The sequence below is a fragment of the Biomphalaria glabrata genome, chromosome 4 (assembly GCF_947242115.1).
Source record: "Biomphalaria glabrata chromosome 4, xgBioGlab47.1, whole genome shotgun sequence".
Lineage (NCBI taxonomy): Eukaryota > Metazoa > Mollusca > Gastropoda > Planorbidae > Biomphalaria > Biomphalaria glabrata.
Genome location: NC_074714.1, coordinates 32,863,641 through 33,001,433, shown reverse-complemented (window position 1 = coordinate 33,001,433; position 137,793 = coordinate 32,863,641). Strand labels below are relative to the sequence as shown.

At 35.3% G+C, this 137,793-nt stretch overlaps 4 protein-coding genes across 9 annotated transcripts in view; 3 read left to right on the top strand and 1 right to left on the bottom strand.

Annotated features, from left to right (window-relative positions):
* The first annotated feature begins 17,093 nt into the window (after positions 1 to 17,093).
* Positions 17,094 to 27,698, top strand: LOC106054071 (U6 snRNA-associated Sm-like protein LSm3). Of its 3 annotated transcripts, none has more exons than XM_056026376.1 (4): positions 17,094 to 17,188; positions 25,079 to 25,189; positions 26,119 to 26,214; positions 27,559 to 27,698. In XM_056026376.1, the coding sequence occupies exons 1-4, from the start codon at positions 17,168 to 17,170 to the stop codon at positions 27,640 to 27,642; spliced, it is 312 nt and encodes a 103-aa protein (XP_055882351.1). In that variant the 5' UTR covers positions 17,094 to 17,167; the 3' UTR covers positions 27,643 to 27,698. The 3 variants fall into 3 exon arrangements, with proteins under 3 accessions (XP_055882351.1, XP_055882352.1, XP_013065240.1); XM_056026377.1 differs by lacking the exon at positions 17,094 to 17,188 and adding an exon at positions 18,851 to 18,883; XM_013209786.2 differs by lacking the exon at positions 17,094 to 17,188 and adding an exon at positions 23,404 to 23,427.
* A 274-nt stretch (positions 27,699 to 27,972) lies between these two features.
* Positions 27,973 to 55,684, bottom strand: LOC106054070 (muskelin-like). 2 transcript variants are annotated; one of them, XM_013209782.2, is made up of 20 exons: positions 55,616 to 55,684; positions 51,474 to 51,632; positions 49,152 to 49,221; positions 44,454 to 44,596; positions 43,792 to 43,880; positions 43,510 to 43,619; positions 43,182 to 43,319; positions 43,028 to 43,082; positions 42,697 to 42,774; positions 42,415 to 42,599; positions 41,599 to 41,712; positions 40,956 to 41,110; positions 40,136 to 40,286; positions 39,820 to 39,952; positions 33,639 to 33,694; positions 33,411 to 33,511; positions 33,157 to 33,268; positions 32,264 to 32,341; positions 31,571 to 31,735; positions 27,973 to 30,271 (listed from the first exon to the last, which is right to left on the bottom strand). In XM_013209782.2, coding segments are annotated over exons 1-20 (2,289 nt in total). In that variant the 5' UTR covers positions 55,618 to 55,684; the 3' UTR covers positions 27,973 to 30,076. The 2 variants fall into 2 exon arrangements, with proteins under 2 accessions (XP_013065236.2, XP_013065237.2); XM_013209783.2 differs by having other exon boundaries at positions 33,411 to 33,487.
* Positions 55,685 to 56,142: 458 nt separating this feature from the next.
* Positions 56,143 to 85,796, top strand: LOC106054072 (regulator of nonsense transcripts 2-like). Of its 3 annotated transcripts, none has more exons than XM_013209788.2 (41): positions 56,143 to 56,416; positions 59,719 to 59,910; positions 60,060 to 60,215; positions 60,321 to 60,507; positions 60,616 to 60,660; positions 61,284 to 61,368; positions 61,570 to 61,646; positions 61,947 to 62,027; positions 62,451 to 62,600; positions 62,872 to 63,089; positions 63,602 to 63,644; positions 65,076 to 65,207; positions 65,459 to 65,551; positions 66,170 to 66,209; positions 66,313 to 66,371; positions 66,475 to 66,567; positions 67,673 to 67,745; positions 67,925 to 68,062; positions 69,391 to 69,485; positions 69,733 to 69,818; positions 69,942 to 70,050; positions 70,633 to 70,690; positions 71,200 to 71,255; positions 72,095 to 72,211; positions 72,520 to 72,705; positions 73,821 to 73,862; positions 74,290 to 74,391; positions 74,504 to 74,563; positions 75,134 to 75,272; positions 75,575 to 75,714; positions 76,941 to 77,124; positions 77,656 to 77,849; positions 78,542 to 78,625; positions 78,941 to 79,030; positions 79,133 to 79,229; positions 79,321 to 79,412; positions 79,520 to 79,582; positions 80,791 to 80,869; positions 81,023 to 81,134; positions 81,911 to 81,931; positions 85,029 to 85,796. In XM_013209788.2, coding segments are annotated over exons 2-41 (3,963 nt in total). In that variant the 5' UTR covers positions 56,143 to 56,416; positions 59,719 to 59,824; the 3' UTR covers positions 85,030 to 85,796. The 3 variants fall into 3 exon arrangements, with proteins under 3 accessions (XP_013065242.2, XP_013065241.2, XP_013065243.2); XM_013209787.2 differs by having other exon boundaries at positions 56,143 to 56,427; XM_013209789.2 differs by lacking the exon at positions 81,911 to 81,931 and having other exon boundaries at positions 56,143 to 56,427.
* Positions 85,797 to 89,730: 3,934 nt separating this feature from the next.
* LOC106054075 (proton myo-inositol cotransporter-like) overlaps positions 89,731 to 137,793 on the top strand; it is a 144,582-nt gene continuing 96,519 nt past the window's right edge. The window contains exon 1 of the mRNA XM_056025222.1: positions 89,731 to 90,090. The gene's annotated coding sequence lies outside the window, so the exon portion shown is untranslated. The remainder of the gene's footprint in view (positions 90,091 to 137,793) is intronic.

The following is a 137,793-nucleotide window of genomic DNA, read 5'->3' as shown; positions in this document are numbered from 1 at the left end:
AGTAGGTGATTCTTGATATCAAACAAATAGGCAGACACCTGAGGGAGGCTGCGGATAAATAAAGACAAGTTAGGACATGTCTCTCATACATCTTATCGATGCCCTCGACTGAGGTGCATTCGTCAGATTGGTAAAATTGCTTTAGAGCATAAAGGGGAGATGATGACAAATGGGATTTGGAAACTAGATGGCAGATAGTAGCAATATAAAAATGTACATGAAAAAGAACGTAATAATATAAAAATGTACATAGAAGGGGAAATAATAATCTCAAATAAACAACACAGGTGGGTAAAGAAAGAAAAAGGGGGGGGTGAGTTGGGCGGTGGTCAGAGACCGAGACGCTTTGTTTGCATATGACCGTGGGTCGAGAACAATGGAGCGTGCTTGAATGTCCCTTCAAGCGGCGCAACTCTCATTAGAGTAAAATGAGTAAAGGGGAGATAATCCATTACAGGGAAGATAATTCATATATCTTCTCTAAACGCAGTATCAGTGCGCTAGTAAAATTATCAAGGCGGTCAACCGAGATAAAGGAAGTAGACTAAGATGTACAAATATATACATGGTTGCATCAACGATCAATTGAGCAACGTAGCATTAATAGATTAATGCAATACATAAATAAATACATAGGACATGTTTATGTTTTCTACTTACGCCAGTGAGAAATACACAGTGCACTAATTAAATATAAATGAACTAAGCAAAATACACATGATAATATCCAATGGAAATAGCACAAAAGAAATCAAAATGGAACTTGTGATTAAGTTCGGCTTACCACCAGGTATTCCTCTAAGAGAAAGAATAAGTGATATAGTCCAGACTCGATAGCTCAGCTCGAATGCGAAAGAGAGGGTGATTTGAGTTGGTTTACTATATATATATGCCTGAAAAGTGTGGGCGGACACCGGAAATGTCCTAGGCTAAGAATTATCTTACACGTGGGTGAAGTAGACTTGAGCCGCACCTTGGAGTATCACGCGGTGCGTTGACCAGGGTAATCTCTTAGATCAAAGAGAGACGTGAGAGATGGGGGGGGGGGGAGAAGGATTAGCTTGCATTCAAACCAAGGTGGGGTCAACCGCGACCGTCCTTCAGACATCCGGCGGGTAAGACAAAAGAGATAGTGTGATTATCTTTCCCCGATCAAGGGCAGATAAATGAAAGGACTGGCCTAGTTTTCTCCAAGGTGGTGGACTGAGTCTAGCCTGGTATAGAGGAAAAGGTGGGGCGGGTGGAGAATTTAGGGGTAAGATGGAGAAATAATTAAAATAAAATAAATAAATAAGGAAAAATAATAATTAATGCTGTGATAATTTAGAGTGATTCTGACAGCGAGTTTTTGACTTGTCACATACGCCGCCGCCAAGATGGATCTATCGCAGAAAGATCCATAAAGTGCGAGCAGACTGATGTCACTCTAACTTTAAGATCAGTTGTTATCACAGCATTAAAAAAAAAAATCTGGAAAAATAAAGGGATAGCCATGCCAGGAGGAGAGTCTGTCCAAGTTCGTCCGTGGTCTACTTTCCGTCCCTGATTATGTAGTCACCTGGGTGAAACATGTGGGGCTGCTCGGGAGAGTAGATTGGGCGATTGGAGGAGTTATATTTCCTTCCTGGGGCGGATTGGGGAGTGTGATTAGGGCTTAGGCGGGGTGCCCAAGGCACGTGTGCTCGCTGGGGCTCACCTCCGAAGCCGCTGTGAGGCGCTTCTTCACGAGAGTAAGTAGTCAGCTTACCTCGGTATCGTCTGACACGATCAATGTCAGGGAAGAGTGGCCTGACAAAGAATGTGGAGTTCTGCCGGAGAACGTCCCCACGATTGCGATAACTTGGCTTACATCGTGGCTTCCTGACACGGTCAATGCCAGGGGAAGGTTGATATTGAATGGTGGCTGAGGAGCCATGTTGAGAAGAGTTTTCACGAGCGCGAGGGTTCGGCTTATCTCGTGACTTCCTGACACTATCAATGCCAGGGGGAGGTTGATTTAGAATGGTGGCTGAGGAGCCATAGGGAGAAGTGTTTTCACGGGCGCGAGGGTTCGGCTTACCTCGTCACTTCCTGACACTATCACTGCCAGGGAGAGGTTGATTCGGAGTAGTGGCTGATGAGCCATGGAGAGGAGTGAGTCCACGAGAGCAAGGGTTCATCTTACCTCGGGGCATTCTGACACTGTCAATGCCAGAGGAATGTTGCTTAATTTTGGCTGAGTAGCCTGGGTCAAGTAGACCCTCACGAGTGCGCGGGCACACTTTAACTCGTGACTTTCTAGCCGGGTCAATGCCAGGGCAGTGTGGTTTGAGCTTCGCTGATGAGTCGGGACTAGGCGTATTAGTGTGGCGACCAGGGCTTCCAGCCTGCTGGTTGCTGCCACGTTTCTGCTTCGTCGATCTACCAACGGGCAGAGAAAAGTACGGTTTGTTGACTACCCCAAGAGGGACATATTTGGAGCCTAGAATGAAGTCATATACTGGCGTGTCCATGACGGCGGCGTCGATGGTGCCATGTACGTATCTGCACTCCACGTGCACCCTCGCGACAGGTAGAACCTGCGGAGGAATCTCACGGTCAATAGACTGGATTGTCACTGTTCCACCAGTGAGATCCGATGGGTCAATCAGCTTCTTATTGATAACCGCGCCGAACGAACAGCCTGAGTCGTATAGGCCCAAAACTTCGACACCGTTAGCCAGAATGTTCTCTACTCCCGGAGGAGAAGAGATGGGGTGAGGTAGCACTGGTGGGAGTTCTGGTTGGCCGAGATCAATGGCACTGGGTTGAGGAACCACGGCCATCGTGGAGACGAAGTATGTGTCCTCCTCCGGTTGGTCAGAAGGATCGATCACGGAGGGTTGAGAGACTGGCGTCACCGTAGATAGGGTCCGTGGGGCCTGCTGCTGCCGTTGTGGAGTGGGTCTACTGTCACGCGCGCTATGACGTAAGTCACGCTGAGAGTAGTTGGGCTGGTTATAGCGAGACTGATGGTTGGGGCGGTTATTGTAGTTATGAGGGGCTGATTGCCGACCTGGTGCCTGGTTGTGCTGGGGAGTTTTAGGAGCAAGGTTTGACGGAGCAGGAGAAGTTGGTTGGTCTGTTTGCTGGTCTGTCGCGGTTGCTTTACCTTTTAAGTCCTTTCGGGCGTTCAAGTACCGGTCAGCGGCGGAAGCTATGTCAGCGGGTGCAGTTGCTTGTTGCTCCTTGACATAGACTCTGACCTCTGGGGACATGCATTCTAACAGCTGCTCAGAGAGTACGAGGCATGCTAGGCCATCAAAAGTTTCTGGCAATTGGCTGAGAGTGTGCCACCTGATAAGGTACTTGTCCAGCCTCTCGCAGAGGTTGCCGTAGGTCTCTCTGCGTTCGAGGCGGGAACTTCTGAACTTTTTGTGGTAGGCCTCGGCGGTCAACTCAAACTGGATGAGTAGCGCCTGTTTGAGGGCTGTGTAGTCCTCTCGCTGGCCGGAGGGAAGTTTGGAGTAAACTTCGTAGGCTTTGCCTCGGAGGCATTGGGATAGCCGGAAGCACCATTTCTCCTCTGGCAGACCGTAAAAGCGTGCTACTTCCTCAAAACGGACAAGATAAACTTCGATGTTCTCTGTCTTGTCGTCGAAGTGCTCCATTGGCATGTGGGGTAGACCGTTCAAAGAACTTTGAAAGGATGCTGGGCTAGCTGGGCGTGACTCGGAAGAAGCCTGGCGGGCGGCCTCGTTCTCTTTGTCCGCGGCTATCTTTTCTCTCGCTGTAATTTCTTTTTCTTTGGCTATGGCTATTTCAGCTTCCTTTCTTTCCTTCTCTTTAGCAATGGCTATTTCAGCTTCCTTTCTTTCTCTTTCTTTGGCGATAGCTATTTCAGCTTCCTTTCTTTCTCTTTCTTTAGCTATTTCATTATCCTTTTCCTTCATCGCTAGTTCATGCTCCCTTGCTAATCTTCTTTCTTCCTTTTCGTCTTCCTTTCTTTCATGCTCCCTTGCTAATCTCCTTTCTTCCTTTTCGTCTTCCTGTCTTCTCAAAGCCTCAAATTGTGCTTTCACATATTCTTTCCGTTCTGCCTCATCGTCAAATATGGTGGCTGCGAAGTCCTTCAATTCAACTAGTTTCTGCTTCATGTCAGAGTCCGCTTTCGAGCGTGTGCCGCTGGCCATAATGATGAGAGGTGGGTAATGAGGGGGATAAAGCAGAAGTAGAGTAAGAGGTGGAGACGAGGAAGGAGCTGCTGAAAGCAATTACTTGGAAGTTATAGGGAAGAGTGCAAAAGGAATGTGGTGTCTGCCTATGTTAATCACAAAGTTCCTGCAAGAAAATATTACACATGAAATGCAATAATAATAATAAATAAAATATGACAGAAGTGACACTCTTGATAATGCGAAGTGATGATACTTATAAATATTTTAAGAAAAAAAATATTGAAATGGAATTTAGTTATTGCTGCCTGTTCGTGCCTGCTGTACTAATGGGTTAAATCCACGGACGGGCTCGCCAAAATGTGACAGGTGGGGAAATGTGACGTGTGTTTGGCACGTTTTATGTCTAGGGGATGATTATTTTTAATGCTATCACACCCCACTTATCAGCATATGAATCGGGAGCAGACACGCAACGAGACAAAGCAATGAAAGATAGATACAAAAGTTAAAATAAAGGATATTTATTTACATAAATATACATATAATAATAAAAAGGGGGAGGGTTTGCATTTATCTCTAGTATATTCTATGTTAAATCATCACGCTTGCACATAATAAGAGAGTATGTCACTTTGTCCTCTGACTTAGCTGGTATTCCTGTTGATGTCGCAGCTGGCTGTGTCCTGGCTTGAGGTTCTGCAGCTGGACGTGGCGCTCTAGCGGATAGAGGGACGCCGGCGATATAGTTCTTGTGGAGTCTCAATCCCCAAATCTAATATCTGTAGTGGGCACAGTAGGGCGGGTGGCCGGCTACCGTGGGCACAAGGTTACTGCGGGCAGAGCGGATCTGCCGTGGGCAGCGTAGTTGACAGGATATGTCCAGTGAGTTGCAGAGGGTTGGCGTAGCTATGACGTCTCACACAGACCTGAGCCCATAAGGACGTCGCACCTAATAGCTTGACAGGTGGGCTGTCGAATAGGCGGGCAATGCCGATAGCGCCAAGTAGTAGAGTTGAGTAGCGTCGTGTAGACACTGAACAGCAACAGCAAATAAATAGGCAAGTGCAGCGCTGAATAGCACTAAGCACAACTGCAGGTAAATAGATCGTTGATCCAATAACTAGGCAATAGGTGATTCTTGATAGCAACTAGGCAAGTGCAGCGCTGATAAGCACTAAGCACATGAATAGGCCAGTAGGCAAATGGGCAGGTCTCAGTAGGACAGTGCAGTGCTGGATAGCACTCAGCACATAAATAGTAGGTGATTCTTGATATCAAACAAATAGGCAGACACCTGAGGGAGGCTGCGGATAAATAAAGACAAGTTAGGACATGTCTCTCATACATCTTATCGATGCCCTCGACTGAGGTGCATTCGTCAGATTGGTAAAATTGCTTTAGAGCATAAAGGGGAGATGATGACAAATGGGATTTGGAAACTAGATGGCAGATAGTAGCAATATAAAAATGTACATGAAAAAGAACGTAATAATATAAAAATGTACATAGAAGGGGAAATAATAATCTCAAATAAACAACACAGGTGGGTAAAGAAAGAAAAAGGGGGGGGGTGAGTTGGGCGGTGGTCAGAGACCGAGACGCTTTGTTTGCACATGACCGTGGGTCGAGAACAATGGAGCGTGCTTGAATGTCCCTTCAAGCGGCGCAACTCTCATTAGAGTAAAATGAGTAAAGGGGAGATAATCCATTACAGGGAAGATAATTCATATATCTTCTCTAAACGCAGTATCAGTGCGCTAGTAAAATTATCAAGGCGGTCAACCGAGATAAAGGAAGTAGACTAAGATGTACAAATATATACATGGTTGCATCAACGATCAATTGAGCAACGTAGCATTAATAGATTAATGCAATACATAAATAAATACATAGGACATGTTTATGTTTTCTACTTACGCCAGTGAGAAATACACAGTGCACTAATTAAATATAAATGAACTAAGCAAAATACACATGATAATATCCAATGGAAATAGCACAAAAGAAATCAAAATGGAACTTGTGATTAAGTTCGGCTTACCACCAGGTATTCCTCTAAGAGAAAGAATAAGTGATATAGTCCAGACTCGATAGCTCAGCTCGAATGCGAAAGAGAGGGTGATTTGAGTTGGTTTACTATATATATATGCCTGAAAAGTGTGGGCGGACACCGGAAATGTCCTAGGCTAAGAATTATCTTACACGTGGGTGAAGTAGACTTGAGCCGCACCTTGGAGTATCACGCGGTGCGTTGACCAGGGTAATCTCTTAGATCAAAGAGAGACGTGAGAGATGGGGGGGGGGGGGGGAGAAGGATTAGCTTGCATTCAAACCAAGGTGGGGTCAACCGCGACCGTCCTTCAGACATCCGGCGGGTAAGACAAAAGAGATAGTGTGATTATCTTTCCCCGATCAAGGGCAGATAAATGAAAGGACTGGCCTAGTTTTCTCCAAGGTGGTGGACTGAGTCTAGCCTGGTATAGAGGAAAAGGTGGGGCGGGTGGAGAATTTAGGGGTAAGATGGAGAAATAATTAAAATAAAATAAATAAATAAGGAAAAATAATAATTAATGCTGTGATAATTTAGAGTGATTCTGACAGCGAGTTTTTGACTTGTCACAGTCAGAAGGATCGATCGCGGAGGGTTGAGAGACTGGCGTCACCGTAGATAGGGTCCGTGGGGCCTGCTGCTGCCGTTGTGGAGTGGGTCTACTGTCACGCGCGCTATGACGTAAGTCACGCTGAGAGTAGTTGGACTGGTTATGGCGAGACTGGTGGTTGGGGCGGTTATTGTGGTTACGAGGAGCTGATTGTCGATCTGGTGCCTGGTTGTGCTGGGGAGTTTTAGGAGGAAGGTTGGACTGAGCGGGAGAAGTTGGTTGGTCTGTTTGCTGGTCTGTCGCGGTCGCTTTGCCTTTTAAGTCCTTTCGGGCGTTCAAGTACCGGTCAGCGGCGGAAGCTATGTCTGCGGGTGCAGTTGCTTGTTGCTCCTTGACATAAACTCTGACCTCTGGGGACATGCATTCTAACAACTGCTCAGAGAGTATAAGGCATGCTAGGCCATCAAAAGTCTCTGGCAATTGGCTGAGAGCGTGCCACCTGATAAGGTACTTGTCCAGCCTTTCGCAGAGGTTGCCGTAGGTCTCTCTGCGTTCGAGGCGGGATCTTCTGAACTTTTTGTGGTAGGCCTCGGCGGTCAGCTCGAACTGGATAAGTAGCGCCTGCTTGAGGGCTGCGTAGTCTTCTCGCTGGCCGGAGGAAAGTTTGGAGTAAACTTCGTAGGCTTTGCCTCGGAGGCATTGGGATAACCGGAAGCACCATTTCTCCTTTGGCAGACCGTAGAAGCGTGCTACTTCCTCAAAGCGGACAAGATAAACTTCGATGTTCTCTGTCTTGTCGTCGAAGTGCTCCATTGGCATGTGGGGCAAACCGTTCAGGGAACTTTGAAAGGATGCTGGGCTAGCCGGGCGGCCTCGTTCTCTTTGTCCGCGGCTATAATTTCTCTCGCTGTAATTTGTTGCTCTCTTTCTCGCTCTGTGACTTCTTTAGCAATAGCTATTTCAGCTTCCTTTCTTTCCCTTTCTTTAGCAATAGCTATTTCAGCTTCCTTTCTTTCTCTTTCTCTGGCTGTTTCTGTTTCCCTTCTCTCCCTTTCCATAGCTATTTCATGCTCCCTTGCGCTTGCTAATCTTCTTTCTTCCTTTTCGTCTTCCTTTCTTTTTTCTTCCTTTTCGTCTTCCTGTCTTCTCAACGCCTCAAATTGTGCTCTCACATATTCTTTCCGTTCTGCCTCATCGTCAAATATGGTGGCTGCGAAATCCTTCAATTCAGCTAATTTCTGCTTCATGTCAGAGTCCGCTTTCCAGCGTGTGCCGCTGGCCATAATGATGAGGGGTGGGTAATGAGAAGTACTAGGATGGTGGATGGGGCAGATAGAATGGATAATAGGATTGAGCTAGAATTAAAGAAAGTGGGTTAGTGAAAGTGAGTCGCTGGTTATAGGAAAGAGTGCAAAAGGAGTGTGGTGTCTGCCTACGTTAATCACAAAGTTCCTGCAAGAAAATATTACACATGAAATGCAATAATAATAAATAAATGAAAAATATGACAGAAGTGACACTCTTGATAATGCGAAGTGATGATACTTATAAATATTTTTAGAAAAATATTGATAGGAAATTTGGTTATTGCTGCCTGTTCGTGCCTGCTGTACTAATGGGTTAAATCCAGGACGGGCTCGCCAAAATGTGACAGGTGGGGAAATGTGACGTGTGTTTGGCGCGTTTTTATGTCTAGGGGATGATTATTTTTAAAGCTATCACACACCAACCTATCAGCATATGAATCGGGAGCAGACACGCAACGAGACAAAGCAATGAAAGATAGATACAAAAGTTAAAATAAAGAATATTTATTTACATAAACATACATATAAGGATAAAAAGGGGGAGGGTTTGCATCTATCTCTAGTATATTCTATGTTTAATCATCACTCTTGCACCTAATAAGAGAGTATGTCACTTTGTCCTCTGACTTAGCTGGTATTCCTGTTGATGTCGCAGCTGGCTGTGTCCTGGCTTGAGGTTCTGCAGCTGGAGGTGGCGCTCTAGCGGATAGAGGGACGCCGGTGATATAGTTCTTGTGGAGTCTCAATCCCCAAAATCTAATATCTGTAGTGGGCACAGTAGTGCGGGTGGCCGGCTACCGTGGGCACGAGGTTACTGCGGGCAGAGCGGATCTGCCATGGGCAGCGTTGTTGACAGGATATGTCCAGTGAGTTGCGGAGGGTTGGCGTAGCTATGACGTCTCACACAGATCTGAATCTATAGGGACGTCGCACCTAATAGCTTGACAGGTGGGCTGTCGAATAGGCGGGCAATGCCGATAGCGCCAAGTAATAGAGTTGAGTAGATCTCAGTAGGCAAAGGCAGTGCTGAATAGCACTAAGCACAGATGCGGGTAAATAGATCGTTGATCCAATGAATAAATAGGCAAGTGCAGCGCTGAATAGCACTAAGCACAACTGCAGGTAAATAGATCGTTGATCCAATAACTAGGCAATAGGCAGGTCAGTGAGCTAGTGCAGTGCCGAATAGCACTAAGCACAAAGATAGTAGGTGATCCTTGATATCAAACAAATAGGCAGGTAACTCTTGATAGCAAATAGGTGATTAATCCAATAGATAAAAGGCAGACACCTGAGGGAGGCAGCGGATAAATAAAGACAAGTTAGGACATGTCTCTTATGCATCTTATCGATGCCCTCGACTGAGGTGCATTCGTCAGATTGGTAAAACTGCTCTAGAGCATAATGGGGAGATGATGACAAATGGGGTTTGGAAAAATAGATGGCTGATAGTAGCAATATAAAATGTACATAAAAGGGAAATACTAATATAAAAATGTACATAGAAGGGGAAATAATAATCTGAAATAAACAACACAGGTGGATAGAGAAAGAGAAGGGGGGGGGATGGGCGGTGGTCAGCGACCCAGACGATTTGTTTACATATGACCGTGGGTCGAGAACAATGGAGCGCGCTTGAATGGAGAGGGTGTCCCGGCGCAACTCTCATTAGAGTAAAATGAGTAAAGGGGAGATAATTCATTACAGGGGAGATAACTCATATCTCCTTTCTAAGCGCAGTATTAGTGCGATAGTAAAATTATCAAGGCTGTCAACCGAGATAAAGGAAATAAAATAAGATGTACAAATATATACATGGTTGCATCAATGATCAATTGAGCAACGTAGCATTAATAGATTAATGCAATACATAAAATATACATTAGCCATGTTCATGTTTTCTACTTACGACAGTGAGAAACACACAAATATATACATGGTTGCATCAATGATCAATTGAGCAACGTAGCATTAATAGATTAATGCAATACCTAAAATATACATTAGCCATGTTCATGTTTTCTACTTACGACAGTGAGAAACACACAATGCACTAATTAAATATAAATGAACTAAGCAAAATACACATGATAAAATCCAACGGAAATATACACAGAGTAATTAAGATGGAACTTGTGATTAAGTTCGGCTTACCACCAGGTATTCCTCTAGGAGTGGGAATGTGTGAAGTAGTCCAGACTCGATTGCTCAGATAGAATGAGAAATAAGAGGGTCTGATTTGATTTGGATCTACTTTATATATGCCTGGAAAATGTGGGCGGGAACAGGAAATGTCCTAGGCTAAGAATTATCTTACACGTGGGTGAATTAGACTTGAGATGGGAGTGGCACATGGGTACGTCGAGAGGCGCTTTGACTCGAGTAATCTCCTAGATCAAAGAGAGACGTAGAAGAAAAGGGGGGGGGTAGGATTGACTTGCAGTCCACACAAGGTGTTGTCCACTGCGGCTGTCAGACATCCTGCCGATAAGATCAAAGTCTGTGCGTATCTTTGCCCCGGTCAAGGGAAGATAGCTCGAAAGACGTGGCCTTGCTATCTCCAATGTGGTCATCTAAGTCTAGCCTGGAGCGGAAAAGGTGGTGCGAGTGAAGAAATTGGAGGTAGGATGGGGAAATAAATAAAATAAATAAATAATGAAAAATAATAATTAATGCTGTGATAAATTTGAGTGACTCTGACAGCGAGTTTTTGACCTTTCACACGCTCCCAGACTCCAAGGGCTTTTTGGGACTTGACCAGCACTCAAACCACTTTTCCATTTCTGTTTTTTCTATTATAGCCAGGGCTTGATGAAAGCTTACAGCCTGATCAGTGGGTGGAATTTGCCCTCCCTGGTGGGCCAAAGAGTCTGCAATTGTGTTGCCAGTCACACCTATGTGACTCGGTACCCACTGCATTATTACAGGGGGTGCCATAGCGTTGTTTAATGTTATGTGAAGCCATGATGACAGTGTTGATATTGGGGGCCATGGTCCGGGGCTTTGCAAAGCCTGTAGTACAGATTTTGAGTCAGTGACCACACAATCTGTGTTGCCCTCAAATGTTTCTCGCCGAGTTGAGAGTCAATGACTTTTAAGGTTTCACAGACTGCCATGGTCTCCGCATCAAAACTGCAAACACTACCATATGGTCCAAAGATTTTGACTGTATAAGAGCCAAGAAAGTCGATGTAGGCTCCATAGCCTGCTCTTCCATAATCTATTGATGCCGACCCATCAGTGTATGCAAAAATAGCACTGGGCTTGAAGGTATTAATGGTCTCCAGGGCTAGGATTTGAAGGTCGTTAGATGAACGGCTTTGCTTAGTGGCATTAGGGTCTACTAATTTCAAGCGTATGTCTGGGGACGTTGGGCGACACCAAGGGGGAAGGGGATGAAAGCGTTGAATGTTTTGTCGGTTGGTGGAGAGGCCAGTTTCATCAGATAGTCTAGTGGTATGATGCATAAAAGACTGCATCTGGATACGTCTTCTTCATCTCCAACCATCCACTAGTTTTCTAGCTGGGAGGTATTCATCCAGCCTTTTATACCGCTCATAGCAGGTCAGTACTGACCTTTCCCTCCTAAGGTTTAGTGGAGCTATATTAGCCATTATTTCAGCCGCATTTACTGGACTAGTTCTAAAGGTTCCACAGACAAATCTTAGTGCTTGGGACTGTATTTTATCAAGTTGTTCAATAGCAGTCCTAGAGCCACAAATTTGCACAGGTAGGCTGTAGTCTATCTGTGATCGGACTGCTCCTAAATACAGGGATCGGAGCATGTCTGCTCGGGCTCCCAAATTCGTGGATGCCAGCTTCTGCACAATGCAAAGTTTCCCTGAGGCCTTTCTAACAACATCCTGGATGTGCTCACACATTTTTTTAGTTTGCGATCTAAAGTTACAACAAGGTGGTTGGGTAGCTTTTCCATGCTGAGAGCCACTCCGTTGAGGGAGAGCCGGAAAGGTTGCCCGAGAATGCCAGTCCCGAGCGTGAACAGAGATTAGGCCGTCTTGGAGGTGTTTATTTCTAGCTTCCATTTTTGTGTGTATGAGCAGAGCGTATAGAGATCTTCTTGTAGCACTTTTTGTATGGAGGTTGCGCTCCTTCCGGATTTCCAAAGGACAATATCATCAGCATATAGCAGCTTTTGGCATTTTAGCTGAGCCGGTAGGTCATTTATGAAGGCCGTGAAAAGGGCGCATGACAGGACGTAGCCCTGGGGGAGGCCGTGCTCGAGGGTCATTTCCCCTGAGACTTCTCCGTACATCCTTGTTCGTATTGTACGCTCTTGTAGAAAGTCTCTAATCCAGTAATATATCCGTCCCCGCACCCCCGCGGCTCTTATCTTATGAAGCAAACCAGGCCGCCATACTTTATCATATGCCTTTTCCCCCCAAACAAGCACTACAATTAAAAAACCAAAAGTCTCAGAAAAAATTAACCCAACACCAACACCTCATACTGGGAAAGTAAGTACCCCCCACACTAATTTAGGGGGAAAGATAAAGCAACATGTTCCCCACATTTCCAAATCTGATGCTAAAACTTTCAAAGTCCTTCAATGTAACGTCCGAGGACTTATTCCAAAGACACTTGAAATAACTAACCTGCTCCACAAAGAGTGTGTGGATGTTGCCTTACTACAAGAATGTCTGATAGGTGAAAAAAGAAGTGTCTCAATACCCGGGTACTCTGTTTTCCGCTGCTCCTGTGGGGATTGCCGAGGCCTGGTTACATTGGTGGCTAATGCTCTGGTCGCCAAGAAAGTGTCCACAGACTTGAGTCAGGGGAGGACAGACACTTTGATATTAGAAATTTGGAAAAATAATAGACGCTTCAAGTGCATCAATGTTTATAATCCACCAAAACAAGAACTGGCTTTAGATGTCAGAGAAACAATAACTGTAGACACTATCATAGCTGGAGATCTAAATGCCCATTCACCTTCCTGGGGCTATGATGACACTGATCAGTCTGGTAAAAAAGTTCATGACCTGTGCAATTCTACTAACCTTTTTCTTTTGCAAAATAAACACTCTCCTCCTACTCTTCTGCATGCTAGCAATGGTTCACTATCACGACCTGATCTTTTTTTAGTCTCTGCTAACTTGGAATCTGTCATAACTTATCAAGTACTAGGCGATATTGGCAGTGACCACCTTCCAATTTTACTGACTGCCACTCTTTCTAAAATGAACACCAAGACCACTAAAGAACCACGAAAGTGGTGCTATAGTAAGGCTAATTGGAAAGGATACGAGACAGCTGTCGACAATGCCCTTGAAAAAATCCATGTAGAGTCTAGCTCTGTCGACCTTGTGTACCGTCAAATAACAACAGCTATCCTGGGCATGGCTAAAAAGTTTATTCCTCGAACTTACCCTTGTAAAAAATTCAAAAACTTTTGGACGGCTGAAATCAACAAACTTGTTATGGCTCGGAGAAGGGCATACAAAAAGGTCCAAAAGAACCCAAACAATTCAACACTCAGGCAGAAATACAACAGACTCAGCCTACTAGTCAAAATGTCTGTTAACAGGGAAAAACGAGAACGTTGGACCAACACCTGTGCAAGGTTAAACCTAAGGGATAGCTCTAAGGCTTGGAGTCTTCTGAGAAATCTCGAAAATGCTGGGCGTACGAAAACAGCAACCCCATTATCTTCACCCAGTGGGGTAACCATTTCATCGAAGAAGAAAATTGCCACCTTGTTGAACAAATATTTTGCTAAGATCAACAAGGCTGCCAAGAAGTCCTCAATGTCCAAAGCCATTGATAAAGCTCGCAAAGCTGATGGAAAAAAAAAGACCGAAAGGAACCACAGACCGAAAGTGCTGAGGGAACGATGAATTCCCCCTTCTCGATAGGCGAGCTTAATGCTGTCATAAGGAAATGCCAGCTTAAAAAGGCTCCCGGGCTTAAGCATGTAGGAGGGGGGGGGGGGGAAGGAAGGGCCGTGCTCTTGGCATTCGTAAATAGAACCTGGGCAGACAGTCATCTGCCCAGGGCCTGGAAACGTGCCACCATTATTCCTATACCAAAAAAGGGAAAAGAAGCTTCCACTGCTGAGGGCTACAGGCCCATCTCACTCACATCTTGTATGGGAAAGATGGCTGAAAAAATGGTAAATGAGCGTCTGGTTTGATACCTTGAGAGTGCCCGTCTTATAGCTCCAGAACAGGCTGGTTTCAGGGCTGGAATATCCGCTATAGACCAAGTCAACATCTTTGTGCAGAGCGTAGCAGATGGATTCCAAAGGACCGAAAGCACATACGCAGTCTTCATTGACTTAAAACAGGCATATGATAAAGTATGGGGTTTGAAGGTAAAACCCTCTTCAATATAAAATTAAAGCAAACTACACACACGCTATTCTATGGGTATCCTCTTTTGGGATTGGAAAACATGTATCTAGAGTCTACATCTATGCGTGCTTTTGTCTCTATTGTGATTTCCTTTACAAAACGAGACATTTGTTCACCATTGTATTTCTATATAGAGTCTTAATCTATGATGAACGTGTAAAAAAAAAGTATAGATCTTTACATATAGACTTCATAATCACCCAAAAATATTAAAACTTTGAAATAAAAGTGAAAATGTTTTTAAAATTAACTTTTTAATTACTAGATGTACTTACAGGGCAGGCTATTAGACTCAAAACAAATAGGCCTATTACAAACATCCCGCGATAATTCAAGGCCAGAAATGAGTGGGTTCCTATGGATAAACCCCTTGTAAATCCTTCGTGCGAAGCTTAATTAATTTTTTAAAATAATGTTTCCAAAATTAACTCTAATGTCCGAATACAGTTTTTTTGTTTAAGTTTTCAAAGGATAATGGATTAATTATAGAATTTATATTAAGTAGGCCTAATTTTTGTTTTTACTAAGCTAATTTTTTAAAAAAAAAAGGTAACCATGGAATAATAATTTGTCCACCCCCTGAATTCGTCCGCCTACATGCAATTTAATGCACACATTGCACAATAAGTAGCGGTGGCCCTGGCTCTTTAGGGGTCGTTCGTAAATGACGTCACGCTCTAGGGGGGAGTGGAGTGGAGAAAATGTGACACTTTGTGACAAGGGGGAAGGGGGGGGGTGTAGCGATTTTGTGACGTCACAAATTTAAAATTCAGAAAAAAATACAGAATATTTTTTTAATCTTCAAAAATCTTCGAAAAATAATAACGTTATTTAGGTAGGCCTACTCATTTCAACATGAACTTCTCAGGTAGTTTTATTCTCAAATAAAAAGCATTGAAAATATAGAGATATTTCAGTCTTGTTTGAAGAGTTCAACTGAAAACATGTTGGCACTGCCGACTGAGAATTTCACGTTGTTCTTCTCAAAAATACTAATCTTAAATTTCCGGAAAAATAACGATGTCAACGAGTTTTTTGAAAATTCAAATCTCTAGCCTGAAAACAACATCAAATGGAGAAAAAGGTTAAATTCAATTTATTTATCGAAAGATCAGCTGTGACATCGCATAGAGGACTTTAATTCATCAACGAACATTCATCAACACACAGATGTTAACGAGTGAAACATCCGCATGAACTTTAAATTATTTTATATTTTAAATTATATCATCACAATATATGCTGCAATGAGCTGCAAATATCAAAATGTTTTGACAAGAATTGCTGTAGTTCACCACGGGAAAACTCTTGGAATTTTGTCCCTGATCGCTTCCTGCCTCCTCCTACAATTTGGATCTACAACCCTGAAATCAACATCGAGAATTCCAGCGAATCCAAATTTAAGTACACAAGTTTGTTCCAATCTCTTCATTTATCTCAAAAGGCAATCCCCTATTACAAAGTACACAAGTTTGTTCCAATCTCTTCATTTATCTCAAAAGGCAATCCCCTACGATCAATTCTGCCCATCACTTTCCGGTCAACTTCAGAACAAAATTTGTGAGTGTGGACTCTATAACTTTGCATCATTAACTCTTTTGAAAAAAATCACAAAAAAAAAGTCAATCCCACCATCCAAAAAAAAAAAACACGAGCACAGAAAGCCAAAAGAATTATATAAGAAAATAAAAAGACAACAAAGTCCTTGTAGTTTTGGGGAACGCAGGTGAGGAGAGTGTGGAATGGATAAATGAAGATCTCACCGAAGACAATTTAATTTTCGAGTCAGCTCCTCAAGCAGAAGAAGAAAATATTCCCGTGTATAGCCTACTATCGATGAGCACATGAAACCTCTTTGGGAAAAAATTGATGGGAAATAAATAATTTGAAATAAGTATTTTTTTAAATTTTGTGACATGACGCAGATGGGGGGAAGGGAGGGGGGGGGTCTGAAAATTTGTGATACTTTGTGACAAGGGGGGGGGGGTCAAAAATGGTTATTTTTTGCGTGACGTAGTGTACGAACGACCCCTTAGATTTTAGATATTAGACTATTTTGATGCGCGCAAAATGTCTTAATTTTTCAGAACCTTTTGAATAGTATTTTTACTTTTAAAAATTATAATGTAAATGTATAGGCCCGCTCAGTGCATTGCAAATACAACAGATATATGCTCCTTGAAAAGAAAAGATACTCCACAGATTTAGAAGGTCGCGCCAAAAAAAAAAAAAAAAGACTGAAAATTAACATTCAGAGGCATATGAATTTCTGATAGGGAGAGGTGGGGCCTTCCTTTCACCTTTCCCACATTAACATACAACATGAATATGGTGATGAAGAAATAAAAGTAAATAAATGCAAGTCAAAGATCAAATCTAATTCATTTCTAATTTAATCATTAGGAGAAATATTTATTTCAAGAATGTAATGAAACAATGTTGCGTGCTTAAAGATAAAACTTTGACAATGCATATAAGATATTTACAATGCAGGTATTAGTCCATAACAAAAACTAAATTACTTATACTTATGAACAAAACTAATTTTACGGCATAGTGGGGAATTGTAAAAAGGGTTCGCAAGCTAAGAAGGCTGAGAACCGCTGATCTAGATCTATATCGTTGTATTTTACAACTGCCATTTAGCTCGAAATACCCCGCACCCCCCCCTCTCCCCACTTTTTTTTTTTGTTTCTTCACATTTTCAAAAAGTTGATCCACATTCTAAACAGTTCTATCACTTGTAAACAAAAATGGCGGACGATCAAGACCAGGTTTGAATTAGATCTTTATTAATGTAATTAGATCTAAATCTAAGTAGTGTAATAAGTTAATCTTTCGATCAAGACATTCAATTTTTTTGTCAAGTATTATTAATAATGTCTAGATCTAGATATATCCAGATTTAAGTTAATATAATAGTACTTAGTCATAGTAAGTAGTTAAGTAGTCTAGTTACTAAGTCAGACTCTAAGTAGTAGTAGTAGTAGTAGATACTAGATGACTAGCCTGCCCTACTAGATTTTAGATGATAATGATAGTATAAGTATACTATAAGTAAAGTATTTAGTATTAGTCTAATTAGTTACTATTAACTATCACTATTAGTACTAGATCTAGTACTTAGTTACTAGTACTACTACTACTAGACTCTACTACTACTAACTAGAGATCTAAAAAAGATGATTATTTAATCTCATGATGATGATGATGATGATAAATAATAAATAATAGATCTAATCTATTCTTTTTTTTTATGAATGATTGAATTCTAACATTTAGTAACATTGAATAATTACATTCACATTCTGAGTAACTCTAACTAAATCGGTAATAGGCGATATTATGCCGCCCACGCCTGATCCGGTTCTTTCTGTGGTCCTACCGTAGACCATAGGCTCATAAACCTACCCTCCAAAGCTGTACCATCGCTAATTAATATTAAGCCGAAAAAAAAATATTTAGTTTTTACGGTTCCTTATTATTGCTTTAATAGAGGCAACGCCATATTGTTATGATGTTCTAGAGAGGAAGTAAAGAAAAAAATGTCACTGAACTATATATCGTTTGGAGCACTATATTATAGTTTAGGATTAGGTTTAGTAGGATCAAAATAAAAGGTTTACTGCTAGGTTTAGGGTTAGGTTTAGAATAAGAATTAGGTATAGAATTTGGGTTAGGTTTAGAATTAGGTTTAGGGTTAGTATTTAGGTTTAGGTTTAGTACTAGGTTTAGGGAATTAAGTTTAGGGTTAGGTTTAGTATTTAGGTTTAGGGATAGGGTTAGTGCTAGGTTTAGGGTTAGGTTTAGTATTTAGGTTTAGGGTTAGTGCTAGGTTAAGGGTTAGGTTTAGTGCTAGGTTTAGGGTTAGATTTAGGGTTAGGTTTCACTAAACCTATTCTAAACCTATCCCTAATCCTAAAACTAACCCTAATTCTAAACCTAAACCTAACCCCAAACCCCTAACCCTAAACCTAGCAGTAAACCTAACCCTAATTCTAAACCTAATCTTAAACCTAGCACTAAACCTAACCCTAAACCTAATTCTAAACCTAACCCTAATTCTAACCCTAACCATAATTCTAAACCTAATAATCCTAATCCTAAACCTAACCCTAAACCTAATTCTAACCCTAACCCTAATTCTAAACCTAATCCTAACCCTAAACCAAATTCTAACCCTAATTCTAAACCTAATCCTAAACCTAACCCTAAACCTAATTCCAACCCTAACCCTAAAGCTAGCACTAAATCTAAATTTTGATTATACTAAATTCCATCAAAATAATATATAGTTCAGTGATACTTGCTCTTAGTTTATTGTTTTTTAAACTATGGAGAGTTACATCCTCTTAAGAACGTAGTAAACAAAATGGCGTATTTTTCATTACAACAATGATAAAAGAACTTGAAAACTAAATATTTTTTTTTCGGCTTAATATTAATTTGCGATGGTACAGCTTTGGAGGGTAGGTTTAGGAGCTTATTGTCTACAGTAAGACCACAGAAAGAACCGGATCAGGCATGGGCGGCATAATATCGCCTATTACCACTAAATCTAGAGTAGATCTAGATTAATCTAGATCTATTAATTTTTTATTATAAAATTAGATTTTTATAATTGCTATAAATTTTATAATTAGACTCGTAACTCTAGACTTTAGCATTATCTGCTTTTAGTTCATTTATTTACGTCTCGAGGCAGCCATATTGGTGCAGGCCAGATTTTTTTTGCGTTGTCTAGCTGCTGGATCAAGTCTAAAAGAAATATTTCTAAGGGGGGATAACAGACTTGATTTTTAATACAGTGAGCTAAAACATGATAGAAAGAGAAAGAAAATAAAACAAATAGAATTAATAGGAATATATGCTATATTAGTTGAAGTATTAAAAAAGGGGGGGGGGGTATACATTATAATTATTATTCTTAAATTAGAATGACAGTAATAACATGAAAAAGCGTAAATCTAGGTACCCATTTTTTATATACTATAAAAATTGAATTTAAATAGATATGATGGGATAATTGTATAGATAAACCACTCTACATTTTAAATGTTTTGATGAAGATTTAAGGTGCTGACAACTTGTAATATTTTTTAACAAAGTTGAAATACTTGTTGTGTGTTATGAGGCTTGTTGCATATATCTAGAACACGCTATAACAGCTTAAATGTCCTTATAGAAAAGAATGTCATAAATATTTATTCCTTTGATAGATATATACCAGGTACAATGACTGTCTCTAATCTAGCCTCTAGACTAGAGTAAAGGAATGTGGTCACTGAAGCTGAAATGGGTGAAACTGTGGGGGCAGGGGGGGGGGGGGGAGGATGAGAGTGAAACTGCGGGCGGGGGGGGGGGGGGAGAGGATGGGTGTGAAACTGCGGGAGCGGGCTGGGAGGGGCTAAGAGGTGGGTGAGGGTGTAGACATACACGGACAAACTTGAGATATTCTTTGATAGGGAATCAATAGATTGACCAGAGAATGATGACGTCCAGGTGCGAATCATTCAGTAGCAGGGCAAGATGCATTGTGCAAACAGACAGGAACTCGTGTAGCTGTAGGTCGATGAAGGTCATGCTTTGAAGTGACCATCAATGCTTACTTACATGGAACTTTTTACTGTCAATACAGAGAACTTTTGATGTTAATAGAGAAGTCTTTAGATCTCTATCAGCATCTTCTTTGCTTGTTCACTAAGTACCATAGTTGTGTCATTAGTCTTTAAAATTTTAAAGATATTTCTAACGTGACTTCAAGTTTTTTAGATTTATTTGTATATCAAATTTATCATTCTGTTGAAAATTTTTGTAATGTGCTTATAATTATAAGACATTTGCATTTCAACAAACTTAAAGGACAAATTTAATCTTAAGTCTTTAAAAAAATCAGCAACTTCTAAATCCTTAGCAAAGTCAAGTTTGAGTGTAGGGTAGTAAATGTTACCACTTCAGCCCCCCTCTCCCCCCCACCACCAACTTCAACTATAAAGCAAAGGATTATGATGATAGACACATACTCGGATGGGAGAGTTGGCGATAAATAGGCTATTCGCCTTCTCCCTATCTACCTTAACCCTTCAGATGTGCTTTTGGAAGGGGAGGCGCACTTTTGAAAGGATAGGGGTGGTGCGGTAAAAAGTTATGTTGATGATCGACATGTAGACCCAATATGTTTTGAAGTAGCCGCCTGTGAAAGGGAGCCTGATTCATTGTTTTATGAAGAACTCTGAAAATATTCCTCATTGTAAGAACTTGACAGATTTTCCTTTGCTATTATTATTCCCAAATAAATTGATTTATAAATTTTATATTTGATACATATAATTTTATAAATTTTAGTATTACATCACAAGTTGAATAATTTACTCTTTTAAATGCATAGTAAATTATTTATAATTTGAAACTTTAACTACACTCACATTTTTACTAATAAACAGTGTGAGTTTTTTTTTTAGTTTAGTAAATCTTTTTCCCCATTGGTTGTGTCCCCCTACTCAGGTACAGCGTAGAAAAGACAGACATTAATGACGCTCAGCTGGCCGAAGGATTTTCCTATACCTTCTCACATCTAGATGTCATCCTGGAATTTGTTAGATAACTTTTATTCCCCCCCCTCCCCTTTTTGACTTCTTCTTGCGCGAGGAATGTGGGCGGTGAAATGAAAATCATGGCTTGCAAATCGGTGGTGTGGATGAAAATTTTGAGCCCATTGTGGTTGAGATAGATGAGTCTAAATATTTTCATAGAAAATATAACCGTGGCCAATGGCCAGAGGGACACTGGGTTTTCGGCGGAGTGAAAAGAGAAAGTGGGCACTGTTTTCTTGTTGAGGTTCCAGACCGCCGAGCAAGCCACGTTGGAACAATGCATCGTGGAGCATATATTGCCTGGCAGCCATATAATATCAGATGGCTGGGCAGCATATGCAAACATTCCACAAATTGGCCAAGGGATTTATTCTCATTCAGTTGTTGTTCACCAACAAAATTTTGTGGACCCTTTGGACCCTGAAATTCATACTCAAAACATCGAGAATTTGTGGATGCGCGCAAAACGCAAGTTAAAAAGGCAATTAGGAACAAGTCGTGCATTGTTTCAAAGCTATTTGCAAGAGTTTCAATATCGCAATAGTATGCGCGATGAGGATATGTTCTCTAGTATGCTTGTAACGATTGCTGATAATTACCCATGATTTTTTTTCTGTCAAATTTAACACATTATCTTCCAGTGGTCATTTTAATTATTGTTTCCTTCTGTGTCTGCCTTCCGTGATAGCTTCGAATTAGATACCGATATCAATTGAAAGCAGCTCGCCGTTGTTTTTTTAAAATAATTTTTTAATAGTTTAATCTAGTCACGAACCTTCAAAAAAAAATTATCAGATTTACATTCAAATATTGTGTACAGTAGGCAGTGAGTAGGCCAACACAGTTTTGCGTAAAAGTTAAGAAGACTTCGCTAAGAATAGAATCGTAATCTTGTAAAATTTCACGTAAAACCCTACACTTTTTTTTTCAAACACTTTTATTATGCCGTATTATTTACCCATAAAGCCGAAAAAAAAGTGAATGGCACAGACTCGTTTATACGTTTGTAGAAAATGGGGAGACATAGGTTATTTAATACAGAAGCTACTATTTTTAATGTGTTAAATATCACCTATCTCCTCTACCGGCTTCGGTTAAAGATATTAAGGAGACAGGTTATTTTATACAGAGGCTACTTTATTGATGTATCAGGCGGCCTTAGCAGTACACGGGACCCGTGGCTAATGTAGTAATGTCATACGCCGTCCCCCGGGCGAGTGTCATACGCGGGCCCGTGAGCGATAAGCATAGACTATTTAGACTATTTAATAACACAGACTCGTTTATACGTTGGTAGAAAATGGGGAGACATGGGTTATTTGATACAGAAGCTACTATTTTTAATGTGTTAAATATCGCCTATCTCCTCTACCGGCTTCGGTTAAAGATAATAAGGAGACAGGTTATTTTATACAGAGGCTACTTTATTGATGTATCAGGTGGCCTTAGCAGTACACGGGACCCGTGGCTAATGTAGTAATGTCATATGCCGTCCCCCGGACGAGTGTCATACACGGGCCCGTGAGCCATAAGCATAGACTATTTAGACAATATCACATGAACCAAATGAGCTTGTTCAACTCTAATGCTATACGCCTTATTTTTTGTTACAAAATCCTAAAGCGCTACTTTACGTAGGTATCGTACTATTGGCCGTTTGACTATTAATTACGTACTGTGTATTGTAATTGTTCTGCATATAAGTATTAGCTAGTAAGGTTTTGTCTGCAGTCCTCTAATATTGATTTATATGCCTTCAATCGACGCAAATAATGATTCAACAAACTCTATACAAATATTTCTGGTATTGTGGGGCCGCCCGAGACGCGGCACTGGAAATTTATTAAAGAGTGCCTAATTTTTCACCTTGTCAAAAAGTGCTTAATTTACCGGTGCCTAAATTTCCAAAATTCCCCCACTCGCCACCCCCTAAGGCTGCTTCTGGATATATCAACTAGCATCTCTGTCTCCTCTACTGTCGTACCGTACCGTAGTCGTGTAATTAAAAGCCGGTAACTCCACCATTAGTCTTCCCAAGTCCAGAATGAGAAAGGAGGAGGGCCGGCATTAAAAAAAGAATTAAAAAAAAGAAACATGATGATTTTTTAAAACTTTATTAAATAATTGCCAGAGAAAAACAGAACATAAACATTTTATTATTAACAATCTTGAGCTATTAAACACATACAAATGTATAGAAATGCTATAGATTCTCGATATATTAAAATGTAGATATATGTTTTGATTAAATAAAATAGGTCTACACTTACTAACCCATATATATTTATTTATCAGAATTATATTTTTAGTTGGCTGCAAACAAAAACTTCTTCGTCAATTTTATTTTTTGTTTTATTATTGCATCAGTAACGAAGTCCATCTGGCAAAAAGTGGCTGCCTGTTGCCGTGATTAAGCAATGGTAAATAAATGAACTGAAACAGGATCTTGCCTAGACTTCTTTATATTTATAGACTCTAGTCTAGATCTAGAAAAAAGGTGCGTGCGCAATAGCAATATAGTAGTAATTTGATAAACATTCAAATAAAAAAGTTTTAGCAATAAAAAGTGAACCGATCGAACCTCTATACAAATCGGGGCTGTTTGAACTTCGCACTTTACTCTTGGAGAAAAGTTATGCTGTTTTATGTGTAGAAAAATGGACTATAGAAAATGACCAAAAAACTGTGATAGAAAAAATGAATTTTCGTCTTTATCTCATCATAACTTTATAACCATAATAGATAGAAGCTTGAAATTTGGAACACAGCTACCCCATTGTATGATTTTTAATTTGATTGTTTCATCTCACATGCAGCTAACATTCATTCACAGCTAATCCTATTATATGTAAATTGAATTTGATCCTTTTTGTAGAATGCCGTTTGATAGAAACGTCCTCAGCTTTATAATATTTATAAATATAATGTAAAATAACACCTTGATAGCATTCTCTCCAGCACTAGGTTGATCAAAGGTAAGCCATTAAACAATGCATTTAAATCATTTATACTTCATATTATCAATGAGAATTGCTAATGTCTGGCCCCACACGTGGCTACATCATGGAGTGACTTCATTTAACATCATCAGGATGAGCCCAAACTTGCCTTAATAAGCTGATTTCCTTTTATGTTTTGTGTATAGAAAAAAAAATTTCTAACACTATTCTATCAATAGAAATATTGATTTTAATACTATAATCATAGATTGTTATGGTAGTTACAATTTTTCCACTTTCCCATTTCGAAAAATTGCCTAATTTGGCATCATTTATAACTGATAACAGCATGTTAGGGTAAGTTTTTTTAATTTTGGAGGACAAAATTTCATTAAAAAATAATGAAATAACAAACTTTAAGCATAAATCTAGGTCTAAATACAATAAAAAAAAATACCAAACTTTCTTAAAAATGATATACCAAGCTTGCTTAAAAATGATAGTAAATGCAAAATCATTCTTACCTCTGACTTTACTGTAAATTTTCGAAATAAACACGACTTTCATTTGTTGACAATGTGGTATCATTCGAAAGCTTAGGAATCCTCCTTTAAGATTATCAACAAGGGTTTTTAAAAAATGAAGCAATTGTAAAAACAACAATCAATCAACTAACACCATGGGTTTGGAAGTCTAGCTATGCTGTTTCAAAACTTATAGCTGCATTATAGCAGCTAGTCTAGCAGTTTATAGGTCAGTGGAGTAAGGATGTCAAAGTACCTACTGAGACTTTATTTAAATTTATTATTATTTTATATTTATAATTGAGTTAACTAGTTTATTATTTTTATACTTCAGATTTATAGACTCATTCTTATTCTTAGATTATTCTAGATCTAGAGATTCTTAGTCACTTTAGTGAACTTTAGTCAGTAGTCACAGACTAGAGTAGAAAGAGTAGTCGTCTGTAGAACTCTTGTCTATTAGTGTCTATATTTTAATATTTCTAGGCACAATACTTTGACTTTATTAAATAAGTACTAAGTGCCAGTAATAGTAATATGAAGTCCTTTAAAACTGTTAAGTTTAAAAAAAAAGTCAAAGTTTCTTAAAATCATTGTTCTTGTATTAGGCCATACCAGTACAAACTGTGGAGGAGCCACTGGATCTTGTTCGGCTTAGCTTAGATGAAAGGATTTATGTCAAGATGAGGACAGATAGAGAACTTCGTGGACGCTTACATGTAAGATATAAGCTTGAGAAATTTCTACTAGTAACATAATATGTAAAGTATTTAAATGTTGTCTACATCTTACACAATTTTAATAATGTATTAAAGTAGACTTCTTCTTCTTCGTTCTCATTGTTATGTTGGGGTGTTCAGATGACTAGACCAATACATGAGATGAACTGCGCAGTGGTTTCCAAATCAGGGAGCTCTCCATATAGTTTTCTTTCTATTGGGGTGATTTGGGGCCAATGTCTTATACGGGCCTCTTGGTAAAGAGAGTTTTGGAGGACGTGGTCAGCATTCTCTGGTGATACTCCACATGGGCAGATTTCACTGGTTCCAATTTTGAGCTTCCGGTACATGTGTTGTCGCATTCTGTTGTGTCCGGTCCTGAGTCGAAAGATTAGACGTTGGTCTTGTCAGGATAGCTTATAGTAAGCATCATCTTTCCTGTGATTTGGATGAGAGCTCGTCCATTTCTCATTTATTTTATTTAAAATTAATTTCTTCAATTCTTCTGGATAGAGTGCAGAGTTTATTAGTGAGTTAGTTCTCCCACTCTTGGCGAGAGTGTGTCAGCCTTCTCATTTCCTTCTACTAAAGTAGACAAGATCACTGTTCTAAATTGAAGTTTTGCACAATTATTTCTTGTATCAGGTAACAGACAAAACCCTACCCTACCCAAACATTTAACGTTTTCATCGCCTTCCCCCTTGGTGCTGCCCAACGACCCCAGACATACGCTTGAAACTAGTAGGCCCTAATGCCACTAAGCTAAGTCATTCATCTAAAGACCCTCAAATTCTAGCACTGGAGACCATCAATGCCTTCAAGCTGTGATACAAATAATTGATACAATTGCCCTTAATATAAGCTTTGCTTTTTTTTTAAAAAGTATATTTTATGTTTTTATTGTTTGTTTTCTGCACACAATGATCTAGGCTTATGACCAACATCTGAACATGATACTAGGTGATGTAGAAGAAACAGTAACTACTTCTGAAATTGATGAGGAGACATATGAAGAAATCTTCAAGGTAACAAGAACAACAAAAAACCTACACTATTATTTAAGTAAAAAAAAACCCAGTAAAATAAAAATATTTTTAGTGAGAGTGTGGAACACTTACTTTTGTTATTCCATTGCAACATTTGTGTGCAGTCATTCATTAAAGAAAAAGGTGGTTTCAAAATGACTGTCTGTCACACCAAGTCAGCATGCAGTCTGTTAGATTTACCAGCAGCATTGGTCTAGCAGCTTTAGTCAGTAGTAGTTTAGGTTGGAATTCAACAGACATAGTTTATCTACCCATTGTTTTATGAATAAGTTAAAGACTAAAAGACTAACTAAATTATATTAATTTATTCTAATAGATCCTTTTTTGGAAATTAAAACCAATCTAACAATAACAATAAATAATCTGAACAATTAGTTACAAATACACAATGTAATAAAATGCTCAGAAAGACACATTCCTTCATGTATATACTAGAACAATATTAATATTACAAGTGCTCTTTCTTCCTTAGTGTCATTAGACCATGGAATAGGTAGCATGAATCAGCCAGGAATGCCAATGACCTAGCAGAGTTATTTATGTCTTTAATTAACATTCATGGATATCTAGAATTTAATTATTTAATCTTTTAAAGGAATGTTTTTAAGTGATAAGAAACAATACCAGGATGACTTTAGATTTAAACATGTATAATTGTTTTATATATAGAATTCCTTGATATTTTTTTTATCAATGGGAGTTTTGTACTGAGTGCTAAATTTGATAGATGTAACACTTAACTAAGTTTTTATCTTTTTAAATTTATAAAAGGCTTGTAACCTTTTCTAAAAAAAAAAATTAAAAAATAAATGCTGAAACTAGAAACGTACATACTAAGAAAGTGTTTTTGATTTGTGATGGTACTCTATTATTCGGATGTACAAATAGGATATTTAGAATGTCAGACTTTACTCTTAATATTATCTTAATTTTTAACGGATAACTTACAGTTACATTTCACCTATGCTTGATAATTCATTGATATATATGAAGGCTAAAAAAATAATTCTCTTGTTACTGTCACATTTACTTCTTTAAAAGTATTAACATTTACTTATATTTAGTACAAGTACCGATACTTGACTTTTCATTTATTTCCAAAGGATGGCATTTTTTGTGTTGGCAGTTTAAAACTGAAAATTTTGTAGTAAAATAATAAAATTATTCCAATTAGAAGTTGCTGTTTTTTTTATGATATTCTGTGATATAAATCTGAATAATTATACAAAATCAATATGCTGTTTTAATCTTCCAACATTTTATGAGAGTTATGTCCCTCCACTCAAGTTTGACAGCTACATTGAAATGTTTTCTTTTCCCCAGACCACTAAAAGATCTATAGCCATGTTGTTTGTCAGAGGTGATGGTGTTATTCTAGTCTCTCCACCCATGAGGACTGCTACATGAACACCTTTCTATATCTTCTGATGTTTACTTGTATTAAATGACTTTTTGTAAAATGATTTTTGTTGTATTTACTTTAAGATTGATCTCTTTTTAATAACCTCACTAATAGTCTGCACATTTTCTTACATTTTTCGTGTATTGCATATGAATTTAAACAAATCCATTTACATAATAAATATATCAAATATATACTTGTGGTAATAATACTGTGAATAAACACATGTTGTTAAGTATTTATAATTTCTTCTGCCTATGAACCAATCAATCCCTTTTTTATTTTTTTGGGAAGATAGAAACATGACAACACAAAAATATTCACTCAATAAGGAATTTCCTAAATTACCTCAAGTTTTATTGACAAAGATATGCATGATGATGAGTTAATTAACATCTCTTGCATATAAATATATACAATATAATAGGAATAGAGCACACATTCAATATATAGAAATAAATAAAATATTCTACTCAACACAAGTATTTTTAGAAATATACCTATATCAGTAATTAGTAATGAATTGAAGTATTAAACAAAATAGTATTGTTTTAATAATTTTTTTGTTCATACTAAAATGCTACATAAATATTTTTTGAGTCATAAACTTCATTATTTAAATAAAACGTTCACACAGAAACTTAAAAACTCAGAATCACTGAAATGAAAAACATTAGTATTCTACACCTATATTCATCACTAGAACAAAGTTTTCTTTGCATGAGTACATAGCCTAATGGTCTATGCACTTTGCTATTATTCATGACTGACTAATTTGGTCCTTAGCTTGACATTTCCTACTTAAAAAAACAAACAACTAAATTAGGCTTGCGGTTTATCACAGAAGATGTGTTAGCCAAATTATGTAATATAATAATTTGGCTTATAAAGTAATAAGTCAGATGAACAAGTATATTTCCTTTTACTTTAAGCCTTGGTTCACTTAAAGTTGTTTCATAAAAATACACCCATCAATTTAATTAAACACATATATCTTCAGCATGAATGAATTGTGTGAAGAATGCTTGATAAACATTTTTTTGTCTTTGTATCAATTAAAACAAAATCTCTATACAAAATATAAATGACTAAAAATTGTTAGGAAGGAAAAGTCTATGCTTGAAAAACTCATAATAAAATTGCCATTGTTTCTGAGCATTAGCTAGACTTATTCACATATACATGACTGCAGTAGAGCTCTCAAGTTTAACTGTCTATAAATGACTGAATAAAACATGATGTTTCAATCCACCTTAGTTGAGGAAATCAAATAAGGCTTGTCAATGTGTTGTTTAATATACTCTTGAACAGTATATGGTTAGAGAAACAGGCGCTGTGGCCTGACAAAAATACTTGTTTCATCTTTCATCAATGTGTTGATCAGTGTTTCAATATTCAATTTATAGTTCCCAGTATTTAATGATAAAGTTAAATTTTGTTATACACTGCAAGTATAATATAGTTTCATAATATGGTTTTATGGTTATTAGTTTATATGCTTATAGAATTAATTCAATGCCAAACTCAATTGGCAACATGGAATAAATGGTAGTTTACAATTTTAAGACTTCAACATTTGTTGTTGGTACAATTACATCTGAGAATGGATGCTACAAAAATACAGTGGTAACAACTGACTTGTAACTCAGATTTATTACAAACATTTAAATGACATTGTATATCTTGTAACAAATATTGAGAGATGCTGAATCTTTGCTGAATGATAAGACTGCACTTTTTTCTATTTCTAGTATAGTTGTAGCATTCTTAACTATACAGCATTAGTAGTTTGACTATATCAATCTAGAACATGACCTTAATAATAAAAGTATTTTGAATCTATAGATATTTTTGTGGCAGAAATTGAACCAAGGGACAAAATGGAATAGAGAATAGTCATAGCTATTCCTATAACATGTATAAGAATTTAGATGTGATCATAGCCAATAAAAAGTCCCTCCATCCTTCATGATGAGGAACAATTTGATCACTATTAAAGTGCTGGGGGCTAGCATTGGATACTTAGTAACTGGCATTCAGAGCTTGTTTCAAGTAAAATAAATAGTTACTGACTTAGTTATGTAGGCAAGGCAACTTTCAACACAAATATACTGCAGTCACTGAATTAAACAATAATTCATGTAAATTTTACAAACTTTAACAACGGTTCCATGGAATGGTTAGAATATATATTTATAGCCTATGTTAAGGTGTACATATATTTTGGAATATACCATTTTATTGTAATAATCTTTCCTATTGTTTTAAAACTTCAGAAAAATGTTTAAAAAAAAAAAAGTTCCATTTTCTAAAACATAATAAAAAAAAACTATAACATTCATATTGCACTACCTAATGAAGGGGAGACTACTAAAATAAAAGGTCAACCAACCAGTTCGAACCCTTCAAGTTGGGACAGATTCAAACTTGTGCTTGGTATTAGCAAAGAGGTACCAGATCTACCAAATTTTTCTTAGGCTGAGTCATAGATTCTGGAAAAAATTCTATCAACTGATCAAAGAGCTGAGTTCTCTGAGTAAAGTGTGGAGTGCTGTTCTCATCCTCAGCATCATTCACATCTGAATGGTCTCTAGCACTTGTGCAGGGAAACAGAGATGAGGTGAGTAGCTGAAACTATACATGATACATAACATTGATTGGTTAAATTAATAATGATGTCCTTTTGAAGTGGCTGGTTTTCTATGAAGTTTAATGCTTGGGAACTGAGTTAGGGGTTTAGGTTTCATATTAAAATTAGATAAGTTTAGGAATGAACAAAAATTGGGGGGGGGGGGGGATTAAATTAGGGATTATTTTAAGTTATTGGGGGGGGGGGAGCACCTCTGATACACCTTCCTCTTTAAGCTCATCATTTTGCTCTCGATGGCTTAGAGGAAAACAGCTGGCAGCAGTTGGCTTCTGAAACAGACGGAGAGCTCTCACTATAGTTGTGGGAAACACATTTGGGAGTTACAGATTGGCCCTTCCTGAAGACAGATGGCAGAAAGACAACTGTATTATTGTGGTGAAATATGTTTAGTTGGTTCTACAGTAACCTGCCCAGTGTGCAGCTGAACATTCTGGGCTCACATAGATCTCCCCAGCCACAGAAGGAGGCAAAAAAAAAAAAACCTTTGCAAAGCCCTCAGCCGCCTGGATGACCACTTTTGATAAATTGGGACAGCATGTATAGTGTATAAGGTAGCTGTTTATACTTTTGCTTCATTGTCCTTAAATTATAATACCAAGCTAAATTGCTTTTAGCTAAACATTTGTTAAACTAAGCTGTCTGTAAGGGCATTTTTTGTCTTTATGTTAGAATTGTCTGATTTTTTAAAAAGTTACTAGCTCATCAGGTAACTGGCTGTGTCAACAATACAATACAAATATCAAAGCCTAGAGGTATTGCATTTTCAGTATTGCCTTGCTAGGCTAATAACTATATGTTTTTGAAGAAATGCTCTTCCCTAAGATCAAATTTAATTTATTTTTCATTTTCAGAAGGCCTGTTTTATTTTTAACCAAAATTAAAACATTTTATAATCTTGGATAGTTCATAAAATTTCTTTTCAGCACACTGCGTTAGGTGAGGCTGCTAATACTGAGTACCGGGTCATTCTAAAGCATATTGTCAGTTGCAACTAAATATCTGAAAAAAAAAGTCCACTTTACTTTATCAGTTTTGTAGTTTCTTCTAAATGTTGGTGGATCTACTAATGGGATTGTTAGTAGATTCTCCAAATATTCAATCATTTTTCCTGATTCTCTTTCTTCTCAAACATTGTGATTTTATACAAAAGCTGCTTCTGTGGTCTTAAGTTCATATATTCGTAAATATCATTCTTAATTTATGTTTAACTTCTTGGATGGTGGAGCGGAGGATTTATAAATCTTACTTTTTATGCATACATTTTTTTTATAAACAACACAAACCTCTTTTGTCTCCTCTGGATCATTGTGATCAACAACATTTGCTAATTCAGTTTGCAAGTAAGTCATTGCCTGCCTAGGTGCCTGCGTACTCATTTCTAGGAAACGGTACTTGCGTATTAAAAACCTACACCGCCTGAGAAGAAATTCTGTTGATGGCCTTGACAGCTGAAATAGAAGAGTGATTCATAAATAAAGAAAATACTTGTGTCTTGCCACTCTCACTTATCTAAACACTATGAAAAAGCATTATTTCACTATCTCATGAAAATATACGTTGTATATAGTTTTTAAATTACATTCTTTAGCTATATTATTATAATGTATAAGTATTGTTATAACTCTGCTTTCGCTTATGCAAGATATAAGAGACAGCTGTCTGGAACTAAGAGCGGTCCTTCATGCTACCAGAATACTGGATTAAGGACCAGGAGCGACACTGGGAAGTGTGTCTGTGGTCAGTATTAAGGTTTGGGTAGGAAAGGATGGGTAGAGCTAAAGACAAGACTCCTTGGGTATTGATGGCTGAAGTCAGTCTGTGTGTTATGTAACTGTTAATAAATACAACATCTATTATTCGATTCATTAATTGCTAGCCTTAGATTTATACAGTATTATTCAACATTAATATACTTTTCTTTTTTTTACTAAATAAAATGTGTGTGTAGTTTTAGTCAGTCAATAGTACAACAGTACCTTTAGTGACCAAAAGTCATCCAAGCGTAACCTGGGCAGTGAATCTTTACCAGGGTTTCCTCCAAATAAATAGTGAATCTGTCAAATGCAGAAAAACTGAGATTACTTCTGGTAAAAACATAGTTATTTGTACCTATAAACTAAGCATTCATACTTTTCACTAAGAGTGCTGTGGGTGCAAGTAAGCAGGGTAATGAACAAATAACACTATTGTTGGCAAATGAAAACAATAAAAAGTTCTTTGATCAAGTGATACCATATTTAAAAAACTATTATTAGAACTTTTACTTCATCTTTTGCATTCTATGGCCTATGGAACCACATGAATCATATTCAACCATGACACTGGCTGTTTGGCTTTATGGACCATAAACTTTTTGGATACACTTTTAATAAGGAAAATTAATTTTGTTTGGTATCAAACAAGGAAAAGAAATTGTACTTGACCTATGTGGCCATATAAGTTGTATAAGTTGAATTAGTCCCTTTTATATTTTGAATAAGGAATAAGTTTGTTGAATACAAGTTTGTAACAAACAAAAGATAACTATGAAACCTTCTATTTTCATAAAAACATCACAGTGGTTAGAATATAGGTTTGAGCCCTTGAGCTTGAATTCAAATCGTACAACTTTTTTTTTTTTTTTTTTTTTAAAGTATTTTTTTGTTTTCTTGCTACATTTTACATTATCAAAGGCTAAATCTTATATTTAAAAGGTATAGCATACAATTTTTTTTCATTATATCTAGGTTACCTTACCTTCTTTTAATGTAGAAAAAAAAATGTAAACATTCTTTTGGCCTCATCTTAAATACGCTACATATGTTACAGATAAAATAAATAGCTCAACACATATTGTAGACAAATGACTAACATATTTAAATGAGCCTACCTTTCGAATGTGATCATAGACTAACTGATGTGCAAATCTTGGCACTGGCTCTACATGCTGCATCTTCATCCAATACTGCTGTCCACTGTTTTCATTTTTATAAATACAGGACCTACAAAATGTAAAACATATCATGCTTTTTATTGAATACAGTTTTAAAGTGTTGTTTTTTTTAAATCCTCAATATGTAGAACAAGTTTAAAATTTTCTGTTACAAGATAACAACACCTGAAAAAAAAAATATTGCTGCTTACCATTTATCTTTGTGAATATCATAAACCCAAAAGGAATTCTTCACATTATCTCTCTTGTCTTTGTCTCTGCTTAAACCCTGGAACAGAGTGCAGGAAGCAAACTTTGGATTATTACACAATTATTGTTCTTGTCCATAAAGCTTGGAAACATTAAATCAGACAATGAATGTGCATTTAGTGCACACAACTTAGAAGACTTGATTTGTGGCATAAAGAAGAAATACTTACAGAAAAGACATGAATCTCATTCAAATCTGGGTCAAGAGTAGCTCTCTGAGTGAAACCTGAGCACCAAAATAGGGCAAACATTTTTTATATGCCTTACAAATACATTTTTATTTCATTTAATAAACCATGTGATCTCATGGCAAAGTCTTAGTGACCAAGATAAAACTGACCTTAGGGTCATAATGACAGAATAAGAAGAACAAAAAGAGAAAGACTGGATGAATAGAATGACTTATCCTGGCCATACGCAAGGACAAATTTCTTTATCCAATGAGGCTAGATAATTTTAAGGACTTGGTACAGAATATCAACTGAATAGAAAACAGAGCAAAACTTGTTCAATATGACTGGTTGATGCACATGCAAAACAGTGTGGGTTCACATGTTTATAAAGTTATACCAATCAAAAGATCACATCTTATCTTATCTTATAAGATGCAGGCATTACTTCAAAAAAAGAAGATTACATCCTACGTGTGTTCCTAGGTTAAACTAGTCATGTATGTTTACCAATGACTTAAATTCTACCAAGTCATTGGTTTTCCTAGCTGGCTCAGTGTCACATCATTGTTTGATAGTGCCATGTATTGGTTGGAGCACGGGATATCTTTGTTTATGGAAAGGGAGGATGTTGCACAGGGAAATCAAGGGGCCACAGTTGCATAGTGGGAAAAAGAAAATCTCGTTTTGAGAAGCTGACCACATGGTCAAGATGCAGTAGACGCCATGGTTATCAAAGAAGATAGACGTGTATTATATTAAGTTGAGAGTATTGCTAGATATGTACTTATTGAATTTCATTTTGGATTACATGGAAGATATATGATTCATTGTTGGCTGAAATTGCCAGTATATTGTTCTAATAAATGTGCATCTGCTGAGTCAGACTTGAATCAGTGAAATTGAATACATGTTGTGTTGTGCTAATTACAGTAGACATACAAGACAACAAGTAGTACAACAAATAGGCTGTGAAGGAGGATATTTATTAAGTATTTAACAAGTAGTACAACAAATAGGCTGTGAAGAAGGATATTTATTAAGTATTTAACAAGTAGTACAACAAATAGGCTGTGAAGGAGGATATTTATTAAGTATTTAACAAGTAGTACAACAAATAGGCTGTGAAGAAGGATATTTATTAAGTATTTAACAAGTAGTACAACAAATAGGCTGTGAAGGATATTTATTAAGTATTTAACAAGTAGTACAACAAATAGGCTGTGAAGGATATTTATTAAGTATTTAACAAGTAGTACAACAAATAGGCTGTGAAGGAGGATATTTATTAAGTATTTAACAAGTAGTACAACAAATAGGCTGTGAAGGATATTTATTAAGTATTTAACAAGTAGTACAACAAATAGGCTGTGAAGGAGGATATTTATTAAGTATTTAACAAGTAGTACAACAAATAGGCTGTGAAGGAGGATATTTATTAAGTATTTAACAAGTAGTACAACAAATAGGCTGTGAAGGATATTTATTAAGTATTTAACAAGTAGTACAACAAATAGGCTGTGAAGGAGGATATTTATTAAGTATTTAACAAGTAGTACAACAAATAGGCTGTGAAGAAGGATATTTATTAAGTATTTAACAAGTAGTACAACAAATAGGCTGTGAAGAAGGATATTTATTAAGTATTTAACAAGTAGTACAACAAATAGGCTGTGAAGGAGGATATTTATTAAGTATTTAACAAGTAGTACAACAAATAGGCTGTGAAGGAGGATATTTATTAAGTATTTAACAAGTAGTACAACAAATAGGCTGTGAAGAAGGATATTTATTAAGTATTTAACAAGTAGTACAACAAATAGGCTGTGAAGAAGGATATTTATTAAGTATTTAACAAGTAGTACAACAAATAGGCTGTGAAGAAGGATATTTATTAAGTATTTAACAAGTAGTACAACAAATAGGCTGTGAAGGAGGATATTTATTAAGTATTTAACAAGTAGTACAACAAATAGGCTGTGAAGGATATTTATTAAGTATTTAACAAGTAGTACAACAAATAGGCTGTGAAGGATATTTATTAAGTATTTAACAAGTAGTACAACAAATAGGCTGTGAAGGATATTTATTAAGTATTTAACAAGTAGTACAACAAATAGGCTGTGAAGAAGGATATTTATTAAGTATTTAACAAGTAGTACAACAAATAGGCTGTGAAGAAGGATATTTATTAAGTATTTAACAAGTAGTACAACAAATAGGCTGTGAAGGAGGATATTTATTAAGTATTTAACAAGTAGTACAACAAATAGGCTGTGAAGGATATTTATTAAGTATTTAACAAGTAGTACAACAAATAGGCTGTGAAGGATATTTATTAAGTATTTAACAAGTAGTACAACAAATAGGCTGTGAAGAAGGATATTTATTAAGTATTTAACAAGTAGTACAACAAATAGGCTGTGAAGAAGGATATTTATTAAGTATTTAACAAGTAGTACAACAAATAGGCTGTGAAGGATATTTATTAAGTATTTAACAAGTAGTACAACAAATAGGCTGTGAAGGAGGATAAATGTTTAGAAAAATTGGTTAAAATGTTTCTTCTGAATGATCTTTGTAATAAGTTAGACCCTTTACAATTTGCTTACCAAAAGGGTAAAGGTGTAGACGATGCCATCCTAAATATTTTAAACTGTGTCTACAAACATCTGGACTTACCGAACACTTATGTAAGATTGCTCTTTATGGATTTCTCATCAGCTTTTAACACTATACAACTTCATTTACTCATTGAAAAGATGAAAGCGTTGCAGATTAGTCCATACATAATACTATGGGCTAATGAATTTTTGACCCAGAGAGCTCAGAGGGTTAGGGTAAACAATGCTATATCTAATGAACACATAGTTAACACAGGGGCGCCCCAGGGGGCTGTAACATCGCCATTGTGGTTCATTTTGTACACCAATGATTTTCAATCCGATAGTTATTGTTGCTCCTTCACAAAATTCGCTGATGATGCGGCTCTTCTTGCCCTGCTCTCAGAGAGCTCAGACGTAAATGAGTATTTCAAAGAACTAGAACACATTGAGGAATACTGTAAAGATAATTTTTTATTATTAAATGTAAAAAAAACCAAAGAAATGATAATCGATTTTCGTAGGGACAAGAAGGGAAATGATATTGTTTCTGTAGCTGGAGAGACTATTGAAATTGTGCAAACCTTTAAATACCTTGGTACTATCCTAGACAATAAACTAAATTTTACTGCAAATACTGATTATATCAGCAAAAAAGGGCAGCAAAGATTACGACTACTAAGAAAACTGTCCTCGTTTAATGTGAAGGATATTTATTAAGTATTTAACAAGTAGTACAACAAATAGGCTGTGAAGGAGGATATTTATTAAGTATTTAACAAGTAGTACAACAAATAGGCTGTGAAGGATATTTATTAAGTATTTAACAAGTAGTACAACAAATAGGCTGTGAAGGATATTTATTAAGTATTTAACAAGTAGTACAACAAATAGGCTGTGAAGGATATTTATTAAGTATTTAACAAGTAGTACAACAAATAGGCTGTGAAGAAGGATATTTATTAAGTATTTAACAAGTAGTACAACAAATAGGCTGTGAAGGAGGATATTTATTAAGTATTTAACAAGTAGTACAACAAATAGGCTGTGAAGGAGGATATTTATTAAGTATTTAACAAGTAGTACAACAAATAGGCTGTGAAGGAGGATATTTATTAAGTATTTAACAAGTAGTACAACAAATAGGCTGTGAAGAAGGATATTTATTAAGTATTTAACAAGTAGTACAACAAATAGGCTGTGAAGGATATTTATTAAGTATTTAACAAGTAGTACAACAAATAGGCTGTGAAGGATATTTATTAAGTATTTAACAAGTAGTACAACAAATAGGCTGTGAAGGATATTTATTAAGTATTTAACAAGTAGTACAACAAATAGGCTGTGAAGAAGGATATTTATTAAGTATTTAACAAGTAGTACAACAAATAGGCTGTGAAGGATATTTATTAAGTATTTAACAAGTAGTACAACAAATAGGCTGTGAAGGAGGATATTTATTAAGTATTTAACAAGTAGTACAACAAATAGGCTGTGAAGGATATTTATTAAGTATTTAACAAGTAGTACAACAAATAGGCTGTGAAGGAGGATATTTATTAAGTATTTAACAAGTAGTACAACAAATAGGCTGTGAAGAAGGATATTTATTAAGTATTTAACAAGTAGTAGAACAAATAGGCTGTGAAGAAGGATATTTATTAAGTATTTAACAAGTAGTACAACAAATAGGCTGTGAAGGAGGATATTTATTAAGTATTTAACAAGTAGTACAACAAATAGGCTGTGAAGAAGGATATTTATTAAGTATTTAACAAGTAGTACAACAAATAGGCTGTGAAGGATATTTATTAAGTATTTAACAAGTAGTACAACAAATAGGCTGTGAAGAAGGATATTTATTAAGTATTTAACAAGTAGTACAACAAATAGGCTGTGAAGGAGGATATTTATTAAGTATTTAACAAGTAGTACAACAAATAGGCTGTGAAGAAGGATATTTATTAAGTATTTAACAAGTAGTACAACAAATAGGCTGTGAAGAAGGATATTTATTAAGTATTTAACAAGTAGTACAACAAATAGGCTGTGAAGAAGGATATTTATTAAGTATTTAACAAGTAGTACAATAAATAGGCTGTGAAGAAGGATATGTGAAGAAGCATGTCTTTCCACCCAGAAAAATGTCAGTTGTTAAGAGTAACAAAAAAACTAAAACAAATTAATTCCACTTATCTTATTCATTGTAAACTAGTAACACAGACTAAAAACGCAAAATACCTAGATGTTATAATAAATGAAAAACTATCATGGAATCCACATATTGATGGAACTACAAAAAAATCAAACAAAGCATTAGGATTTATTAAAAGAAATTTCTATAAATCAAATAAGAACATAAAACTAAAATGTTATTTAACCTTGGCCAATAATAGAATATGCATCCTCCGTTTGGGACCCCTCAACTCAAGAAAACATTAAGAAACTGGAACAGACACAAAATAGAGCAGTGAGATTCATAACAAACGAATATTCACATTTGACTAGAGTAACACCTTTAGTAAAATCACTAAATTTTCATCAATATGGGGATTCCAAGAGTTTTTCATTTATTATAACACCTAAGTATTTTGCGTTTTAATAACTCTTAATAATTCTTTTTCCTACATAGATCACGCTCAATAGCAAGAATTACTAAATGTTTCAATCTATCTTTGAGAATTGTTCTTCATTAGTTTGAGGCGCGAGAAGCTTCTTTCACCAGATTACACAATTACAGCTAATGCATAATGCCGCTTTTATTTATCACGCGTAGGATTGGCGTTTTCCATATTGAATGGCACCCCAAAATGACAATTTTGTCTATATATTTCAGGAGATTTGTATGAGTTTAAAGCAAATAAAGATAGGACACACTAACAGCAGTTGTAAAAAAAAAATTGAATGCAAATTATATGTTAGTTTTCAATAGTATTAATCTTGTGCAACTCAGTAGACACACTGGTGTGGTCACAATATTAGATAATGTAATTGCATGTGCTCCTGGGTAGCAATGTGTGCAAATTTTACCATCACAAAAGAGATACAAGTCACCAATAGCAAAGACAAACATACACAAATACTCTTTTGTTCCTCTGGCAATCAAATCATTAAATAAGAACAATCTGGTATAAACTTTGTCACATTATGAGTGAGTCCGGTGTGAATGTACACTTTGGTTTCTTATAGTTATAATGGTTTTTTTTTTTGTGTAATGCACAAATTGTAAGACAAATTTCCATACGGACAATAAAGATTATTATTATTATTATTATAAATTAGATTCAATAATTATATCTTCTCCTTCATTGATCAAAGACAGCACTTGTATCATTTCTCTTCCTATTGGCCTATCTTGTGCAATTTTCTCTTAGCTGATTGTAATGTGGAGATGTTTCAACTTACTCTAGCAAACATCATCCACATGTATCAGTAGAAGCCAAGCAGGTCGTTTGCCCTCCATCAAATAACTTTTTAATATGCCTTCAGGAAATTAACATCGTATCAATTCACACATCCTTCATGATTTTTTAAAACTAAGCTAACAGAAATTCTCAAATATTTGAAATGTTGCCTACCTGCCTGACAGCCATCTTTCTTCTTTCCATCAGAAATAAGATGAATGGTCTTAGTATTTACATTGTACATTAGAAAGTCATTGAGATATTCTTTAGATCGTTGTCCAGCAAATATATACAAAACTCTTTTCACCTGTAATGTTTCACAAAAATATAAAAATCTTAACAAAAATATAAAAATCTATAGCATGAAGAAAATTTTTTGTTAAAAGTAAAGGACAATGCAGGGTGACTGCACATTTATTAATTTATAAGTACAAATTATTTGTAGGTATATACATTAAGACAGAAATACAAAAAATAGAAATAAACATACAGGATGAAACAGCATTGAATGCCCTATTCTTGATTTCAACATGGGGCAGTCCTCCTTGAGCAATGTCCAAGTATTGGAAGGAATATGAAATGAATAGAGACCACTAAAAACAGGTTCTGGAGAACGATCATCAGTGCCAGTTCCAGAGGGACTGAAAAAGGAGTATTAGTAAATCACAGTGAGAAATGACTAATGCATAATGTTTTTTACGATAAGGCATGGGGACTATTCTAGAAAGAGACAAACTATCATTTCTGGTAGCTTAATGCAGTCACAATAAATCTGGTCAAATGTTTCCATTAGTTGAACTCAAGTAATGAAACGTAAACAAATTTATATCATAAGAATAAATATATAACAGTAAATCTCATTGGTTGTAAAACAAGAACAGAAATCAAAAGCTCTGAGAATAATTTTTTTTAAGTGGTTAAATCATTTAGTTAATATAATACTTATCAAATTCTCAACACTATTTATTTAAATATGTGTTTTCAGGCAAATCAAACTCAGGTTGAAAGTGTTTCAAATCAATAACACTCGATTGTATTACACAGGCCTTCAAAAAACAGACTTAATATAGAATCATACCCTACTGTCAACCAAAAGACTAGCTTTATGTATATCAGTTGTGGCAAAATATTAAGTTTTTCATTGTTACATACAAACCTTAAATTTACCTTAATTCTAAAACTAAAAAACTAAGGAGTTAAATATATCTGGCTTTTACTCAAATCTGTAAATGATCATCAATGACACCAATGGAATACATCTATCATATACAATATTGGATGAAATTTATAAACTAGTTATAGCAATTTACCTCAAAACTCTGCCACCAAAGACATAGATAGTTTGATGTTCAATATCTATGACCATTTGATGATCAAAGATCAATCTTGGGCCTCCCATCGCAGCAGTGTCTTCTGTGATAAATGTCCATTGCTGACTTGTTATATCATACATGTGAAAGTCACACTAAAAAATATATATGTATATACATTTGAGTTCTACCACACACATTTTTTTAAACTTTCAAAGAATTTATACAATAAACATTCATATTACTTCATATTCGGCAAGCAAGGTTGAAAATACATCAATAAATGCCATATGATGTTTGGTTGTAAATAGATCTTTAGGATATATTTAGATTTTTTTCTTAATCCTAATAAATAACATACTCAGGTACTATATCTATTATTTTATAGATACCAGACTAAGAAGAACTGGTGAAAGAATACACGTTAAAATCCTTTTCCAAATGTGAGGAGAAGTTATGTTTTAGAATAAAATGTTACAACTCAAAGAGTTTGGCAACCATTGCGCTATAGAAAAAAAAATCTAAATTTCAAATTGCCTTTTAAACTAGGAGAATAAATAAATCACAAGACAAGACAATTTTTGCAAATTAACCATCGAGAGATGAGAGCATTTGAAAAAAGGAAAATTAATAAAGTTTATACTTTTAATTTTTCAGGAGTCCTCATACTGGGATCAAGATATCTTCCTAAAGTAAATATCTGTTTTCTTTCATAATCCAGGCACATCTTGTGGCAGGATCTCGGAGAAGGTCCTCCCTAAGGATTCAATATTACAGTGAATAATAGTTAGTAAATAAAACATCATCAAGGTTAAACAATAATACTAATTACTTTATCAAAAAGTTGATAAACAAGTAGTCCCAGCTAATGAAAGAATATGTGTGTCTTTATGTTTATTGAAATAAGCTGACAGGTTTTTTTTAATTACAAGTACTGATGTATGTTATTCAAATATGGATATATACAATTAATTTGATTTCTTAAATTAACATTTGAAAAATCAATGCTTGACTGATTAGTAAAATATAGATGTGATTAGCAATCTCTTATGTTTTATCTAAAAAAAAACAACAATAACTTTATACATTAGATTTATTTCATATGTAAGCCAGTTAATCCATAATCAAGTTAATCATAATATTTTACTGTTATTAAACATTCTTATACCATACATTAATGGGAGTAATCACTACAGTTGATAAAACTTGTGGCTAGTTAAGGCTAAGCTTAGAATGATGACAAGGACCAAATGAGAAGGACCAATCCCAAACAAAAATTTATCAGCTGAGGAGATATAGTGGACCCTTTGTTTAGTTTTTTTTTGAGGTAACAGGACTATATATTATGATAAAACTTTGTGCTGTGGTTGATTTTAAACAAAAATATTGCACTTGAAATGTTTTCAATTGAAGCAAGTTCACACTAACAAGACAAGATTGTTTTGTAGGTAACACTTACATCTCTTTCTGTGTCATGTGATATGCAGACCCAAGTGTGGGTGGGGATATGGTACGACCACAAATCTGCCAGGTCATGGTTGCCATCCCATCCTCCAAACATGTAGATTGTTTCTGTCAGAACATCAATACACATCTGATGGCCCCCTCTCATTCCTGGCCTTATCTCTATACCATGATCTGTTTCTGTCAGAGATGAGAATATGCAAAGTAGCAAGATTAAACAAGAATAAAAGCAAAGGAGCAAAGGTGAAGTTCTACATTTTACAGACATGTTACTTACTTTTAATACTGACAGGTTCTATGGGCGTCCAGTCTGGTTTATAATCTTGCTGACTGATGTACTGGTCAAACATTCCTTCTGTTAATCAATAGACAGAGAATTATCAGTTTAAGTTATTAAATTTACCATAAATACAGACAGAGAAATGTGTAGGATGTACCATATATGTAATTGTAATACCATTAACATTACTTGATGTAGCAGAATTTTATATTTAACATAACTTAAAAAAACAAAACAGGTTTAAATGTAGTTTATGAGCAAACAATTATTTATTTCTAATTTAAAATAAAATAAAGGCTGTAATAATGTGTATATACTTTTTCCATACCATTACATGCCTGAGAAACCAAATCTTCACATGCCTTGAAATCTCCATTTATAACCTGTTTGGAAAATAAAAATAATAAAAAACAATGTATAAAACGGTGTATAAAAACATACAAATTTGAGCCAATTAAATGAAGTAAGATCTAACTAGATACCAGTAGAGTGTGAAGCTGTGTTAATATTGGGTGCTCCAAAACAATATTTGTTTTTTTCATCAAGGCTTCATAAGCTTCAGTGTAGCAGCGCTGTCGAAAATGTTTCAGACACAACCTTATGGCCTCCCTTTCTTTGTACTGCAAATAGTTTTAAACAAATTGTGTAAATTGAAAAGTCAGATTTAGAATCTTTTGGAGCATATTTTTAAAATATGAGAAAATTAGATTACATACTGAAGCTGTGTTAAACACATCCACTTAACTGTGTGATCAATGTCATATGTTCAATAGATCTATTTAGGTGGTGAAGAAGGAGTAATGTTCTTACTGTGTTATACCAGTTCATGCTATGTTTCACTTCCTCCCATCTGTTGTTTCCAATCAACTCTACATACCAGATACTGAAGTTGAAGCTCGGACCCCAAGCTTGTAAAGGGACTAAATCAAATAAATAAAAACAATCAACAATACTTCTAGATACTTCAGTAGCATTCAACAAAGAAAATTAAAGAACCTACACATTACGTTCTACTTGCAAAAAAATAAGTTCTAAAGTTCACAAAATGCTAAGAAGTAAATCTATATATTCATACACCAACAAACGTTTTACCTATTTTGATATATCTACAAGGGAATGGATTGCCTTCTATTTCATGACGCAGCTGAAAGGTCTCACTAACATGGTCATTTTTCAAGCCCCTGCATTCAAGGACAAATGAATTTTGTGAAAATTACATTGAGGAAAAAAAAGTGATTAAATCAACTTTATTTAAGCCCTATTTAACCCAGTGGTGCTCATTTATTTTTTTACTAATATAGATCCTTCTAGATCTAATAGTAAGTAATTTAATACTAGACATTAATATAAGCAAAGCAATGTTCTTTTAAACAAGGAGCCACAAATTTAAATCCCAATTTAGAAAGAGATTTTGGAACTTTTGGGTTTTTAGAACAACCCTAGGTACCTGACATTAGTTGTGAAAAAAAGTTAGTCATTCCTTATACCAGGTATATTACACCTTCATTATTTGTCAACCATAGAAACAGATAAGCTTTAAATAATCTGCCCCATACACTGTAAGGTCAAAAAGGGTAACTAACAAAGCTCAATAAAATTTTATTAAATATTCTATTACATTAGTACTCATGTCATCAAACATTGTAGTGAATTACATTAAATAATAGCCAATCATGCTTTGTAGTTCACTTATTTTGAAGTGAAAGAAATGAATGAAAAGAAGAATGATTTAAAAAAAAACAACAACTCCTTACCCATCTAATAACTCTATCATGTGATCTTCTGTCAGGCCTCCATACACTTTAAATTTCCTCAAGTTACAAACATGAGTCTTTTCATACTTGCCAAAGAGAATATATTCTACAACTGCTGGTTTTTCAAGCTTTAAAATTAAATACTGAAAGAAACAAATGTATTCTTTCAATGGCAAGAGATCATACAAAATAATTATCATTACGAAATTATTCTTATGATGATAGCAAAAGTATGATATGTAAGTCAGGAAAACATTATCAGCAGCCAATAATAATATCATTTTAATGTTATATTTAGAAAACAATTTAACTCTTTCTCTCCGTAATTATTTTCCACGTTCCGACGGAATTATTCATTTTACTCATATATATTCCACTACCCTGTCATGATTAAACTTTAATAACTTTTTTTTTAATCAGAAAATGCTATATTTGGTATACAATTAAAGGAAAATTCACACCCTATTAAGATAATTTAAAATAACAATTTAAATTCATGTTTATAAAACTAACATAAAAGTTTATTTTGGAAGTTAAAACGTATTCACTGTGGAAAAGTCTCCCTTAAAACTAGATCTCGACTAGATTTAGGCAATATTTTATGATCCAAATTAAATAAAAAGTCTTTTTTATGATAGTTATTTATATTCTCACAAAACTAATTATTTAACATATATAAATCATTTATATTAATTGTCTTGAGGTCACTATCCCATGTTACACCCCCTATAAAAATTAATACAGAAAAAAAAAGCCTTTTTAGCCCCCCACTCTTTAAAAACATCAGTATTTTTGTAAGCAATTAAAAGCATTTTGTAAGGAAAGATAACAAAGTTAAAACATCCACAATTAAACAAATTCAAGTCAAATAAAATACCACATATATGCTTTCGAATTTCACAAAGTAAAACAAGCAAAGTGGAAAAAAAAACTTTTTAAAAAACAAAGCTTATCTAAAAGGAAAAACTGTTAAATCACTGGCATATATCTCAATACTTTTTTCTCCTTATAAACAAAAATACTTATTTACCACTAATTGATTAATTAATTATTGCTATTATTATTATAATATATATATATATATATATATATATATATATATATATATATATATATACACTTACTTGTCTTAGAAAAATATGATAGCTAATTATGTATATCTTTTAATTCACATTTGTACTGTATTATAAATTGATATTACAACAAGAGTTAGTAATTTCTGAAACTAATTTTGTTAATACTTTTTAATCATTTTGTTATTGTTTTAACGTCATATTTCAACACAAATGTACAATTGTACTTGATGTAAAACATTTTAAACTGTTTTCACTCATGCATAATTTTCAGAAACTGAGGAGCTAGCTAGTAGTTATCCATGTGACTGCTTTCAAATAAAAAATCAGTCAGCATCAATCCCTTCTTCTTACAAAAAAGACAATACTAATTCACAGATGTATGTTGACTCAAATAATGTGGAAGTTTAGCAGCAAAGTTTTTAAAGTGAGCAAATGCAACTTCTGACATGACTTCCTGACACTGTCAATGCCAGGGTGGAGTGATTTGAGCCTCGCTGAGGAACCGGGACTAGGCATGTTAGCGTAAACTTCTCTTTCAGGTCATAATTTGCTTGGAGGTATGTCCACAGGAGATGAATCAGCTTCTGTACAAAATGATGAACTGTTCCAAATTTTCGATGTCTTAAAATATGCTTTCAATTTCCCCAATCAAGGAATCAAAAAAAAAGTCTTGTACTTTTTAATCATTTCACAAGAAATAGCTTCACCTTTCAGCAAAGTAAAATAAAAAAAAACTGTTTCCATTTACTTGCTTGGAGAAATTAGGCTTTCTTTGAAAAGATTTAACATGCATATTTGTTCATGTGCAAACAATACATTATTGCAATGTCAAACAGAAGTCTGTCTTCCACACTTCATTAGAAATATTAGTAACAAAGTTCAGTTAATAATCTTCAAGGAAATATTTCTTCCTTGAGATCCCATATTCTTCTCAAAACCTTGCCCATGCTTAACCACATGGATACTATTGTGTTACCAAACATCAAATGTTTTGTTTTCAAATCTTCAAGTACTTCTTGGAACTGCCACTGCCTGTGGTTAAGACCAATAGCTCTAATAAGTTTGATCCATGAAATAATTGGGTCACTAACATGTTAGATATTCAATGAAACTTTGCATAAACTTTCACATGTAAAGTTTATGGTTGGGATATTGTTCTTTAATTTTATTAACAAACTTATGTTTTTCCCAAGCAAAGCATGGGCACTATCAGTTGTTACACTTACTATATTGTTCCATGCCAACTCAACACTTTCACCACAGTTCTTTATAGTATTGAATAAATACTGGCCTGAGTTTGTGTCTTTCACTGAATATTTCGACATATTGCCAATTAGCATAACTTTTTACAATGATATGTAAAGTAAGTGTTTCTTTAGCCTCTTCGTCATTAGAATCTGAAGTTTCAATAGTTTATATACAGGGTTCATAGCCAATTTCATGAATGATTTTCCAGGTATTTTCCAGGTTTTCAAGGTAGAATTTTAGATTTTCAAGGTATGCATCGCACCATAGCAAGCAATATATATGTAAACATATTTACATACACATGACATAAATATGTAAAAAGAACAAAATATATATGTATTTAGTACTGAAAAAAAAGTATATATATATATATATGTAAGTGTGTGTGTGTCTGTCTGTCCCGTTGGTTTGTGTGATAGATTTTAAATATCTTGCCACTCAGAACACAAACAACGTCATCAGCTGGTATGTTCACAGAAAATGTAACTATCTTTTAATCAAGTAACAACTTGACTGTCATCCCAAAACCTCAAACAACCATTTTTTTAAAAAGATTTATTAAAGAACATTACAAATGGTACGTTGCTATTCCATTTTTTTAAAAATAAGAAACATTCTTAAAGATGCCTTCATAATGTGTATTCTCTGTGATGGAAATGTACATTCTTAGTTCCTAAGTGTACCGTAGAGTCATGGAGGGCATTTGGGGTAATGTTTTATTCTTGTATTAACTGAACTTAAATCCTCCTCATAAACAGAGCTTGTAATATATAGGCCTATTTGGTTGTCTAATTGACATTTGCTTAAAAGTAATGGCTTTTGGAGGGGGGGGGGGGTATTAGATTATTTGTGTTGTTTTTTTTTCAACTAGATCTATTTATATGTAGTTTCCCTAGCTTTTACGACCGGACATTTCACATCTGTGTGCGAAATATTTTCAGTAAATCTACAGTAAATCTAGACTCTTGATCTAAGTCACTAAAATTCGCGAACTTTTCACGGCTGTGTGCAAATTATCTTCACTGAATCTACCGTAAATCTAGACTCTAGATCTAAGTCACAAAAATTCCTGGACTTTTTACGGCTGTGCGCGAATTATTGTCACTGAATCTATCGTAGATCTAGAATCTATAATAGACCATAGATTATAACTATAAATCACTAAAATTCTCAGACTTTTCACGGCTTCACAGTGTTAGTAATTATCTTCACTAGATTCTAGTGATTTAGCGTAAATGAATCTTGATCTAAGTCACTAAAATTCGCGTACTTTTCACGGCTGTGTGCGAATTATCGTCACTGAATCTATCTTAGATCTAGAATCTATAATAGACTTTATAGATTCTAACTATAAATCACTAAAATAAATAGACTTTTCACGGCTTTAGAGGGTTAGTTTAAAAAAATCATCTTCACAAGATTCTAGTTACTTAGCGTAAATCTAGACTCTAGATCTAAGTCACTAAATTCGTAGACTTTTCACGGCTATATGCGGATTATCTTCACTGAGTCTACCGTAAATCTAGACTCTAGATCTAAGTCACTAAATTCGCGGACTTTTCACGGCTGTTTGCGTATTATCGTCACTAGATTCTAGATAGTGATTTAGCGTAAATGTAGAATCTAGCGTATTTCTAGATTCTAGAGTAATCTATACATTAGATGCATCGAGATAATAAAATTGACTAAAATTAACGGAGCGTTCAGGTTATGTGCAAATTATCTTCACTAGATCTAACTTAGATCTAACTCTAGATAGGCTACTATTTTACTAGATCTAGCTATATCTAGATGATTTACGGACTTTCCACGCGAAGTCACTCTTTCTGTTACAAAAAGATTTTAGGTAAGGGAGGGCCGGAGGGGTGTAGCCTACACATTAGGCTGGTAATTGCCTTATTATAGTCAATAGTCACAACACACTAAATCTTGCACTGCCTTAAAAAAAAACAAAATAATGCCAGCAGGAGAAATGCTTGCTTGATGTAAGCGAAAAAAAACAAAAACCCACAGTGATAAATAGCGAAAATAAACACCAGGTATCGGGAGGAAAAAAACTCAAGGTCCAGTTTTAAAATTTCTTGTTTTTTTCACTGTTTTTTTACGAAATTCAAGGCTTTTTCAAGGCCTTGAATTTAATATGAAATTCAAGGTGTTTTCCAGGTTTTCAAGGTGGCTACGAACCCTGTATATAGATATAATTAAAAAAATGTTTAACATATAAGCATTTTGTATATATATATATATATAATCTGAGGGCACCCCTAATATTTGTAGGCATCCGCGGGCCGCATAAAACGCTCAGGCAGGCCACATGTGGCCTGTGGGTCGTAATTTGCCCTCCCCTGTGCTAATATCAATTCATTTTTCTCACCTGAGGAGGATTGTTTGAGTCTGAAGACCATCTGGAAAGCTGATCACTTGGACGGTCATAGTAAATGTTTCTGAAAAATATTTTTTTAAACAAACAGATAACATATTTTGCTAAACTTTTTAATCAACTGTTAAAAACTTCTAAAAAAACACACAAAAAAAAAAACAACAACTAATAAACCATGTCCTCAAAGCTGTTTTCCTAACTAATCTCTACATAAATGTATTGGGATCAATATTTATGTTAATTAATAAAACATGTTAAGCTGGCAGAACATCAACAGAATGTTTTCTAAACAATTGATTCTAAATACTTTCAGGGGAGATAAAAAAAACTATTTAATTTCACTTCTGTTGCGGCAGATGACTTTCTTGTTCTAATGGGGCAAGAGGTGACAAGCCTGTTTTATGTTTGATAAGTTTGTTATTTAATGCTGTTCTTACTTGGTATAGTCTGTGAGTTTTTCTTTTTTAATTTCAATTCGGATTATTCAAATATTTGATTCTTTCAAAAGGACTTCTTTAGGTTCTTCACCAATTAAAACATCCATGGCTATGCTTGGTAATGTGACATCCAACAATGTCTGAAAGTACCCATTTATTCTAATCACATGTTACCAGCATCACAATTAAATCTAAAATCAGTTTCTTGTCAAATAGCACAAACAAGACCAAGCAAAAGTTGGCCAAATATAATGATGGTGACTATCAGCACAACTTTACTTAGTAATCTAATAGTATATTTCTTAGGTCATGTGGAAGTGGTTTAGTTTTTTGGGCATTTTTTCTTTATACTGTCCACGTTTCTGAGGTAAAAAGCCATGTAGAGATGATGACAGTTTGATATACCCCCTAGCTTTGTGTTTGTGGTGATACCTCATCTGTTCCAGACATTTTTAGACAGACTGCCATAGGATGCACTGGCCTTGGCAATATGCAGGTCGATTTCATTCTCGACCTTTCTGTTTCTGGAGAGTGTTCTGCCAAGATAGGTGAATCTGTCCACTGTATTTATATCATGTCCATTTATCTTGAGTAGGCTTTATCTGGAGCAGGCAAATATAATACTTCAGTCTTTTTTGTGTTTATAGTAAGGCCAAGTCTGAACGTGCTATTGAAAAGTCACTGACGATGTTCTGCAGATCATTTTTAGAGCAGGTATTTAGGGCAGTCATCAGCAAATGGCAAGAAAAAATACCAGATACTGAAGTCCTTCGAAGAGCAGGTCTGCAAAGCATCCACACAATCCTGATGCAGTCCCTGCTGTGATGGGCAAGACACGTCTGCAGAATGGAAGACCGCCGCATCCCTAAGCGACTCCTGTATGGCCAGTTAAGGGAAGGAAAGCGTTCACAAAGAAAAAGGCTTTAGGGACACCCTCAAAGCTTCTCTGAAAGCGTTCAGCATTGACTCAGCCACCTGGGAGACAGAAGCTCATGACAGAGTATCATGGTGTTGCATTGTGAAAACTGGCACACAAATTGATGAGGAAAAAGAAAGTAAAAAACCCCAGTGCAAAGCCCTCAGCCTACTGGATGACAAAAGTGGTCTACATTGAATCACGAAGGACGAACTATATATATATATATATATATATATATATATATATTCTTAGCAATGATGTAACTAAAACAGGCATTTTATTTTACTTTATTGGTTTTTCTTTTATAAATAATAATTTAATTTAAATATTGCTGTTAACAAACAAAATGTAGGCTCAAGGCGATATGATCAAATGACAAACATAAACACAAGAGTTAAAATGGCAAAATAATCTAAACATGTTTTGAACAGATAGGTCTTAATGTTCTTCTTGAATGTATTGAAGCATGTGATTTTTCTGAGCTCAATGGGGATTGATTTTCAAACCTTTGGTTACATGTACTATACTAAAAAAAAATCTGCTATTGTAACATTTGAGGGAAGAAGTATCTTCAACTAAAGTCTTGAGCTCATGGATTCACAGGGCTCTCTGAGGGACATATGGAGTGATCAGTTTACTTTATTGTCGATGCACTGATAACAAAGTGTGGCATCCTTGTAGTTGATTCCTGCATTCACAGGGGAGTCAATGGAGTGTACACAAGAGAGCAGTAAATATATAAAATATACACATCTCTGCTGCTGACCAGAAAGAGTGGAGGGATATAGTTAAGCAAACTGACACAGTACCCCTATAAAATGAAAGTCAGAGACAGATGAGACACACATCACTAGACTATCATATACATATATAGTTAACACCAAAACCAGTAGCTTAAACTTGTGGAGAGACATTTAAAGGCACTATCATTAGCAAATCTCAATTGAAAAGATAACTTACTCTGGAAGATAGTTGTAAGAATAGCTGGACCATTTGTAAACTGTATACTGTATTTTTTCTCGACGACGAGCTATTGTTCTGTGACCAAAATGAAACTGTGAAGACTCATCACTTTCACTTAAGTGGTCCAAATTACTTTTGATCATCTCATCCATATCCCTGAGGACAAAAAAAAAGGTCAAGAATACTTACAAATTTAGAGTGTTTTGCTATTAATAAGCAGAAATAGATTAAATGGATCTACAACATAAAAGTATAAATTTAGAATCTTAAATCTAGAATCAATCTACTCATACTGTAATTAGACTCTTTTAGATTAATAAATATATTAAGGACACTTGACTCAACTCTAGTATCTTGGTCTCAGTCTATATCTACTCTAGCCTCTAGGCCCAGGACTAGATGACTAGATCTAGATATTGATAGTACTAGTATTTACCAGACTTAGACTTTCTAGATCTAGATCTAGTAGTATTATTAAGTGTGTGACAGTATCTTAGATGATACAGACATTGCTTCAAAAAAGAAGATGATTACATCCTAAGTGTCATGCATTTAGTCATGCTAATTAACCAATGTCCTAAACTATGCCAAGTCACTGGTCACAGGCAACCCATTCCATGCTTTAATAGCGCTAGGGAAGAAGGAGCATTTATACAAATTTGTCCTAGCATATGGAAAGAGGAGTGTGCCTTTATCTTTGTGTCTTTCTGAGTATTTTATTAAATTTTGTTTTTGTATTTGAAGATTATGGTTCAGTGTTTTAATGAGCATCCTCATTGCACTGCGTGGAGTTGTAAAAAAGCTCCCACAACCTTGTCACAATCCAGGCGCTGTTCCTCAAGGGGCCGTTACATAATAAATGGCGTGTCTCGCACGGTTAGCCTAATAAAGAAAAGAAAAATGGTGGGAGACTTAGACAGTCTTAGTAGATCTATACGCTGCCTCTTGCCACGAGTCTGACCCACCCGCCAGACAAAACAGTGTAAACTGTTTTCATACAGGCCGGTGAGAGGGAGCTCTTGTTCAATTTTGCTGGCCTAGAGTTCCAAGAGCCGAAGGCTCAACTATACCTGACAGTTTAAGAAGAAGTGTCTATTCCAGTTTCTTAATGTTTTCTTGAGTTGAGGGGGCCCAAACTGAGGATGCATATTCTATTAATGGCCAAACCAAGGTTAAATAACATTTTAGTTTTATGTTCTTATTTGATTTATAGAAATTTTTTCTAATAAACCCCAATGCTTTGATTTTTTTATAGTTTCATCAATATGGGAATTCCATGACAGTTTTTCATTTATTATAACACCTAGGTATTTTGCATTTTTAGTCTGTGTTACTGGTTTACCATGAATAAGATAAGTGGAATTAATTTTACTTTTTTTTTTACTCTTAATAACTGACATTTTTCTGGGTGGAAAGACATGCTCCAATTTGATTCCCATTTCTGTAATTCATCTAATTCTTAAAATTTCTGTGTCTTGTGTTGTTTTTATTGTTCTATATATTATGCAATCATCTGCAAATAATCTGACTTTTGTTCCTGAACTAATGCAATTTGGTAAATCATTATGTAAATTAAATATATATATATATATATAGTAGTGGACCTAAGACTGTTCCTTGTGGTACACATGAGTTTACTGTTAATGGTGTTGATTTAGAGCCATTTATTATTACAGTTTGTTCTCTACCTATCAGAAAATCTTTAATCCACTGCAATGGACCATTAATCCCAAAATATTTTAGTTTTTTAAGCAAACTATGGTGGTGAACTTTGTCAAAAGGCTTGGAAAATCTAGTAAGATAGCATCTATTTGCTCACTATCTAAACCTTTTGAAAAATCATCAATTAGTCTATTAGTTGTGTTTCACATGATCTATATTTCTTAAAGTCATGTTGGTATGGTGTAAGGACATTATGTTTGTCTTAGTGGTTTATGATGTTGATACATATTATATGTGTTCTAGGATTTTACATGTGATGCTGGTAAGTGATACTGGTCTGTAGTTTCCTGGGTCAGATTTTTCTCCTTTTTTAAATAGGGGGGTGGCATTAGCTTCTTTCCAGTCCCTTGGTACTCTGCCCTTGTTAAGAGATGCCTGAAAAAGTATTTTGAACACTGGTGCTAGCTCATTGCTTAGTTCTTTGAGTAATCTAGCTGGAATACCATCAGGTCCAGATGCTTTAAAATTTGGTTTGATGTTGGCTAATAGTTTTTGGATCCCTTTTCTTGTACTACTATATCTCCTATGTTGTCTACTTGGTTCAAATTAAGTAATATGTCTTTGTCTCCTGGGGCTGATAATGCTGATGCAAAGTATTTGTTTAGTATGTTAGCTTTAGTTTCATTATCATTATGTATTATATCTTCTCCTTTTAATGGTGCTATGCCTGTTGTTTCAATTTTCTTAGACCTAATGTATGACCATAGATTTTTATTGTTATCTTTAGCTATTACATTGTTTATGTATTCACTCTGCAGCTTTCTGCTTACTTTTTGGGTTAGGTGTTTAATTTTTATATACTTTTTATAAACTCTTTTTGCCTTAGTTTCTTTAAATTTTCTATATAGGTTTTCCTTCTGTTTACAAAGCTTCTTTAATATATTATTAAACCAGCATTTATTTATTTTGTTTGATGTGTATTTAGTTGGTATATGATATTCTATAATGCTTTTAAGATAGTTTTTAATGAAATTCTAGAGGTCATCGACTGGTTGGTTAATGTCTTTTTCTAATAAGAATGTTGAAAATTTAATGCAGCTTGGTGTAGTTGTGTTAGGTTACATTTGTTCCAGAGTAAGATTTTTCTTTTGGGTTTTGTATTGGCTACTGCTTTTATATGACTGTGTATTTTAATGATATCATGGTCTGATAGACCAGGGATAATATCATAGTCTACTACTAATCCAGGTCTGTTGGTTAAGAAGAGATCTAATGTGTTGTTTAATCTAGTTGGTTTTTTAATTATTTGATCTAACCTTAGGTTGTGTAAAGTTCCTATGAAAAGCTCATTTATGTCCTTGAGGCTTTGCTGTTTATCTATGGTTAGTGTTTTCCAATTTATATCAGGTAGGTTGAAATCACCCATAATCCAAAAAACTGCAATTTTATTTTTTTCTTTAAGTGTAGTTAACTGATTACATAGATCTTGCAATGTACTCAAAACTAGAATTTGGTGGTCTGTAAATACTGCCTATTATTAGGGATGTTGAGGTGGTGTGGATTTTACAAAATGTTGATTCTATATTTTTGAGTTAGGTAAGGTAATTTCTTCTGCTAAAAGAGTGTTTTGTATTGCTAAGAGAACTCCTCCATGATTATCTACCCTATCTTTTCTAAAATTTCATAATCACTATTAAAAATTTCTGCATTATAAATTTCAGGATGTAGCCAAGTTTCTGTTCCTGCAATTTCTAAGTCTGCTGTTTTGTTCCAAATCATGCCTAATGCTTTGAAAATGTATTACTAATGTTTTAAGGTATTTTGGTATTACTTCTTTAGTAGGTATATTTAATGATGGTGTTTTATTAGTTTTAGCAGATTTAACAGGAGTGGATCTGGCTAGCGGTTGGTGGGTTTGGTTTGGTGTTTAGGATGTTGTATGGGTTAGAAGTGTCTGCATCAAAATATGTCTAGTCCTAGTAGTGAAGTCTAGAAATACTCCTAGATCTTTAAATCTAGTCAGTGTACTGTAGATCATTACTCTACTGTAGACTTTTTAAAAATCAAAATGATTATCATTAATAGTAGGTAAATAGTTAGAGAGTTAGATTTAAGTCTAAGTTAGTGACAAGTCACTGAAGTTAGTATCACTAATGAGTCCAATGTTAGTAATGATATATACTGTAAATGTAGAGTAAGAGTAATGACAAATGTCAATAATTTTGAAAAATATTTTATTGACTAGACTCTATAATTGACAGAATAACTTCAATAAGAATTAGATTATTAGATCATCTATGACTATATAAATATTGAATTATATTCTATATTTCTTATAGATTATAGATCTAACTTAATTAATTAAGAATTAATAACAAACATTCTAGATCTATAATAATCTATATAGATCTGGATCTATTATCTAGATTATACCATAGACAGAGATTGTACTTCTAGATTATAGATCAAGCTCTTACATTTAAAATTTAATAACAAACAACATAAACACAGATCTAAGAACCATGTCCAGTTTAGTGCCAGGCATTAAAAAAAATAGCAACCATAACATCTTCCTAAATGAAAAGGTAGATTGCACAAAATACCTCATTAATCAAACGTATTCAATCACTTATTTAGATATACTGTTAATAATGACATAAAGTCTAAATCTAAAGTTTTATGTTCAAAAATATTTTCTTTTATACTTAAATTTAATGATCCTACAATCCTAGCAATAGTAATCATTTTTAATGCCATTAAAAAAAAAACGCACAAAAAGTACGAAAGTAGATTGTATGAAAATTGTTTTTTTTTATTTACAATTTTAATTAAAATCTAGATGTAGATCTATTAGCGTATTTTCTTAATAATGAAGAATGTTATTAATGAATTAGATCTAGATCTAATGAGACTAATGCCTTATTCTCTTCTTTTGGTGCAAATCAAACTGTCCTATTTGGTATCTTTTTTTTTTTTCATTAAAGGGCAATCACTAGCACCAACTATTAATAGATCTACTAACCAAATCTCATTCCGTTACTTTTAATACTGACAGTAGATCTATCTCATTATTATTTATTTTAATCTTTATTACTTAAATTACTAGAGTCTAGATATAGATCATCTAAATCTATAGATCTTTGATCTGTCTAGACCTAGAACAATCTAGATCTACCCCTAATGCAGAAATTATCTTCTCTAGACCTCTACTACGCGGCTACTTCAACCGAGTCTTGACTTGAGTACTTTACTTACTTGTCACTTGACTACTCAGTTGAGTCAGTACTTGGTTTGTACTACTATTTTGTAGATCTACTAGATCTAATACTAATTTAAATTTAGTAATTTCTATAAATAGTTTTTATAAACTTGTAACTAATGAGTAAATGACTAATGATAATGAATGTAACTAATGTCGTCTAATGACTACTTCAAATTATCAAATACTAGATAGTAGAGAAGTAGATCTACCTACTTCTTGTTTTCTCTTATTAGTGAGTTTCAATTTAAATTTATCAATACCTAATAAAATGTCCTAATACTGATGATGTCTGATAGTTCTAATAAATATCTTTTTATCTAGAATAATCTAGATAGATATAGAATCTAATATCTAGATACTACTAGATATATATATATATATTAAATATATATTAAATATGATTATATTTTGATTATAATAATTATATCATAGGCATAGGCATCATAGGTCTAGTCTTAGGTCTTAGACTAGACTGTCACTCTTGTCTAGTAAAAGTTTTAGTAAATCTAGACCTAGAGATAATTTAAAATTTAGTTAATTTAGATCTAGAGTCTAGGACTAGAGTGAGATGCCCCCAGACAACACCATTTGCGCTGGCTTGGACATGTTCGCCGGATGGAGGTCAAGCGCATCCCAAAAGTCATCCTCTGGCACAAGAAAAACTGGTCGTCCCCACCTCCGTTACATAGATGTAATAAAACGTGACCTCAAATCAGTGAACATCAATACTGACAATTGGGAAGACATAGCTCTAGACCGCAACAGATGGAGAGAGACAGTGACCAAGAAAGCTATGGACAGTGAAAGTACATGGGTCTCAGCTCAGGAAGAAAAACATACAATCCGAAAAACGGCCAGCTCCTCTACCACCGAAGTAAAAGCCACCTTCATCTGCGCTATCTGTGGACGGGAGTGTCTCTCCAAAATAGGGCTCCACAGCCACATGAGGAAGTGTGCTCTGAGATAAACCTTTGTCATTCTATGACTGAAGGAGGCCAATAATAATAATAATAGAGTAGAATTCTACATATTTTTAAAAAATTCAGCAAAAAAAGGGGGTGTACAAAATTTCCTAAAATGTTTTCAAAGTCTGTTCCCATCACTGATATAATGTGACCTGACAAAATAGCGCTGACAAAATATAGCAAAATTTCCCAACAAAATAGCGCAAGACAAAAAAGCGCAGGATTATATATGATGGGTATAAAAGTACCAGATTATTAGTAATTTAATGTCCTGGGCATCATTTTTGTTGATATCTCTATCTTTTTCAATATTAATAGATCTGAAAGTATCCCATATTTGCAGAGAACGAGAGTACTTTAAATTTTATATCATTCCTCTTTTTCACCAATGTATAAAATGCATAATGTGCTAAAAATAGGATTTTGAAATGTGGTGACCCTGTTCAAGGGTTAGATATATAATGATGTGTGTCTTACAGTGTTTTATCATAATAGTGTCATAGTTTATACAGTATATTTCGACATAATATTATCTCTGCTTCTATGACTAATTGTTCTGACTGAATACCTACCCCAGAACCTCTCACTTTATAGAGAACCTTTGAAGTAGCCAACGTCATGGAAACATTTTAGCTTATTATAATTTTTGCTTTCTGTTTGCATATTTATGTTTTAAAGATATCTAAAGTGTTTCCTGCAAAAAGAATGAAAAAAAAATGATAACATTCTATTCATATTTTACGATATCTAAAGTATTTCTTTCAAAATGACTGAAATATATTTTTTCTGCGCTATTTTATTCACACTATTTTGTCGGGGTACCATATAATAAATATAATAATATCTTATATAATCCAGTGCACCCAAACTTGTCCCTGGAGGTCTTGACCAAACCTTGCTTCTGGAAAAACATGGGCTTTAGGGCGAGAGAGTGGCATAGACGTGTTGCGCAAATCCTCCTCACTTTAATCAAAGTTTTCAGTGCAAGTCATTTAGTCATCCGCTCCCCCCATCCGCTCTGTTATCAGCAGCAGACGCCTTGGCTGGCTTGGCCACTTTTGTACAATGCCAGTAGGTCGACTTCCACAGGACATTCTGTATGGCGATCTAATAGAAGGCAGGAGAGCCGCTGGTTGCCCACTTTTACGTTATACGGATGTATGCAAACGCGACATGAAGCTCTTCAAAATCGACTCTAGCAGCTGGGAAGAGGTGGCACTGGATAGATTCACATGGAAAGAGAGCATAATATAAAGGAAGGGTCACGGATTGCAGATGCATTACACAACAGAAGCAGAAAGAAGGGTAGTTAGAGGACATTATTTTATTTAGTACATCATCTTTCTATTGTTGATATGATTATAAAGAAAATACTATAAATTTTAATGCTAAAATCTAAATGATTTTTTTTAGAACTAGAATTTACAATATAATCTAGATCTACAGTACATTCTAGTTTTATCCACTGGCTACATGTTGACTTATTCCCTGATTTTTCACAAAATATTTGTGTTCTTTAGACTATTCCAAATGCCTCTTAACCAATTCTTTCAAAATTTCAATATGAGCCAGTGAATTGTAGCTCCAGTATCCCTGATAGTTTGCCGCAAGGTTGAAAGATTATTGATATATTGTTTATTTGGGCTGTAACTCTTCTTTGTTTATTTGTGTACTTCTAAGGTAAAGCCCTGAATGTTAACACTCTTTTGGGACTTACAGAAACATTATTAAAAAGGTCATAGAAAGCTAACGGTTTTCTCTAAATTTCTGCTATTAGATTGCAAATGTAACAAAAAAGTTTTGTAATGAATGCCTAAGAGGTGAGATGAACCTGTGTAAAAAATTTAATGAATGCCCATCAGGTGATTTTAAAGAGTTGAGGATAACTGATTGAATCAGCGAGTCGGGGGTATTTCACCTCTCTCTCTCTCTCTCTCTCTCTCTCTCTATATATATATATATATATATATATATATATATATATATATATATATATATTTATTTATTTATTTGTTAATTTACATATGCACTTAAATATGAAAAGAAAAGCAAGACAAACGACACTAGCTCCAGCTGGAATAACCTGCCCAGTGTGCGGTGAACATTCCGGGCTCACATAGGTCTCACCAGCCACATGAGGAGGCATAAAACCCCAGTGCAAAGCCCTCAGCCCCCTTGATGACAAAGTGGTCATCATCAAACCACGATGGACGAACTATATAAATACTATTAATTTATTAAATTTAATTGATTCTTTGTATTACTGAATTTCATAGTCTTAATCTTTCTTAGTCCTCTGGCAATGAGAACTATATGAGTAGTATTCTATTTTTTCTTTCTTTTCTTGCTACAGATTTAACATGCAAAGTGATTACACAACTTAATGCACCCAAAGTATATACAAAATGTCTATCATATGCATAGATGAAAATTGTTAAATAAATTTGCATAATTTTAAAATGGAAAAAACACAAGCAGACTCTCGACGCAAAAAAGAAGACAAACATAAGAACGATGTGGATGGATCTGACTATGGCAAGGACAGGTACTAATTACACTAAATTGATTTAGTAATGCCACAATAATTTTAAGGCAAATACCTTTTTATCAAATTATACATTTCTCTTTAAAATGAAAGTAAATTATTTTGAATTTATTTATTTTAAAAAAGTGTTTCATTAAAATCACTGATAGATATAATCAACAAAGATACAGAGGAAGCCATGACAGTGGAAGAACAAGAGGTGGCAGAAGTGATAGACCAAAACAAGACCAGAGGGACTATAGAAGTGATAGAAAAGATAGATCAAGTGGTGATTATAAATATGTCAACAGAGACAAAGATAGAAGGTATATTAAATAATTAGAAACCCTTTGGTAGATATTGTTGTTTAACAATGCAGAACAAAATGTTCAAAAGCTATTTCAATTGTATAATTTTTCATTAAACTAAAGAGACATCAAGTCTCCGCTTACAAAAATTGAAGAAAAGCGCCTTCCAGCTAAAACTGATCTTAAAAGAAATGAACTGGAAACTCCTAAAGAAGAAGACCGGACTCTAACAGAAGAAGAAATTATACAGCTTGAGGAAGAAAAACAGAAAAAAGAAGAAGAAAGGCTAAAGAATGAAGAAGAAGAAAAGGTATAACTAACAACAGGATTATTTGTTTCTGAATACATACTGGTAACAATTTTGTTTTGAAAATTGTATGCACTTTATTGTATAAAATTTTAATAATTTTTTTTTTAGAGAAAAGCAGAGGAAGCAGCAGAAAGACTAAAAGCTGAAGAACTGGTATTTTTAAATTTTTTTTTATTTTTTCAAGCAATTATTGTAGCTATGGTTGCCAGGATAATTTCATCTAGCTTTACAGAGTTGGTCAAAATCATGCTTTTTTAAAATCTCATTGTAGTTTTAACTATTCTGGTAAAGTGCTATACAAAAAAAATTAATGTTGATTTTTTAAAATATTGTAATGCCCATGTTCTGTGGTGACTCTATGGTTGCGCACCAGCGCACGAGGATGGACTAAATGAACGGAGAGAAGAGGAAGTGCGAGAAGATTGGAACATTTATAGGAGGCAACTCAACGAGGTATGGGAACAAAGACAATACAAAGTTTAATCAACATAGATCACCAAAAACAAGAGCCGTTCCAATCTTCTCGCACTTCCTCTTCCTCTCTTCCCGTTCATTTAGTCCATCCTCGTGCGCTGGTGCGCAACCATAGAGTCACCACAGAACATGGGCATTACAAAATCATTGATAACTAAATAACTGAATACTGTTTAGTCAGCTAGTTGGCTTATATATAATCATTTTATTATCCACATACTTTGAAATTTTATATACATTAAAAAGAAATGACAACTTCTAAAAATTATAGCCATAATATGTTTTTTTTTTAATGTTGTCAGCAAACTTTAAAAGACTACATTACAGAAATGAATGACAGAAATAATACCAAATCTGATGCAAGAAATATAAACCTAGCAGCTGCTGGTAAACCTTTAAAATTAAATGAGTTTGTTTTGGTAATATCCAAATATCTTTGAAAATCCTGCAATTTTTATTTTTATCAGAACCTTATATTCATGTGTACACATACTGAAATTAGAATTCCAAGAGTAAAGGTCATATAGGAACATAATGCTCTTTTTTTGTGTAGATGCATCTACATATAGATTTTTGTTTCTCTCTCAGACAACCGTCCTGATGAATCATTTTTCACCAAGTTGGACTCAAGCCTAAGGAAAAATACAGCTTTTATCAGAAAACTTGTAGGTTGAACCAACTAGATTAAATTAGAGTGTGAATTAACATATTTATTTGACACAACCCTCTAATTGAATCTTAATTAATTATGATAAAACTTGAACATGAAATTGTACTACCAGTCTTTTCTGTTGGGACAAATGTTTGTTTTTTTCTTTACCTTTCTCCTCTATATCTACCCTGCTGATTTCTAGTCTGGTTTTACTTCACTCCTCTATATCTACCCTGCTGATTTCTAGTCTGTGTTTCATTCTTCTTAATCCTTTACAAGCGATTTTTAATCAATACATTTTTGTTGCATGTAGAGAAACCTTACAGAGTCACAGAAAGACAGTCTTAGTAAAGAGTTTCTTGGATTGAACCTAACTAAATACATTGAGGAAGTGGTAAGTCTATTTCATATTCTTTTTTTTTTTGTTCTCACCAAGAATAACTGTGTGTGTTGTGAGGACAGAAAAAGACTGGAAACAAAGAATCAGTTTTCTTGCCACCTCATGCCACCCAATCTTGGGTAGGTTTTCATTATGATCCAACTGTTCACTTAACTACAATAAACTTTTCTGTTACCTTACTATTACTTTTGGTGATTTTCTACTACCCTTCTCTCTTGACCATCAATTGTGTTTTGTTTGTGAATGACAGAAAAGAAAAAAGAAAATCACTTTTTTAACATAAGTATTTTTTTTTTTTTTGGAGGGGTTGATGGTTTGTTGTGTTTGAGTGTATTACATAGGAATTAATACATTGAACTATCCTTTTAATTTTTTATTTTCTACTTTTGATATTTATATTGTAAATTTTATTATCAGGCAGGAGCTATCATAGATGCAAAAATGAAAATGACTGATGTCCCTTGTGCCATTCACATTTGTGGTCTCCTTCATAAAAGATATGCAGATTTTAGCCATTCATTGATAGAAGTTTTCAATAAATGTTTACTCTCTAAGAAAGATGAAAAAGTAAGTTTTTTGGATTGACATTAAAAAAAAATAATTTTCATGTACATATAAAAAATATTTCATTGTAATATTTAATTCTTGTAATGAGCTATTTTTAGTCAGTAGTTATGATAGTCATAACAGATTCAAATTTCCTGAATATGAAAAATGCAATGTGATTAACCCAAATTAACCATAATGATTTTCACTTCTTTATACTTTTTATACATGACTGTAAAACATATAAATGTTTCTATTGCTATGAAAACAGATTCTTTCTTCCATTCATCAGATTAGCAATGCAAGTAAATATCGAGTTGACTTAAGGTTTTTAGGTGAGCTCATTGCTCATGGCATCTTCACAGCTAAAGAAGGACTTCCCATTTTAGCTAATCAGTTGTCCATTTTGGTGAACACAGACAGAGAAGAACACAATTACCTACCTATCATTACTAGTTTTTGTAAACACTGTGGGGATGACTACACAGGCATTGTGCCTAGGAAGTATAGGTAATAGAAACTGCCTAACAATCTTAAGTATATTTGTAAACACTGTGATTATGACAGAAGGTTTTGAATTTTTAGATTTTGCAGGTATTTCTGACTAGTATGTCATGTATAGAAACTGTAGAGTTTCAAATAAAATAGCTACACAATTAAAAAGTTGCATTCGCCCATTTCTGTAGTCACCAGTTAATGGGAGTTTAGTGTGGCTGTCATAACAGCTCCAATTTAAGCAGTAAACTTAAAAGACTTTAGTCCAAGCCTTTAATGCCAAGTAAAAACTCACTCTCTCTCTACCAAGACTTGAACTCATGGCATTCTTGTAAGTGATAACTTTCACTAATAGGAATAGAAATAATCATGACATTAACTTTTTTGTAAAAAAAAAGTCTGGAAAATAAAAATGTTTGCTTTCACCCTCACATGTATCTCAACCTTCCCTGTTGCAATGCTTCTTTCTTTAGTCATGCACTAACAATTAATGACCTCAGACATTTTTAACTATTTTTTTTTTTAAGGCTGTTGTCCGAAAAATACAATCTGGAGATCTCTAAGAGTCAGGTAATTATTGTGTCTTTGTGTTCATGCTATAGGTAATCATTTGATACTGTAGGTAATTACTTGATACTGTAGGTAATTACTTGATACTGTAGGCAACAAATGTGTTGATACTACTGTATACATTTCTCATATGAAACTTTTAACTCTTTTTTTGAACTTCATAAAATGATTTTTTTTTTGTTGTAAAAAATATAAAATGAATACATTTTAAGATCATTTAGATATGACATATCTGGTATAACCTTTTATGCTCATTTAGATATGACATATCTGGTATAACCTTTTATGCTCATTTAGATATGACATATCTGGTATAACCTTTTATGCTCATTTAGATATGACATATCTGGTATAACCTTTTATGCTCATTTAGATATGACATATCTGGTATAACCTTTTATGCTCATTTAGATATGACATATCTGGTATAACCTTTTAGGCTCATTTCCCTACTACTTGAACTTTTATTAACATTAGCAAGTCGTCAGCAAAGAAATATTTAAATTGGGAGCATGTTTTGACATTGTTGTGAATAAATTACAATCAATTTTGATTTATCAGCTTTTAAGAAAAACTCGTTCCTACAAATCAAATTTTTCAATAATAAATGTTATAAAATTTCTCCTAAAACAAAACTAATGCTGTTAAATGCTTACTGCTTGAATAAATAGTTTTTATATAAAAAATACTTCTAAAGTCATATTCATAAAGATTGACTTTCACATTGAAACATTGAGGCTATCTTTTCGGTCCATATGTTTTGCTTTTAAAACTTTGTTTGATAAAATTATAACAATTTCCTTGGTCAAACTATTAAACCTGTTCTTTATTTGTTGAAACTGTGGAACAAAGTGCATAAATCTTCAACAGAGGAGGCTCCTTGGAAGATGTCTACAGCAGATTCGTTTGCTTGATTTGGCGCCCAACAAAACATGAGACTTACTTATTCTAGTCTTGTGACTTACATCAATCTATTTTTTCTTGCCTTGTATACGGTGGTGTTACTCTATGAGTCTGCAGATTTGCTGGCATTCCTACATTCAAGCCAATTTTTGACTTGTATGGCACTAACCATTCCCCAGATGCTAAATTATTGAGAGACATGCAGTGAACTGTTTCTCTAATTGTCAATTCGATTCATTATTTTTTTAATTATAAAAAAAGCATTAAATATTTAAAACATTTTCTGTATATCTCAATAAAAAAATGTTCTCCTGATGCTGTTTCATCACTGAGAGACATGTAGTTGACTGTTTCTCTAATTGTCAGTTCAATTAATTATTTTTTTAATTATAAAAAAAAGCATTAAATATTTAAAACATTTTCTGCATATCTCAATAAAAAAATGTTTTTAGTTTCTAAGTTTTAATTTCAGAACGGAAACTATTTTATTATTTACTCTAAACACTTCTAAATTTCTACTTTATCTAGCTTCTGCCACCGGACAGACAAAAGGGTTGTCGAAACTTACTTAAAGATTACTATACATCCTTAGTTAAACATGTGACCTCTGCTCATAAAGAGCTGAAATCTATGGAAAGAATCAATAGAAAAATCATGCAGGTTAGTTTCATATTATTTTTATTACCATTCAGTCTTAAAAATTATTATAATATTTTTATCCCAACCACTGGCCACTGCAAAGTTTTCATTAAACTTATGTAGCTGCCTTTTTAGGTTAAATTTTATTAAATGGGTTCAAACAATAGTTTTGCTTGTAGGTAATAATCTCAAATAAAAATCACTTATGAATTATATTATTTTATATATCAGTTGTTTTATTTACAGTACTTTTTGTTTCTCTTTTTTATCAGTCAAAAGGTGAAATTTCATCTGAAAAAAAGGAAGCTTATGAAACTGCCTTTGCTTCTTTTCAAAAACTTTCTGCCAGTGCTGCTGTTCTTGCTGTGAGTAAATAGTTTTTTTTACAAAGCTTACATTAAATCACTCTGCTGTCTGGTACAAATTTTGAACATGTTTTTTCTCCCACTTCCCATTCTTGAATCAAGTTGAAACTTTGAAGAATTATTCATTGTACCTGACAAAACATAATCAATCAAAAAATTAACAATTTAGTTAATTATTTGTTTTTATTTCATTATTTTGTTTGATATCTAAACAAGGGGAATAATGCTTCTTAATGAGAGATGTGGATGTATACATTGATTTATTCTCCTTAATACATTTTGTCTCATATTTTTCACACTTCTCATTCTCTGATCAAGTTGAAAGTTTCCATAAATATTCATTGTCCATGACAATAAAGAATCAATCCAAAAAAATAAAGAATTAGTTCATTAATTAGTGGTAATTAATTAATTTTGTTTTATAAAGCAGAAAGGGGGATGAATCCTTCAATCTTTAGATAAATGGCAGTAATTAGTGGTCCTTTCCCTAAGATAAGCTTTCTTTAAAAAAAAGAGTTTTCTTTATTGTTTCGCTTTTTGTGTGTGATTTAAAGTCTCATATTTCAAATAAAATTAAAATAATTCATTTGTCATTAATATATAAACATTTTTTCTTAGGATCTCCTGGATGAAGACTTTCCAGAATTTCCCCCAGAGGGTAGGCAAAGTGTTTTGATCTTTTTTTTTTTCTTCTTCCCCCACCCCCCATTACACAAGCTCTCCTTAATATTTGCACTCTATTCTTTCTATCTTGAGCTCAGATTATACAGATGATGGCAATGGTGTTTTGGATATTTTCAATCCTATGAAAGATTTAGAGGTTGGAGTTTTTAAAACAAATTTTCTATTACATTGTTTTATTATTATGTTCTTGTTTACAAAGTATAAAGCATTGAATGATCTTTGTTTTAAATTTCTTGTAGTTCCAATATGATGGAGATAAGACACTATTTGAAGATGAAGACACAAGATCATTTTATGAAACCTTACCAGATCTCAGAGCTTTTATACCCAGTGTGAGTGCTTAAACAGCAGCATAGAATTGAAGAGTGCCAGAAACAAAAGTGTTAGCATAGTCACAAAGTTGAAATAGTCTAATTTAGTTACAAAATTCAAGTCTACAATAATTTAGTTTTAATAGTTTATTTTAGATCTATTTCATAATTAAGTTGTGAAATAAATATTTTCCAATCAATTGTCTAAGGATTAAAAACAGCAACCATACCTATCATTCTGAGTGCTTATTATATAATTTGAAGTATGTATTAAAATAATGCTAATAATTACATATAATCTGTATTGGGATATACTGACTGGTCTTAACACCAATAATTTTGTAAACTGAGTCAATTCTACAAAGAACAATGTTGAGTCCACTTTTTTTTTTTTACATTTTCAACTTAGACATCCCTATTTGCTTAAATCTAGGAACAAAAGTAAGATATTCAGATAAATCCATCATATATACATGTAGATTTTATACCTTAATTACCAATTACAAGTTAAAGAAGGCATTACAAGAAAATTTTTACAAATCATAAAACATAAAATACTAAAATATTCATCCTCTGTTTTGGTATCTTAGATGCCTTTGAGTCCATTTTACTTCATAATTTTTCAATATGTGTCTATAAAAAACAATGACTGTATTTACAAAGGGTTGTGTGCTCTCCATGGTGTAAAAAAGCAGGAATATTTAATATATAATATGCAAATGGCATAGGAATACACTTTTTGGAGAACCTCTATAAAATATACCATTAGATTATGAGCAGTATTGGTGGGTGGTGCATGTATAGTGTGTTAGGGACTCAGGTACTGAAGTCAATAGGTTCCCTCCAAACCCCAAGATTGGGTGCAGAAACATCCTACACCCACTCCCTACAAACTGTATATGTGTGTATGTCTATGATTAAAAATACCTTACAAATGGATATGTGTGTGTCTTTATGATTACAGATACCTTACACATGTATATGTGTGTGTCTCTATCATTACAGATACCTTACAAATGTATATGTGTGTCTCTATGATTACAGATACCTCACAAATGTATATGTGTGTGTCTCTATGATTATAGATACCTTACAAATGAATATGTGTGTGTCTCTATGATTACAGATCCTGTACAAGGACAGTGAGAACAGTTTGACCAAAGATGTTCTCAAAAATGCTGACACTGGTTTAGAAGAAGGTGAGAACATTGACTTTGAAATATTGATTAATGTTAAGATAACATGAAATACAAAAGTTGAAAGCCACGTTTGGTTACACAAAGACAAAAAGTATTAAGTTTTGTTTGCTAGTTTGTAAACAGTTGCTAACAATTTATTGAAGATATTTGTATTTCACAAAATCACTATTGTATTATAGAAATGGACCAGTTTGCTGTTGATGACATTGAAAAAGAATTAGAAACTGAACAGATAGAAGAGACAATGAAAGAAGCTGAAAGGCAAGAGGCTGACAAGGAAGTGGAAGAGGAAAGGTTCACCATACCAGAGCCAGAAGGTCAACATTTAATTGATTTTATTGACATGTTCTTGCTGTACAAGATAATAGACAGTAATAATGCTTTAATATCTATGACATCCTTTAATGGAATGGCCTGCAATATGATGCCCACCATCCCAAGCTATACAGTTCTATTACACTTAAATTATACTAGCCTTTTAGGAGGAAAATCTTTTGTTGTGCACTTTGAAACCCTTTATACAGTGGAGATCCTCTCCCCCCCCCCCCCCCGCCCCCCTCCTTTCACACATTTTTTTTACCCATCCTTTGAAGCCCTATAGAATAAATACTTTGATTGTGCCTCTGCTGCCTGTCTGCTACTTCCACCCATTCAAACTCTTCAGCCCATTTGTTTCAGCTTATAAAGATAAGATTAAAACAATTTCTTTTTATCTTACACCCCTTTTTCCTTTTTTTTTTCTACAATTAAGCCACTGTACACATACTCACACTTCTTTGGCAAATTAGTTGTTACAGTTGTAGCTCTAAATAGTCATATTCTTTTTCTTTTCATCCTTCAAAGTTCTCTTATTCACAGATCCAACAGTTGAAATGGAAAACCCTAACCCCCACAAAAGCACCTAAACACACACACATCAACATTGTTTTGACTTAATAGTTCCATGACATTTGGCTTACTTCCCTTAGACAGACACAATCTTTGGTTGGCCTGATCTAGGCTTTAGGTTCAGCCCTTACTTATAATGGCCCCTTAACATTCAACTTCTTGTCCTGTTCATTGTAGCTTTCTATACCCTAAAGGATCCATATACATAAACACCAACACCTCCTTTCTAATACACTTATATCTACTTATTTTACACAATGATTTGGTTTATCAGTTCTAGCTCTAGATATAGATAGATCTAATTTCTTATAATAAAATGCTTTTTCTTTTTTTTTTGTTCACTGTACAAAGGAATAGACATTCCCTTTGGCTCTCTAGTAACTTTGTCCCCACTAGTCCACACTCTCTCACTTGCAACTTCTTAACTCCATTGTCTCTATGCTTGTTGTAATAGAAATTTCCCCTTTCAGACCTTGCGATCTATTGGGCAGATGTTGTAAAAGTCATCTGTTTCTGTGGCCCACGGTTAACTAGGGTCTCATGTGGCCAGCACAACGAACATCTGCCTTTACTTTTCCCTAACTAGTGTCAGGTACCCATTAGAGCTGGGTGGACTCAGAGGCGCTCAAAGATCCCAAAATTAAAATCCCAGTCATCACTAGGATTCAAACCCGGGACACCTAGTTAGGAAGCCAAGCATTTGACCGCTCAGCCACTGTGCCTCCATTGTAATAGAAGCTGTTGTTGTATCTCACAGAAGATGACACTGAGACTGGCACATTGATGAAAGTTCAATTTGAGTCTTTCCTAGGATCTCTTCCAAATTCTGTCAACAGAGATATGATTGATAATGTAAGTTCTAGTAATGTCATGTCTGTCTGCATCATCTAGTAATAATTCATCTTTAGTAATTTGTTTGTTTATTAGGTTACCAATGCTGGCTTACTCATATCTATTCAGTCCTTTTGTGTGCCAGTTCAGTCCATGATATCATTGATGTTTCTATTTTATATCTTAATTTTATCAAACATTTTTATAAGATACATTCTAAGCTCTACTTTAAAAAAAGAATTGTATAGATGACTTGTATTCTGTGTAGGCTGCAACTGAGTTTTGTATGAACTTCAACACCAAGTCAAATAGAAAGAAATTGGTCAAGGCTTTGCTGTCAGTGCATAGGACCAGGTAAATATCCAACTGTATTTTCCAAGTTGTTTTTTGTTTTAAACCATCTTTTTTTCTCTACTATTTTAAATAATGCATTTTGTTTAGATCACTATTTGAACTGGTTCACTTATTACATTCTAGATATGACTTGCTTCCTTTCTACTCCCGTCTTGTTGCCATACTGGAGCCATGTATGCCAGAATTAGCTTCAGATCTAGTCCAAGCGTTAAAGTCTGACTTCAAATGGCATGTGAGTCTTTTATTTACAAAGCAATATTTAGGAGGAAGTCTTACTTATATATGATGTTTCTTAGAATATATTTGTACTTTGAGGACATGCCAGAATAATTGGTTTCATTTTAATGTTTCATTTTTGGTAATGATTTAACTTAGTAGTTATGTAGAAAAAAAAGGCACTTTTTAGTCAGGGATCATTAAGAATAGAATGCTTCTATTCCTGCACCTGTCGAAAATAAGAAGAAACAGAAATTCATTTAATAATGCTGCTTAGCAAATGCTTTAGTAGTCTAAAAATAACTAAGCCTACCCTCTTGGTTTGTGCTTTTGGTGGTCATTAAAATAGAAATCATACATTTGCAGATAAAAATTTGGCATCCAGTTTCTCTGGTTGGTGAAATGAAGAGAATTTACGCCAGTAATATTCAAATTTGAGAATTTACTGTTACTAATACCACTATTTCATTCACACAAAAAATAACAAACATAGAAATAAAGACATGATATTAAATCCCAATGGTGTCCAATTATTTATAACATGGGAAATGACTCTTGTCTTTTCTTTCTCTCATCTTATTGATTCATATTTTTATAGGTTAGGAAAAAGGATCAAATCAACATAGAATCTAAACTGAAAATAGTACGTTTCATAGGTTAGTATCACTATGTTTTTTGTCATTTTCTAGATGTATAGTCACTCCAGGGTTGAAGTGAATAGTAGGTATTTATTTATTGTCATCATGTATTATCCCAATTACAGAATCTGATATTTGTTTATTGCTGATGTCATTGAAAACTGGCTCTAGTTTTAAATTAGTCTATTAGAAACTTGTAAATACCTTCAATTGATTTACTTACATTTACTATTTAAAGAATTAGCATCAACTATAAAAAATTATCATACGACTAACTGTGTTTGGCATTCCATGGAAGATTCAATAGATGACTCAGGGACAGTAAGCCTGAACTTTACAACATACATTTTTGTTTAAAATTGTCCACTGCTACTGCTACTGTTGTTTACTAGATCATCTTATGCTATTTATTAATGGCAAGTGTATCATTGTAGCAGAGGCCAAGACAAGCTAATTAACCAAGTTAGTTAATATAGAATATTATATATGATTCTTGATACATTTATAAATATATTTTTTTAAACCAGGAGAGCTTGTAAAATTTAAAGTGTGTCCAAAAATAGAAGCTCTTCAATGTTTGAAGGTAAACAGATGTTTGCTCATTCTAAACAAATACATATTCATTATTGTAATTGTGTACCATGAAAATATCTTTTTTTGGTGAGCATATGTATTAGACGTAGAAAATAGCCTTGCAGGACGTTTGTTTTTATCCCTTTTGAAATACATTTATGAGATAATGGCTTGCTCAGTGATAAGGAAGTCAGGTAAACTTGAGTGAGAAACATACTCATATGGAAAGTTCATAACTTGTACTGATGTCTGTTGCTAAGCTACTGCAAATCAGAAGAGCATTACACCAAGCAATCCATACAAGTCAAGGTGCAATTCTGTGGCTACTATCTTGCATACACTCTATCAATTCTTTTCCTGTTAGTGCTAGAAGGTGTCAATACTTTGTCAACAGTACATACAATAATGAAATGTCATTGAGCCTTTTGAAACTGATCACTCCTTATGTACATCAGAGATCTCTGTACTCTACTGACTTTTTTCTTTTAGTAGTGCTACACTTTTCTCTCAAAATCAATACGTGAAGCCACTGGAACTCACATAGTCTACTTGAAAAACATTAATAAATTGAAAATTTACTTAGGTTTTTAATTCTGTTTTAAGTTGGTTAATTTCTATTTTTAAGAGATATTAATATTTCAAGAAACTGATTTTTATTTAAGATTATTTATAAATAGAATAATAGAATGCTAATTCATAAGTTTTAATTATATTAATGAAAAAAAAATTCAGAATGATTAACATTTGGCAGCTCCTAAATATTTAGTGTTCAGTGCTTCTGATACATTTTTAAATATCTCATTTGTATAGATTTTACTTTCTTTTTTTTTTTAATTGTTTTATCTCCAGATGTTGATGTTTGACTTTAGTCACCACAATATTGAAATGACTTGTGCTCTTCTAGAGACTTGTGGGAGGTTTCTTTATAGGTCTCCAGACTCACATTACCGCACAAAGATATACCTTGTGAGTACTATCATATTCATTTTTAATTCAGATTTAAGAATAAATAAAAAATACTGAACATAATTTGACCTGAGCTACTTCTGTTTGAGCTGTGATGAAATATTTAGGTCACAGCTGGGTCTTCAAACTTTAAGCATATCTTTCTTGGATTTAAACTAAATTAAAGAAATCGAAGTTGGTTTTAAAATTACAAAAAAAAAGAGAATGTTTGTTATGTGCCAATCATTTACATTGTAAGTTTGTAAGTAACCCATATTGCTTTGCAGTGAGTAATATGATTATTTAGTTATCCATTTCTGATTGGCTAGGAAGTGATGATGAGAAAGAAGTCTGCAATGAAGCTGGAGTCTAGGTATGAGTCAATGATTGAAAATGCTTACTACTACAGCAATCCTCCTGAAGCTGCAGCTGTTGTGCGCAAGGAGAGACCACCCATGCATGAATACATTAGAAAACTTTTGTATAAGGATCTGTCAAAAGTTACAGTTGAAAAGGTTAAGATGTATTTTTTTACAGCTACAATATTTTAAAAGTATTTATCTTTTGGTACTTTTTCCTTTTCAAAACATCCCCCTGCATGTACATAGACTAATCATGCACAGGATTACAATTGTTAAAGGGAAATAACCAAGTAGAAGGGACAATAAAACAAGACTTTTTTTTTTAAGCTGCTTTTCTGGGTCAATATTTTATAGAAGTTTCATTAGCCTGCAAGGTGCAAACAAACTTTTACCAGATCTTTGTCTTAATGTCATTGAAAAGTATTGTTCTACAGAAACACTTTCCTGACTTGTTACTATGAGCAGCTAATTCTTTCACAGCTTAATAGTTCTCCACATCCAAATAGTATTGTTCATTTCACTCATCTATAATGCACTACCATGTCCTAATTAAACTTCAGTAATGTTTTTGTTTATCAGAAAATTTTACATCACATGTAGGTCTAGAACTAAAGAGAAATGCATGCCCTTTTTATATAAAACATATTAATTTTTATAAACAAAAAATTATTATCATTTTTTATATGCAAATTAAAAAATGAAAATTTCCAGACTGTGGACATGTTACAGTAATCTAAACCTTGACTAAATCTTGGAACTCTTTTATGATCTAAATATGTTACAAATGATTTGTAATATTTTTCTAATAGTTCACAAAAAAAAAGAAAACATTAGAAAAACACATAGAATGGAAATTACAGCTCATCATCCCATGTCATGGCAAAAAAAAAATTAAATAAATCGCTTTAAGCACATCATTTCTGTCAAGTATGTTGAAAGAAAATCTGAGCTTTACAAAGTCAAATATTAAAGATTAATTATTAAACAATATTAAAACCATTTAGGAAAGAATCAAAATTAAAGAAATGAGTTCTATGTATTGACGATGGAAGGTGTGAATGGATTGATGATGATAGCGATGTTTCAGAGAGTTAATAAACAAGTTTTGAAGTAGATAAAACAACTTTCACTGTATCTACTGTTTATGGTCATTCATTCATGAGGGCTTGTCTGTTATATTATAGGCACAGGCCTTAAATACTTCTTATTATTATCATTGGAAAAGAAAGTAGCATTGCTAATTTGTCAACCATTTTTTTTTTGTATAGGTGTTAAGACAAATGAGAAAGCTCAAATGGGATGATCCTGAGGTGAGCTGTTATTATCTTCACAATCTTTGATAGTTCTTTTGTACTCTTCATGAAGATCTGACGTGTCTGTCATAACTTACATACAGAAAGTTTTTCTTTGTTTTCTGTGATTGGAAATCTTTTTTTTTTTCCTTCTGATTATATTTACTGTAATGTTATTTGTAACTCCACTTTTAAACACACTATGAATATGAGTAGCTCTGGGTTACTATTGTTGATATAAAAAAATGTCATATAATTCTAAAGTTTTGTTTCAAGTATTAGCTAGATGAGTTAGAGAATAAATGAAATGTTTTGCCATGTTTTGTTTTAGAGTAAAGTTTCTAAAACTTAAATGTTTTTTTTTTTTACATTTTTATTTGTAAATGTCTCTTTTTTTTTTCTGGTTTGTCAAATACTGACTGGGAACAATTTTTAACCATTTCAGATAGCATTTTACGCCACCAAGTGCCTAACTGGTGTCTGGAATATTCGCTACAACTCAGTACATTGTGCTGCAAACCTCTTGGCTGGCATCGCTCCTTTCCATGTACATAACATTTTGATTCATAGTTATGTAATAATGTTTTAATTTGATGCTATTCAAGCTGGATAATTAATGCTTACTTTGTTTGTGTAAAAGACTGCTCTTGTTATTACAGGAACATGTGGCTATACAGGTAGTGGATGGGGTTCTAGAGGACATTCGACTAGGAATGGAGGTGAGACCATTGTCTTCTTTAGAATCATTACATCACACATTTTGTATTTGTTTTGTTTTCTCAATGATCAAAAGAATGTTTTTGTAACTATGGTGATGGATTGTTTTATTGTGTTTCAACCTGGTAGCTTTTTGAGTGTCTGATGTGTCATATCTGTTTTAACCTGGTAGTATTTAAATGTCTGATGTGTCATGTCTGTTTTAACTTGGTAGTGTGTCTGATGTGTTGTGTCTGTTTTAACATGGTTTTGTTTAAGTGTCTGATGTGTCATGTCTGTTTTAACTTGGTAGTGTGAGTGTCTGATGTGTCATGTCTGTTTTAACTTGGTAGTGTGTCTGATGTGTTGTGTCTGTTTTAACATGGTTTTGTTTAAGTGTCTGATGTGTCATGTCTGTTTTAACTTGGTAGTGTGAGTGTCTGATGTGTCATGTCTGTTTTAACTTGGTAGTGCAAGTGTCTGATTTGTCATGTCTGTTTTAACTTGGTAGTGTGAATGTCTGATGTGTCATGTATGTTTTAACATAGTTTTGTTTAAATGACTGATGTGTCATGTCTTTCTCTTCTCATCAGATCAATCAGCCCAAGTATAACCAGAGACGTGTCAGCTGTGTCAAGTATTTAGGAGAGTTGTACAACTACAGAATGGTGGAGTCTTCTGTCATCTTCAAGATCTTATACTCACTTATTACATTTGGGCTGTCACTGGATGGTAGGCAGGACCTAAGTCTCAATAAATACTTACCAAATAGGATGTAGGGTCTAGTTTTAACTCACTCCATAAAGGCTTTTTTGCTCTAAACTTTTATAGTGGTTCACTCAAACTTTATTACAAACATAATTAACTATTGTCAAGGCTGTATGGATCTGCCTGTGTAGGAACCTAATCACTTAGAATTAGATCTAGATTGACCTTTTTTTAAAGCTTAAATACATATAAAAATGTAGAAACTTTACATTTAAAATTTTGTTGTTCTATTACTTTGTGATATAGATTCATTTTTTTTTTGACAGAAAAAGTGATAAGTCCTTTGGACCCACCAGAACATCTGTTCCGTCTCCGGCTTGTGTGTGTTATATTAGAAACATGTGGTCAGTTCTTTGATAAAGGCTCAAGTAAAAAGAAGTTAGATTGTTACCTTGTCTACTTTCAGGTAAGAAATGCAAACCTGTCAGTTTCAAAATAGAGCAAGAATTAGTACATAGTTCACATAGTGGAGAGTTCTATTCTGATCTGTGAAAGCACACCAGTTTAAATGAATGAATACAAAGATTTACTTTACTGACGTAAAAGAACTTGGTTCTTAATCTATCTCTACACGATCTATGTTAAGGATGATGTTAGTTAGTTACATGACTTTAAGTTTTGATCTCAAAGGTCTTGTTCTGAAATCCTGATAAGGATATTTTTTATCAGGGTATTTTCATCTGATCAGTAGTCCCTCAGATTAAATTTTGTAAAATTACTTATGCTATAAGCATGCTGTAACACTATGGTTTGAATATCACGAGATACATGAAATATGTTGTTTCATGTGAAATAGGGGACTTCACATTGGCAATCACGGGTACCATTTTTGTAGGTCACATGATGATTAAGAGAAACTACATGGGCAAATAGTCCACGCCATGATTTGTTAGAAGACAGACGTGTCTTGTGTTTTAAGGTAAAAGTATTGAGAACTATGTATGTGATAATTCTCTAAGGATTATAAGTCTATTCTATGTGAAATGATTTGTGCTATTTGTGATGGCTGAAGTTGCCAATTTAAGTTATGAAGTATTTGTGTAATAAAAATCATGTCTGCTAACTCTGAAGTCTGTTAATAAATCTACATATAGTGTCTTAGAACTCAGTAGATAAAGTAGTACACATGCCCAACATAAAATTTAGTGTGTGTACCAAGATATTTAATTAATAAGACTAGAACCATTCATCAATACCAGAAGAGGTATTTACAGCACACTAATCCAGTAAAACTAATAGAATTAGGGTGTTACACATGCTCATTGTGTTCTGGCAAATTATCATGTGGAGGGAGGGAGTATATGGAAGTTCTCATGCTGACTTTGGGTGCTCAGCTAACACAACTCAACTTACACAACCCAGCTAACACAACTCAGTTAACACAACTCAGCTTGAGTCAAACTTGAGCCCCTTGATAGGTAACCAAGCAGTTTGTGCCACTCAGTCACACATCCCACTTCAATATATGAAACATAAACTAAGTAACATCCCCACACAATATCCTTGTACACATTTTGGCTAGAGAAACTTGTCCACTTCACAAACTAGGACAAGCCACTCTATATTGTGAGGCTTGTATTACTAAGATCCTACCCCAGAAAAAATGATGAGTATTTCTTGTTTATTTGTCAGCGGTACTACTGGTTCAAGAAGAGCCATCCTGTGTTTGACGCTGAGCATCCATTCCCTATAGACATTGAGAACCTGATGAATGAAACTCTTGAGATTGTCAGGCCGAGGCTGGTACAGTGCAAGTCCTACAATGAGGCCTGTGAGGCTTGTGAAAAGTTAGAAGCTGAGTACAAGGCAAAGATAGGTAAGGAACAAGTGATGTTTCAAAGATATGTTAATTTGTTTGATTTAGAATTTCTTACTGGTTTCAGTATATACATGCATAAGGGTGAGTGTCAGAGGGGTTGACGATACAGCTACAATCCTTAATGAAGTGAGAATCATAGAAAAAATTTTAATTTTTAAAAACTATTGTCCAGACTTGACTTAGCTTTAGAAGGAGGAGAAATAAAGGCATTTGATCCCCCAAACTATTAACTATTGGTACTATTAGTAGTCAACCTTTTGTGTGATAATTGAATTACTAACATTTTTATGTTAGGTCATAATTTGTATGAAGTTTGTTTTCATCCAATTAACTAAAGGACAGGAAAACCATTGCCTTGGCAGAATTTAAGTCATTGGTTAACATGCATGACTAGATGCATGATGCATAGGACGTATTCATCTTCTTTTTGAAGTAACATCTGTATTATATAAGATAAGATACTTTCAGAAAGAGTTACCCAGCAGTTTACTACCTTAAAATGTTGTTACATTACTTTGTCTTTAATAGCCAGTGTTCTCTCTATCATTGAAACTGGGGAGGAGGCAGGGGATGTGCCAGATGAGGACGAAGAGGAAGATGGCCTGGCCACCATATTGGAGGGAGAAGAGATGGAAGAGGACCTGACACTCTCTGGTGGAGTGACTGAAGGTTCTGGAACACAAGACAGTGAAACCAGTTTAAGTGGTGGTGTGGATGCAGATGTAAGTAGGGGCAGCAACTTAAAAGCAACTTTTGACTCATCTTTGATATTTAAATAGCTTGCTTACATTAAGTATCACTGTAGAAGTAGAAGTTTAAAAACAAATATTTTGAAATATTTCACTGCCTTTACTTTGATCCATTAGCATTTTTTTTTGTGTGTGGTCTTTTGGTTTCATTATCTAGTAATTTAATTAAAAAATTGTCGTTATGTACTTGGTATACTTCTAATCAGAGATGTAGCAGGTGGTCAATGTAAGGTATGAAGCCCTAGGGAGATGTAGCAGGTGGTCAATGTTAGGTATGAAGCCCTAGGGAGATGTAGCAGGTGGTTAATGTAAGGTATGAAGCCCTAGGGAGATGTAGCAGGTGGTTAATTAAGGTATGAAGCCCTAGGGAGATGTAGCAGATGGTCAATGTAAGGCATGAAGCCCTAGGGAGAAGTAGCAGATTGTCAATTTAAGGCATGAAGCATAAGATCTTTTTGGAGCATCAATTATGTTTATATTAATGCTTAGTGTTCTTTTGCCCTGTATTCTGTTGATGGCTAATTGTTCTATCATCATCAAGTTTGCTCTATCTGCAACATCAAAGTATCCAATAGTCAAACTGTTTTATGAGCAACCAATGTCATGCTTGATGTAACTGTTTCATGAGCAACCAATGTCATGCATGATTGCTTGTGTTTACACAGGAACGTGAAGGGGATGGTGAAGATGACGGTTCTTCGAGTGATGAATTTGATGATGAGTGCCACACTGGAGACAATGATGAGGAGGTAACTAGTTTGTTCTTATGTTTATAGAATAGATAGAAATGTCTAGGATTGCATTTTGTTTCCTGAGTTAACTTATTTTTATTTACCTTGTGGCACAAACAATTAACTATTATTGCTTGGCAATAAACGCTAATACTGTAGGTATCATGTAATTAGATTTTGAAAAAATAAATTGTATGCATAAGTGCTATTGTAAGCTCGAAGTAATTTAAGGGTATTATTTAAAAAAATATATGTTGGTCACTATTAATAAATGGTAAAGTAATGCAACTGATAGTCAAATTCCTAAAATATTATTTGAACTGAACCCACCAGGTGAAAGTTGTGAAACCAAAGTGTGTTGTGTCTAAAGAAGATGAAGATTTTATGGCTGCTTTAGATCAGATGATGAATGACACAATACAGGTACTGTATTATTGAACAATTATCTGTCCTTACTTAGTGGCTATTATTTGTAATAAAGTTTTCTATAACTTTTCTAGAGCTACATCTTGATTATTGTTTTAGGCCAGAACACAAGAAGCTATCAAAGTCCCTCAACTAGATATTGCCTTGCCCACTCAGTTGAAGAGTAAAAAGAAACTGGCTGTAGGGATAGTACCTGGTAAGTCTGTTAAGATCATGTCATGGAAACGTTTGAAACTATTGAGTTGCTCAAGACTTATTGTTACAGAAGAGAATCTTTTCATTAACAGGCCAGGGTACAGTGGAGAAAGAAGAGGAAGATAAAGATGGATCATCTGCATTGAAATTTGTTTTAATGACAAGAAAAGGAAACAAACAGCAGGTTTGGTCTTTGGTTTTAGTCTTTTAATAATGTAGAAGTCAATCTGGAAAGATTTTAAATAATTTTTCTTTAAAACTGAAACTTTTTTTCTGTGTCTTTCCATACAGTTGACTGACTTTGAAATCCCAATGACTGCAGAATTCGCTACAAAATTTAAAGAAAGAGAAGAGGTGACACTATAAATCTTTGTAATCTTTAGTTAAAATAGTGGACACTAACAGTTAGAAATGTTTTGTTTTATATTAACTAACAAAGTGATGGCACATTAATCAAATAAGAAATAAAAATGCATGATACAAATTTTCTGATTTACTTATTTATCTGATAAGTATGTTTGGAACTTAATTTTTCTGATGTATTATTAATGCTGTCTTATACCTTTTTGAAATTCACATTAGTGCCACATTACAACAAGTGTTTTTCACAGTTCTCCTTTGTCCTTGTTATATTTAGTAGTCCTATTTAGTGTTGAAACACAGCATGAATTATGGACTAGAAATTGTAGTTGATTTGTTCTACTATAGCGCTATCTCAATTAAAAGGACATTAAAATTACCCACAATTTTAGAGTTTTCTTGGTGGCAACAACACTTTAACTAGGAGTTAAGTCTAGTTGAATATTTCTTTAGGCTGAAAGATAAGTCTAGTTGAATATTTCTTTAGACTGAAAGAAAAGTCTAGTTGAATATTTCTTGAGGCTGAGAGATAAGTCTAGTTGAATATTTCTTTAATCTGGGAGATAAATCTAGTTGAATATTTCTTTAATTTGGGAGATAAATCTAGTTGAATATTTCTTTAGGCTGAAAGATAAGTCTAGTTGAATATTTCTTTAGGCTGAAAGATAGGTTTAGTTGAGTATTTCTTTAGGCTGAAAGATAAGTCTAGTTGAATATTTCTTGAGGCTGAAAGAAAAGTCTAGTTGAATATTTCTTGAGGCTGAGAGATAAGTCTAGTGGAATATTTCTTGAGGCTGAAAGATAAGTCTAGTTGAATATTTTTTGAGGCTGAAAGAAAAGTCTAGTTGAATATTTCTTGAGGCTGAGAGATAAGTTTAGTTGAATATTTCTTGAGGCTGAGAGATAAGTCTAGTTGAGTATTTCTTTAGGCTGAAAGATAAGTCTAGTTGAATATTTCTTGAGACTGAAAGAAAAGTCTAGTTGAATATTTCTTGAGGCTGAGAGATAAGTCTAGTGGAATATTTCTTTAGGCTGAAAGATAAGTTTAGTTGAGTATTTCTTTAGGCTGAAAGATAAGTCTAGTTGAATATTTCTGGGGGGGTTAAAGATAAGTCTAGTTGAGTATTTCTTGAGGCTGAAAGATAAGTCTAGTTGAATATTTCTTTAGACTGAGAGATAAGTCTAGTTGAATATTTCTTTAGGCTGAAAGATTAGAAAAAGAGAAGATGAAAAGAATGGTTCTAGACTTCCATGAGAGACAGGAGGAGGAAGAGTATCAAGGTACGTAGACACAAGTCAGACAATGTTTGACCTATCTGTATAGTACTTCTCAGACTTGATTGAATAGATTTTAGGTGTCCAGTTCAAAACTCCAATTCTGAGAGTTAATGTGATGTATAGTAACAATATAAATTTTTTTTTTTCACACTATAGAGGTCATGGCCAGCATTAACCGAACCCCTACCACTAATGTGAACAGAGAGAGGAAAGTGAAGTACCAACATCCTAAAGGTGTTCCTGACGCTGACCTCATCTTTGGAAACAAGTGAGTTTTTGTCACTCTTTAAAATTGACTACAAAATTGAGGCATGCCTTGTACCCACCTTGTAGACTGCACACAAACAAATGTGTTGACTAATACACCATAATTATTTTTTGCCAACATACTTTTCTATTTTGTTTGTGCACAAAAATGTTTAGACTTCATTGTCCTCACATTTGTTTGTTGGTTGGTTTTGTGTGTATGTAGTCAGTGTTTTGTTTCCACTTGTCAGAGATTGGCTTTTTAATTTCATCGTATGGCTCAAATATGGATATTAATCTTTGAACTCAAAGACACACCTTATTATTATGATGATGTCAAAGCTATTGGATATGTCATTAAAATCTAAATGGATTGATTTTTGTTTTTACATTCTTACACATCATAAATCATTAGTATTCACAATGATGAATTATTAAAAAAGTGATGAGAAACAGCTCTAAGAAACATATTAGCTTACTGAGAGCAAATGCCCTGACTAATGAACCATCTTGAAATGAAATCACTTGTCACTTAGTATTTACTTCAGTCACAACTCTCATGTACTAGTTACAGATTTGGGCTCTCAACACAACAAACACCACTTTAAGTACTCAATCGCAGCAGAAGAATAGCACTTAAATCAGAAAACTTCTCCCAAAGAATGATGACATAAGAGGGCACTTTGCTTTGCATGCTCCAACAAAAGTATAAATGCACCTAATGTTCATCAGTTCCTATATTCCCAACAACTCTTGAACTGACTGCTCATGTATTCCTATCATTTCATGTTGCTCTAGTTACAAGGTGACCACCAAGTAGTAAGTCCAATGTTGGTCTGTATGTTTTCTGTTTCATTACTTCTTGGTTACAAACCACTTGGCCACAGTGTAACATCAAACAAATTAGCTAACTAACTAAACCTTCAGTGATCCATGACTCTCTCTGCATTGTTACTAAGTAAATTTCTCTAGTGTACAGGATTATTTAGGTTTAACTAGAAAACTTGAAGCATGCAAGATTATAGTGAAGAGTATATGAATTGCTAGATCATTAAATATCAAAACAATATCAAGAGGCTTTCACAAAATTAATTAACAAAATAATTACTGATTTTTTTTTTAAACATTTCTTTTTTAATTTGAGAAATTTGTGTTGTATTTAAGAAGTTAAATGTAAACAATTATTTTTTAAATTTTGGACTATGTCCCTTTCATAGCTCTTGTCTAAATGGATTAGATAAAGCATTATTCAGATTTGTTTTAACATCAGTATATCATTAGTTTCTTGTGTGCAAGTTTTCCCATATATACTTTATCCTAAGAATGATTATTGTTGTTTTCATGTAGAGAAATACAAAATGTAATCCATTGCTTTGAATAACATTCTGAACTGCTGGATAATAATGGGCTCTACTACTAAAACATATCCTAATACAATTTGTTTGTAAGCTTACCATTTCCATTCAAACTTCGTATCAAGAGACTAACTTAAGTATAACCAGGAGAAGCTCTAAGCGACAATTGATCATAGCTGCTTTTCTGCAAGGCTGTTGTGAACTGTTGAATTTCTCCTCCTCCCACCCCCCTTTTTACCTTTTGAAAAAAAGAAAAAAAAAAGACTTGTCTTCTTATCTTAATCTTCTGCACACTTGTAAGCTGGAATAACTATTTTATGAAGGAAACATTTTTGTTTCTACCCTTAAAGTTTAACCTAGAAGGTATTCAATTTGAATATCAGAAAACCAAATGAGTCTCTAGAATTATATTTTTTTTACTTGCTATAAGCGTTTATTTAAGAAAAGGTGAAAGGGCTGCTTTTTCAAAATGTTTGTGCTAAGTCTAGAATTGAATGACTTTAATGTTGTGTTGGCAAAGTGATCATGGGCGTAGCCAGGATTTTTTCCGGGGTGTGTGTGTGTGTGTGTGTTTCTCCCTCCCACCCCCAACCCCCCCGGGAATTTTTTTTTTTATATGTATTTATGTGTGTGTGTGTGTGTACATAATCTTTATTGCATTCTGACCCTTCATTCTTTCAAAAAGACGTTTATTGTGCCCTAGAATAGGTTCTTCCATGAGTTAGTGGAAAAATTGTAGATTCCCCGCCAACACTAGCAAGGGGGTCTGGGGGAGCGCTGGGAGCTAAGCACTATTTCTGATATTGAAAGCCAACAAAATGCATATTCTGAGGTATCTACAGTGCATTTTCCTGTTATTAAAAAGTTTTATTTCAAAAACCTAATGTGCTATTCTTACTGACTTAGACCCTCCCGCGCCGTTTGGCGCATTTGCCGTCCAGCTGTTTCCATAAAATTGTAGATTCCCTGCCATTACTAGCAATGGGGTCTGGGGAGCGCTAGCGCGGGGCAAAGCCCCGCCGCCAAGCACTATTTCTGGTATTGAAAGCCAACAAAATGCATATTCTGAGGTATCTACAGTGCATTTTCCTGCTATTAAAAAGTTTTATTTCAAAAACCTAATGTGCTATTCTTACTGACTTAGACCCTACCGCGCCGTTCGGAGCATTTGACGTCAAGCTGTTTCCATAAAAATCTGTCACTGGTAATGTCTGAAGCCTCTTCCCACCTGCCATGAGGACCTCAATGAATGAGTGGCGTCAAGTTAAACTAGGATATCATTGCAACTCTTCTTATGCGTAATTCATTTTGTCGGAGAACATGTCCCGCAAACCTCATGCGTCGCTCTCTCACAATCTTACTAAAGGGTCGACTCCCAGTTCGGCATAGGATTTCCTTGATTTAAACCCGATCTCTATAACTGACTCCTAAAATCTGTCTTAGCCATCTTTGTTTAGCCACATTTAGTGTTTTTCAATTTCGGCAGATGACTATTCACTGCAGTTTATTAAGGGAGCCCTGCCACTGGTAAAAATGTGTAACCACTCTTGAATACGCTCTTGGAATTAAGTGACTGTAGTTTGCTTTAGATTTTATATCGAAAAGAGAAGTTTTATCGTCAAAATCATCTGTTTCGGGTTTCCCACCTCAAAATGCTCTGTAGGGGGATCTTAAACTCAAAACCATCTGGAGGGGTTTTAAACTTTAAACAAACGCCATCTGTAGAAGAGGGGTTTAAACTCAAAACCCCCGATTGGATTGGCTACGCTCAAATAATTTTAGTGTGTAATTTGCTTTTTTTTAATATAAGAGGTATTTTTAGCATTAAACCCCTCTGAATGGGGGTTTAAACTCAAAACCCCTTTTGGCAACGCTCATAGCATTTTAAGTGCGTAATTTGCTTATTTTCTTACACTGAAGATGTATTTTTTAGCCTCATAGATTTTAGTGTGAGTAATTTGCTTTTATTTATATTGAAGAGGTACTTTTTAGCTTCAAACTCCACTGGAGGGGAGTTTAAACTCAAAACCCCTTTGACTACACTCAAAACATTTATGGTGAACATAAACATGATGGTTTATCGTAAATTTTGGATGGGGTTTTAAAATCAAAATCTCCCTTAACCGTGCTCTTGGAATTAGGGGATTTTTGTTTTGTTTTATAGAAGGGGGGGGGGGTTAACTGCAAAAACCCCAAGTAGGGGGTTTAAAACTCAAAACCCCAAGTAGGGGGTTTTAAACTCAAAACCCCTGGTAGGGGTCTTTAAACTCGAACCCCCCTGGTAGGGGGTTTTAAACTCAAAACCCCCTGGTAAGGGGTTTTAAACTCAAAACCCCATTGGTTGTGCTGGGGCAATTGATGGTTTAGTATTAAAATCTCACCTAAAATAAACAAAATCAATGCAAAAAATCATTCACTAAATTCCGATCCCCCCCCCCCCATTCAGCACACTTGAGGCTCTACTCCATTGTTCATCAGTTGTTAACTACTGAGTGCTAGCTGAAATGTTTGAATGGTGATTGTCAAATCCCTGGAGATAATTTGATTCTTTTATTCCACAGGAAACGTTGAGTTGGTGTGCACTGAACAACCCACCTCGCATTGAGTTATATTTACAACATAAATATATGACTTCTGTCTGAAAGCCCAGTGTCCAATCCTTGAGGGAGTCTTAAGTCTCCCTACAGCTGACAGCATCTGGAGCTGATACTGAACCGACTGGAGAAAGTGAAAGCTGAGCCAGAAGATATTTGTCTTACAGTTGAGCTTGTTGAGTTTCACTCCTGACAGGATTTTTTTTTCTTTTCCTCTTCACCTTTGTTTTAATTATATATCAATATACCCACTGACAGAAATACACACACACACATGAAAACAGACTGACACAATAATAGAAACACTCTAGTACAAACTATGACACAGTGATAAAAACACAGAGATTGAAATGTTCACACATACATGCATGTACATTTCTCTTCTAAAACTTTGTTGTAAACTTTGACTAATGAACTGTTGTTTTACTTCCAATCCTCTTTGGGGGTTGCACATTAGCACAAAGGTGACATTTTTGGTGATGGAACACAAATGTTGATATCTCCCAGACTCCAGGACTAAGTGGATACTGCTTGTAGTGATACTCTATTCTTTCTTCTATATCACTCAAAGTTTGAGTGTAGTTTTTTTTTTTGTTAAATAAAAGACTTAGTGTTTTAGAAGAAAACACTAACATGAATAAATGTTCTGAAGTCCATGCCCTAGCTCTTGGTTTGTGTAACTGAACACAGTCATGTGATCTAAAATGTTGACATTGAATAAATCCATGAATTTAAGTTTGTGTCATTTTGTCTTTTATTTCCATCAAACTAGTTTCTATGTTTAGACATGGTTTTACTATCTGGCTGATTTACACTCTTGACTCATTTACAAACTTATTTGGCAACACTCAGATTTTAGGATTCATTAGTTTGCAGATAAAAGTCAATAGAAACGAAGGTTCTAATTCCAATTTCCTTATTTAAAAAAAATACAAAATATAACAAGATTACAAACTCAGAGGCGGCCCCCGTGGGAGTCGAGTTTGCAAGGAATATTCAAGACGTGATTTTGTTTTGATTGTTAAAAGTAATAATGTTTCATAGATTCATTTGGCGTTGTAAAAAATTTTTTTTTCTGTAAAATGTTTTATATGTTGCTGTTGTTCCTTCAAAGTGAAAGATAATTTACTTCCTTATCCAAACCTCCCTCCGGACGATGGGGGATTGCAGTAAGCAGGGTATGAACCTGGGACTGTCGAGATAATCAGTCAGCGCGCTAACCGCACGACCAGGCATTGCTGTTATGAAGTTAATGACAAACTAATAGCCTATAATTGATAAAGAGATATATTACGGCATGACAACTACCCGATAAGTACAATATGTCAGACTAGCGATTTTAGATAATCTTTTGGTATTGATCTGTAATTGAAAGTAAAGAGCAAGGCATCGAGCTTGTACATCAGCTCTACGTCCCAGCACAGTTACTAACAGAGCTAACCTAAACTTCTGATTTAGCACTCTTAAGATATATATATATATCTCTTCTAGATCGAACATGTTCGCCGGATGGAGGACAATCGCATCCCGAAAATCATTCTGTACGGGCAACTTGCGTCTGGCTCAAGAAAAACAGGTCGCCCCCACTTCTGTTACGTTGATGTGATAAAAAGGGATTTTAAATCAGTGAACATTGATACTGACCATTGGGAAGACATAGCCTTGGACCGCACTAGTTGGAAAGAGACGGTGACCAAGAAAGCTATAGACAGCGAGAAAACATGGGCCTCGGCTCTTGAAGAAAAGCGTGCCACACGGAAAATGGCCAGCTCCTCTTATCACCAAAGCGAAAGCCACCTTGACCTGCAATATATGTGGATGGGAGTGTCTCTCCAAAATAGGGCTTCAAAACCTTATGAAAAGTTTTCGAGATGAATCATAGTCGCCTTACGACTGAAGGAGGTCGATGGATAGATCTAAAATATAAATTTGGAATAATGTAGATGTAATTTAGATAAGATTTATGTAAAATATAAAAAAAAGCCTAGATAATCTAACAATAGACTGAATGCATTATTAAATTTACAAATAGAATAGTATTAGTATTTTATAACATTGCAACATTGATCTAGACATTTGGAAATAAATATGTACACTTTAAGTCTAGAAATTGAAACTATAGATCTTTATCTAGTCTATATCATTCTAAACTAGACCTTGAAATTCTAGATCTTGAATCTACAATTATTTTAATTAGAATATAAATCTAAATCTAGTAAAAAAAAAATCTAGATTACATCTAAATCTAGCTGGTATGTCTTTTTTAATACGAGAATATAACGTGGTTTATTAAACATTAATGCACCGAGTTCTTTTAACATTTCATTTAATGAATATATCCATATGACGTCAAGGGAAAAAATCCACAAAGTCATATGGCCTAGTTTAGACTAAAAAATGTCTTTATCAATACGAGTAAGTTGTCGAGGGTTCATAGACATTGGTTCACTGATTTATTTTAGCATTTATTTAAAGAATTAACTCCTTATGACGTCAAAGAAAAAAAATTCCATTACGTCACAATGGGCTAGTTAGACTAAATATGTATATATATATATTTATATATATAATATATATATATATATATATACAAGGTTTAAAGCGCATCTTTTGTGCGTTTTGTGTGTCAGTCAGTCTGTCCGTCAAGTTAATATCGAAAAAAGATTTAAAGCTGTTGAAATAGAAATGAAAAATATTATTTCACCATGCGACACTTTTGATAACAAAGAAAGATGATTTTGTGTGTATTTTCAGTATCACTAAGTCAAATATGTTATAAAATGTACAAGAAATGTTCACAAAAAATATAAATATTTGTTAACTGTGTTTTTTTCTGGTCAACTAGCTGCTAAATTTATGAGAAAACATTTATGTTTGTTTATAAAACCTGAGAATGCACTTTGTATGTATATAAATATCACGCACATTTTTCAAATTGGACTTTTTATGCGGCGTCTTTCGTGCAGTAGAGTGACAAGCAGCGGCAAGAAATGGTACCGGTACTAAACTAGTTCCCTCAAAGAGTTTTAAATAATCAGATTTTTTTTTAGTGCCCCCATCAGGATAAAAGACGCTTTTTTTTTTGTGCGTTTTGTCTGTTGGTCGGTCTCTTCGTCACGTTTAGACAAAAGATTACAATCTAAAAGCTATTGAAAATTTGATTTAACCTTTAATGTTCATTCTGAAACATCTCAATAGTTTTAAGTATCTATAATAGATTGTTCCGGATGTTTTTGTGAAAAACAAATCAATACTAACGAATGTTTGTTTGCTCTTCTAACTTATATTACATTTAATTGTTCCGTTTTTTTAATGTAATAACATATAAATGCTAAATGAAATTCTCTATACTGACTTATATTTCATGAACTATAAAGTTGTTTCGGATATTGTTTTATTGAAAAAATAAATACTGTCAAATGATTGTTTCAAATTTAAAAATTGTTTGAAAATCTCTCCACAAGGCTATGGTACATCTTTTTTTCATACGAGACCATCCCAAAAATTTAAGGTATTAGATTTATCTGGAATTCTCTTTTTCTCTCACTATATAAACATCCTGAACAATCTATTATAGAAACTTAAAACTATTAAGATGTTTTGGAAGTGAAATTAAAGGTTAATCAGATTTTAATAGCTTTTAGTCTTTTTTTTTTCCTCCATATAAACATGACGGACTGACAGACAAAACGAACACAAAAATGCGGTTTTAATCCTTATATATATATATATATATATATATATATATATATATATATATATATATATATATATATATATATATATATATGGAGTTAATTCTTGAAATGAACTGCTAAAATAACTCGGTGCACCCATATCTATGAACCCTCGACAACTGATTTTAAGTTTCCATTTCTGAAAGTCTACGCAGAGTGTTGGAAACTTGGAATGTGGCTTTCTATAGTTTGAAATCAACTCATTGAAGATTTTTAAATCCAAGTTTCTGTTTTGTTCTATACGTGTTGGACTGTTGGTGAAATATGGACGAGTGGTCCATCAAATTAAAAGATTTTTAAAGCTCCGACGTTACTTAAGAATTATAGATGATTACAGCATTGTCCAAATCTCCTGCAAGACCTTAGCAGGGGTAGAGTTTGAACTTGGGACTATTGTGGGGCCTGTGCCTTGTATTCCCTGGTGATGAGTGACCAATGAATGTGAAAACTAAGGTCTAGAACACAACGTTATAAGAGACACACTGAAGACCAAGAAGAATATTCCCATGAAGACTAAGAAGAGTATTCCCATGAAGACTAAGAAGAATATTCCCATGAAGACCAAGAAGAGTATTCCCATGAAGACTAAGAAGAGTATTCCCATGTATTCCCATGAAGACTAAGAAGAGTATTCCCATGAAGACCAAGAAGAGTATTCCCATGAAGACTAAGAAGAATATTCCCATGAAGACTAAGAAGAGTATTCCCATGAAGACTAAGAAGAGTATTCCCATGAAGACTAAGAAGAGTATTCCCATGAAGACTATGAATCAGTCCTGGCCTGGAATAGCTTAGCTGACTAGGGACAGTGTCAAACTGTCTTCCCCTCCCCCTTCTTTTTTTATTCTTTCCTCGTGTAGCCGGGTAACGGTTTCGATCGGCTCCCCCCTCCCTCACGTAATGCAACAAGTCTGCTAGATGGCACGGGATGGCGGGAGTGAGAGAGTCTGTGGAATGCAGAAGTGAGCTGAGAACTATTGAACTGGAACTGTACACGTTTTGTCACAGAGTTTCACTATTACTGTTTTGTAGTAGAATCGCCAGTTGTATTCTGTGTGTGTGTGTAGAACAATACCCAGGACACTTAGGCAGACATGTAGATATAGTTTAGTAAGTTATAGGCCCTAGATCTACTTCAAGTGATCTCGTTCACTTAAGATAGAATGGTGCCAAAATCTTAGTTGAAACAAAATTTCATAATGTTCTTCATTATATGATGTTGGATAAAGTGGCTATCGGATTAGGACACAAATCTAGATCTACTATCAGAATATATGACTTGAGCCGTGCAGGTAAGTTGTCTCGACAATTAAATACTCTAGTAATCGTTATGTAATGTTCAATTTATTTAGGTAAAGGTTTTATGCCTAATAGGCACAAGAAACCCAAACTATGTTACTTATTGAATTCAAAAGGAAAATTTGTTTACAATTTGAACCCAACATTAAAAAGGTAGCTTTATTTGAATAAATAGGTACCGGTAAAGCATAGAAATATCTAATATGGTCCATTAGACGATTTTTATTCGCTCATTTTAATGTTATGTGTGCAGGTAGTGAAAAACAAAAGATCGTTCACAAATCTGCGAGTTCGCTCTTCACTTCAAAGAAAACTTGTAATTTTCTCTTTCATTTCTTCAAATCCAAAACGTGTCCACAGACCCGAGATATCTGACATTTGGTAGGTACAAGTAAAGGCGGTTGGTCGTTGTGCTGGCCACAGGACACCCTCGTTAACCGTAGACCACAGAAACAGATGACTTTTACATCATCTGGCCTATAGATTGCAAGGTCTGAAAGGGCAACTTTACTTTACATCATCTGGCCTATAGATCGCAAGGTCTGAAAGGGCAACTTTACTTTACATCATCTGGCCTATAGATCGCAAGGTCTGAAAGGGCAACTTTACTTTACATCATCTGGCCTATAGATCGCAAGGTCTGAAAGGGCAACTTTACTTTACATCATCTGGCCTATAGATCGCAAGGTCTGAAAGGGCAACTTTACTTTACATCATCTGGCCTATAGATCGCAAGGTCTGAAAGGGCAACTTTACTTTACATCATCTGGCCTATAGATCGCAAGGTCTGAAAGGGCAACTTTACTTTACATCATCTGGCCTATAGATCGCAAGGTCTGAAAGGGCAACTTTACTTTACATCATCTGGCGTATAGATCGCAAGGTCTGAAAGGGCAACTTTACTTTACATCATCTGGCCTATAGATCGCAAGGTCTGAAAGGGCAACTTTACTTTACATCATCTGGCCTATAGATCGCAAGGTCTGAAAGGGCAACTTTACTTTACATCATCTGGCCTATAGATCGCAAGGTCTGAAAGGGCAACTTTACTTTACATCATCTGGCCTATAGATCGCAAGGTCTGAAAGGGCAACTTTACTTTACATCATCTGGCATATAGATCGCAAGGTCTGAAAGGGCAACTTTACTTTACATCATCTGGCCTATAGATCGCAAGGTCTGAAAGGGCAACTTTACTTTACATCATCTGGCCTATAGATCGCAAGGTCTGAAAGGGCAACTTTACTTTACATCATCTGGCGTATAGATCGCAAGGTCTGAAAGGGCAACTTTACTTTACATCATCTGGCCTATAGATCGCAAGGTCTGAAAGGGCAACTTTACTTTACATCATCTGGCCTATAGATCGCAAGGTCTGAAAGGGCAACTTTACTTTACATCATCTGGCCTATAGATCGCAAGGTCTGAAAGGGCAACTTTACTTTACATCATCTGGCCTATAGATCACAAGGTATGAAAGGGCAACTTTACTTTACATCATCTGGCCTATAGATCGCAAGGTCTGAAAGGGCAACTTTACTTTACATCATCTGGCCTATAGATCGCAAGGTCTGAAAGGGCAACTTTACTTTACATCATCTGGCCTATAGATCGCAAGGTCTGAAAGGGCAACTTTACTTTACATCATCTGGCCTATAGATCGCAAGGTCTGAAAGGGCAACTTTACTTTACATCATCTGGCCTATAGATCGCAAGGTCTGAAAGGGCAACTTTACTTTACATCATCTGGCCTATAGATCGCAAGGTATGAAAGGGCAACTTTACTTTACATCATCTGGCCTATAGATCGCAAGGTCTGAAAGGGCAACTTTACTTTACATCATCTGGCCTATAGATCGCAAGGTCTGAAAGGGCAACTTTACTTTACATCATCTGGCCTATAGATCGCAAGGTCTGAAAGGGCAACTTTACTTTACATCATCTGGCCTATAGATCGCAAGGTCTGAAAGGGCAACTTTACTTTACATCATCTGGCCTATAGATCGCAAGGTCTGAAAGGGCAACTTTACTTTACATCATCTGGCGTATAGATCGCAAGGTCTGAAAGGGCAACTTTACTTTACATCATCTGGCCTATAGATCGCAAGGTCTGAAAGGGCAACTTTACTTTACATCATCTGGCCTATAGATCGCAAGGTCTGAAAGGGCAACTTTACTTTACATCATCTGGCCTATAGATCGCAAGGTCTGAAAGGGCAACTTTACTTTACATCATCTGGCCTATAGATCACAAGGTATGAAAGGGCAACTTTACTTTACATCATCTGGCCTATAGATCGCAAGGTCTGAAAGGGCAACTTTACTTTACATCATCTGGCCTATAGATCGCAAGGTCTGAAAGGGCAACTTTACTTTACATCATCTGGCCTATAGATCGCAAGGTCTGAAAGGGCAACTTTACTTTACATCATCTGGCCTATAGATCGCAAGGTCTGAAAGGGCAACTTTACTTTACATCATCTGGCCTATAGATCGCAAGGTCTGAAAGGGCAACTTTACTTTACATCATCTGGCCTATAGATCGCAAGGTATGAAAGGGCAACTTTACTTTACATCATCTGGCCTATAGATCGCAAGGTCTGAAAGGGCAACTTTACTTTACATCATCTGGCCTATAGATCGCAAGGTCTGAAAGGGCAACTTTACTTTACATCATCTGGCCTATAGATCGCAAGGTCTGAAAGGGCAACTTTACTTTACATCATCTGGCCTATAGATCGCAAGGTCTGAAAGGGCAACTTTACTTTACATCATCTGGCCTATAGATCGCAAGGTCTGAAAGGGCAACTTTACTTTACATCATCTGGCCTATAGATCGCAAGGTCTGAAAGGGCAACTTTACTTTACATCATCTGGCCTATAGATCGCAAGGTCTGAAAGGGGAACTTTACTTTACATCATCTGGCCTATAGATCGCAAGGTCTGAAAGGGGAACTTTACTTTATATCAGTAAAAAAAAAAATAAAGGCATGGGAAAACCAAAAGTAGGTCAATGGTACAAGAGGATTATCAACAGCGCTTTTGGTTTTGGAGACCTAAACTTGACAGACAGGTTGACTGAAAGACAGACAGCACAAATACAATAGCGGTTTTTAACACTGGTAGAGGATTTGATATGAGACTGTCCCTCAAAAAAAAAAAAGCCTTTGACGAAGACAACGAAAAGAGAGCTTATAGAGACCTCCGGAGGACAACGCTTTATCTGCTTCAAAACTGGCAAAATATGCAGGTCGCAACTGGGTCATGTGCAATACCTCTTCGGAATCGAAGACCAATGCAAGGAGAAGGAAATAAAAAATGTAATATCAATATTTGGTTTTCTGGGACAGTCTAGGAACGGATCTTTGATCTTTAAACGCCAAACCTTTTCAATAGTATATATTTTAAAAATGATTTTTGTTCTAATTTATTGTTACGGACCACGTTTTTTTGTGTGTTTTGTTTGTGTGTGTTTATTAACTGGTCGAGAGTTTGACAGTTGTTTTTTTTTTAAATATTCATTCGAGAACGTGTAAATAGTTGAGAGAAAGAGTGACAAGCCTCTCTATCTATCACGTGATAACCCTCTCTAACTGTCCATCATGTGAAAACCCTCTCTATCTGTCTATCACTTAACAACCCTCTCTTTCTGTCTAGCAGGCTGTATCAGTCTCTCCCTATCTACAATCTTTCTCACTTTCTAACTTAAATCTTTCCTTGAAATGGTCAATATTAGTTGAAACCATAAAATGTGGAATTGTTTACTAACAAACAACGGAGGGCTGCAGTGAACGTTCAGAGATAAATGTAATGTTACAATGTCAAGTTGACTTAGAGGGAAATGTAATGTTACAATGTCAAGTTGACTTAGAGGGAAATGTAATGTTACAATGTCAAGTTGACTTAGAGGGAAATGTAATGTTACAATGTAAAGTTGACTTAGAGGGAAATGTAATGTTACAATGTAAAGTTGACTTAGAGGGAAATGTAATGTTACAATGTAAAGTTGACTTAGAGGGAAATGTAATGCTACAATGTCAAGTTGACTTAGAGGGAAATGTAATGCTACAATGTAAAGTTGACTTAGAGGGAAATGTAATGCTACAATGTAAAGTTGACTTAGAGGGAAATGTAATGCTACAATGTAGAGTTGACTTAGAGGGAAATGTAATGCTACAAAGTAGAGTTGGCTTATAGGGAAATGTAATGCTACAAAGTAGAGTTGACTTAGAGGGAAATGTAATGCTACAAAGTAGAGTTGACTTAGAGGGAAATGTAATGCTACAAAGTAGAGTTGACTTAGAGGGAAATGTAATGCTACAAAGTAGAGTTGACTTAGAGGGAAATGTAATGCTACAATGTAGAGTTGACTTAGAGGGAAATGTAATGCTACAAAGTAGAGTTGGCTTATAGGGAAATGTAATGCTACAAAGTAGAGTTGACTTAGAGGGAAATGTAATGCTACAAAGTAGAGTTGACTTAGAGGGAAATGTAATGCTACAAAGTAGAGTTGACTTAGAGGGAAATGTAATGCTACAAAGTAGAGTTGACTTAGAGGGAAATGTAATGCTACAAAGTAGAGTTGACTTAGAGGGAAATGTAATGCTACAAAGTAGAGTTGACTTAGAGGGAAATGTAATGCTACAAAGTAGAGTTGACTTAGAGGGAAATGTAATGCTACAAAGTAGAGTTGACTTAGAGGGAAATGTAATGCTACAAAGTAGAGTTGACTTAGAGGGAAATGTAATGCTACAAAGTAGAGTTGACTTAGAGGGAAATGTAATGCTACAAAGTAGAGTTGACTTAGAGGGAAATGTAATGCTACAAAGTAGAGTTGACTTAACATTGAAATGAAAGTAAAAAACAACAACAAAGGAACCTCTGTGATGTCAGACAGAGATATTAGAACGGAAGATCAAGAGAGAGAGAGAGAGAGAGAGATAGAGAGAGAGAGAGAGAGAGAGAGAGAGCGAGATAAATAGACGAGAGTGATGAGCAAGACTTATAAGCATTCAAAACTGTCATTAATACAATCATCATACTTCCAGTCAAATGACTTACACTTTGACTGTGCCGTGACCAATATTTGAATTCAATCACAGTCATTTCTTAGCCTCGTTTAATTATTCTCGGACAGAGAACAAAACAACATCTAGCGAGAGTTGTACTCTACTTGGTCAATCGATATGTCAGTCACAGGACTGTAAATGTTTACCAACAAGGTAATATTGGTTCCCCCGGGACACAAGGAATAGCTGTAGAAACTTAGCATTTTTCTTGGAGTTGAACATTTTAATAGGAAGGGGATGGTAGAAGGGCATTCTTGGATGTCCAATTAGTCAAGTATGATTTCTTTCCCTTGGTCGATACCAAACAAAATAATCACCGATCGTTAATTAACTAATTTTTTTTTTTATTGATTCTTGCTTTGTTTAATAAAAGAAATAATTGTGCAAAATTTCAACTTGATCCGACATTGTGTGTGGGAGAAATAGCGTGTACAAACTTTTTACCAGATAGACACACTGACATGATATAAGCTTTGTAAACAATAGATACAATTGCGGGGCTGGGGTGGGAAGACACAATACATTTTAAACAGAGTAATCTCCTCTTTGTTTAGATTTCTCACTTGGAATATCCTTTTTATATACAGTAAATACAGATACATAGAAAAGATTTTTTTTTTAAATATCTAGAAAAGTGATAACGAAATAATGGATGGATCTGTGTAAAAATAAATAGGAAAAGATTGATAGAGATTTTGAAATAAAAAAAAGGAAGTAAAGAATGTCAAGGACGCCATAGATACGTTGCCAACCAAAGAGTAAAAGTTACTTTGTGCTAGAAGCGATAGCGTGTAGAAATTTGGTTTTACAGTGCTAAATAGTGCACAAAAAGCGTATTCCTTAAAAATACCTAGCTTATCAACACTTTCCATTTCTGTACACCGGATACACCCAATAGCTTGCTATTTATAGTTACAAGCCATACAAGTAATTCTCCAATATATATCTACTGAATCTATTAACAGATGAAAATAAAACTGGCTTCATTTGCCTCTTTGCCTTCGCGTCATATTCAGAAGGCGTGAAACGTCTGGAGATGATAACATGTAAAACTGGATCAAGTCAAATGAAGGTCATGATGGGCCATCGTATAGGCCAAGACTGCAAGTGTATGTGTAGCCTATAAGGGTATGTGAGTGGTGGCATTCAATCAATGCACAGGACGATTTGTCAAGCCAGCCAGTAATTATTTGCCTAACAAAATTGATTAGAGGTCGGCAGGCCAGGGTGAGTTCGTTTTTTTTTTTTTCATCAATATTTCACGGCCGGCAGAATACTACGAGCAAAGAGTTTGGTATGGTTGTCAGGGGACGTAATTTTATTAGAAGGGGACGAAACCAAAGCTAGGGGTATTGCCACGAAGCTGAGTAAAAAGTCCACACGGGGCTACGGAGACGAGTTCTTGTCTCGCGCTGTCTAGTGACGACATTATTGAGATGGACTCTTTGTTATTCGGCTTAGTGTTCCACCAGCCAAATATTTGACATAGTCTGAATGTTAACAGAGCGTCGATAAATGTCTATAAATAGATTCATCGCCAGACTGAGAAATAATTATCTTTTTCTTCCTCATATTATAAGATCGTTTAAAACATATTTTTTGTTACCAGAGACAATGCAGACAATACAATAGTAATCAGACCAGAACTCGCAGGAAAAAGGCAACTCGTAGAAAAAAAGGCAATATACAGTACTTAAGTTGAATGGGGCGTTGTGGCTGTGAAGTAAAACGCTTGGCTTTCGAACCGTGGGGTCTCAAGACTAGGATTTTGAAGTTCAAGATTATTAGTACCTCTGAGTCCACCCAACTCGGCCAACTCAAATAGGTACCTGACTTATGTTGGGTAAGTTAAGATGTTTGAACATTGTGCTAGTGACCGTATGCCATAGAAACAGATTGACTTAACATCATATCTCTCCCCCTCCCATAGATCACAAGGTCAGGGTAGGTACCTTTTACACAAGGTAGGTCGCTAGAGTGGTTTGCTTTTCGTACACATGAGTGAATCAAATGAGACGCAATGCGAACTCTGTTTTATCAAACTTCTCAAAATTGTCAGGCTAAAAAAAAATGTACATCAGAAAATAACAAATATTCCATCTGTAAGTCAACCTCCATACTGTCGTGAGTAAACATAGAGCTCAATCCAACACTTTATACGCTTGGTTAATGTACATTTCTTGAACTTTTCAGTTTTGTTCATGTCCAAATGAAGAAAACCAATTTAAACTTGTCTTTTAATATTCATTTTCATGGAACTCTTCTATTTGTTCTGCACACAATGACATGTCATTATTGTATGATTGGATAGTTTGAACAGGATGCGACACTTCAATCAAACTGGGCTATGAACGTATATTTTGTTTCCTTTTATAATATTTTTTTTGTGTTTATAAATGGACAATTTTAAGACAAATTTCCTTATGGATAAAAAAAAAAGATTAGCATTTTTATTTTTATTTACATAAAATAAGATTGTAACAAACTTGTTTCCTGTCTCTAGTACCGGTACATCAAATCTGAGTCTAGCCCATTGGGCTTGAAACAAAATGAACAAGTCAGCTACATCTAAATCTACGAGGTTCTATTACGCCAATCTGTCTTTTGTGTCCAATCCATTTTTCACTGGCTGAATGTCATTAACACCCTCGCACCGAATCATCGACATTTCTCTCTGTTGTCTGCCAGGGCTAGGGTTTGAAGCTAATAACCTGTCGTTACGTAACAGAATAATGGCTGTCATTTTGGGAACAAAACGAAAGTCTCTCCATCTGGAAATTACACTGAAAGAAAATGAGATTTAGTTGTGTCTGCTTCTCTCGTGTTGTCGGTGCTTACTTTTTAAGATAGTTGTCTAATGGAATTATCCAGTAAAGATCTAGATTCTAAACATTAGCCCAGGAAGGCAGAAAACAATGGGCAGGAGGAAGTAGTTGGTAGAACACGTCTGCTGCTTTACCAGTTCAAGGCATCTTGGGATAGAGGACAACAATTGGACTTGCCAAATACAATAACATAAAACTACGTGATAAGATGTCACTGTCTTATACTTTATTATATTTTAAAAATTAAATCGTTTTTTGACATTTTTGCTGGGAACAATAGTCAAGTTTTTTAAAGTGAATTTAACGTAAATGCTGATGATGTAGCAATTGTGGCTGACTGCTACTCAGCTTCAGATCATGGTTGACACACTATCTGCTGGTTACCAGAAGTTTGGCTTAAGTATTAGTCAAAGCAAGACTAAAATACTAATTCAGAACACAAAAACTACACTTCATTAATGGCCAACCATTAGAAATAGTTGACCATATTTGCTGGCTTGGCTCCATCATATCCAACGATGTTCTACTGGATAACGACATTAACAACAGGATAGCCAAGGCAATGGGCACCATGCCATTTTGCAGAAAAGACATTACCAAAGTCTTAACCTACCGTACCTGTATGATGAGCACTTTGCTATACGGAAGTGAAACATGGTCAACTTACTCATGGCAGGAAAAAAAGTTAAATATCTTCCACCACCAATGCCTAAGACGAATTTTTAAAATAAGGTGGCAAGATTAAATAACCAACGAGGAAGTGCTGTAAAGAGCAGTGTGCCAGGACATCCACTGTGTTATCAGCAGCAGACGCCTTGGCTGGCTTGGCCACGTTCATAGAATGCCAGTAAGTCGACTTCCACAAGACATTCTGTATGGCGATCTAATAGAAGGCAGGAGAGCCGCTGGTCGCCCACTTCTAAGGTAGACTGATGGATGCAAACACAACATGCAGCTCTTCAAAATCGACACTGGCAGCTGGGGAAAAGTGTCACTGAATAGATGCACATGGAGAGGGAGTAGAAAGGAAGGGTCCTGGAAGGCAGGTGCCATACACAACAGTAGTAGTGAGAAAGGTGAAAATGCAACGTTGCCTGGTGATTACAGATGCCCAAACTGTGACCGCTGCTGTTCATCAAGGATTGATAAAGATCCAAAGACTTTCCCCTTTTTTTCTGAATTACTTATCTCTGTAACTGTCTAATATGATAATATAATATAATATAATATAATATAATATAATATAATATAATATAATATAATATAATATAATATAATATAATATAATATAATATAATATAATATAATATAATATAATATAATATAATATAATATAATATAATATAATATAATATAATATAATATAATATAATATAATATTATATTATATAATATAATATAATATAATATAATATAATATAATATAATATAATATAATATAATATAATATAATATAATATAATATAATATAATATAATATAATATAATATAATAATAATAATTTTATTTATAAAGCGCTGTTAACAAACAAAATGTAGGCTCAAGGCGCTGTAATAACATTACAAACATAATATAATATAATATAATATAATAAGATTTTTTTTCTATGCTGCTACCCTTATATTTCACGAGATAACTGGACTCCCCCTTTCACTGCATTCCATCAAGCTCTATGTCAACTGCAAAACTTAAATCTAAAAAAAAATAATAAATCAATGCTCTAAATTTAGCATCAGACCAGCATCAATATTTTTTTTTTCATCCACTTTGCGTTTTATTTACAATCCACTTTGCATGTCAATGAAAGAAACAATGCATGGCCAATGAACTGTTTCTACAACAACAAACTGTCTTTGTAACCTTGTTCTTATCATTTTTAGTTTTACTAATAGTTTTGTGTTTTAAATTGTGTATCAGAAAATGCCGGGTACTTAATTAAGCTATTCCAAAAAAATGCACAGGTATTGGGTAAAAGACTCGTCAAAGAAAGTATTGTAAATGTGTAGTTTCACGTGCCTTGTTTCAGGTCTTTTTTTATAGAATTTTTTTTCTCTATCAGCTACCCTTAGATTCATACCCATAGACATAAATAAATATTAAATATAGACTGGCCGATTAAAGAGCTTTATGAAACGAAAATTTGTGACTTGCAATTTTGTGTACTTTATTATACAGCAGTTATGAGCAGTATAAAAGTGAAGTATTCATATCTATTTGAGCCATAACCTATATAAGTATTACAATATTTTCACTAGTGTTTTTTTTTAAATCTCTCAGCGTGAAGATCATGCAATTTTTCACCATTCGGAAATCCGAATACAATAGATATACATGTTTTCAAGTTACATGAAGTTATTTCCTTTTTCCAGTCTATATTAATTTATGTCTATGTTCATACCCTTATAATGACTGTTTATAAAGAAAATTAAAAAAATACAAAAGAAATATAAGGGAAAAGTACTTCCGGTCCAATTTAGTTTTGAACAAAGAAACGAAACGCGTCTAGCAATATAGACCATTATACATACACTAGTCGACCTGCGGCGTAGCATACGCCGCTATTTTGCAGGGCCGGCCTTAGGCCACTGATACCTATGCGACCGCAGTGGGGCCCGCACTTTCATAGGACTCGCACTTTCATAGGACCCGCTCTAATTCAAGGTGTATAAATTATTAAATTAAACCATTTTATAACAAAACAGATTTCCCGCGCTCTCCTGTCTATCTCCCGAAATCGGAAAATATACGAAAAAATCCTTAAAATATACGGAAATATATCCACAAAAATTGTCATTTTGGGGTGTCATTCAATATGGAAAACGCCAATCTTATGCGCGGCATTATGCATCAGACGTAATTATGTAATCTGGTGAAAGAAGCTTCTCGCGCCTCAAACTAATGAAGAATTACTTGAGGTCAACAACTCTCAAAGAAAGATTGAAACATTCGGTAATTCTTGCTATTGAGCGTGATCTGTGTAGGAAATTGGGTTAGGGTTAGGGTTACTATGATATGATATGACTTTGCTACACGCAAGGTTCGTAAAATAATTCTGTACGTAGTAAAGAATGAATACAATTCATAGACGAATTTATTTTTTAATACAAACTCTTAAATTTCACTCATTATCCTCTTCCCTACCCAAACTTGGCCTAGCGAAATCCATTTCGCATAGGGCCCCACAATGGTTAAGTCCACCCCTGCTATTTACATAAATATATATATATATATATATATATATATATATATATATATATATATATATATATATATATATATATATATATATACATAGTAGATTACTTAGATTAGTTCCTAGTCCAAGCCTCCCGCTGGCCAAAGGGGGATGGGAGCGGGCAAGGTTTGATAAATTTAAAAGACAGTCAAGCGCGCAGCCAGTCATCCGTAGTGTAAACATTACTCTTGTGTTTTCTCGTGGACTATCCACAGACTGATCTTTCCTTTACTTCTTGTTTAAACTCTTGAGGGAAGAATAGAATTATATATATAGATTATTCATAATGAACTTGTTGTGTGGCACCTCCCGTTTCACAGATTTTATTGTTCCATGTAATAGCCAATCTGGTCTGCTCATGTTTACAGCGTCATGTTTTGGGGATAGATTTAGATCTAGAACTTAGCTTCCCTTTGTGTGAAAATAACATATGGCACTCTTGATATTACATACTCTGCTAAAGACGTGATTAATCCTCATTCTTGATGAGCGACCAGGTCTTAACAGCCGATGAGATTAGCACAAGTTCTATTCTGGTCCTCAAGAGATCTACAAATGTTGCCTACCTTTTTACATTAAAGGCAATGAAGGAATATTTGCACTAGGCCAATACGTCTAGCAATCAGCAGCACTTTTGTTGGCTGCTTCTTATCACGTGACACAACAGTGAAAGATCTAATTTTCTGCTCGGAATAGGGTTTGTAGCTGAACATAAAAATTATATATGTGTCAGACGCGAATAGCCCAATTTTCAGTAAAAGAAATTACAAAAGTCATTTCTCTATAGAAGAAGTTACGAAGGCTATATAAAATACAACCACAGACCTATATATACTACAATAAATATAGGTTTTTGATTGCTAGTTACGATTTATTTAGGTAGGAGCTGTTTTACTATTACATACCAAGTATTAGAGTTTAGAAAAACCCAGGTTTGTTTCTTGTGCAACGCTATTAGCTAACACCTCATATCATCTCTCCATTAGTATATTTAGATCTATAATCTAATTCTAGTCTAGATCTATATATAAAAATCGAATAGATCTAGTAATATTATAGATTCTATCTTGAGACTAGATTGCCGAGTCTAGCCTATGCTATGCCTATAGTCAGTTTTTATTAGAAAAAATTCTAGATATTAATAAAGACTAAAGTTTTTTAATTATTAGATTATTGGATATAGACGTAAGACATAGATCCAATAATACTGTAATACGTTTACTATACTCTATACTTAATCTACTAAACTAGAGATCTATCTATAGATCTATCTACAATCTAGTCAATCTAGATCTATACAATATTCATTATAATACTTCTACTTATAATGACTTTTTAAATAAGTTAGTACTTAGACTTAGATCTATTATAGTTTATTAATAGATTTACTTTTCAATGCCTAGGCCATAGACATAAATAAATATAGACTGGCCGATTAAAGAGTTTTATAAAACGAAAATTTGTGACTTGCACATTTGTGTACTTTATTATACAGCATTTATGAGCAGTATAAAAGTTAAGTATTCATATCTATTTTAGCCATAACCTATATAAATATTACATATATTGCAAATAAGGAGGCAGTGTAGTTTTGTTTAATCTCTAAGAATGAAGATCATGCAGTTTTTCATAATTCGGAAATCCGAATACAATAGATATACATGTTTTCAAGTTACATGAAGTTACTTCCTTCGGCCAGTCTATATTTATTGATGTCTATGGCCTAGACCTAATAATAAAATTGCAAATGACGTCTATAATGACTGATTATTATTTTTTTTAATAATAATAGGCCTACTAAATCTAGGTCTAGACTCTACTTAAATCTAGTCTAAAATAATGACTAAGACTCTAGATGATTGAGAAGTTCACATAGAGGTGTTTTTAATAATACGGCATGTCGGCTGAAAGTATATAAAGTGCTTTTTTTTTTGTAAAAATAAAAAAGAGGCTCCGGTACTCAGTGATAGATTGCCTAACTTTCAACTAATAATAAATTAACAATTATCGTTGAATTACAAGAAAAGTAATAAATTTTCCCGAAATTGAAAAAAGGTGTCGGTACCCCGTACCGGAGCTTACCGTCACAAAAATATATGTAGGCCTATATCTCAATCTTCTTTCATTTAATTTTTTTGCGGGGTTATTAATACATTGATACCGGATCGATTTAAATAGGGCCTAAGTATACAAGCAGGATTTCGAGCATTGGATAAATTTATTTTGTAAGTACAAAGTTTTATGGAAGAGGCAATATATTAGTTGTTTGAAGTTTATAACTTCTTAAATTCAGGCTAAAAATATCGAAGCCTATATTTTTACACTCATTTCTAAACAATTAGAAGAGATGGACTGACTCATTGTGTAGCTTGTGTACATCTGCAAAAACACAAACTCAGTTAGACTTTCAAAACTATTAAAAGAAAAACTTAGTGATTATTTTTACTGTATAATTCTATTATTATTCCTTTTTAGAATTAGGATATAAACAAAAATTTGCCATATGACTTTATCTAACAGAAAAAAAAATTAAACTTACCTCTATTTACGCGGTTATTTATAGTTACCTAGTAATATAAAATATATTGAACTAACACGTTCATTCATCATAATGCAGCCATGCGATTTTTCGTTTATAAACATAGCATTATTTAGGACCAATATTTTACAAAGGCTGCTTGGAGAAATCAAGTATACCCATTAGGAGAAAAACGACCCCTTTGCTCAAGAAAAATTTAAGAAACTAGAACTGACACAAAATAAACAGTGACATTCATAACAAAATAATATTCAAAATTGATTAGAGTAACACCTTTTTAAGTAATCATTTAAAGTTTAAAACCACTACAATTTTTTTCTACAATTATTTTGTGTATGAAATTGTGTATCGGAAAATGCCGGGTACATGAAATAAGCTAGTCCTAAAAAAAACAACACAGATCTTGGGTAAAATACTCATCAAATAAAGTACTGTAAATGTGTAGTTTAACGCGCTAGTTTCAGGTCTTTTCTTTTTATAGCCTCTATCGGGTTTGATCACAACTACCCGTATTTTTGTGCAGAATTTGTTTCTCTATCAGGTACACTTAAAATTATAGCATAATAATGTCAGTTTAATTTAAAAAGAGAACTGAAAAATACAAAGATATATAGGGAAAAAAGCGACTTCCGGCCCAATACTTTTTAATCAAAGAAACGAAACGGACTAGTCCAACAAACCCTATTACAACAACACAAAAGAGGGGGAACAAAATAACAACATTCACGTCAACATCAACAACAGCATTAACCACAGCATCAACATTAACAACAGAATCAAAAACATCAACAACAGAATCAACATCATAAACATGAACTGATATATTGGATTGCATTGTTTGTCTTTTTTAAAAACAAATTTTCTGGAGAGTTTTGAAATGAATAGACCATAGACTGCATATAAATGTCAATGTGATAGACTCAATACAAAGTATATAGAACATAGATTGCATATATATGTCAATGTGATAGACTCAATACAAAGTATATAGACCATAGACTGCATATATATGTCTATGGGATAGACTCAATACAAAGTATATAGACCATAGACTGCATATATATGTCTATGGGATAGACTCAATACAAAGTATATAGACCATAGACTGAATATATATATGTCTATGGGATAGACTCAATACAAAGTATATAGACCATAGACTGCATATATATGTCTATGGGATAGACTCAATACAAAGTATATAGACCATAGACTGAATATATATATGTCTATGGGATAGACTCAATACAAAGTATATAGACCATAGACTGCATATATATGTCTGTGGGATAGACTCAATACAAAGTATATAGACCATAGACTGCATATATATGTCTATGTGATAGACTCAATACAAAGTATATAAACAAATTGAGAATTCATAAATATGTAGGACTAGGTGACTCTGCATTGATGCCGTTAACAAATTGAGAATTCATAAATATGTAGGACTAGGTGACTCTACATTGATGCCGTTAACAAATTGAGAATTCATAAATGTGTAGGATTAGGTGACTCTACATTGATGCCGTTAACAAATTGAGAATTCATAAATATGTAGGACTAGGTGACTCTACATCAGTGGTTCCCAAACTTTTTTGTCTCGTAGACCCCTTGCCATGTTTTCTGGTTTTTGATAGACCCCCTGTTTAACTTGCAAATTTTTTCAAATTCATCAACATTTTTTTTTTTAAACTAATTTCTATCTGTTGTGAGTTGAAAAGTGAAAAAGTGATTTTATGCTACATATAAAGTTATAGAGATCTATCTTTTTATTGATAAAATTCATAAAATAACAATATTTATTGAAGGAATCTCCAAACACATTGGAAATGTTTTTATTTTTTTCAGGAATTTGTTGTTCTACGAAGTAGTGCTTAAAACATTAAATATTAATTAATTTTTTAATTAATTTGCCTTAAGTATCATTGTTAAAGTTTTTGCAAAGAGTAGTTTCTCGTGTATTTCTTGAGCTTTCAAGTGTTGCTCAAATATTGAGTCCGCGAAGATGTTATCACTAACAAGAGAAGGGGTAACTGTCGCATAAACCAGTAAGCTTCGATCAGGAAGAGCTTTTTAGCCTTGGCTGGCTACCCACCTAGCAGAAGAACAACTGAATTCAAAACTTCAAAACATGGGAAAGGTTTTGAGGGTCAACCCTGAGGAAAAATAAGGAGTCAGCGATCCTTAGACAGTTTGCAACACACATCACTACACCCTGTCAGAGCAAGGGATACCGCTGATCCCAAACTGTATATATATCGTTTGCAAAGAATTACATTAGAAGCTTTTAATTTTATACTTCATGCCACCCAAATGACCTTGAACTGTATTGTTGCTTAAAGAAATTCTTTTAATAATATCACATGTAGGTTTGTGCAAAACAGTTGTTAAAACTAAAACTTCTGGTAAAAATCAATCTATGGTGTTTTCCATATTTTGCCAAAAAAAAAAAAAAAAAGTAAAGTTCCCCTTTCAGACCTTGTTTCTTTTTTCAATGGTTAACTAGCAGGGTGTCATGTGGCCAGCACAACGACCAACCGCCCTGACTTTTCCTAACTTAAGTCAGGTTCCCATTAGAGATGGGTGGACTTGGGAGCCCTAAAAATCCTGAAATTCAAAATTCACCGAGATTCGAACCCATGACCCCAGGTTTGGAAGCCAAGCGCTTAACCACTACCACCGCGCTCCCTATTTTGTTATAAGTAAACAGATTTTGTAAGACGTCCACAAACCATCATCTCCTCTATATGATTTCGAAGAGAGATTTTATGGGCCTTTTCTGAATTTTATCATTGAATGTTCGAATGTTTTTCAAATCTTAATCTTTTTATCATGGTGACATTTGTCTCAGATGATCCTCCAGCGTAATTAGTTTCATATCATCATGAAAAATGGCAATTGGCAATCGCTAGTTTGATAAGGAAGGAATGAAAAGTTTTAAGTAATCAATGCTATACAGTTGACATTTCTTTTTGCTAAACATTACTTACAAGTAGACAAAATTAAGTTATTTAAATAAATATTGAAATTAAATACAACAATTTTTCCTTTGAATAGCAGGATAAATATTTTAAGGATTTACTTAGGTACAAATTAAAATTATATCTTAGTGTGACGAACTACATTGATGGGATGTAAAAATTAAAGTCACGACCTGCTTAAATGAATATATTATCATGGACCCCCATGGACATCTCATAGACCCCCAATTTGTTTTTTCACTTTCGTAGACCCCTTGGAAGTCTTCGTAGACCCCTGGGGGTCTATATAGACCACTTTGGGAATCACTGCTCTACATTGATGCCGTTAACAAATTGAGAATTCATAAATGTGTAGGATTAGGTGACTCTACATTGATGCCGTTAACAAATTGAGAATTCATAAATGTGTAGGACTAGGTGACTCTGCATTGATGCCGTTAACAAATTGAGAATTCATAATTGTGTAGGACTAGGTGACTCTACATTGATGCCGTTAACAAATTGAGAATTCATAAATGTGTAGGACTAGGTGACTCTACATTGATGCCGTTAACAAATTGAGAATTCATAAATGTGTAGGACTAGGTGACTCTGCATTGATGCCGTTAACAAAATTGTATGGAAAAAAATATCAACAAAGTCTTTTGTGTGCTCAATTAAAGAGTTTTTTAATCTCACCAGTAAAATAAAACTATTTTTTACACAATGATGGATCTATATCTGGCTAATCAAAACATAGCCAGATGTTTTAAAGTTGAGTAGTTGAACAAATTATCGTCTCAGCTTGGTATATAGGTCTGTGATATACAAGTTAAAACGTCTGGATTTTGAGGAGTTGGCAAATTATTATTTTTTTATTTATGAATAAAATCAGATTCAGCTAGAAGAAGATTCTACTGAGTTGATGTGCATGGACCTGGATGCGATTTATAAATTAAGAAATGAACCGCCTTTAAAATCGTATAAAACTAAATATGGAGACTTCCTTTGAACCAGTGAACAAACGCGAACTAAAACTTTAAGGCCCTATCCCAAGGTCCTCAGGGCTCGGGACATTTCTTTCTCCTGGAACAAGAAGTGGCAAACAAAGAAACCGATGGGAAGCAAACATCAAAGAGTGGACAGAGGCCAGTCTATGGGAAGCAAACATCAAAGAGTGGACAGAGGCCAGTCTATGGGAAGCACACATCAAAGAGTGGACAGAGGTCAGTCTTTGGGAAGCAAACATCAAAGAGTGGACAGAGACCAGTCTATGGGAAGCAAACATCAAAGAGTGGACAGAGGCCAGTCTATGGGAAGCAAACATCAAAGAGTGGACAGAGGCCAGTCTATGGGAAGCAAACATCAAAGAGTGGACAGAGGCCAGTCTATGGGAAGCAAACATCAAAGAGTGGACAGAGGTCAGTCTATGGGAAGCAAACATCAAAGAGTGGACAGAGGCCAGTCTATGGGAAGCAAACATCAAAGAGTGGACAGAGGTCAGTCTATGGGAAGCAAACATCAAAGAGTGGACAGAGGCTAGTCTATTGGAGGAGCCGGTGGGCTGGTTGGGGTGGAGTTTTGTGATTTTTCCCCTTTAATTTTGTTTATTTTAGAAGATATTTTAATATTAAACATCACCCTAGCGCATCCAATGGAGATTTAAGTTTAAAATCCCCCTCCAGAGGGCTTTGAGGTTAAAACACCCCTCTCAATAAAACAAAAAAAAATTATGCAAAAGAATAGCATCGGAATCCATGAGCGTAGCCAAGGGGAGTTTTTGAGTTTAACCCCTCCCCATAGGGTTTTGAGTTCAAACTCCACTCTTCAATATAAAACTCAGCAAACAACAGTCAACGAATTCTATGAGCGTAGCTAAAATGGGCCCTACAGATGGTTAAAAATTTATCCCCCTCCCCAGAGGGTCCCCACACCTTCCAAAGGTTTTTGAGAATTAAAAGCCCATAAAACTAAAATAGACTACAATAACCAAATCCTATGAGAGTAGCCCAGAGGGGTTTAAGTTAAGAAATACCTTTAATAATAATATTTTTTATATAATAATTATAGCTGTTTTCTAGAGCGCTACTTTCATGCATATAGATTGCTCAGAGCGCTATGGTTCAATCTCATTTGTGGACCAGTGGGGAGGGGGTATCTGGGAGGTTTTCTGTGCTGCTTTTAGGCGCTCTGCTCGAGTCGGGTGTCGAACCTTGAGCCCCCTTCATAGGTAGCCAAGCCATGCCAAGTTCAAGCGTACTTAGCCTCTCGACCACGCTTCCCTTACTTATGGTTTTGACCTTTAAACACCCCAACAGATGGTTTTGAGGGATAAAACAAATCTTATCGATTAAAAATCTACAGCAAACTATTTCACCTATTTCCGTGAGCGTAGCCAAAAGGTATTTTGTGGTTACCTTACCACTCCAATACAAAACTAAAGCAAAATTATAATGACCCATTTCTACCAGTTGCTGGGCTCCATTAGTAAAGTTTTGAAGTGAGTAGCAGATTTGGGTTTTGACCTACAATTTTTTAATTAAAGAGTAGCAGCATAATGTAGATAATTCAAAATATTTTTTTTTAGTTTTAAATACCGGAAATTATGTTCACAGCGGTTCACAGACCCTCCTAGCTGGTAAAGAAGAGGTGTTTAATGTCTTTTCACTAACTTAATTAAGAAACTTCTAAGATACAAAAAGCATCCGAAAGAATGAAGGGTCAAAATGTAATGAAGATTAATTACGAACACACATACACACATTAATATACCCCCCCCCCCCAAAAAAAAAAATATCCTTACAACGCCCCTGAGCCTGTCACTGGAGAAAGATTCAACTTAAGGCGAAATACGGATAGGAATGAAGGAAGACGTTCGACAGATCATGTATGATACCCCAAAGGTATAATAGACAAAAATATAAGTGAAGATGAAATTGGTGAATCAGTTATGGAATTGTGTTAACTGGCTATTGAACATCAACCTTTCCTAGAGAATGTTTCTCACGGGCCAGAAATAGACACAGGACGTCCATTCGCTCGTAACGCGACCAACACTTTGACATAATGTCCGAGTTAAAAAGGAAACAGACAAGCTGGGCCAATGAAGTCAGTGTAGCGAGCTCATCTCTTAGACTTCGCTATTAAGCCGTGATCTAGGCTGTGTGATGTTAATGGCAGCTTCCATGACTAAGTAGCCAATTACCTAACGTCCATTGTCCTTAGTCAACAGGAACATTTCCAATAGCCTCGCCAGTGCTCTACATTGCCCGTCTCTCCATGCTCACCCCCCCCCCTATCATTATGTTTGTGACTCCTTTAGTCCACTGCTGTGTGACGTCATTAAGTTGTTGTTTTTTCGTTCTGTCTAGTCTAGTGTCTTGTTTCTCTTGCCATCAATGCCACTGTGGTAGAGCGTATTGTCAGCTTGTTACCAAAGTTTTGTACTTTTCTAAATGTGTTCTTTTTTTAGTTGTGTCTTGTCATCAGAGTCATGACTTGACTTTGTGTTTTCTGTCTGTCACCAGAGTCATGACTTGACTTTGTGTTTTCTGTCTGTCACCAGAGTCATGACTTGACTTTGTGTTTTCTCTCTGTCACCAGAGTCATGACTTCGGATTCTATGATCTTTGTTTTTATAGTTATGTCTGTCACCAGAGTCATAACTTGGGATTCTATGATCTTTGTTTTTATAGTTATGTCTGTCACCAGAGTCATAACTTGGGATTCTATGATCTTTGTTTTTATAGTTATGTCTGTCACCAGAGTCATAACTTGGGATTCTATGATCTTTGTTTTTTTAGTTATGTCTGTCACCAGAGTCATAACTTGGGATTCTATGATCTTTGTTTTTTTAGTTATGTCTGTCACCAGAGTCATAACTTGGGATTCTATGATCTTTGTTTTTTTAGTTATGTCTGTCACCAGAGTCATAACTTGGGATTCTATGATCTTTGTTTTTTTAGTTATGTCTGTCACCAGAGTCATAACTTGGGATTCTATGATCTTTGTTTTTTTAGTTATGTCTGTCACCAGAGTCATAACTTGGGATTCTATGATCTTTGTTTTTATAGTTATGTCTGTCACCAGAGTCATAACTTGGGATTCTATGATCTTTGTTTTTATAGTTATGTCTGTCACCAGAGTCATAACTTGGGATTCTATGATCTTTGTTTTTATAGTTATGTCTGTCACCAGAGTCATAACTTGGGATTCTATGATCTTTGTTTTTATAGTTATGTCTGTCACCAGAGTCATAACTTGGGATTCTATGATCTTTGTTTTTATAGTTATGTCTGTCACCAGAGTCATAACTTGGGATTCTATGATCTTTGTTTTTATAGTTATGTCTGTCACCAGAGTCATAACTTGGGATTCTATGATCTTTGTTTTTATAGTTATGTCTGTCACCAGAGTCATAACTTGGGATTCTATGATCTTTGTTTTTATAGTTATGTCTGTCACCAGAGTCATAACTTGGGATTCTATGATCTTTGTTTTTATAGTTATGTCTGTCACCAGAGTCATAACTTGGGATTCTATGATCTTTGTTTTTATAGTTATGTCTGTCACCAGAGTCATAACTTGGGATTCTATGATCTTTGTTTTTATAGTTATGTCTGTCACCAGAGTCATAACTTGGGATTCTATGATCTTTGTTTTTATAGTTATGTCTGTCACCAGAGTCATAACTTGGGATTCTATGATCTTTGTTTTTATAGTTATGTCTGTCACCAGAGTCATAACTTGGGATTCTATGATCTTTGTTTTTATAGTTATGTCTGTCACCAGAGTCATAACTTGGGATTCTATGATCTTTGTTTTTATAGTTATGTCTGTCACCAGAGTCATAACTTGGGATTCTATGATCTTTGTTTTTATAGTTATGTCTGTCACCAGAGTCATAACTTGGGATTCTATGATCTTTGTTTTTATAGTTATGTCTGTCACCAGAGTCATAACTTGGGATTCTATGATCTTTGTTTTTATAGTTATGTCTGTCACCAGAGTCATAACTTGGGATTCTATGATCTTTGTTTTTATAGTTATGTCTGTCACCAGAGTCATAACTTGGGATTCTATGATCTTTGTTTTTATAGTTATGTCTGTCACCAGAGTCATAACTTGGGATTCTATGATCTTTGTTTTTATAGTTATGTCTGTCACCAGAGTCATAACTTGGGATTCTATGATCTTTGTTTTTATAGTTATGTCTGTCACCAGAGTCATAACTTGGGATTCTATGATCTTTGTTTTTATAGTTATGTCTGTCACCAGAGTCATAACTTGGGATTCTATGATCTTTGTTTTTATAGTTATGTCTGTCACCAGAGTCATAACTTGGGATTCTATGATCTTTGTTTTTATAGTTATGTCTGTCACCAGAGTCATAACTTGGGATTCTATGATCTTTGTTTTTATAGTTATGTCTGTCACCAGAGTCATAACTTGGGATTCTATGATCTTTGTTTTTATAGTTATGTCTGTCACCAGAGTCATAACTTGGGATTCTATGATCTTTGTTTTTATAGTTATGTCTGTCACCAGAGTCATAACTTGGGATTCTATGATCTTTGTTTTTATAGTTATGTCTGTCACCAGAGTCATAACTTGGGATTCTATGATCTTTGTTTTTATAGTTATGTCTGTCACCAGAGTCATAACTTGGGATTCTATGATCTTTGTTTTTATAGTTATGTCTGTCACCAGAGTCATAACTTGGGATTCTATGATCTTTGTTTTTATAGTTATGTCTGTCACCAGAGTCATAACTTGGGATTCTATGATCTTTGTTTTTATAGTTATGTCTGTCACCAGAGTCATAACTTGGGATTCTATGATCTTTGTTTTTATAGTTATGTCTGTCACCAGAGTCATAACTTGGGATTCTATGATCTTTGTTTTTATAGTTATGTCTGTCACCAGAGTCATAACTTGGGATTCTATGATCTTTGTTTTTTTAGTTATGTCTGTCACCAGAGTCATAACTTGGGATTCTATGATCTTTGTTTTTTTAGTTATGTCTGTCACCAGAGTCATAACTTGGGATTCTATGATCTTTGTTTTTTTAGTTATGTCTGTCACCAGAGTCATAACTTGGGATTCTATGATCTTTGTTTTTTTAGTTATGTCTGTCACCAGAGTCATAACTTGGGATTCTATGATCTTTGTTTTTATAGTTATGTCTGTCACCAGAGTCATAACTTGGGATTCTATGATCTTTGTTTTTATAGTTATGTCTGTCACCAGAGTCATAACTTGGGATTCTATGATCTTTGTTTTTATAGTTATGTCTGTCACCAGAGTCATAACTTGGGATTCTATGATCTTTGTTTTTATAGTTATGTCTGTCACCAGAGTCATAACTTGGGATTCTATGATCTTTGTTTTTATAGTTATGTCTGTCACCAGAGTCATAACTTGGGATTCTATGATCTTTGTTTTTATAGTTATGTCTGTCACCAGAGTCATAACTTGGGATTCTATGATCTTTGTTTTTATAGTTATGTCTGTCACCAGAGTCATAACTTGGGATTCTATGATCTTTGTTTTTATAGTTATGTCTGTCACCAGAGTCATAACTTGGGATTCTATGATCTTTGTTTTTATAGTTATGTCTGTCACCAGAGTCATAACTTGGGATTCTATGATCTTTGTTTTTATAGTTATGTCTGTCACCAGAGTCATAACTTGGGATTCTATGATCTTTGTTTTTATAGTTATGTCTGTCACCAGAGTCATAACTTGGGATTCTATGATCTTTGTTTTTATAGTTATGTCTGTCACCAGAGTCATAACTTGGGATTCTATGATCTTTGTTTTTATAGTTATGTCTGTCACCAGAGTCATAACTTGGGATTCTATGATCTTTGTTTTTATAGTTATGTCTGTCACCAGAGTCATAACTTGGGATTCTATGATCTTTGTTTTTATAGTTATGTTCTGTCACCAGAGTCATAACTTGGGATTCTATGATCTTTGTTTTTATAGTTATGTCTGTCACCAGAGTCATAACTTGGGATTCTATGATCTTTGTTTTTATAGTTATGTCTGTCACCAGAGTCATAACTTGGGATTCTATGATCTTTGTTTTTATAGTTATGTCTGTCACCAGAGTCATAACTTGGGATTCTATGATCTTTGTTTTTATAGTTATGTCTGTCACCAGAGTCATAACTTGGGATTCTATGATCTTTGTTTTTATAGTTATGTCTGTCACCAGAGTCATAACTTGGGATTCTATGATCTTTGTTTTTATAGTTATGTCTGTCACCAGAGTCATAACTTGGGATTCTATGATCTTTGTTTTTATAGTTATGTCTGTCACCAGAGTCATAACTTGGGATTCTATGATCTTTGTTTTTATAGTTATGTCTGTCACCAGAGTCATAACTTGGGATTCTATGATCTTTGTTTTTATAGTTATGTCTGTCACCAGAGTCATAACTTGGGATTCTATGATCTTTGTTTTTATAGTTATGTCTGTCACCAGAGTCATAACTTGGGATTCTATGATCTTTGTTTTTATAGTTATGTCTGTCACCAGAGTCATAACTTGGGATTCTATGATCTTTGTTTTTATAGTTATGTCTGTCACCAGAGTCATAACTTGGGATTCTATGATCTTTGTTTTTATAGTTATGTCTGTCACCAGAGTCATAACTTGGGATTCTATGATCTTTGTTTTTATAGTTATGTCTGTCACCAGAGTCATAACTTGGGATTCTATGATCTTTGTTTTTATAGTTATGTCTGTCACCAGAGTCATAACTTGGGATTCTATGATCTTTGTTTTTATAGTTATGGTCTGTCACCAGAGTCATAACTTGGGATTCTATGATCTTTGTTTTATATTATGTCTGTCACCAGAGTCATAACTTGGGATTCTATGATCTTTGTTTTTATAGTTATGTCTGTCACCAGAGTCATAACTTGGGATTCTATGATCTTTGTTTTTATAGTTATGTCTGTCACCAGAGTCATAACTTGGGATTCTATGATCTTTGTTTTTATAGTTATGTCTGTCACCAGAGTCATAACTTGGGATTCTATGATCTTTGTTTTTATAGTTATGTCTGTCACCAGAGTCATAACTTGGGATTCTATGATCTTTGTTTTTATAGTTATGTCTGTCACCAGAGTCATAACTTGGGATTCTATGATCTTTGTTTTTATAGTTATGTCTGTCACCAGAGTCATAACTTGGGATTCTATGATCTTTGTTTTTATAGTTATGTCTGTCACCAGAGTCATAACTTGGGATTCTATGATCTTTGTTTTTATAGTTATGTCTGTCACCAGAGTCATAACTTGGGATTCTATGATCTTTGTTTTTATAGTTATGTCTGTCACCAGAGTCATAACTTGGGATTCTATGATCTTTGTTTTTTTAGTTATGTCTGTCACCAGAGTCATAACTTGGGATTCTATGATCTTTGTTTTTTTAGTTATGTCTGTCACCAGAGTCATAACTTGGGATTCTATGATCTTTGTTTTTTTAGTTATGTCTGTCACCAGAGTCATAACTTGGGATTCTATGATCTTTGTTTTTTTAGTTATGTCTGTCACCAGAGTCATAACTTGGGATTCTATGATCTTTGTTTTTATAGTTATGTCTGTCACCAGAGTCATAACTTGGGATTCTATGATCTTTGTTTTTTTAGTTATGTCTGTCACCAGAGTCATAACTTGGGATTCTATGATCTTTGTTTTTTTAGTTATGTCTGTCACCAGAGTCATAACTTGGGATTCTATGATCTTTGTTTTTTTAGTTATGTCTGTCACCAGAGTCATAACTTGGGATTCTATGATCTTTGTTTTTTTTAGTTATGTCTGTCACCAGAGTCATAACTTGGGATTCTATGATCTTTGTTTTTTTAGTTATGTCTGTCACCAGAGTCATAACTTGGGATTCTATGATCTTTGTTTTTTTAGTTATGTCTGTCACCAGAGTCATAACTTGGGATTCTATGATCTTTGTTTTTATAGTTATGTCTGTCACCAGAGTCATAACTTGGGATTCTATGATCTTTGTTTTTATAGTTATGTCTGTCACCAGAGTCATAACTTGGGATTCTATGATCTTTGTTTTTATAGTTATGTCTGTCACCAGAGTCATAACTTGGGATTCTATGATCTTTGTTTTTATAGTTATGTCTGTCACCAGAGTCATAACTTGGGATTCTATGATCTTTGTTTTTATAGTTATGTCTGTCACCAGAGTCATAACTTGGGATTCTATGATCTTTGTTTTTATAGTTATGTCTGTCACCAGAGTCATAACTTGGGATTCTATGATCTTTGTTTTTATAGTTATGTCTGTAACAAGAGTCATAACTTGGGATTCTATGATCTTTGTTTTTATAGTTATGTCTGTCACCAGAGTCATAACTTGGGATTCTATGATCTTTGTTTTTTTAGTTATGTCTGTCACCAGAGTCATAACTTGGGATTCTATGATCTTTGTTTTTTTAGTTATGTCTGTCACCAGAGTCATAACTTGGGATTCTATGATCTTTGTTTTTTTAGTTATGTCTGTCACCAGAGTCATAACTTGGGATTCTATGATCTTTGTTTTTTTAGTTATGTCTGTCACCAGAGTCATAACTTGGGATTCTATGATCTTTGTTTTTATAGTTATGTCTGTCACCAGAGTCATAACTTTCTTATATCTGACTTTGTTTATTTCTGATAGTCACTGCAGTCACGTCAAATACTGCATTCTTCCGTAATCTCGACGACATTCGCATTAAAGTTATTTTCTGGTCAATGGTTCTACAGTTGTCATTGTTTTCTTGTCCCTGTGTTTTCTACGAAAAATATGAAACATACATATGTTCCCAATAAAGTGAGAATTTCACTTTTCTCTAGATATATTAAGTTCCGAGTATTTTGTTATTATGATAAACTTCTTTCTATTGTCCCTTTCTAATAATGTTGAACGGAAATATGTGTCATGACATTCTTGTCTACCAAAATGTCCTCAATAGTTTTAGACTTTAATTATAACAGGACTTGTGGGGACAGTATAAAAGCATTACTTTCCATTCGACAACTGCCCTAGGGCGGACATCTATCCCGTATAAGGGATGACCGCATACCAAAAGGGAAGTTTATATAAATGAATATATACATATATCATACTATTGTTTTCGTAATAAATAAATCTGCACCCCTAAGTTGGCAGAAGATAAGTTATTGCCTGAATAATTAAAATTTTGATCAAATTATTAATACATTTACTATAAATATATCTAGATCTTGGCTCTATTTAGTCATTTTTAGACTGTCAAGTGTAGGCCCATATAATGAGGATATGTCAAAACTGCGCACTATATTCGTTATTTTTGAAACTTATAACTAACACGAAGTTATATCAAAATTCTTTTTTAGAAACATTTGAATCAGTATTCTATTCAATGAGTTAGTTAATAAATGGAAACTATATTTTATAATGATCCATTGACACTTTTACCATTTTTACCTCAGATGCAAACTTTGTGTACCAATGCGCGAATCTATGAATGAAGCTTGAGTTATTAATGAAGAAGCCCATGACCAAGGGCGGACTGGGTATCAAAATCGGCCCAGGCATTACCATATAAACCGGCCCACGAATGGTATCTTGTGCCTCGGGCTTAGCCAGGATTTTTTGGTGGGGGGATTTTTTTAGGTTTGAGTGTGTGTGCATTGAAAAAAAAATTATTTGGTCGCGACCAGACCGGCTCATTCGGTGCCGGCCCACCGGGCATTTGCCCGTTTGCCCATATAGCCAGTCCGCCCCTGTCCATGACCTTTAAAAAAAAGTTACCTCCCCCGAAGTTTTTCATTGAAAAGTGGTGCATTACTAACATGTCAAAAAATATCAAAAAAGCATTCTACATAATCATATTTATATTTTAGATGAAAGGAGGGCTTAAATTCAAAGCCTTAACAGCACAATTAAACAATGAAAAGAGAAAAAATATTTAATTGGGGATCAAATGACCGGGGGATAAAATGACCGGGTATGAAGTGACCGGGAATGAAGTGACCGGGGATGAAATGACCGTTCACCTACATATATATATATACACCCTATATATAAATATACACCCCTCCCCCCGAAAAAATCCTGGCTACGCCCATGTGCCCAGGGTTTTTTGGTGAATAATGAACTTGAAAGAATAGAACTTATTAGAAGAAAATTTAAAAAAAAACAACCGGACTACTTCGTTCGTTATTTGAGACATGAATGGACACAAACATTTCCACAGTATACAAATGTTCTTTTTGTATTTTTTGTTTTTGTTTGCCATTTTATATTTTTTTTTAGGTCCTAGTTTTTATCAGTTCAAAAATTCCATTTGAATTAGTTCTACATCCTCAGGGAAATGGCTCACAAGACAGACAGGTTGATTTGTATTCAAAAAATGATTGAATGATGAATTGCTGAATCAAAGTCGTAAAGCTGTTTTAAAAAAAAACACATTGACATAAAATGACAAAAAGATATTCAATCTAACTGGCCTTTACAAAACATACACAATTTAATTGCTTTAATATTGAGGTCACGCGTATAAGCTCATTAAAGTTTTGACAAAGTCTATATCAACTCACACTGTCTCACTGGCGGATCCAGGGGGGGGGGCGGTAGGGGCGATCGCCCCCCCACTCGGCCGACCCCCCCCCCCCCCGAAGGGGGGCGGCGGACGAACTTTAGTATAGGATTCACACAATTTGTATACGAATTTATTACTTATGTTAAAAATATATACTAATTATTTATATTTCAACCTATTTTTAGATTATTTCGCCCCCCCCCCTCTAGTATGTTGGCCGATTTGGTGGGGTCGGGAGGGGGCGATGGTATCAATCCCGCCCCCCCCCCCTTAACTTTCGGTCCAATTTATTGGTAGAAATCACAGCCTGCTAACAAAATCAATTAAATATCTATATCCTTGTAACTTGTTATTGATATTTTAACCGATCTTTATATTATGTCGTTCCCTGTTTGCCGATTGGTGGGGGGAGGGGACGAATACCTCTTCTGCCCTTCCCACCTAAACCCTTTGAGTGGTGGGGGGGGGGCGGTCCGTTTTTATTGAGAAATCATAGTTTGTGAACAAAATTAGTTGAATTAATATATAAATTTTATATTATGTCGCTCCCTTTCTGGTATTTTGGCCGATTCGGTGGGATGAGGGTTGGGGGCGATTGCATGTACTGCCCTCCCCACTCTAGCCCTCTGAGTGCTGGGGGGGGGCGGTCCTATTTTTGTGGAGAATCATAGTTTGTGAATAAAAATTAGTTGAATATCTATATAATATAAACTACGTATTGATATGTGACCCATTGTAAATATGTCGTACCACACTTTAATCTCAAATTGTATCATTAGAAAATTTAAATGAAAAAGGGTTGTACCAGGTGGGAGGGGCGATACATGCAATCGCATTTCCCCCATCGGACAAATCAATACTTTTTCTTTTTGTATGATAGTTAAGAAATTACAAAATTAAAAAAATCTGTCACTAATATAATTTATATATACTATAAATTAAATTCCTTTATCGAGTCGCCCCATACCTATTCTTTAATGCCAAATGCATTCTTTAGCAGAAATTAGTAAAGGAGCGAGGATTAATCGTTTTCACTCTACCGCCATTCCCATTTCCAGACAGAGTTTTTGTAATTTCACATGCAGTTATCATAAGTATTTTAAGAAAGACTTTGCATTGGAAAAGTTAGAATTCAAACGAAATTTTTCAGTATAAGAGTCATGATTGAGATGAGTTCTAAACTCAAATGACGTTTTCATAGTCGCCTTTTCCCAACCTTTACTCAATCTGATATTTTTCTAGCTAAATAAATTTGGGACTATAACTCACAATTTATGCTAGAGTTTTCGTGAATACTATTTATCGAATAAGTTTTTTTTCGGCGGCGATCCTCAAAGCAAAAATCTAAATACGTGGGGTATCCTATCTTTTCAAGGAACAAATCGGTTTTATTTGCAATGTATTATGGGTCTATAAATTCAAATTAGAATATTTTTCAAGTACAACATTATTCGAAAGGTCGTTTTTTAATAGTATGAATAATGAGCTTCAGGTCAGGAGAATGCGTTTCTGCAGTGAAGAATGCAAGAAAACGCTTTTGGCGTCGGGGCTTCGCCCCGAACTCCATTTATGAGTAATGAGTTGTAGATGTCAGGAGAATACGTTTCTGCAGAGAAGAATGCAAGAAAACGCTTTTGGCGAACTTCATTTATGGGTAATGAGTTGTAGATGTCAGGAGAATGCGTTTCTGCAATGAAGAATGCAAGAAAACGCTTTTGGCGTCGGGGCTTCACCCCGAACTTCATTGATGAATAATGAGCTGTACTTGTCAGGAGAATGCGTTTCTGCAGTCAAAAAAGCAAGAAAACGCTTATGGCGTCGGGGCTTCGCCAGAGAACTTTAGAGCGCTGCCCCAGTTGTTTTGGTTTTCGCCGAAGGTTGAGAAATGCTGCTTTTTTTATTCTCATATTTATATATATATATATATATATATATATATATATATATGTGTGTGTGTGTGTGTGCGTGTGTGTGTGCGTGTGTGTGTGTGCGCGCGCGCGCGCTGTATGCACGTTTATGCGTAGGGTTAGGGTTTACTGGGAGTTAGGGTTAGGGTTTGGAAAAAAATCGCTCCCCCCACTCCAAAGTTCTGGATCCGCTAGTGCACTGTCTGTCTGTCTGATCAAAAGTTTGTACATGTTATTTCTTCCACACCCAATCTCGGATCAAACAGAAATTTTGCACATTTATTTCTTTTACCTAACAACAAAAGAATCAAATAAAAAAAAACAATTAGTTAATTAACTATTGGTAATATATTATTTTGTTTAGTATCTCAAGCAAGGGAAAGAAATTGTATTTGACTGATGGCGTGGTATTAGCTGAATTAGTCCCCTTTATAAATTGTCGTATGAGGCTTAGTGAACACAAACATGAAATAGAAAAAACAGATAACTCTATAATCTTCTATGTTCATAGCCTCTTCGCTAGCAGAGTGGTTACCGCGCTATCTTGAGAAGGATTTAGCCCACAAATTCGAATTCAGGCCGTTCCCTCTTTAAAAAAAATACATTTTAAAAGCTATCACCCAGATACCCCATTCTTTCCCCCCCCCCTCGCCTCCTTCCAACTGGTCCAGACAAGTGATAGGATCTTAGACTATTGAGAAAACTAAAAGTATGAAATGGCGCTAAACAAAAACAAATGGTAAAAAATATTTCTAATCGCATTGATTTGTTATTGTTGGTCTAGATCTATTACACATTTAATTACATGACTGATCAAAATTAATTGATACACTTAATATAAGCTTTGCTTTTAAAAAAAAGTTTTTCTATTAGTAGTTTGCTTGTTAATTTTGTGAAGATGTTAAAACAACAACTGGAGAGACGAGACTGACTTGTTGCCTGATTGGCTGCTTGAATATGCATGGGGCCAAAATCAATGGCTGAGAAAGAATTGAGAAAATGTAGGCCTTGGCATAAATCAACGTAAATCTAAATTACTAGCCAGACCAGAGGCGGAGATAAAGCGTCAGAGGCGCGTCTATTGACTGATAAGTTTTTTGTTTGTTTTGTTTTTGTTTACTTCCGGAGCCTGCAGGAGGACAAAGGATTCAGAATGACTAGAGTATACAGATTGAAGTAATAGTCTCCAGCGTAACGTAATAGTGTCTCTGAAATGACGCAACAGTCTCCAGAATGACGCAATGGTCTTCAGAGCGAAGTAATAGTGCCTTCAGACTGGCGTAATAGTGTCTACAGAATGCAGAAGTCTCCAGAATGACGTAATAGCGATTATAGCGTCCCCCGGAGTGACGTAATAGTTTACTGAGTGACGTAATAGATCTCGAGAGTGACCTAATAGTGCCTCCAGAATGACGTAATAGAGTACAGAGTGATGCAATAGTCTATAGAGTGACGTAATAGATCTCGAGAGAGAGAGTTATGAGAGAGTTTAAAATTGAAGACTGCGTCTAGATTGTAGTTGTCAGTATCAAAACATATGGTCATTTTGACAAAGCTAATATTCACTTGGTCTGGATGGCGCACGCTATTTCTTTCACTTCCCAGTCTCAGATCAAGTTGAAACATTGCACAGTTGTTCAGTGTCGACGATAACACACGAATGAAAAAAAAATACCCGACTAGTTAATGAATAAAGTAAAGTAAAGTTGTTCTTCAGACCTTGTGGTCTATAGGGTAGATGATGTAAAAGTCATCTGTTTCTGTGGCCTACGGTTAACGAGGGTGTCATGTGGCCAGCACAACGATCAACCGCCTTTACTTTCCAATATTAATGTTAGGTAGCCAATTGAGCTGGGTGGGCTTAGAGGTGCCCGAAGATTCCGAAATTAAAAATCCTAGTCTTCACCAGGATTCAAACCCGAGACCCCCGGATCGGAAGCCAAGCGCTTTACCGCTCAGCCACCGCGCCTCCACTTAATGAATAAATCGTAGTTAATTATGTGTGATTTTGTGTTAATAGTCGTTTTAAAATTGTTCTACACAGTCTTTAAATTTCAACCATTGTCCGCCGGTTGGTTTAATTCTGTGCTGGCATGGCAAAATATGTAGGTCACAGCTTGGGCTGCCTAACCAAGTGAAATACTGCACTTCTCATTCATCTTCGGACTCAAAAGACAAGCCTTGTTATTATTGTTCCAATTGGAGCAATTTTATAAACACAAATACGCTTTCATACAGATGTAAAAATACATTTGCTAATCACACTGATCTAAGGATAATCCCACACATACACTCTGGCAATTATCTCCACCTAGAGGAGAATGACACTAAAGATCTAGATCTGTGAACAAATAGACATAAATAACAAAGTGGAACAAAAGAAAGCTACACACCAAAACAAAGTGTCAATAAGTGCTGAAGAGGAAGGGATTATTGTTTTACACATTCAAATTTCAGCTTTCAAAGACATTGCTGGTAAAATTGCGAATACAAAAAGTTTATAGATAGTCATATTGCCGGTTTCGTTCTTTAAAAAGGCTTAGTAGTTCTTGGCTTAAGGAAAGTTTAAGAACAGGTTTTGAATCTTTGCATTTTATCATCCACGGCGAGTGGGAGAGTTAGTGACGCTAAATGCTGTTTTTACAAAGCTTATATCAACGCACTCTGACTTTCTGGTAAAATGTTGGTACACGTTATTTCTCCCACACCCAATCTCGTATCAAGTTGAATTTTGTTTTACAGTTATTTCTTGTACCTGACAAAACAAGAATCAATTTTAAAAAATAACCAATTAGTTAATTTACTATTGATAATTAATTATTTTGTTTGGTATCGAACAAGAGAAAGAAATCGTACTTGACAGATGTGGTGGTATAAGTTGAATGAGGAGGCTTGAGTCCTGAGTTCGAATTCAAGTCGTAGAACATTTTAAAAATGCATTCAAAAAGTGATCACGGTAACATTCACACAGATACCACGTTTATAACACCCCCCCCCCCATTTTTACCCATCTGGTCTAGACAAGTGATAGGATCATAGTGCAATTAGAAAGCTAAAAGCATGAAATTGCGCTAAAGAAAACAATTGGTTAAAATATTTCTAATCGCACAGATTTACCATTGTTAGTCTCTAGATCTATATTACAATATAATGACATGACTGATACAAGTACACAGTATCAAATTGAGCTTTTGTGATATGAAGGGAGAGTAACCCTAGAGGGATTACGGGCACGACATGGCCTAAATTGTGCTGATGTGCCCAAAACCCCAAAATACAATTACACTTAAGCTTTTTTTTTTTTTAAAGTATTTTTTAAAATGTTTTTCTTGTTTATTATTTTTGTAGTTGAAGTATTGGGAAGAAGTACAAGTCATGCTTGATGTGCTAGTTGTTTGTTTTTGTTTAGTCAAAAAGGTCAAAGGTTAAGTCACTTCCACTTCTTTAATGTGAGATCTAGCAACGTGGCTTGGGAATGGAGTGCCCACTACGAGAGGGGAAGAACGCAATGGAGTGCCCACTACGAGAGGGGAAGAACGCAATGGAGTGCCCACTGCGAGAGGGGAAGAACGCAATGGAGTGCCCACTACGAGAGGGGAAGAACGCAATGGAGTGCCCACTACGAGAGGGGAAGAACGCAATGGAGTGCCCACTACGAGAGGGGAAGAACGCAATGGAGTGCCCACTACGAGAGGGGAAGAACGCAATGGAGTGCCCACTACGAGAGGGGAAGAACGCAATGGAGTGCCCACTACGAGAGGGGAAGAACGCAATGGAGTGCCCACTACGAGAGGGGAAGAACGCAATGGAGTGCCCACTACGAGAGGGGAAGAACGCAATGGAGTGCCCACTACGAGAGGGAAAGAACGCAATGGAGTGCCCACTACGAGAGGGGAAGAACGCAATGGAGTGCCCACTACGAGAGGGGAAGAACGCAATGGAGTGCCCACTACGAGAGGGGAAGAACGCAATGGAGTGCCCACTACGAGAGGGGAAGAACGCAATGGAGTGCCCACTACGAGAGGGGAAGAACGCAATGGAGTGCCCACTACGAGAGGGGAAAAACGCAATGGAGTGCCCACTACGAGAGGAAAAGAACGCAATGGAGTGCCCACTACGAGAGGGGAAGAACGCAATGGAGTGCCCACTACGAGAGGGGAAGAACGCAATGGAGTGCCCACTACGAGAGGGGAAGAACGCATAACACTTGGCTCGATAAACAAAACGTTAAAATGTAGATATGGACACAATGTGTCTACGTGTTCTTGTGACCCACACATCCACTGCCCTCGTGCTACATGTGTAACCTACCGGCATCCTGTATCTTCTATAGTCTACTATTATCCTCTACCTTAGAGAAAGTAACATTTTGTAATTCGATATCCTTGGACAAATTCTAACAAGTTCTCTTTCACACCTAGTGAAATTAGTACACGGAAAGTAGAGACTGAGTCAGCTAACACTAAAGGATGATTTTAGTCTCTAATTCACATGCACAACTCAATTGAACACATCGATACGCGTATCTTCTTATCTTCTTCTTTGAAAGAACATCTGTAATTTTAAAGATAAGATTCTCAATCTTCTTTTAAATGCTTCTACAATTTTTGTATTTTATTGTATATCTTCTTTTATATGCTTCTAACTTTCTATATCACTGTATCCACTATCTTCTTTCTCCTACATGCTTGTACCAGTTTGTACCACAGTACAGAGAGTATCCTAGATTTTCTTGAACAGGCTTCTCCCATCGACTACAACAATCCCATTCTCCCATCGACTACAACTATCCAATTCTCCCATCGACTACAACTATTCAATTCTCCCATCGACTACAACTATCCAATTCTCCCATCGACTACAACTATTCAATTCTCCCATCGACTACAACTATCCAATTCTACCATCCACTACAACTATCCAATTCTCCCATCGACTACAACTATCCAATTCTACCATCGACTACAACTATCCAATTCTACCATCCACTACAACTATCCAATTCTCCCATCGACTACAACTATCCAATTCTCCCATCGACTACAACTATCCAATTCTACCATCCACTACAACTATCCAATTCTACCATCCACTACAACTATCCAATTCTCCCATCGACTACAACTATCCAATTCTCCCATCGACTACAACAATCCAATTCTACCATCCACTACAACTATCCAATTCTCCCATCGACTACAACTATCCAATTCTACCATCCACTACAACTATCCAATTCTACCATCCACTACAACTATCCTATTCTCCCATCGACTACAACAATCCGATTCTCCCATCGACTACAACTATCCAATTCTCCCATCGACTACAACTATCCTATTCTCCCATCGACTACAACTATCCAATTCTCCCATCCACTACAACTATCCAATTCTCCCATCGACTACAACTATCCAATTCTACCATCCACTACAACTATCCAATTCTCCCTTCGACTACAACTATCCAATTCTCCCATCGACTACAACTATCCAAATCTCCCATCGACTACAACTATCCAATTCTCCCATCGACTACAACTATCCAATTCTCCCATCGACTACAACTATCCAATTCTCCCATCGACTACAACTATCCAATTCTACCATCGACTACAACTATCCAAATCTCCCATCGACTACAACTATCCAATTCTACCATCCACTACAACTATCCAAATCTCCCATCCCGCGTGTCATTGTAGTTTCCTTCTACTACTATTTATTGCTACCATCCTATGTCATCAGACTCATGGCATGTATCAGTGTTTCACGGTCAAGGCTACCCCTCTCTCAACCCCTCTCTAGTCTTAGGCCAGTATCCATTCTAGAGTTTAATCGATACAGCGCTGTCAGGCAACACAGGGGGGCTTTGAGAAATTTATTTTTTTGTCTCCTAAGCCAAAACATGAACACTCAGGATCGTAGACAGATGAGTGGTTTTGTTCTGAGATATTTCAAGTACAAGGCTGTCGAAAATGTGCGCTACAGACGTATAAAGTACACCTCAATCGATAACTTGAACAGCAGGCGCCAAAATACATTAGATATTTTATACAGCAGTGTTTCTCAAACCTTCATTAGTGACGTCACTCATCGAGCCAAAAAATCTGTCTACACGCCCCTTTTAGGCAGCAATGGGTTCCATCGAGAGTTTTGTGAATTCTAAGCGTCAGACATGCTCATGGCGTTTAGAATGCACAATGTCTCCGAGTGAGAAGAAGTGTCCGAGCCAGGTCGTGGTATGATTACCTTCTAGTTCAGCCAAACGTTCTGTAGAGGGCCTTGACCTCAGTAGAATGATAGAACATCACTCGGGTTAAAGATCTGATGTAAGAAAAAACAACAACTGATGGACTCTAGGTTTGCATTGAAAAAAAAACCACAATGAAATAGCTTGTTTTTTGTTTGTTTGTTTGTAAAGCACGTTTTGAATTGATCTAGCTGCAGGCGCGAGAATGACATAACGTCAGTAAATCATTCAATTTATTCAACATCGCTAATGTCATTTTTACCAATTTGTGTAGGTCATCAGTGCAAATATCATACAATATTGTATTGCGTTTTGACATACAGTTACGTTACAGTTAGAGGAGAAACATGTATCTGCTATTCCGCCAGACCAGCAATGACTTTTGGCTGGCTCTCACAGGGAACTCTTTAAATTTCCTTTTTTTTTCCCAAGACATCGATTTGTTAGTTTCGTACAAATCATTTAGATCTAGTTGGAAATAGAAAATTGATAACAATGTTTATAAAGCGCCTGTTCCGAACACAAATACATTTTCAATCATCGATCCTGAGAATCCTGACACAATTACGAGTTAATTTAATCTGGCTTGAAATAATTGTCTGTAATAACATTTCTCCAGACACACAGCTCTGAGTGGGGGAAATTTACACAAGGGAAATAAGTTTAAAAATATCAATTTTTTTATTATTATTATTATGAAAAAAAAAATAAAACAGAAAGTTCAGGTACAAAAAGGTCAACAAACTTTCTTTACAAATAAAGGATTGCTATGTTAGTATTGTAGATTAACTTTTAAACTTTTCTATACAAAACATTTTATTTTCTCGCACTTACTGAGTTCCATACCTTTAACTCCGGTCAGTGTGGGATACAAGTGTAAGATAATAGTTTTCATTTCTACTATACCAGCAGCACAGATAATGTCAGACAAGTTGAACTAGGCATCCATGGAAGCTGGCCAAGTAGGTCCTTGTCCTTCGTCCGTCAATCAGATCATGTATTGATTCAATTCTTACACGCTGTGGCCAAACAGTCCTACTGGGAATTATGGACTGGCCCATTATCAGTCCATTTGCTGAGTTGATTCTTTAGGTTATTGCTTTGTAGAGTTTTTAAAGTATGGTCGTAAGGTTGATAACTCTCTCTAACCTCTTACCCTTAACCCTAACCCTAACTCTAAACTGATATTTAGGCATGAAACCAGAAGATCACGAATGGTTTCCTTACAAAAATGATATGATAAATGTTAGTATTAGTAGTAGATGAAATCAATAAGAATAAAGGTTTGGTTTTATCGGTGATAGTCTTTCCGCAAACGTAGACTTAGGTAGAGTTCCAAATTTTAGACTAGAATCTAGAGTCTGGGGTGTATGGGGTATCTAGGAGGGGGGAGGGGTAGCTCCTCTAGTGGACAGACAGTCGTATCCTCTACTTGGGTAGCTTGGCTCAGTTTTGGTCCCCACTCGGTACCAAATACTCATCTTTGGCTCCCAGTAGCTGTAACAAGCGCAGCGGCCACACCCCGGAAACGACTTTTACTGGCCGACTAAATCAGTGACCATGACAGTACATTGAGACTTGTCTGGACTTGGCGGTCTGTGCGAAACGTCACAATAACTAGACAAATCGGACCGAAAGGCAACTATCAGCTCAGCTCTGTGGAGCACTCTAGAGCAAGACAAGGCAGAAAGGCAACTATCAGCTCAGCTCTGTGGAGCACTCTAGAGCAGGACAAGACACACAGAAAGTCTCTGGTTATCCACTGCACCTAAACTCGTCCCTGGACGTCTTGACCAAATCTTGCTTTTGGAAAAGGATGGGCTTTAGGGTGAGAGAGTGAGGTCAACATTGCGCGAATCCTCCTCATTTTAATCAAAACTTTCAGCGCAAAGTCACTTAGACATCCCCTCCCCTAAAAATCAATACAAACCAAACCATAGCCCTGTGGCGACAGGCAAGCAGTGACGCAGTAGGTGTGGGCACACTGGAAGCCGTATTTGCAACGCTGCACACAGGCGGCTCAGGACAAATTGTCGTTCACCACTGAAACAGAGCAGCCTAGGAGTCTGGCAGCCACCCGAGAGCCCTATTTAGGAGATGGCTTCTCACGTCCGTAGCATGTGGACGAGGCTAGAAAAGGTGACCCAAAAATTGCCTGACGGGAATTCTACGCTGAAGATGTTCTAATATGAGCAAGGCCCGGAAAGAAATGTGCTGACATACGAATCTAGTGAGATTGACTTGGTGACATACGAATCTAAAGACATTGATTTGGGGACATACGAACCTAGTGACATTGATTTGGTGATATACGAATCTAGTGACATTGATTTGGTCATATACGAATCTAGTGACATTGATTTGGTGACATACGAATCTAGTGACATTGATTTGGGGACATACGAATCTAGTAACATTGATTTGGGGACATACGAATCTAGTAACATTGATTTGGTGATATACGAATCTAAAGACATTGATTTGGGGACATACGAATCTAAAGACATTGATTTGGGGACATACGAATCTAGTAACATTGATTTGGTGATATACGAATCAAGTGACATTGATTTGGTGACATACGAATCTAGTGACATTGATTTGGTGACATACGAATCTAGTGTGATTGATTTGGTGACATACGAACCTAGAGACATTGATTTGGTGACATACGAACCTAGAGACATTGATTTGGTGACATACGAACCTATAGACATTGATTTAGTGACATACGAACCTAGAGACATTGATCTGGTGACATACGAACCTAGAGACATTGATTTAGTGACATACGAACCTAGAGACATTGATTTGGTGACATACGAACCTAGTGAGATTGATTTGGTGACATACGAACCTAGAGACACTGATTTGGTGACATACGAACCTAGAGACATTGATTTGGTGACATACGAACCTAGAGACATTGATTTGGTGACATACGAACCTAGTGAGATTGATTTGGTGACATACGAACCTAGAGACATTGATTTAGTGACATACGAACCTAGAGACATTGATTTGGTGACATACGAACCTAGTGAGATTGATTTGGTGACATACGAACCTAGAGACATTGATTTGGTGACATACGAACCTAGTGAGATTGATCTGGTGACATACGAACCTAGAGACATTGATTTGGTGACATATGAACCTAGAGACATTGATTTGGTGACATACCAACCTAGAGACATTGATCTGGTGACATACGAACCTAGAGACATTGATTTGGTGACATACGAACCTAAATATATTGATTTGATGACATGGAGAGATTCCACGATGTATACAAAACTGTAGTCAGGAGTCTAGTCTTATGATATGAAGTCACCTAAAACAAAAATAGAACAATCAAAATATAGCAATATTGAAAAAAAACAAACAACAAATCAATCTAAGGGTAAGAACTTTACATTTACAACTATATTTATTAATATTCTAGAAGCTATTTCCCTTTTTCGTCATTAAAAAAATTAGTATTTGGTAATTTATTATTTTTATTTATTGATTCATGTTATGATAGGTACAATTAATAATTCTGCAATGCTTCAATGTGATCAGAGAATGGGCGTAGGAGAAATAACGTGTATATGTTAGTTGAAAAAGGGCTATATGTTAGTTGAAAAAGGGCTATATGTTAGTTGAAAAAGGGCTATATGTTAGTTGAAAAAGGACCATATATTAGGTGCAAAGGGCTATATGTTAGGTGCAAAGGGCTATATGTTAGGTGCAAAGGGCTATATGTTAGGTGCAAAAGGCTATATGTTAGGTGCAAAAGGTTATACATTAGGTGCAAAGGACTATATGTTAGGTGCAAAGGGCTATATGTTAGGTGCAAAGGGCTATATGTTAGGTGCAAAAGGCTATATGTTAGGTGCAAAAGGTTATACATTAGGTGCAAAGGACTATATGTTAGGTGCAAAAGGCTATATGTTAGGTGCAAAAGGTTATACATTAGGTGCAAAGGGCTATATGTTAGGTGCAAAAGGATATATGTTAGGTGCAAAGGGCTATATGTTAGGTGCAAAAAGATATATGTTAGGTGCAAAGGGCTATATGTTAGGTGCAAAAGGATATATGTTAGGTGCAAAGGGCTATATGTTAGGTGCAAAGGGCCATATGTTTGGTGCAAAGGGCTAAATGTTAGGTTCTAAGGGCTATATGTTAGGTTCTAAGGGCTATATGTTAAGTGCTAAGGGTTATATGTTAGGTTCTAAGAGCTATATGTTAAGTGCTAAGGGCTATATGTTAGCTTCTAAGGGCTATATGTTAGGTGCAAATGGATACATGTTAGGTTCTAAGGGCTATATGTTAAGTGCTAAGGGCTATATGTTAGGTTCTAAGGGCTATATGTTAGGTGCAAAGGGCTATATGTTAGGTGCAAAGGGCTATATGTTAGGTGTAAAGGGCTATATGTTAGGTGCAAAGGGCTATATGTTAGGTGCAAAGGGCTATATGTTAGGTTCTAAGGGCTATATGTTAGGTTCTAAGGGCTATATGTTAAGTGCTAAGGGCTATATGTTAGGTTCTAAGAGCTATATGTTAAGTGCTAAGGGCTATATGTTAGCTTCTAAGGGCTATATGTTAGGTGCAAAGGGCTACTTGTTAGGTTCTAAGGGCTATATGTTAAGTGCTAATGGCTATATGTTATTTTCTAATGGCTATATGTTAGGTTTTAAGGGCTATATGTTAGGTGCTAAGGGCTATATGTTAGGTTCTAAGGGCTATATGTTAGGTGCAAATGGCTATATGTTAGGTTCTAAGGGCTATATGTTAGGTGCAAAGGGCTATATGTTAGCTTCTAAGGGATATATGTTAGCTTCTAAGGGATATATGTTAGGTTCTAAGGGCTATATGTTAGGTTCTAAGGGATATATGTTAGGTTATAATGGCTATATGTTAGGTGCAAAGAGCTACATGTTAGGTGCTAAGGGCTATATGTTAGGAGCTAAGGACTATATGTTAGGTGCAAAGGGCTACATGTTAGGTGCAAATGGCTATATGTTAGGTTCTAAGGGATATATGTTAGGTGCTAAGGGCTATATGTTAGGTTCTAAAGGCTATATGTTAGGTTCTAAGGGCTATATGTTAGGTGCAAAGGGCTATATGTTAGGTTCTAATGGCTATATGTTAGGTTCTAATGGCTATATGTTAGGTGCTAAGGGCTATATGTTAGGTTCTAAGGGCTATATGTTAGGTTCTAATGGCTATATGTTAGGTTCTAAGGGCTATATGTTAGGTTCTAAGGGCTATATGTTAGGTTCTAAGGGCTATATGTTAGGTTCAAAGGGCTATATGTTAGGTTCTAAGGGCTATATGTTAGGTTCTAAGGGCTATATGTTAGGTTCTAAGGGCTATTTGTTAGGTTCTAAGGGATATATGTTAGGTACTAAGGGATATATGTTAGGTTCTAAGGGCTATATGTTAGGTTCTAAGGGCCATATGTAAGGTTCTAAGGGCTATATGTTAGGTTCTAAAGGCCATATGTAAGGTTCTAAGGGCTATATGTTAGATTCAAAGGGCTATATGTTAGGTGCAAATGGCTATATGTTAGGTTCTAAGGGCTACATGTTAGGTTCTAAGGGCTATATGTTAAGTGCTAAGGGCTATATGTTATTTTCTAATGGCTATATGTTAGGTTTTAAGGGCTATATGCTAGGTGCTAAGGGCTATATGTTAGGTTCTAAGGGCTATATGTTAGGTGCAAATGGCTATATGTTAGGTTCTAAGGGCTATATGTTAGGTGCAAAGGGCTATATGTTAGCTTCTAAGGGATATATGTTAGCTTCTAAGGGATATATGTTAGGTTCTAAGGACTATATGTTAGGTTCTAAGGGATATATGTTAGGTTATAATGGCTATATGTTAGGTGCAAAGAGCTACATGTTAGGTGCTAAGGGCTATATGTTAGGAGCTAAGGACTATATGTTAGGTGCAAAGGGCTACATGTTAGGTGCAAATGGCTATATGTTAGGTTCTAAGGGATATATGTTAGGTGCTAAGGGCTATATGTTAGGTTCTAAAGGCTATATGTTAGGTTCTAAGGGCTATATGTTAGGTGCAAAGGGCTATATGTTAGGTTCTAATGGCTATATGTTAGGTTCTAATGGCTATATGTTAGGTGCAAATGGCTATATGTTAGGTTCTAAGGGATATATGTTAGGTGCTAAGGGCTATATGTTAGGTTCTAAAGGCTATATGTTAGGTTCTAAGGGCTATATGTTAGGTGCAAAGGGCTATATGTTAGGTTCTAATGGCTATATGTTAGGTTCTAATGGCTATATGTTAGGTGCTAAGGGCTATATGTTAGGTTCTAAGGGCTATATGTTAGGTTCTAATGGCTATATGTTAGGTTCTAAGGGCTATATGTTAGGTTCTAAGGGCTATATGTTAGGTTCTAAGGGCTATATGTTAGGTTCAAAGGGCTATATGTTAGGTTCTAAGGGCTATATGTTAGGTTCTAAGGGCTATATGTTAGGTTCTAAGGGCTATTTGTTAGGTTCTAAGGGATATATGTTAGGTACTAAGGGATATATGTTAGGTTCTAAGGGCTATATGTTAGGTTCTAAGGGCCATATGTAAGGTTCTAAGGGCTATATGTTAGGTTCTAAAGGCCATATGTAAGGTTCTAAGGGCTATATGTTAGATTCAAAGGGCTATATGTTAGGTGCAAATGGCTATATGTTAGGTTCTAAGGGCTACATGTTAGGTTCTAAGGGCTATATGTTAAGTGCTAAGGGCTATATGTTATTTTCTAATGGCTATATGTTAGGTTTTAAGGGCTATATGCTAGGTGCTAAGGGCTATATGTTAGGTTCTAAGGGCTATATGTTAGGTGCAAATGGCTATATGTTAGGTTCTAAGGGCTATATGTTAGGTGCAAAGGGCTATATGTTAGCTTCTAAGGGATATATGTTAGCTTCTAAGGGATATATGTTAGGTTCTAAGGGCTATATGTTAGGTTCTACGGGATATATGTTAGGTTATAATGACTATATGTTAGGTGCAAAGAGCTACATGTTAGGTGCTAAGGGCTATATGTTAGGAGCTAAGGACTATATGTTAGGTGCAAAGGGCTACATGTTAGGTGCAAATGGCTATATGTTAGGTTCTAAGGGATATATGTTAGGTGCTAAGGGCTATATGTTAGGTGCAAAGGGCTATATGTTAGGTGCAAAGGGCTATATGTTAGGTGCAAAGGGCTATATGTTAGGTTCTAAGGGCTATATGTTAGTTGCAAATGGCTATATGTTAGGTGCAAAGGGCTATTTGTTAGGTGCTAAGGTCTATATGTTAGGTGTAAATGGCTATATGTTAGGTTCTAAGGGCTATATGTTAGGTGCAAATGGCTATATGTTAGGTGCTAAGGGATATATGTTAGGTGCTAATGGCTATATGTTAGGTGCAAAGGGCTACATGTTAGGTGCAAAGGGCTATATGTTAGGTGCTAAGGGCTATATGTTAGGTGCAAAGGGCTATATGTTAGGTGCAAAAGGATATATGTTAGGTGCAAAGGGCTATATGTTAGGTGCAAAGGGCCATATGTTTGGTGCAAAGGGCTATATGTTAGGTTCTAAGGGCTATATGTTAGGTGCTAAGGGCTATATGTTAGGTTCTAATGGCTATATGTTAGGTTCTAAGGGCTATATGTTAGGTGCAAAGGGCTATATGTTAGGTGCTAAGGGCTATATGTTAGGTTCTAATGGCTATATGTTAGGTTCTAAGGGCTATATGTTAGGTGCTAAGGGCTATATGTTAGGTTCTAAGGGCTATATGTTAGGTTCTAATGGCTATATGTTAGGTTCTAAGGGCTATATGTTAGGTTCTAAGGGCTATATGTTAGGTTTTAAGGGCTATATGTTAGGTTCTAAGGGCTATATGTTAGGTTCAAAGGGCTATATGTTAGGTTCTAAGGGCTATATTCTAGGTTCTAAGGGCTATATGTTAGGTTCTAAGGGCCATATGTTAGGTTCTAAGGGCTATTTGTTAGGTTCTAAGGGCTAAATGTTAGGTTCTAAGGGCTATATGTTAGGTTCTAAGGGATATATGTTAGCTTCTAAGGGATATATGTTAGGTTCTAAGGGCTATATGTTAGGTTCTAAGGGCTATATGTTAGGTTCAAAGGGCTATATGTTAGGTTCTAAGGGATATATGTTAGGTTCAAAGGACTATATGTTAGGTTCTAAGGGCTTAATGTTAGGTTCTAAGGGGTATATGTAAGGTTCTAAGGGCTATATGTTAGGTTCTAAGGGATATATGTTAGGTTATAATGGCTATATGTTAGGTGCAAAGAGCTACATGTTAGGTGCTAAGGGCTATTTGTTAGGAGCTAAGGACTATATGTTAGGTGCAAAGGGCTACATGTTAGGTGCAAATGGCTATATGTTAGGTTCTAAGGGATGTATGTTAGGTTCTAAGGGCTATATGTTAGGTGCAAAGGGCTATATGTTAGGTGCAAAGGGCTATATGTTAGGTGCAAAGGGCTATATGTTAGGTCCAAAGGGCTATATGTTAGGTGCAAATGGCTATATGTTAGGTGCAAAGGGCTATTTGTTAGGTGCTAAGGTCTATATGTTAGGTGCAAATGGCTATATGTTAGGTGCTAAGGGCTATATGTTAGGTGCAGATGGCTATATGTTAGGTGCTAAGGAATATGTGTGGTTCTAAGGGCTATATGTTAGGTTCTAAGGGATATATGTTAGCTTCTAAGGGATATATGTTAGGTTCTAAGGGCTATATGTTAGGTTCTAAGGGCTATATGTTAGGTTCAAAGGGCTATATGTTAGGTTCTAAGGGATATATGTTAGGTTCTAAGGGATATATGTTAGGTTCTAAGGGCTATATGTTAGGTTCTAAGGGCTATATGTTAGCTTCTAAGGGATATATGTTAGGTTCTAAGGGATATATGTTAGGTTCTAAGGGATATATGTTAGGTTATAATGGCTATATGTTAGGTGCAAAGAGCTACATGTTAGGTGCTAAGGGCTATATGTTAGGAGCTAAGGACTATATGTTAGGTGCAAAGGGCTACATGTTAGGTGCAAATGGCTATATGTTAGGTTCTAAGGGATATATGTTAGGTTCTAAGGGCTATATGTTAGGTGCAAAGGGCTATATGTTAGGTGCAAAGGGCTATATGTTAGGTGCAAAGGGCTATATGTTAGGTCCAAAGGGCTATATGTTAGGTGCAAATGGCTATATGTTAGGTGCAAAGGGCTATTTGTTAGGTGCTAAGGTCTATATGTTAGGTGCAAATGGCTATATGTTAGGTGCTAAGGGCTATATGTTAGGTGCAGATGGCTATATGTTAGGTGCTAAGGGATATATGTTAGGTGCTAATGGCTATATGTTAGGTGCAAAGGGCTACATGTTAGTTGCAAAGGGCTATATGTTAGGTGCTAAGGGCTATATGTTAGGAGCAAAGGGCTATATGTTAGGTGCAAAGGGCTATATGTTAGGTGCAAAGGGGTATATGTTAGGTTCTAAGGGCTATATGTTAGGTTCTAAGGGCTTTATGTTAGGTGCAAAGGGCTATATGTTAGGTGTTGTGTGATAGGAAAAGCAAACAAATAAAAACATTACAAAATAAAGGTGAGGGCATGAACCTAGAGGAAAGAGAAGTTGACTGTTGAACAGTTGTAGTTGACAACAAACAATGTTCATGACGAATTAAGCAATAGAAGAGATACTGCAAGTCTTGTGAAGCTACTGAAACATAGGCTCATTGCTTCTTGATATTTAATCCCATGGCAGTTAGCTTATGTCCTAATGTTAAGTCTCTAGGTAGAAATTCATTCCAATAGAACGCCCTGTCACACAAGGTTAGTTTAAGTAATAGTGCATGTCACTTGTACAATGAGTGGAGCTGTCCATAGTACCACTTGTTGGGGTGACCTACAGCTGTTGGGTGTGATTGAAACAAATAAATGACTAACTAACACTTGACCAGCTGGCGAGGGAGCAATCAATAAATGACAGCCCGAGATACTCTACGGTCAGCTACGCTATGAAGATTTACTTTTAGGTTGAAATGTATATTCAACTATTTGACGTGAGGACCATATTAGACATTTACACAGAGAGGTGCATAGAGAGTCACTTTTCATAGGGCGCCACAAACACCAGACATCAAATGGAAAGTTTGATCTAGGTCAGTGATGTTCAACCTTTTTCTTCCCGGGGGCCATGTACATCTCCGACATGCGTGTCAGGGCTCTCATTCCCTCCAAAGAAAAAATAAATCGAATCCAACGTAACTCTCCCACGTTTTATATGTACTATGAGTTTTATATGTACTAATGTACTGTGAGTTTTATATGTACTGATGTACTGTGAGTTTTATATGCACTTATGTACTGTGAGTTTTATATGCACTGATGTACTGTGAGTTTTATATGCACTGATGTACTGTGAGTTTTATATGTACTGGTGTACTGTGAGTTTTATTTGCACTGATGTACTGTGAGTTTTATATGCACTGATGTACTGTGAGTTTTATATGCATTGATGTACTGTGAGTTTTATATGTACTGATTCTACTGATGTACTGTGATTTTTATATATATACAGGTGTACTGTGAGTTTTATATGTACTCATGGGCGTAGCCAGGATTTTTTTTCGGGGGGGGGGGGCGGTTAGGGGGTATTTTTCTGGTAGGGGGTTTTAAACTCAAAACCCCGAGGTAGGGGTTTTAAAATCAAAACCCCATGGTAGGGGTTTTAAACTCAAAATACCCTTGGCTGCGCTGGGGCAAGTGATGGTTTAGTATTAAAATCTCACCTAAAATAAACAAAATCAGTCACTTAAGTCCGTCTACCCCCCCCACCCGTGGGGGGGATTTCATTTCGGGGGGGGGTTGAACCCCCAACCCCCCCCCCGGCTACGCCCATGTATGTACTGATATACTGTGAGTTTTATATGCACTATGAGTTTTATATGTACTGTGAGTTTTATTTGTACAATGAGTTTTATATGCACTGATGTACTGATAGTTTTATATGTACTGTGAGTTTTATATGTACTATGAGTTTTATATGTAATGATGTAATGGGAGTTTCATATGTACTGGGAGTTTCATATGTACTGATGTGCTATGAGCTTCATATGTACTGATGTACTGTGATGTAATGGGAGTTTCATATGTACTGTAAGTTTCATATGTACTGATGTACTGTGAGTTTTATTTGTACTGATGTAATGGGAGTTTCAAATGTATGAGCAGACATTCCAAGGAGCCACGCAATGGGCAGGATATGGCCCGCGGGTCGCGTGTTCTATGAAAATATAATGTTTGTATCAGATG

Bases quoted from the DNA above. Each gene is read 5' to 3' on its own strand.
- LOC106054071 (XM_056026376.1), top strand. From the start codon at position 17,168: ATGGCGGACGATCAAGACCAG. The intron at 25,190-26,118 runs GTAAGATATAAG...ACAATGATCTAG, and splicing joins AACTTCGTGGACGCTTACAT to GCTTATGACCAACATCTGAA. The intron at 26,215-27,558 runs GTAACAAGAACA...TCTTTTCCCCAG, and splicing joins CATATGAAGAAATCTTCAAG to ACCACTAAAAGATCTATAGC.
- LOC106054070 (XM_013209782.2), bottom strand. The intron at 41,111-41,598 runs GTATAAACTTTA...TATATTTTTTAG, and splicing joins GGACTCCTGAAAAATTAAAA to TGTGACTTTCACATGTATGA. The intron at 33,269-33,410 runs GTAAGCAGCAAT...TACATTTTGTAG, and splicing joins GATATTCACAAAGATAAATG to GTCCTGTATTTATAAAAATG.
- LOC106054072 (XM_013209788.2), top strand. From the start codon at position 59,825: ATGGAAAAAACACAAGCAGACTCTCGACGCAAAAAAGAAGACAAACAT. The intron at 60,661-61,283 runs GTATTTTTAAAT...TAATGTTGTCAG, and splicing joins GACTAAAAGCTGAAGAACTG to CAAACTTTAAAAGACTACAT. The intron at 63,645-65,075 runs GTAATTATTGTG...TACTTTATCTAG, and splicing joins TGGAGATCTCTAAGAGTCAG to CTTCTGCCACCGGACAGACA.